At 35.5% G+C, this 144,179-nt stretch overlaps 5 protein-coding genes, 1 long non-coding RNA gene and 1 other non-coding gene across 7 annotated transcripts; 5 read left to right on the top strand and 2 right to left on the bottom strand.

Annotated features, from left to right (window-relative positions):
• Positions 1-32,432: 32,432 nt before the first annotated feature.
• Positions 32,433-33,958, top strand: LOC128209975 (uncharacterized). The gene has a single exon (XM_052914258.1). It carries the CDS (start codon positions 32,448-32,450, stop codon positions 33,795-33,797), a length of 1,350 nt encoding a protein of 449 aa, XP_052770218.1. The 5' UTR covers positions 32,433-32,447; the 3' UTR covers positions 33,798-33,958.
• A 980-nt stretch (positions 33,959-34,938) lies between these two features.
• On the bottom strand, positions 34,939-44,097 carry LOC128207177 (esterase LipI-like). The gene is made up of 8 exons (XM_052909960.1): positions 43,872-44,097; positions 43,169-43,307; positions 40,324-40,445; positions 39,156-39,256; positions 38,317-38,411; positions 37,570-37,706; positions 36,618-36,704; positions 34,939-35,192 (listed from the first exon to the last, which is right to left on the bottom strand). The coding sequence occupies exons 1-8, from the start codon at positions 44,095-44,097 to the stop codon at positions 35,116-35,118; spliced, it is 984 nt and encodes a 327-aa protein (XP_052765920.1). The 3' UTR covers positions 34,939-35,115.
• On the top strand, positions 43,976-46,736 carry LOC128207178 (uncharacterized). The gene is made up of 3 exons (XR_008256661.1): positions 43,976-44,034; positions 45,734-45,805; positions 46,426-46,736. It is a non-coding gene; the product is annotated as an uncharacterized LOC128207178 (long non-coding RNA).
• A 3,692-nt stretch (positions 46,737-50,428) lies between these two features.
• Positions 50,429-56,228, bottom strand: LOC128209225 (uncharacterized). The gene is made up of 2 exons (XM_052913162.1): positions 56,044-56,228; positions 50,429-52,412 (listed from the first exon to the last, which is right to left on the bottom strand). The coding sequence occupies exons 1-2, from the start codon at positions 56,213-56,215 to the stop codon at positions 52,108-52,110; spliced, it is 477 nt and encodes a 158-aa protein (XP_052769122.1). The 5' UTR covers positions 56,216-56,228; the 3' UTR covers positions 50,429-52,107.
• Positions 56,229-57,135: 907 nt separating this feature from the next.
• On the top strand, positions 57,136-128,993 carry LOC128208248 (protein unc-79 homolog). Its single transcript, XM_052911732.1, has 53 exons — positions 57,136-57,245; positions 57,810-57,930; positions 58,686-58,846; positions 59,053-59,223; positions 60,703-60,789; positions 61,456-61,641; positions 62,334-62,398; positions 63,565-63,717; positions 69,872-70,089; positions 71,173-71,359; positions 71,921-71,987; positions 72,405-72,442; positions 72,884-72,987; positions 74,652-74,739; positions 78,887-78,975; positions 79,350-79,473; positions 79,942-80,223; positions 80,876-81,061; positions 81,645-81,750; positions 82,272-82,375; positions 83,017-83,165; positions 83,755-83,912; positions 85,074-85,255; positions 85,851-86,052; positions 88,371-88,400; positions 90,548-90,724; positions 91,262-91,375; positions 91,858-91,979; positions 94,544-94,597; positions 95,478-95,560; positions 96,280-96,322; positions 97,153-97,335; positions 98,207-98,354; positions 98,895-99,062; positions 99,689-99,760; positions 101,882-101,991; positions 102,466-102,587; positions 102,906-103,237; positions 103,681-103,837; positions 104,349-104,576; positions 105,601-105,755; positions 112,357-112,442; positions 112,880-113,119; positions 114,163-114,273; positions 114,886-114,990; positions 115,453-115,632; positions 116,161-116,336; positions 116,931-117,120; positions 118,017-118,067; positions 118,883-119,023; positions 124,371-124,448; positions 124,992-125,036; positions 126,242-128,993. The coding sequence occupies exons 1-53, from the start codon at positions 57,221-57,223 to the stop codon at positions 126,422-126,424; spliced, it is 7,137 nt and encodes a 2,378-aa protein (XP_052767692.1). The 5' UTR covers positions 57,136-57,220; the 3' UTR covers positions 126,425-128,993.
• Positions 77,649-77,841, top strand: LOC128210039 (U2 spliceosomal RNA). Its single transcript, XR_008257106.1, has one exon. It is a non-coding gene; the product is annotated as a U2 spliceosomal RNA (small nuclear RNA).
• An 884-nt stretch (positions 128,994-129,877) lies between the features above and the next one.
• On the top strand, positions 129,878-136,902 carry LOC128208525 (uncharacterized). The gene is made up of 3 exons (XM_052912085.1): positions 129,878-130,855; positions 135,532-135,776; positions 136,743-136,902. The coding sequence occupies exons 1-3, from the start codon at positions 129,878-129,880 to the stop codon at positions 136,900-136,902; spliced, it is 1,383 nt and encodes a 460-aa protein (XP_052768045.1).
• Positions 136,903-144,179: the final 7,277 nt, after the last annotated feature.

Here is a 144,179-nt window from a genome sequence, read left to right as displayed (position 1 = left end):
CGTAATCATGAATAACAAATGAAGCATTTGTTGCGCCAGGAACGAATGTGGAAATATGCACAGACATATTAATAGCTACGTCTTTTATTACTGTATCAAAGTTTTATTTGATCAGTGCCAGTGTGTGTAACATCACACAACAGAAGTGGCCGTAGTAGAATTCAAACTCACCCCGTGATGAATTGCATCATAAATGCTTCGTCGGAAGGCAATATTTTGCTCTAAATGAAGCCTTTAAACAAAGATGATTTAACTATCTTTTCACTATTTTAAATGAAACAAAGGACAGTCTATGTCGCTTAAAGCACAGCCTGTTTAGACAGTGCTCGATCAGGCCGCGGTTTTGCTAAAAGGTTTGTCGAAGTGTCTTAAGAAACTCTCAAATAAACTTTGGTTAACGACTGAAGGCGGGGTTCTGTAAGCCGCGTAGACTTGGCTATGTTTTATTTAAAATTGTGAAAAAGTCAAGTTATCTTCGTTTAAAGTCTTCCTTCGGTCCAAAATATTGCCATCCGACGTAGCATTTATGACGTAATTTATCACGTGGTTTACACACACTGTTTTATTACCGTATCAATGTTTTAGTTGAATATTGTCAGTGTGTGTATACCACGTGATAAATTGCGTCATAAATGCTACGTCGGACGGCAATACGTCAGTTCAAGATTGAATTCCATTGAGTTAAATTATGTCAAACAAACTTTCTTTATATTGATTATAAGAAAAAGTATTTCGCTCTTCGTTTGTTTCCGGTTTATAAAAACAGACATCTTTTTCGCTCACTTAAATAACCAAAGTATTAATTTGGTGTGGCCTATCGCGCCAATGGTGAATAATAAGTTGAATTCATGTAATAATTGACATCATCAAAAGTGACTAACAAAACACTTTAACGGAAATGAGTTCAAATTATTGCTGAAATTGTGATTTTGTTTTGCTCGTTATTGATATTTGTTTGGAATTGTTTTAAATTGGTCATAGACACAGCTTACGTTCATGGCGTTTTATGACGTTACGATGAATGAAACTATCACAGTCAACTAAGTGTTCTATTAACGTCCATTTATTAAGTGATTATGTGAAAATCGCAGTAAATTGATAAACAAACACACATGTAATTTTCATCGTTTGCATTTGATGCAATTGCTTAAGTCTCTGTGTGACGTATATAGAGATATAAGGGTATTGGTTGATTCGCCATCACTGTGGAGATCACATGGTACACAAGTCTGCATTTTGCACAAATGTATTAATCATATTGCTAAAAGACAAAGACATTGTTATAATACTAAATCGACTAAAACATGTTCACACAAATGCATATTCATATTATACAAAGACATAATATAGTTATGTCCATACATATTTTGACACAAATGCAATTTTATGTTTAAAGAAAGAAATACATAACAGGCCCCATTTTCTCGAAACTTATTAAGTCCCTTAAAACAGGATTATGCTAAACTCACTATTATTGTTCTATAGAATGTGTTATATTTACTTCTTTAAGAAGTTTTATAAATCATATAAGAAAAATCTGTATGCAAATTAGAAGAGACCATTTTTCATTTATCAAAATCCATTATTAGTATGTATTTTGGCTAATTAAAATAAGCGACTTAAGCCTGTTAAGCTTATGAAGTTTCGAGAAATTGGGGCCAGATCATTTAGAACATTTGGCACAAATGCAGCTTTATATTGATAAAAGACATAATATAGTTAATATAACAAATCAACTGCAATATTTTGACACAAATGTATTCATCTAGTTTAAAGATATGTCCGTAAAATACAAACAGAATTTCTTCAAATCTGATACATTTCTCTTCCGTACCATTTCAAATTTATTGGAATTTCATAGAGAAGCACTTGGAGAAACTAATAAGCATAAACAGTATGAATTTACAACATGAGCTTACAGACGTGGTCGACTGGCCGAGGAACAACTGAGATAAAACCCTCTTTTTTGGGGAAAACTCAGAAACCTCTGCCCGTTTGTCATCAAGATTTACATGATTTGTCTCGTACCACTAGATGTCGGGCCTCATCACCCGTAAGCTCCCTAACAACGATGTATAGAATACAGTTCAATTCACATGATTATTGTATACGCGAGATATCGAGTTGTCCATGTGAATGTTCTATCGTTGTGTTTTGTGAAGAAAGGTAAAAACGCTGTGATGGCATCCTTTTTCTTCCCTGAAAATAAATAAAAATAAGTATGAACACAATCATCATCATCATCATCATCATCATCATCATCATCATCATCACTTCACTACCACCAACACCAACAGCATTGTTATCGTCATCAACATCACATAAGTTCTGTATTCTGGTACATTTTCATCATCATCAGTTCTATACACAACGCTCACCTTACTAATTCAGTCCTGAATAAAGCCTTGGGGACATCAATGCGGTGGGTAATCCGGAAACGCTCGGGAGCAGGAGAGGTGAGGGTCGGAGACGCAGCTGTTGTACATTTTCTGCAAAAAACATTATACGACTATTACTTATGTTAATAACATATTCCTGATAACATTAGGGAAACTGAAAGATCATCATCATCATCATCATCATCATCATCATCATCATTATCACCATCATCATCAACAATAAGAACACCAACGTCATTGTCGTCGTCGTTAACATTATTTTAGATCTTTATTTTTGGTACAATGTCATTTTTAGAGTTTTATACACAACGCTCACCTTATTAATCCTGCAGTCCTGCCATAAAGCCATTGGGACATCAATGAGATAGAAACATTCAGAAACGCTCGGGGCCGGGAGGGGGCCATGGTCGGAGTAGCGGCTGTTGGGCATTTTCTGCAAACAATATAACACGACATCAATGAGATGGAAAACTCCAGAAACGCTCGGGGGCCAGGAGGGGTGGGGGTCGGAGAAGCGGCTGTCGGGCACTTTCTGAAAAAGAAACAGAATACGACTATAACTCCTGTTTATTAATATGTCTGGTATATGGAAAGCTAAAAGTAACTCATTCATCATCATCATCATCATCATCATCACCACCACCACCACCACATATGATCTTTTTTTCTGGTACATTGTCATTATCTGAGCTGACCTTACTGTTCCAGTCCTGCCATAAAGCCATTGGGACTCCAATGAGACCTCCAGAAACGCTCGGGGCCTTTCTGCAAAATAATATAATACGGCTATCACTCATGTTTAATATCATATTCCTAATATAAATAAAACTGAAAATACAACAACCAGCTAGTATCCATCATTATAACAAACAAAATCATTACCAACCCCACTAGTTTATATCATCTTTAAAATTTTAATCATCAACTCAAATTGTAATTCTATTCTATTTCTTGTTGTGTCATTGAATTTTACCGACGGCAGCTGGCGCGAAAAGGAAGTTTCTTAATGCAGCAAGGGGCACCACTTCCGGTTGCGCGCATGGACACTCCTGGTAGCGTGGGCTCTGCAACAAAGGACCGTTTTATGTACATTTCAAAATACAGTTAATGTATATATCATAGGAAAACCAACAATCGCTCAACAGATAAATAAATACGGTCATAAACGAACACGATATGTTTAATGAAATAAAACCTTTATTCGCAGTAATTTTCATATTAATACATAAAAACACGAAAAAAGTTTTTTGCCACCCGAGTTTCGGTTAAAGAAATCTTTAAAATAATTACGACGTCCGCTAGCTCGAAGAAAGAAAGTTTGGTGTAGAAGATGCGTCAATTGGTCGGGAGAAGATTTTGTTGATGGAACATCACTTCAGGTCGAATCGGGCATCACTTCCGGTGGGAGAGAGGGACACTTTCGGTACAGTCTAACTGTTCATGAACATTTAATTAAAAAATCTCATGTCATATACAATAGTAAATAACTGTTAAATTCATAAATAAAATATGAAGAGATGAATGTTAAGAAAATTATATTCAGACTTACTTATAAAATGAAAAAGAGTCGTTTTGAGCTGGACCGTTTGTTATTACTTGTTTTCTGGTCCTTGTGTTTACTTTACCGTTAACTGTTTAATTGTTGACATGAACTAAATGCGAAACATAATTAATAAAGTGAGTGCAATGAAACTAATATTTTGCTTATGTTACTATCAACGTCACCTGGCGCGAACACTGTCCGAGTTGAGGTCACGTCGATGGAACATTACTAAAGGTGAACTTATTCATGTAATTTTATTTAAATATGAAACTGATTATATATTATAATGAAGCATACTTAAGACAAAGTTATTTCGGAAATTCATGACAATGTACCTTACAAGAATTAGAGTAACCAACCGTTAGTGAATCCCAAGACAATTATATTTTTCGAACGTTATTTAAAACATTTTTATTAATTGAAAATTAAATCATTCAAATTCTTTATAATTTATAAATACCCGAAAGCAAAATAAAGCGTTTCTGCTACCCGTGTTCGGTTAAAGAAATCTTGGGAAAAATGCTGGCACTTTCACTGTAAGATTTTGAAAACCAACAGAAATGCTCTTTTCGACTTTCGTGTATTTCGAAAAAGATTAATTAAGTTTCACTTTGTGATGACCCCTCCACCCCCATCCCCCTAACCTCCACCCCACCCCCCCCTAACCTCCGCCCCCTTACCTCCACCACCACACCCTAACCCCCACCCCTTAACCTCCACCCCACCCCCCTAACCTCCGCCCCCGAGAATTGAAACATAAACAATTACACTGCAATTTTATGAGATTGATGATATTGTTTGTTTTTTAAATTAAAAACTTCTACCTTAAACTAATTTAAGTGTGTGTGGTTTTCTCGATGTTTGAACTTATAAACAGAGATGAATGTTAAGAAAATTTTACACAAACTTACTTATAAAATGAAAACAATCGCTTTGAGCTGGAATGTTTGTTATTACTTTGTTTTAAATGATTCTTGTATTTGCTCTTCCGTTGAATTTTTAACCTTCGCCAGATCTTGAAATGCGACACATGCTTAATGCCTTTAAACAATTTCTTTAACACTTAGGTGAGCACAATGAAACTTAATCTTTTGCTTATATGTTACTATCAACGTCAGCTGGCGCGAAGACTGTCCGAGTAGAGGTCACGTCGATGCAACATTACTTTAGGTGAACTAATTTATGTAATTATATTTAAATATAAAGCTGATTATGTGTTATAATGAAGCACACTTAAGACCAAGTTATTTCGTGAATTCATGAGAATGGCTCCTTAAAATGATTAGAGTAACCAACCGTGATAGGGATTATCACTTTAAATAAGATAAATCGCCCTACTGTTAAGTATGAAATAAATCCGTTTGAGATCAAACTTAATCCCACAGAAAAGAAACCTACTGCTATATGCATTTTTTATAATGAACATACACGAAATCGAAATAAAGTTTTCCTGCTACCAAGGTTCGGTTAAAGAAATCTTGGGAAAAATGCTGGCACCTTTTAGCATTTTCACTGTAAGATTTCGAAAACCAACAGAAATGCTTTTTTCGACTTTCGTGCAGTTCGAAAATAATTAATTAAGTTATATTTTTTGATGACCCCTCCACCACAAACCCCGCCCCGAGAATTGAAACAAACAATTACACTGCAATTTTAAGTGATTGATGATATTGTTTTTAAATTAAAAAATCTTCTACCTTAAACGAATTTAAGTGTGTGCGGTTTTCTTGATGATTGAACTCATTAAACAGTAAGAGATGAATGTTTAAAATCTTTTACACAGACTTATTTATAGAATGAAAAAAATCGCTTTGATCCGGAATGTTAGTTATTACTGTTTTTCTTTAAATGATCCCTGTGTTTACTTTTCCGTCTACTGTTTAACTTTCGCCTTATCTTTACATGCGGAACATAATGCCTTCAAACAATTTCCTTAACACGTAAGTAAGCACAATGAAACTAATATTTTTCTAATGTTACTATCAAGGTCAGCTGGCGCGAAGACTGTCCGAATTTGTCCATTAAAAAAATTAGAGTAACCAACCGTTAGTGAATCCCAAGACAATTATATTTTTCGAAAGTTATTTAAAACATTTTTATTAATTGAAAATTAAATCCTTCAAATTCTTGAAATTATTTCTTTATAGATTCTGACTTTAAATTAGATTAATCGTCTTACTGTTAAGTATGAAATTATTCCCTTTTAGATAAAAAACGTAATCCCACAGAAAAGAAACCTCCTACTTTTATATGCATTTATATAAAAATGAACATACCCGAAAGCAGATAAAGCGTTTCTGCTACCCATGTTCGGTTAAAGAAATCTTGGGAAAGATGCTGGCACCTTTTAGCATTTTCACTCTAAGATTTCGATAACCAACAGAAATGCTTTTTTCGACTTTCGTGTATTTCAAAAAAAGATTAAGTTTCACTTTGTGATGACCCCGCCACCCCCACCCCACCCCCCTAACCTCCGCCTCCGAGAATTGAAACATAAATAATTACACTGCAATTTTATGAGATTGATGATATTGTTTTTAAATTAAAAACTTCTACCTTAAACGAATTTAAGTGCGTGTTGTTTTCTTGATGATTGAACTCATTAAACAGAGATAAATGTTTAAAATCTTTTACACAGACTTACTTATAGAATGGAAAAAAATCGCTTTAAGCCGGAATGTTAGTTAATACTGTTTTTTTTCTTTAAATGATCCCTGTGTTCACTTTACCGTCTACTGTTTGACTTTCGCCTTATCTTAAAATGCGGAACATACTTAATGCCTTCAAACAATTTCCTTAACACCTAAGTAAGCACAATGAAACTAATATTTAGCTAATGATACTATCAACGTCAGCTGGGGCGAAGACTGTCCGAGTTGAGGTCAAGTCGATGGAACATCACTTTAGGTGAACTAATTCATGTATTTTTATTTCAATATAAAGCTGATTATGTGTTATAATGAAGTATACTTAAGATTATATTATTTCGTGAATTCAAGAGAATGGCTCCTTAAAATGATTAGAGTAACCAACCGTGATAGGGATTATCACATTAACTAAGATAAATCGTCCTACTGTTAAGTATGAAATAAATCCGTTTGAGATCAAACTTAATCCCACAGAAAAGAAACCTCCTACTGTTATATGCATTTTTATAATGAACATACACGAAATCGAAATAAAGTGTTTCTGCTACCCATGTTCGGTTAAAGAAATCTTGGGAAAGATGCTGGCACCATTTAGCATTTTCACTGTAAGATTTCGAAAACCAACAGAAATGCTTTTTCCGATTTCAGTGCATTTCGAAAATAATTTATTAAGTTTTAATGACCCCCCCCCCCCCTTCCTTAATTTAGACCGTGATAAAAAAAACTTCACTACAATTTTATGAGACTAATGATATGTTGTTTTAATAAATGACCACTCCCGTAAGTTAATTTAAGTGTGCGTGTTTTCCTCGATATTTGAACTTATAAACAGAGATGAATGTTAAGAACATTATATACAGATTTACTTATAAAGTGAATCGTTTTGAGATGGACTGCTTGTTATTGTTTCTTTCTTTAAATGAGATTTGTTTTTGCTTAATTTCTTATTGTTTACTTCTTATCAGATCTTAAAATGCAAAACATACTTTATGGATTCATAAACTTCTTAAAACATAAGTGAGCACAATGAAACTTATCTTTTGCTTCTGTTCCGAAACGGGGTTTTGCGACGAAGCCTCACTCTAGGTGGCAAGGAACGTCACGTCCGGCTGGCTGCATGAAGAGGCTCATCTGGTACAGTGGACGCTAAAACATCGAAATAAACCATGTAATTCTGTTTCAATATAAAGCTGATAGTATATTATTATGAGGCAAACTAAATACCAAGTTATTCCGAAATTGGTCCTTTGAATAAATACGTACTTGACATAATGAGGTTGAGCCCCTAAGGTTGTAAAAATAACCAACCGTGAGTTGGTTCAAGCAAATAAGATCATTCATACATTATTAAAAATATCTTTATTAATCACTCATTTTTAAAATTTTGGGAAAAAATCATTTCACTTTAGTTAAAAACGCCGTCCTACTGTTAAGTATAAAATTAACCCCATTTAGATAAAAAAAATAATGATTACTTTACTGTTAACTGTTTAACTTTTGTCATGTCTTAAAATGCGAAAAAGACTTAATGCCTTCAATCAATTTCTTTAGCATATAAGTGAGCACAATGTAAGTAATATTTTGCTTATGTTACTATCAACGTCAGATGGCGCGAAGACTGTCCGTTAGCTGGCGCGAAGACTGTTCGAGTAGAGGTCACGTCGATTGAACATCACTTTAGGTGAACTAATTCATGTAATTCTATTTCAATATGAAGCTCATATTATATTTTAATGAAGCACACTTAATTCCAAGCTGTTTCGGCAATTCATGAGAATGGCCCCTTAAAACGATTAGAGTAACCAACCGTGACTGAATCCCAAGACAATTATATTTTTCGAACGTTAATAAAAAATATTTTAATTTAACAATTAATTCATCAAATTCTTGAAAAAAATATATGATGGATATTTACTTTAAATAAGATAAATCGTCCTACTGTTAATTATGAAATTATTCCCTTTTAGATAAAAACATTATCCCAAAGAAATGAAACCTCCTACTATTAAATGCAATTTATATAAATATTAACATACACGAAAACGAAATGAAGTATTTCTGCTACCCATGTTTGGTTAAAGAAATCTTGGGAAAGATGCCGGCACCTTTTAGCATTTTCACTGTAAGATTTCGAAAACCAACAGAAATGCTCTTTTCGACTTTCGTGTATTGTGAAAAAGAATTAATTAAATGATACATTTTGTTGACTAAGTCCACCGCCCCCCCCCCCCCCCCAACCCCGCCTAACCTCCGCCCCCAAGAATTGTAACAAACAATTATGCTGCAATTTTATGAGATTGATGATATTGTTTTTTTAATTAAAACTTCTACATTAACCGAATTTAAGTGTGTGCGGTTTTCTTGACGTTTGAACTTATTAACAGAGATGAATGTTAAGAAAATTATACACAGACTTTCTTACAAAATCAAAACACTCGTTTTGAGCCGGACTGTTTGTTATTACTGTTTTTCTTTAAACGATCACTTTGTTTACTTTACCGTCTACTGTTGCGCTTTTGCCTTATCTTTAATTGCGAAACATACTTAAGGTCTTTAAACAATTTCTTTAACACATTAGTGAGCGCAATGTAACTTAATCTTTTGCTAATGATACTTTCAGCGTCAGGTGGCGCGAAGAATGTCCGAGTAGAGGTCACGTCGATGGAACATCACTTTAGAAGAACTAATTCATGTAATTATATTTCAATATAAAGCTGATTATGTATTATTATGAGGCACACTTAAGACCACGTTATTTCGTGAATTCATGAGAATGGCCCCTTAAAAGGATTAGAGTAACCAACCGTGATAGTGATTATCACTTTAAATAAGATAAATCGCCCTACTGTTAAGTATGAAATAAATCCCTTTGAGATAAAACTTAATCCCACAGAAAAGAAATCTCCTACTGTTATATGCATTTTTATAATGAACTTACACGAAATCGAAATAAAGTTTTTCTGCTACCCAGGTTCGGTTAAGGAAATCTTGGGAAAAATGCTGGCACCTTTTAGCATTTTCACTGTAAGATTTCGAAAACTAACAGAAATGCTTTTTTCGACTTCCGTGCAGTTCGAAAAAGAATTAATTGAATTATATTTTTTGATGACCCCTCCACCCCAAACCCCGCCCCGAGAATTGAAACAAACTGCAATTTTATGTGATTGATGATATTGTTTTTAAATTAAAAATCTTCTACCTTAAACGAATTTAAGTGTGTGTGGTTTTCTTGGTGATTGAACTTATTAAACAGTAAGAGATGAATGTTTAAAATCTTTTACACAGACTTATTTATAGAATGAAAAAAATCGCTTTTATCCGGAATGTTAGTTATTACTGTTTTTTTCTTTAAATGATCCCTGTGTTTACCTTTCCGTCTACTGCTTAACGTTCGCCTTATCTTAAAATGAGAAACATACTTAATGCCTTCAAACAATTTCCTTAACACGTAAGTAAGCACAATGAAACTAATATTTTGCTAATGTTACTATCAACGTCAGCTGGCGCGAAGACTGTCCGAGTTTGTCCCTCAAAAGAATTAGAGTAACCAACCGTTAGTGAATCCCAAGACAATTATGTTTTTCGAACGTTAATAAAAAATGTTTTAATTTAACAATTAATTCATCAAATTCTTGAAAAAATTATATGATGGATATTTACTTTAAATAAGATAAATCGTCCTATTGTTAAGTATGAAATTATTCCCTTTTAGATAAAAACATTATCCCAAAGAAATGAAACCTCCTACTATTAAATGCAATTTATTTAAATATTAACATACACGAAAACGAAATGAAGTATTTCTGCTACCCATGTTTGGTTAAAGAGATCTTGGGAAAGATGCTGGCACCTTTTAGCATTTTCACTGTAAGATTTCGAAAACCAACAGAAATGCTCTTTTCGACTTACGTGTATTGTGAAAAAGAATTAATCAAATGATACATTTTGTTGACTAAGTCCACCCCCCCCCCCCAACCCCGCCTAACCTCCGCCCCGAGAATTGTAACAAACAATTATGCTGCAATTTTATGAGATTGATTATATTGTTTTTTAATTAAAACTTTTACATTAACCGAATTTAAGTGTGTGCGGTTTTCTTGATGTTTGATCTTATTAACAGAGATGAATGTTAAGAAAATTATACACAGACTTTCTTACAAAATCAAAACACTCGTTTTGAGCCGGACTGTTTGTTATTACTGTTTTTCTTTAAATGATCACTTTGTTTACTTTACCGTCTACTGTTGCGCTTTTGCCTTATCTTTAATTGCGAAACATACTTAAGGTCTTTAAACAATTTCTTTAACACATTAGTGAGCGCAATGTAACTTAATCTTTTGCTAATGATACTTTCAGCGTCAGGTGGCGCGAAGAATGTCCGAGTAGAGGTCACGTCGATGGAACATCACTTTAGAAGAACTAATTTATGTTATTCTATTTCAATATAAAGCTGATTATGTATTATTATGAGGCACACTTAAGACCACGTTATTTCGTGAATTCATGAGAATGGCCCCTTAAAAGGATTAGAGTAACCAACCGTGACTGAATCCCAAGACAATTATATTTTTCGAACGTTAATAAAAAATATTTTAATTTAACAATTAATTCATCAAATTCTTGAAAAAAATATATGATGGATATTTACTTTAAATAAGATAAATCGTCCTATTGTTAAGTATGAAATTATTCCCTTTTAGATAAAAACATTATCCCAAAGAAATGAAACCTCCTACTATTAAATGCAATTTATTTAAATATTAACATACACGAAAACGAAATGAAGTATTTCTGCTACCCATGTTTGGTTAAAGAAATATTGGGAAAGATGCCGGCACCTTTTAGCATTTTCACTGTAAGATTTCGAAAACCAACAGAAATGCTCTTTTCGACTTCCGTGTATTGTGAAAAAGAATTAATTAAATGATACATTTTGTTGACTAAGTCCACCCCCCCCCCCAACCCCGCCTAACCTCCGCCCCGAGAATTGTAACAAACAATTATGCTGCAATTTTATGAGATTGATGATATTGTTTTTTAATTAAAACTTCTACATTAACCGAATATAAGTGTGTGCGGTTTTCTTGATGTTTGAACTTATTAACAGAGATGAATGTTAAGAAAATTATACACAGACTTTCTTACAAAATCAAAACACTCGTTTTGAGCCGGACTGTTTGTTATTACTGTTTTTCTTTAAACGATCACTTTGTTTACTTTACCGTCTACTGTTGCGCTTTTGCCTTATCTTTAATTGCGAAACATACTTAAGGTCTTTAAACAATTTCTTTAACACATTAGTGAGCGCAATGTAACTTAATCTTTTGCTAATGATACTTTCAGCGTCAGGTGGCGCGAAGAATGTCCGAGTAGAGGTCACGTCGATGGAACATCACTTTAGAAGAACTAATTCATGTAATTATATTTCAATATAAAGCTGATTATGTATTATTATGAGGCACACTTAAGACCACGTTATTTCGTGAATTCATGAGAATGGCCCCTTAAAAGCATTAGAGTTATCAAACGTGAGTAAATCTCAAGACAATTATATTTTTCGAACGCTAATGAAAAACATTTTAATAGAATAATTAATATCAAATTCTTGAAATAATGTTTCTTATAGATTTTTATTTTAAATTAGATAAATTGTCCTACTGTCAAGTATGAATATCTGCTACCTATGTTCAGTTAATAAATAATGTAAGACGGAGTTTTTGGTTTCAAACGATTTCTTTAAACATAAGTGAGCACAACAATTAAACTTATCTTTTGCTAATGTTGCTATCAACGGCCGCTGGCGCGAAGACTGCCCGAGAAAGGGTCCTGTCGATGGAACCTCACTTCAGGTTCCAAGGGACATCACTTCCGGTTGCATGAGGGAACTAAAACATAAAACCAAATCATGTTATTCGATTTCAATATAAAGCTGATATAAAAGAAAGAAACAAACTTATTACATGTCGATTCTCGACTAGTGTTACGAACAAATACGTATTTAACAAATGAGGGTGGCCCCTGAAATACAGATAAGAGTAACCATGAGTGGGTCCATAAATTAATAATGAAAACACTCGCTGGGTCCATCCCTAAGTTTCGGGGTCCTCACAATAAATATTTTGTATTTGATATCAGACTCTGGCCCGTGAAATAAATACATAGATACCTCGTTAGTTTCATCTTTAAAGCATTATGATCAGTATGCCATAAGCCCAACCATATGTAAACACGAAGATACTGCATCCATAACTGAAGGTGTGAAATAATTTTGTAGGTTTCAAACAATTTCAATTACATAGCAGTGGGGTAAACAGACACTCATCTTTTATTGCTTTTGTTACCCAAGTCCGCTGGTGTGAAGGAAGAGGGTGTAGGAGTCCGTCAATGGAACGGGAAGAGGAATCGTTGATGGAACATCACTTAAGGTGGCAAGGGCATCACTTCCGGTTGCATGAGGGTCACTTCCGGTAAAGTAGAAGCTTTAAACATTGAAGAAATTCATGTAATTCTACTTCAATATCAAGCTGATAATATATGTTAGAAAAAAACGACTAAATAACACGTCAATTCGGGACTGGTGTTACGAATAAATACGTATTTAACACATGAGGGTGGCCCCTGAAATACAGATAAGAGTAACCATGAGTGGGTCCATAATTAATATTGAAAACACTCGCTGGGTCCATCCCTAAGTTTTGGGGTCCTCACAATAAATATTTTGTATTTGATATCAGACTCTGGCCCGTGAAATAAATACATAGATACCTCGTAAGCTGCATGTTTATAGCAATATGGTCAATACGCCATAGGCCTAACCATATGTAAACACGAAGGTACTGCATCCATAACTGAAAGCGTGAAATAGTTTTGTAGGTTTCAAACAATTTCAATTACATAGCAGTGGGATAAACAGAAACTCATATTTTACTGCTTTTGTTACCCACGTCCGCTGGTGTGAAGGAAGAGGGTGTAGGAGTCCGTCAATGGAACGGGAGGAGGAATCGTTGATGGAACATCACTTCAGGTGGCATGGGCATCGTTTCCGGTTGCATGAGGGTCACTTCCGGTACAGTAGAAGCTTAAACATTGAAGAAATTCATGTAATTCTACTTCAATATCAAGCTGATAATATATGTTAGAAAAAAAAGACTAAATAACACGTCAAGTCGGGACTGGTCTTACGAATAAATACGTATTTAACACACGAAGGTGGCCCCTGAAATACAGATAATAGTAACCATGAGTGGGTCCATAAATTAATATTGAAAACACTCGCTGGGTCCATCCCTAAGTTTTGGGGTCCTCACAATAAATATTTTGTATTTGATATCAGACTCTGGCCCGTAAAATAAATACATAGATACCTCGTGAGTTGAATCTATATAGCAATATGGTCAATACGCCATAGGCCCAACCATATGTAGACACGAAGATACTGCATCCATAACTGAAGGTGTGAAATAGTTTTGTAGGTTTCAAACAATTTCAATTACATAGCAGTGGGGTAAACAGACACTCATCTTTTATTGCTTTTGTTACCCACGTCCGTTGGTGTGAAGGGTGAGGGTGTAGGAGTCCGTCAATGGAACGGGAGGAGGAATCGTTGATGGAACATCACTTAAGGTGGCAAGGGCATCACTTCCGGTTGCATGAGGGTCACTTCCGGTACAGTAGAAGCTAAAACATTGAAGAAATTCATTTAATTCTACTTCAATATCAAGCTGATAATATATGTTAAAAAAACGACTAAATAACACGTCAATTCGGGACTGGTCTTACGAATAAATACGTATTTAACACACGCGGGTGGCCCCTGAAATACGGATAAGAGTAACCATGAGTGGGTCCATAAATTAATATTGAAAACACTCGCTGGATCCATCCCTAAGTTTTGGGGTCCTCACAATAAATATTTTGTATTTGATATCAGACTCTGGCCCGTGAAATAAATACATAGATACCTCGTTAGTTTCATCTTTAAAGCATTATGATCAGTATGCCATAGGGCCAACCATATGTAAACACGAAGGTACTGCATCCATAACTGAAGGTGTGAAATAGTTTTGTAGGTTTCAAACAATTTCAATTACATAGCAGTGGGGTAAACAGACACTCATCTTTTATTGCTTTTGTTACCCAAATCATCTGGTGTTAAGGAAGAGGGTGTAGGAGTCCGTAAATGAAACGGGAGGAGGAATCGTTGATTGAACATCACTTCAGGTGGCAAGGGCATCACTTCCGGTTGCATGAGGGTCACTTCCGGTACAGTAGAAGCTAAAACATTAAAGAAATTTATATAATTCTACTTCAATATAAAGCTGATAATATATGGTTGAAGGAAACCAACTAAATAACACGTCAATTCGGGACTGGTGTTACGAATAAATACGTATTTAACACATGAGGGTGGCCCCTGAAATACAAATAAGAGTAACCATAAGTGGGTCCATAAATTAATATTGAAAACACTCGCTGGGTCCATCCCTAAGTTTTGGGGTCCTCACAATAAATATTTTGTATTTGATATCAGACGCTGAGCCGTGAAATAAATACATAGATTCGTCGTGAGCTGCACCTATACCTTAGTATGGACAATACCCCCTTTCGTCCTTCCATAGGTAAACACGAAGATACTGATTCCATTATTAAAACATGAAGTAGTTTTGTAGGTTTCAAACAATTTCAATAACATAGAAATGGATTTTTTTACTGGTTTGTTATCCAAGTCAGCTGGCGCGAAGATGAAGGGTGGTGTAGGTTTGTGTCAATAGGTCGGGAGCTTTCGTTGATGGAACATCACTTCAGGTGGAAAGGGACACCTATTCAGGTTGCGTAAATGGACACTTCCGGTTGCGAAAATGGATACTTCCGGTTGCGCAAATGGAGATTTCCGGTAGAGCGGATACTGAAACATCGAACCGTTTTATGAATTTTGGTTCAAAAGAATATCATATAATATAGTAAAAGAAACAAAATAAGAATATATTCATAAATATGTGAATAAAATGCATAAAAAAAACTAAAAACTTCATTTGACAATCCTTTACAATTTCTTTTAATAATTTCTTGTATTTGCCTTATCACTTCATATTTGGTAAACCGTCCTACTTTAAAGTATAAAATTAACCCATGCATTGCAGATTATAACAATCTCACACAAATTTAACCTCCTATTAGTTGTGTACAATACATATAAAGATGAACATAAATGAAAACCAAATAATGAGTTTCTGCTACCCGTGTTCGGTTAAAGTAACCTTGGGAAAGATGTTGGCACCTTTTAGCATTTTCACTATAAGGCGTTCCATGAGACGGGGATGAGACGTAACTTCGTACTATGAATCTTCGCAGTGGTTCCGTGGTGAGGATTGGCCCATTAATATTGACGCCATGTAGGTATAGGTAGGTCGCTGTGACGGAATGGATGTTCATCAGTTCCACTTCGGACAGCAATTCATCAACTGAAAAATCTGGTTAACAAGTATTCCAGACGGATCACACTCATAATCGAACCATTGGCAGCCAAATCAATATAAACTGAGTATTATTACAATAAGTGAATTATTATTTGAAAAATGCAGATCACGATAAAACTGCCACACTGCTGTTGAACTGTTTAGCAGGTCATTTTAGAATTATTAGATGATCTGAACGATTTTTTACCGACAAGAATCGCACGAGAAATCACAAAATGAACAGAAATATTCCATAAAAGTATTAGCTAGAATGCTGAATAACAAACGAGCAAGCAAAATATGCAAGATACCTGCAACCTGGAAATATTTCTCGGTGGTCGCCAGAATGAAGACTGATCAATGTGTTGGCAAGGTGGACCAAATATCACCCTGTTCACTCAAACTTATGTCAACATGTCCGCGGGCTATAAGGCATTGTTTAAATTCAAAAGAATCTTTAAACCTGTTATTCTTCATATGATGCTTGAATTTAGAGCTAGTGTTGTCCTTGCGGGGTGAAGTTGTGGTGTATAAGTATTTTATATAAACTCCAATACCATTTTTATTTTGTTATTTACCAAACTCCACCTCAGCTGTTCTGTGGTCATTTTGATTGAATCATTGCAAATGATTTATACCTTCTGCTGAAAACTATGAGGCGGGCAATATTATCAACAAGCATGATTTTGAAAATTTAAATTGTAGGTTTGAGGAACTAGATAATTACATATGAAGAAATATTAAAGGTCATTAAATCACTTAAGAGGGGAAAAGCTTTTGGAGGCGATCAATTATTAAATGAATATTTTAGTCGAGTCAGTTGAAATTATGTCGTCACATCTTGTTGATTTATTTAATGCTTAATTCGGGTCATTTCCCCCTAAAGGCATTATCGTACCAATTTATAAAAAGGGCAACCCTTGCAATCCAAGTAATTACCGAGGTATAACGCTAGACAGCTGTTTTGCAAAGATTTTACCTGTATATTGAATAAACACCTGTGCAGAAAATAATGTCATTCTGTGCGATTCTCAATTTGGTTTTCGAAAGGGTCGGTTTACTACAGATGCTTATGTTTGTGTTCAATACAGTTGTGCAAAAACTGTTAAATGATAAACAAAGATTGTACTGTGCCTTTATTGATATGAAACGTGCCTTTGATAGTGATGGTTTAAATAGCCTCTGGTTAAAGTTATATAGATCAGGAGTTGATGGGAAAATGCTCAGAATTGTTAAACATATGTATGCAAATGTCAAATCATGTGTGACCACCAATTTGTAGTTCGCTCTCCGAATATTTTGAGTGTGATGTCGGCCTTAAGCAAGGGGAGATAATATTCTCGATATTATTTGCTCTTTTCGTTGATGACCTTGAGCTATTTTTAGAAGGTGACGTGAAATGCGGACATACGATTGACGAAGTAACTATTATACTGATGTTTTTTGCTGATGATATGGTTGTTTTGGGTAAAACTGTTGATGAACTACATAATAGTCTAAATACGTTACATGAATACTGTATCAAATGGGGCCTACAAGTTAATATAGATAAAACAAAGGTCATGATTTTTCGTAAAAGGGGCAGAGAACACAACAAAAAAAATGGCTAAACGACAATAAGTACATTGAAACGGTCGGTAATTTTAATTATCTTGGTACTGTTTATAAGTTTACTGGATCTTTCGTTTGAACCAAGAAACCATTGCAGGAAGGGTCTTAAGGCACTAAATGTACTTATTAATGATATTAAATATTATAATTTCAAACCTAGTGTTCTTTGCCAATTATTTGACGCTTCTGTAAGTGCCACGTTGAATTATGAATGTGAAGTTTGGGGGTTTTCCAAATCAAAACAAATTGAGCGTATTCACTTGAAGTTTTGCAAAAACATACTTGGGGTTAAAACAAGCTCATGCAATTTGGCCGTTTATGGGAAATTAGGTATATAGCACTTATATGTAAATAACTAAATATATATGGTAGAATTATAAAATGTTGGTTTAACACTATTGCCTCAGAATATACTATTATAAATAAGCTATACAATGAAATGTTGGGTAATCTTGCTCACTGAAATGATTGGGCTAATGAGGTAAAACCCTTGTTAGATAAATATGTTTTTCCTTATGTGCGGTTAAACCCAAACTCTGTTAATTTGGAAAAAAAATCATATTGTGTTTAAAAATAGAGTGCTCGATGTATTTAAACAATCATGATTTGAAAATGTTAACAGTAGTAATACCCTATGTACTTGTAAATACCTTAAGGAACACTTTGGAATTTAATTTACCAAAAAATAAGAATGCCTTTGTCTAAGCTAAGATTGTCGTCAAATAAATTACATATTAAAACAGGAAAATATGGACGTAATATAATTGAAAGGGCTGATCCTAAGTGTATTTTGTGTAACTCTAACGATATAGAAGACGAATACCACTTTGTCATAATATGTCCTGTGTATAACAATATCAGAAAGGAGTTCATAAAAACAATCTATGTTAGAAACCCAAGTATGTACAAATTTGCTGAATTTATGAAATCCCAAAATATAGTCGAAATAAGAAATCTTATTAAATTAATAAACCAAGCATTTCTCTTAAGAAATAATTTTGCTTTTAATGAATCCTCTAAACAAAGATAACTTTACTATTTCTTCACCATTTTAAATTAAACAAAGGGCAGTCTTTGTCGCTGAAAGAGCACCGCGTTCGTTTTAATAGCCGGAGTTTGATTAGGTGGTTTGTTTTCTAAATCACTTCGACAAACCTGTTTCCAAGATAATATACCATCAGGCGGCGGTTTTGTTAAAAAGGGTGTTTTATACAGTGTGCCATATATCTTTCAGATTTGAGATGAACCTAGGTTCTAAAAATGTACAGAATGGAACAGCAAGCATTTTCGTTAATAAGCCGATTTAACTCCAAAATTGGCTGTCTGCATTCGGAAAACAATAGCAATACTGTTATTGTCCAAACAAAGCATCGGGTGGGGTTTGTACGCAAGAGAACGGTATAATTCTTTTGAAGCAAAAACAAATGTATTGAGTGAGTCGGGAAGCCTAGTAAGAACGTGCATTGTTTTCACGAGATATTTTAATACAGATATTATTTTGTTCTAAAACTAGCGTCTTCGTAAACGAGCAATTGCTCTTCATTCGGTGCACGAGGTCGTTTCTAAAAATTGTCGTTGAAACATATAGAAAACAGTGGTAATACTCACCGAATTGAGGACGTTTATCACTCAAAACAATAAACCGGGCCCCAATATCACGAAAATACTCAAGTTAAGTCTCAGTCTCAATCTCAACTCAATTTATCACTAAAAATCATAGTATTATTCAAAACCTTACATGTTTTTATACTTTTTGAAAATGTATTTTCTCATAGAATATGTTATTGAAAGATTTTGACAATATTTCAAAGCAAACTAATTCTAGAGCAAAATATATACTTGAGTAATTGTTAAAAGGTAATGAATTGTACTCAAGTACATTTTTGGCTGTGGAATATTTTCCCCTTGGAATCTAGACCAAAGATTTAAATCAACATATTCAATGATAGAATGCAGTTTTAAAATGTGTAAAATAATTTATTTATTTTTTCATTTTTTTTGTGTTTTATGGTAAAATGAGTTGAGATTGAGTTCGAGATTTGACTTAAGTATTTTCGTGATATTGGGGCCGGGAAGCATGGACGTACCAGACATTACTGCCCTTGGTCATTCTTTACATGGTATACACAAACTGAGAGTTAAAAAGTTGAAAAACGTTAATGATATGCCGTCTAAAATTTGGAAATTTCAATGACGTCACAGCGCGAGTCTCTACGTCCCTGTAAAGGGTTCGACAGTACAGTACCTTATTGAATTCATTATAACAAATACACGCATGATATGTAATGAAACAAAATTAGTACTAATACTGAGACCAAATCATAGTATAGAAAAATAGAGAAAATATACTTCCAGCTTCGTCTATGATACCAATGAACATCATCCGGAACACCTCGGCCTTTTTCCATTGAAAACATCCTAGGATGCAAATGGGCGGTTTACAATGTCAGAAATCTTTACATTTAACTAGACTGCAAGTAGATCGTGTAGTAATTTCTATTTAGCAGTTAAACTTCATGACTTTACTATTGGAAATCTTAATTATTAATGTAATTAAAAACTTCACAGGAACCATTTTAAACTTCGATTTACAAGTTAGAACACTACATTCAATTAACCGGCATACATCCGACGGAGATTGTTTCCGTTGGAAAATGGCCGAGGTGTTCAAAATGCTATTCCATGTTGTAAATGAATGCTTTTAAAAATCATCAACCTCAAGTGTAATTCTTGAAAGAATATACGAGGGTTGTGGGTGGAGTCAAACTTGTACTGTGTTCAACAGCGTTGTAATTAATTTACACGCTAGTTACGGAACGGTTTAGCTGCGCATGTTATGTAATGCCGCATAGGAGTATCGTCGCATAAACGTGTTTTTTTTTTTCGTTTATGCGGCGATTTTAAACGCATAAGCAGGGCGACCACGTTTATGCGGCGACGCTCAACGCATAAAGCAGAAATTGCTTATATAGGGCGCAACTGTGCCTTTTTGCCACATAAAGAGGATTATAAGTATCTATCATGTGTTTCCGGTATGGATAGAAAAATCCGACCCGAGGGCACGTGCGTAAGCCGGTAACGAGGCTTGCCGAGTTACCGGCCACGCAGCGTGCCCGAGGGTCGGATTTTTCGATCCGGACCGGAAAAAAATGATTGATAATTTTTCTTGCATATCTAAATTTATCAATTTGTGGAAAAAATGACGTTGAAAACGAACTTTTGTACAATAACACCAAAAAGCGCGTGCGACGTTGTTTACTGACGTCATAGAGTGCAGTAACTAAAAATAGCGTTTTTTTACGATTATTTATTTTCAATTTTAATTAAAAGTCTTGCAAACATATATATTTGATTGGGCTTTATTGAAAAGGCATAATTTATTTTTCATAAACCATACAATAATATGAAATAAGAAGTGGCGCGTTGTTGCGCGTGACTCCTCTTACATGGGGTATGTAAGATGGGTTCCAGCACTGGTCACATGACCTGAAAGCACACGTCCGGTATGCAAGAATAACTTAACCATTTATTATCAAGCTAAAAAATAGAGTTCTAATATTTCAACAAAAATGACGGTGATGGTTAAAGGTAATATTTTAAAGTTTTCGCAGAAAGATCAATTGATTTGGTTCACATTAAAACCGATCTTACTAAATCTTTGTCAGAATTTACGTCTTTTAAAGTCTAGTTCAGAGCTTGGTTCAGTGGACACAAAAAACTATGTCCGATCTTTATGAAACTATATCAATCACTATTGAAAACCACCGCATAAACGTGTTCGATTTCGTTTATGCGGCGATGCTGTTTTGCGTCTTTACAATGCTTTATTTGTAACCTTTCAGATATACGAATCAATGTATAGACGAAAACAAACGAAGTACTCTCAAACATGGTGCAGTATAAAATATAAAAATATCAACTTTAAAGCTGCACTCTCACAGATTAACCGTTTTGACAACTTTTTTATCTTTTGTCTTGGAAAGAGCTAATTTTTGCGTAAATATTTGCAAACCAGTGATTAAAGATTGCTGACAAAAAATCAGATCGCAGATTTTTATATTTCCGTTCGAAAATTAATGTTTTATGGCTTAAACCGTTACTAACGGTTTAAGAAAAAATGCTTAAAACATCAATTTTTAAACTTGAATATAAAAATCTGCGATCTAATTTTTCGCCGGCAGTCTTATATAACTGGTTTCCATGCATTTTCGCAAAAATCTGCTCGTTCAAAGACAAAAAATAAAAAAGTTGTCAAAACGTTCACTCTGTGAGAGTGCAGCTTTAAAAAAGTATCAATATAAAGTTGATTTTTAACAAACTGATAGTAAATAAGAAAACATAAAATAACTCTTCATACAAGTTTCATTTCACAATAAAGAATTTCCTTCTTTATCGATATAGTCAGCAACTGGTCAGTAATATGCGTCTGTTTCTATATTGTCAGCTAATTGTTCAGAACTTTAGCACGACAAGAAATGTCGTTTTTGTTAAGTAGTTCTCAATCGAAGGAAGGAAAATAAAGCAGAACCGTAAACCAGTGTGTGTATACCACGTGATATATTGCGTCATAAATGCTACGTCGGAAGGCAATATTTTGATTTGAAAAGATACTTTAAACAAAGATAACTTCACTATTTCTTCACCATTTTAAATGAAACATAGCGCAGTCTACGCCGCTCACGGAGCCCCACCTTCGGTCTTTTACCAGAATTTGATTGAGAGTTTTGTTTCTTAAAACACTTCGACAAACCTTTTCACAATACGGCCGTCTGACGGAGCACTGTCAAAACATTATTTTGGAAACAGGTTTATCGAAGTGTTTGATGAAACTAATGACCTCATCAAATTTCGGAAATGAAACAAATGCGGGGCTCTTTAAGCGGCATAGACTGCCCTTTGTTTAATTTAAAATGGTGTTGTAAATGAAATATTATCTTTGATTTAAGTCTTTATTTTAAGCAAATTTTTACCTTCCGACGTAGCATTTATGACGTAATTTATGACGTGGTATACTCACACTGTAAACAATCAAGTCCAAAAACAATATATATACTATGTTGAGCGTTTTACTCGTTATATCTAACTTATAAGATTACCGATCGAAACCCGATGGCTCGAGCGAAAATACCATCCAGCCTCGGAAAATTCGAGCCAAGCGGCAAAACTTACGTTCAGTAGAAAGAGATCGGTCCTTAACATTCAATTCGAGCCAACGAGGAATTCGAGCCAACCGAGTTCGAGCCAACGGGGTTCGACTGTATATGATTTACTTTCCCGGGGAAATTAAATTCTTCAACTTTTAAACAATAAAAGATTTAATTTAAAGAGCTCGTTTCCGATACTCCTTTATTTTATTTGACCAATCTAACAATGACCTAAGCGATTTCTGGATTAACTGGATAATGACAAATAAAAATCTTTGTTTTATCAGTGTGAATTCAGAGGGCCTTACAGCGGATTAATCACAGCATTATTGCAAGCATATAAAGAATTGCTTTAATGGTAGGAAATAGTACCCATATATTTTTATAAGCTCAAAAGAGTTCTGGTGTAAACTGGAATGTTCTTCTCATTTCATTTCTTAGATGACTAAAAGTGCTATGCCAGAATGTTCTTAGACAACTGTGAAAAAACACAGCCTTCGAAAAGTCACAACATTATCACATGCATAAAATTGCATAAAAGGTACGAAACAGTATTTTAGGCTCAAAAGGTTTTTGTGAATACACTGGAATGTTCTTTTTAATTAAATTCTCACATAACTAAAAGTACTTTGTTATCAGAATGTTCTTAGCCAACCGTGATAAACACGAGTCTTCGATTAGTCACAAAATTATTGTATGCATATACAAAGTGTTCTTTGATTTTTAATACTCACATAAATAAAAGTTAAAAATAAATAATCATTTCGTGCCCAGAATGTTCTAAGCCTACTGAAATCAAAGCGCTGAATGCGTTAAACGGCTGTATGTGCGACAAGCCTGATTCTACTCTTTTTAATTTGTTCACAAACATTAAAATTCAAATACAAAACAAAAAAGAAAGAATTAGTGGTCTCAAACTGTAACCAATAAATGCATGTCACTTCCTAAGAATAGGTTGTGTAAATTTATAAAAAAAATCTAATTCAGTTAGATAGTTTCATAACTGTAATTGACAATTGGATATAATTATGAAAATTGCTTTCGTCTCGCTAGTTTTTTGCTAATGCAAAGTAAATTAAATGAAACCCGATATTGGGTGAGGACGTTTTGACTATTTATAGTAGGTAAAGTAAGACATCGCATTTCCATTTTCTGCGAAATTATCTTTAATTATGTATTCCCCTTGGTCCCTTACTTATTTAAGACTCGATGGCTTGCTTTCAATTCATATTAGGGTTGCGATCTTATAAAAGTATTTGAATAATGTGGTATTTCAATTCGTACAATTTTATAACATCATACGTCGAATTTTGAAACCGCGGCACATCGATTCTTTGAATGCTGATTTGACGATACTTACTAAAAGTCTGAAGGGCTGCGGTACAACCTAAAAACAGTATTCGATAAGTCATACCATATACTAGTACTATCAAAAACAAAAAGAAGTGCATAAAAAGGTACGAAATTAGTACCTTTTGTAGGTGTTGTTTTTTGTTTCCGGAATGTTCCAAGCCAGCTGACAACAATTTTTTCGATGAGCCACATATGTATCGCATACATTTATAGAAGGGCGTAAAAGATACGAAATAGAACCATATCATTTTTTTCGTTACCGGAATCTGTTAAGGGAATTGAAAAGACAGCATTCAAACAGTCACTACATTATCGCATACATATATAGAAGTGCATAAACGATACGAAATAGTTCCCAAAAGCATACTGAAAAAAACACATGTGTTGGGTTCATTATTTTGTTGTACTTCCCCCGCCTCTCTTTACAACCAACCATTTCTATATATTGTTTTAACATAATAATACACCCAACTTCTGATAAGTTCCCATCCGTAATAAAGTATAATTTATTACATAATTGTAAACATTAAAGCGTGCTAAAATTGAACATTTCAATGCTATAAACGCCACAACTTTGCCAAAATTTGGACAATCCTGGTAAATAATGATTCTTTGAGTTAGAAGTATGCCTCTTTAAAAACAACCAAATATAAAAATCATCGCTCTTCAAATATACATTATCTACAAGCGCATAAACTTCCAAAATGGCCAGATTGGCACACATCTGACCAATTTGTAATTTCCGGTTTGTCCGAAGTAAAATTGCACATTTTAAATATGTGCCAACGATATACCTGGTATCTTGTATCATAGAAATACTTACCGTGAGAAAATATTTCCTGTGTCTTGTCGTTTCTTAGAGCTGTTTAAACCTCGTTTTTTGTTTCCCGTCATTTAATCTGTATCAGAAATTCTCATAACGTCCTTGACCCATCTTCCCCTTCCGTTTTTATTGCTGGGTCCCAGCTCTACCGGCTTCGGTAACTGTAAAGCAGAGAACAAACTATGTATATGCATGGAAAAGGAAAACAGCTGATTGTTAATTGTAAACACAGAAAATGGCATTAAATGGCGAACAAAAGCTGCCATTCCAGGACATTACTGATAGGCATAACATACTTATAATTGGACCAGCAGGTACTGGCAAGCCACATCTAAAGAACTGTTGACCCACTTTAACAAAGTGGTAAAAGGTTTATCAACAACAGGAATATGTAGTAGCAATAACGCTCATGTTACTACGGTACTTAGATGGTAAGGCATTGGACGACATTCTGTTGAGGATCTTAAAGCCAACAAGCAGTATTGAAACTAACGTGCTAACTATTGATGAGTTCTCTATGATGAGCAAGAGATTGTTTGAATGTCTGAATGTTATTTGTCAGTTGAAGAGTCCAAAATTACTTTTTGGAGGCTAACAGTAAGACTTAGCTGGTAACTTCAGACAGTTATAACCCGTACCTTATCCTATAGATGTTCAAGTATATGGTTCCTCAACAAAGAGTATTTTAACAAGTGATTCGCCAAAAATTATCTGTCCTTAACGAGGCAATTGAAGAGTTTTCAATGGGAAATGTGTGTCCTCAGACTGAAGATTTTATCAAAATTCGAATTGGCCATTTAAGGATAAAATGTAAAAAGATACATTATGATATTTTCCACGAATGAACTGGTAGGTGATTTCAATAGAAAAGCATAATTAAATAGCCCGGCAAAATCTACGAGTTTAATGCAAATGCCACTGGAGAGAAGCGATTCCTGGACAAAATGACAGTTCAAAGAGTGTAATGGCTGAAAATTGACGTGCTAGTTATACTTATGCACAACCTTACAGACAAGCTTGTAAATACCCTCACTGAATTCTCTCATGTTACTTGTTTTCTTATTGAATTTTCTTTCATTATTATTCAGGTTTATTTTTGTAAACGGGAACTTTTCTTGTTGAGTTTTGAGGTTTTCAATATCACCCAGAGGTTTAGTATTCAGATATGATTTTTAACATTCTCTGCATGTCTGGTATATGAATGCTTCTGGAACAACTCCTGTCACCTGCACGCCTTCACACAGTCTAACCACAGATGCTGCTTTAACAGCAATTTTAATACATTCCTTTGTTGAAAATAATATGCAATGTATGCCATATAACGGTATAAATGATATAATGTTGGAACTGTACGAAACTTTCTATGCAATAAGCGTACCCGTATCATTGTCGTATTACCTCCCTTTTCTTCAAATGAATATAATCTAGCCTTAAGTTGAAATACTACCTGTAGATAACAGAGTAAGTAAGACTATTTTGCTTGAAAAAATATGTTTGAACGAACCATTTCTTAGTTAAATTAAAAAGTATTTAGAGCGATAAGAACGTCACGTGATATGCATAATTGGTAGTGACATTGTGCGCGCTAAATTTAGTTTATGTTTTCGATTTTATGGCATGTTTGTTATTGCGATAAATGCATATGTTGTTTTATCGAACTGACTGAATAATGTCAAAAAGGTGAAGAAAGTAATTTGGATATTCATAATGATTCGATAAGTTTCCATAACTAAAGGATACTGGGACTGGCACTTTAAACATATAGAATATTAGTGATGAAATAAGGTACATAATTGCATTTTACGATTATTTCTATGCCAAAGCAGTTAAAACATCTTGAAGAAGCGAAAACATTTAAGATTTTATGACCAGCAGATAAAGCCTTTTGATTTTGAGGTCAGTTGGTCAAAGGACAAGTCGTGGTGACTTTAAGATTACCTTCAGAAGAAACTGTTTCTAATCAATATATGAAGAACGCTAAGGCTGAGTGATCTTAACGTTCTAGGTAGGTAGGTCATGCCCATGATATTGACTCTATTGATATCGAGGTCAGTGGGTCAAAGGTCAAAGTCGAAGAGATCTTTTGTTAAAAATCGGTTAACATTCAATAACTGAAAATCGTGTTGGCTCTGAGACCACAAACTGGGTAGTATGATTGTTGATGACCTGCAGATAAACTTATTAATTTTGAGGTCAGGGGACCAAGGGTTAAGCTGGAGATGACCTTAATCTGAAATTATGTTTCCGATCAATATCTGCAGAACGATATGGCACAGAGATGTTGTAGGCAGGTTGGTCATGACCAGTAGATGAACCCTTTTGCTTTTGAGGTCAGTGGGCTAAAGGTCAAGATTGTTATGACCGTAGGTTGAAAATACGCAGATAATTGAAAAAATCTCAGGCTTAGAGGCCACCAACTTGGTAGAAGTCCCTTAAACATGTACATAGCCATAACTGCTTTGACGTCAGTTGGTAAAAGGTCAAGATCAAGGTGACCTTGAGCTGAAATTCCGATCACGTTCAATTACTGAAGAATCCTCGTATCCAGGGACTTCATGGTATGCTGGTGGACTGCATCTGCTTCCTTTTAGTCATGTTTCAAAAACATTCGCTGCGATTTTGATGCTTTGTTTTATTCTTGTTTATCGATGTTTAGGATTTATAGGGTAGACTTTTCCTTAATTCCTGATTGTGTATGCTCTTGCGGTTATATGACCTCAGTCTGATTCATCCGGCTGTTTTACATAGACCTTCATATATAGTGGTTGTTTACGTAGATTTTTTTTCTTATTTTGACAGCACTTGGGAACATTTTCAGAATGTTCTGTATGACTAATATTTGACTGTGATTTCAACTCCACTTTCCTTATTCTCCAAATCAATTGCATTGTTCAATGCATTGACCTTTACACTTGTAATTTCAGTGTGTATCATCAGAATTACAAACTGAAACAGACATACAGAAAGAAAGACTTCAGACCGGCAGACAGACTAGAATGATACATGAACAGACAAAAGATTTATGTCTAGACAGACAGACAGACGGACGGACGGAAGGACAGACAGAATATACAAAATGTATACTGGTATTGATTTATTTTTAAAATATCTGTTACAGGATTTCTAACATCAACGGTAATGGAAGTGACATAACCAATATTTGATTATTTTCTATACTAAATGGTTTTACCTCCCCATTCGTGTACAAAATATGCAGACCAAAGCTTAACATGTTTTAAATAAAAGTTGTATGTAAGTAATTAAGTCTTAATATTAAGCTGCACCCGCAAAGATGACAGTGTCGACAACTTGGTTTTGATATGAGCCAACTTTCGTGTAAATGTCTGAAACAGTGATATCTGACTGCTTACAGAATATCAGTTTTTCATATTTCTGTTCAAAAATTTATGTTTATGACTAAAAGCGTTATTAACGCTTAAAGAAAAAAGGCATGTTCGACAGTTTTCAAGACAATTTATATCTGTTACATTGTGAGTTATCTTATATGTATGTTTTGTTTTTATATGACTGGATTGAAGGCGTCGATGCTAAAAGTCAGCTGTTTCTGAGACAAAAAAAATATAACAAGTGCCAAACTGTCTATCTGTAAGAGTGCAGCTTTAAAATAGCCTTTTAATTAGCTGTTCGGATTTTTGTCATACTACTTTTATATTTTTGATAAGTTATATAAAGAACTTTGACCATTTTCATTGTTTTATTTGTATACATATTTAATTTTGGTAAGAATTTCTATATATATAATATATATGTACTTGCCAAAATTAGATTTCTAGAAGTATTGTAAGCCGCCAAATTAGAATCAAACAGCTTTTAGGCATATAATTTTAACATTTCGATATTTAAAAGATACATGCTTTTACCAGTATTATATTTTTGCGTCTGTTTTTCTTTTTTAGGAAAACTCAACATTAGAAAATGGCAATCACCGTCCAAGAAATTATTGCAGTAGATGATGTTAAATATGATAATGCTACTGACAATGAAGAATTTAATGTGTAATTCGACACGGATATTCGACAGATTGTTGAACTATACATTCGAAACGAGAATGTTAAATTACCAGAAGTCTTGAACATTAAAAATATATTAGAAAATATTCTCTGCTAGCATGTTGTGACAGCACCGGGGTTGTATTCTATATTTATCTTAAATGGATCTAAGAACGATTTAGCTAATCGGATTACTTATAAGTTAAAATTGACCAATAGAGTGAATGAAGTCAATCATTTATGCCCATAAGATTTACTTAAGTCGAATATTGAATACCACCCCAGAAAAACACACGTCCGAGCCGGATTAAAACTAGAGAACAAGTTAGAAAGGCGCCAAAACAAAGAAGGGCGGACAATTAAACATTCGGCGCTGAGAAAGAGTTCCCTCCCTTGACAAAAAGGAAAGTCAAGAGGTTTGTGAAAAAGGAATCATTATTTGTCAGCCTTTTGCGCAGTTATGGCGTTTATAGCAAGTAGTCTTAGACTAAGAGGTTATAGTGACACTTGTATTTAAAATCAATGCATACACATGTATGATAAACATACAATTTTAGTGATAAACCTTTAACTATCAACTAAATAATACATTTATTGAATTTTTTAATAACTGATAACAAGATTGTAACCGTGTATTTAATAGCTGAAAGGGCACAGATATTAAATGACTGGTGAGTGCTAAAAGATTAACAGTGATCAGCTATTGTCAAAGTTAGAAATACCGTGATTTCTGCACCCTTCAAATTAACCACAGTATCCTTCATAAGAACAATTGTTTCGAAAATGATATATCCTTTTCGGTATATTGATGTTATTGTATTTATTGTGGTACATCTTATTTGGGAGTGAGAGTGCATCTTAAAATAGTAACCGGCTTTCATGTCTGCTTATCTATAGTATACTTTTTCACAGATGAGAAATTGTCAAAAATTTAGATGTAATGTCATGTTATAATGGTTAGACGAATCTGGATATGTTTAAAAGATTTTGATGGGTTGTAGGAGGCGGGGGGGGGGAGGTGGGGGGGGGGGGCAACGCACCGTTTGGTAAAACATGTTCGATTAGTCACAACCTTAGTGTATACATATATGGAAGGGCATAAAGTTTTATAGTTTTTTCATAACCGGAATGTCCTTAGTCCACTGAACAAAGACAGCTTTCATATAGTCACAGTATTATCGCATACATATTTAGAAGGGGGTAAAATATATGAACTAGTACCTTTATAAATGTTTTATTATCGGAATGTCCTTAGTCCACTGAAAAAAAATACAGCTTTCCATAAGTCACAGCATTATCGCATACATATATGGGGGGGGGGGGGGTAAAGATACGATCTAGTACCTTTACAGTTTTTTTTTTCATTAACGGGGTGCACTTCGTACACTGAATAAATAGATGTCGATTAGTCACAATATTATCGCATTCATATATGAAAGGGGTGTAATATACTAACTAGTACCTAACTTTTTCATAACCGGAAAGTCCTGAGTCCACTAAAAAAATACAGCTTTCCATAAGTCAAACCATTATCGCATACAAATATGGAAGGGCGTAAAGCCACCTGTATCATTTTCGTTACTGAAAAACATTACTTTCGCTAAGTCATGGCATTATGGCATACAGGCATACATACGAGAAAAAAAAATATATATAGAAAAAACATAAAAGGTACGGATTAGTAGGTACCTGTATATTTATATCAATGTGTTTTAATCTAAAAGAGTCGAAGGCTCAGCGCGACACGGACGTAACTTTATGTATAAATAGAGATATTTAGGGCCATCAGGCGCTAAGCCCTCGAAATAAAGACAACTCATACGGGGACACCGCGGGTGATTTAGATTTAAGAGCCATCATAAATCTCGCTAACAAGTGTGTTTATTCCGACACTCGAGCATTCAGAGTATCAATATATGGCAGAAATAAGGTACTTAAGTGTTAAATAACTCCATATTGTTGAGTCTTGTGGTCTGTTCAAAGGTGTAGATTTTGAGATCGTTACAGAATAAAGACTTTAAAGCTGCACTCTCACATATTGGCCAGTTGGTATATACTAATTTATTTAAGCTCGATTGTGACCTTTTTAAGAGGCTATGGGAAAGTACCCCTGGTACCAGTTCGACAACTGTTTCATGTTTTCGTCTCAAAATCAGCTGACTTTGGCATCAATGCTTTCAATTCAAACATATAAGATATCCCACAGTTTAACAGATCCCAATTGTTTGGAAAAGTACCGAAATGTTCATTTTTCTTAAAGCTTTAGTAACGCTTTTAGGCATAAAAATCAGTTTTCGAGCGTAAATATTAAATACTGCGATCTGATTCTATCAGCAGTCTTATATCACCGGTTTTCAGACATTTACGCACAATTTGGCTTATTCCCAGACAAGAAATCAAGAAGTTGTCGAACCGGTCAATCAGTGAGAGTGCAGCTTTAAGGTCACCATATCAAACACCGGCACTTGCCAAGAAGGTTGGGTACACAATGGTTTGAAAATATACGAGCGATTCAGGGCCTAAATGGTACTCTTACCATGTGGGTTCTCACTCTAAATGAATGTCGTTGTGTCACTTCAGAAAACATCGTGAAGCGGAACTATTTTTACATTAAAATGTGCAAAATAGATAAATGGCACTGAGGCCATACCTAAGTTGCATTAACAAACTGCCTTTCTTTATAAAAATAAGCAGTTTGTCTTTTCAACTCATTGTAAATTGTCTGATAGCGGATACCAGGCATAGCTTTAACGAGGGACATTAACGGGGTTAAAGGGGCACAAAACAGGTTGATGCAAAACTATTTCACAGTCGAACCCCGTTGGCTCGAACTCAAAGAAATCGGCGAAAAAAACTCGAGCCTCGTATAGTTCGAGCCAAGCGAGAATGCTTACCTTTAGTATTTGGAAATCGGTCATGACATCTAGTTCGTATTTAAATGCATTATTATGTTGAACACATTAGACTTTAATGATTAAAACTAAAAACAAACAAAAACATGATTTATATAGAAAATAAAAAATATTAGCGATATTTTTTGGCGCTTTTCAAACTGGGGAAATTGTGGCCACGTAGCCTATAACTTGATAAAAAAAATCCATTAAAAAGGGTTAGTATGTTTCATCTGTTCACAAATATTTGTGTTAGTTTGTTTTGATCATAAGAGTAAAATGAGTTAAAAATAATAATGCATTTAAATAAAACAAAATGATTTTGCTTTAACCTATAGTGTGTGCCTTTAACCACGCAAAGATAATAATCTGTTCGCGGTTCATATTTAGAATAAATATATTTACACAGTGAAGCATCGGTACCATAAATCTCCTAAATATCTTTACATTGTGGGTATTAGCTTCTGTTCCTCGGTCATTAATAACCACCACTTGTAAACAGAAGGACTGCTAAGCTCTCTTCACCAAAAAAACGAGCGTACGATCACTTAAGTAACGCGAGGCAGCCACATGGCCTATCGCGCTCGGAAACTAACGCGACCGCCGGTTACCGCGGAAAATATAGCTATAATTCAACAGCAGATTGAAACTGAGTTATCGTCACAGAATGGACGACCGAACGTCCTGAACGGGCGTGTGAAATCTAGCTGCGCGGGTAGCGGGAGTTCTGGTAGTGTTAAAGATGTCAAGTATGAGTTTCAGTATGTTGGAAATGACACGGAGAGAAGTGACAACTATATGTACAGCTTCAAAGCTTTCCCAGTGCGTAAACGTGATTTCGAATCAGGACGTTCTAATTCCAGGGAGCTTGATTTTGAATCAAGTATATCGAATTTGAACTTAAACGATGGTGTTGTTGGTGATGAAGACGACGCAAAAGTACCTCCTCGTGTCCAGTCAGCGAAATTGGAAAGAAAGGCTGCACCTGTGTCCGCTATATCCAGGCCTAAATCTGCTACAGATGGAGTCAGTTGCACAGGTAGCCATCATGTAACAATATATGAAGGAGTTGGTAATTCGCATGATATCAAGCCAATAGCTGGTATTTTGAAGCATAGAGATGGACAGATTGTGACTAATTTGAGGAATAGAAAAGTCAGTACCGTTAGTAAATCTTCCAGCCATGTGCATTTACGCGAGTCAGGACCAGCTCGGAAAGTGAGTACAATGAGTAGGGCGAGTAGAATATCAAAACAGGACGATGACTGTGAAACTTCTCAAAGAAAAATAAGCACAATGAGTGGATTATCTCACCATGGTACAGAATCTCAGGACAACGGTCGAACCTCGCGGCAGTCCGTATTTGAGAAGAGAAAATCAGTGTGCTACGACCCTGTGTTAGAAAAGGCTACGGCGTTTATACACAGGAGTGGAAAGAATTTTAGTCAAGCAAATACTACCCTGTCTGGTATGCAAAACTTACAAATGAGTTACACGGAAACGAATCTGGAAACTAACCAGAGTTTGATATTCTTAGACCTTTTAAAAACATCTTCTATGAAGTCCCACATTCGAGGTTCACAGATTAGGTCGATTGAGCGTAGACTGGAATGGAAACGGAAGAATCCGCTATACTCGACAACTTTCTACGAACACAAGCACGTGCCGGACCCGTACCGCAGGGGTGTCAAGAAAACGGCCCGCTCCGCCGCCCAGAAAAAGCTGGAACGGAAGGAGAAAATCAAGCAGCTGTCGGACGAGATTCATACCGGATATGTGCCAACGCAGTTCACCATGAAGATCGCGGACCGGCCGGAAGTGGTGGACATTGGCCGGAACTGTCGCTACCTCCGCAGTCGGATACCTTCACCGGATATTCCCGAGGTTTCAACGCCAGAGACAAGCATTCCGGTGGACTAATCTCTAACACGGTTTCTCCAATATGCCGGAAGTTGTTCATATGAATTATAAAGAGTCAGTTTAATTACAGTCAAACCCCGTTGGCTCGAACTCCCAGGGACCTGTGAACATACCCCGAGCCCAAGAAAATTCGAGACAAGTGGGAATCTTTACCTTCAGTATAAAGAAATGGGTCCAGTTCGAGCCAACGAGTAATTCGAGCCAAACGAGTTCGAGCCAACGGGGTTCGACTGTATATCTAATCAAGTACATGCTAAAACAATCCTGATATTTAAACGTATTGGTCTACAAATAAACATGTTTAAAACATTTACAACCTTTAAAAGACGTCTTCTATTTAAAGATATATATTATAAGTATCTTCCATTGCCGAGAGTGTAAGATAGGTTCATCCCAACCCGAGCGTAGGGTGTTTTGCGGAAACGAGGTTTACCGATATGGAAATCAAAGGTATTATCATTAGTATAGTCGGTTAGTATTGTTTAACTAAACTATATTTATTAAAATGAAACACAATAAGACCAGGATCAATAAATGCATATATTCTGTATTGATAAACGAGCACAATATATTCGTCAAATGAATATTCAACTGAATGCAGTCATTTCCCCCACAGGAACATAAAAATGTTGAAAAAGAGTTAACGCCAACGCTCTTCTGTTTTTTTATGTTGAAAAAGGGGCATGACTCGACAATCATAATGCCAGAGTTATGGGTCTTCCTTTGCATTGTCTCTTGCAACATACGCACAAAATTTCGTTTGAAAATCTTTCATGCAATTTCGTACTGATTCGTTTATGTAACATTCATTTAGATGAAAAGTAATAAGGAAACTATGCAAAATTAAATCACTGATTATTTGTGACGGTTTTTGAGTTAGCCTGACCCGGATACCTGGGCGATTTGGCTAGGAAATCATGAATAATTAATAAGGGAGTTTCATTGGTTCCGCAAGTAAACAGTTGCTTTCATGTTGAAAAAAAAATCTTGTGAAAACTGGAAATGAGCCGAGTCCATCTTTTTCTGTTTATACAGCAGTCAAGATCACTCGGCCATGGAGGCTACTAACGCTTTAATGTTATTAAAAATATTTAATTGTAACATGCATGTAAATTCATTGGAAGAAGAGTTGTCTCCCCTGCCTCATGCATTTCCATTAAAACGAGGTTTTGTCAGTCAATTGTCCAACGGTATTCATAAAGTATAACGGAATTAATTTTGAGTAATGTCCAAGGTTAAAGTTCATGCATGCCGGCGACGACAACACCATGAACACACATCGATTTCTTTTCTAAGAGATACAGACGAGCAAATAAGATCAGGGGCTTGTTGAAACTTTCCGGATGAACTTGGCAGCTATTTCATATGATCTGGTACAGTTTTCTTTGAAAGCCACTGAAATATAAAAGATATATACAGCCTTAAGTTTTAAACAACTATGTTACATCGCTGAATTATAAAAGATATATACAGCCTTGTGTTTTAAACAACTATGTTACATCGCTGAAATATTAAAGATATATACAGCCTTAAGTTTTAAACAACTATGTTACTCCGCTGAATTATAAAAGATATATACAGCCTTAAGTTTTAAACAAATATGTTACTCCGCTGAATTATAAAAGATATATACAGCCTTAAGTTTTAAATCAACTATGTTACTCCGCTAAAACATAAAAGATATTTACAGCCTTAAGTTTTAAATCAACTATAATACTTACTAGTAAAAAGTTTATTAACTATCGTCATGACCATCCGTACCGTCAAGGGGCGTTACTTAATCATTTTGAACTGTACGCCCTTATACTCCTGCAATGGTGTTGGCATATGAAAGTATTTCATACGTTTATTCTTAATATGTTATATGGGGTGGTTATCGGAGGGTTGTCCCATCCCCTTATGCACATTTTGAAGAGTATCTTTAATGAAGAACCTTTATTAAATCAGAACACCAACATCCAGTGAACTTACGACAAACATAAATTAGAAACTTTCGATTGCTATTCCTGATTTCAAGCTTTAAATTCTTGCCAATTAGTGGGCAAAACTTTTGAATTATACGCCCCTGCCATCGCTTTCAAATTATCAATGTCAAAAATATTTCGTTTATCCAAGGAAACTGACGGCGCTTTTGGGTACAGGTATTTGCTTTGATATTCGCGATCTGATTGGCTTGGCGGTAATCAGCCATCAGTTTGACTGACAGGCGGTGTCATGACAATTGCGACCTTGACCTCAGATAAAGGGGACTACGTTTTCCTATGTTGACTGGATATCTCGAAAAAGGGATGGGACATGAGGAAACTACATATATTTATTTGGAATATGTTTATGATGTTTCACCATACTTTGTGAATGTTATATCCCGATATATCTTTCCTACTTTCTTCAAATGCACTTAGCATTTCAAGTGTTTAGTGCATTGAATGATCGAGGCTTTCAGTCTTTCAAGCCAACTTCAAATGAATTGCAACATCTATAAAGTGTCGATCGACTTCTCACGCCAAAGGAAAAAGATTACTGTCATCAGAACGAAGTTACTAATAAAAATGCGAGCTCATACCTAATCAAAGTATTTCGCATCGGCTACATCAACCAATTAAATCATATTTTAAGATTACGCCCCCAAAGACGAATACTCAAGGTTGAAAACGAATATCTTTGAAGTGCCGAAACTTTATTATTCAAATCTGCTTTGGGGGCGTTACAATTTGACAGTCTCTCCGTTGCCAAATGACATAGTGAACGTGATTGTATGAATATGTTGATGAGTACACTATGCTAACTTTATTTGAGAAAAGTAGTTTATAATATGATTACCTGGCAGGCTCCAGAAAGTGTGCGGAACGCCTTTAATCAGCTCCAATTCCACGTGCACGCCGGCATCACGGAGCTTCCGTTCATACTCTGGAAGAAATTCTATACTGGTCAGTGGTCACATATCTGGTTAGTAGCATTGTAAGGCGCGTCCATGAAAAATGTCCAGGAATTGAATTACACTGTTTTCCATATGTAACCATTAGCATCTTAACGAAACCTTTACCTATGACATACACGGTATTGAATGCTACAAACCGTCTCTTTTTTATGATCATGTGTGATACTCCATGTAAAATCCGACAATGCACGCTCAATCAAGCCAATCAATTTGAAAGTATTTTTGACCATGCAGTGTGACCTTGACCTATGATATTCGGATCTGTGTCTTGCGCGCAATTATATGAATATTGACTCGCATTTTGTCAACACAAGGGAACAATGAAGACCGAGCCTTTAGCTTAAAAGAGTAAGATACTTTATTATGGTAATAAAGTTAGTCATGATGTGTCAGTGAATAACCAAGGTATTAGCTAGTCAATACGGAAAAGACAGATTCACGCACGCAAGGATAGACACCTGCCCTCTGCCGCTTGAATGCCCGTTTCAACAGTCCATGAGCGAGCAAGCTCTGCAATGAGAAAGTCCGGTTAAAGGATCTCATACTCCCAGGCACCCATGCCTTTCTTACAAGTGGTCATCCTACCTACAATATCCGCCGCCCTGAGCAGGTCAAGCCCGACAATGACCAGAAGGAAGGAACACGGGAGAAGTCGTTTTCTCATACGCCCGCGGGTCCGTATCCTCCTGACAGCTGGCCATCTTACATACCATAGCCATCGTCCATGAGCGGGTCAAGCTCCGCTATGACCAGGAGCTTTGGTGGAAGGCGGGGGAAGTCATAATTGAAAACCACAGTCGCCCATGGTTCCGTAACCTCCTGACAAATACTTACCATATCCGCCGTCCCTGAGCGGGTCAAGCTCCGCGATGACCAAGAGCGTTGGTGGAAGGCGGGAGAAGTCGGAATTGAGAACCACAGACGCCCGCGGGTCCGTCTTCTGATCTTCACGAAGGGTCATTTGGGAGAACCTGCAGCAAAATCAATTTTATGAAACACCCGTCGTCGGATACCAACGGCTGACCCATTACGTTACCTTTCACTCAGCAATGGTTTAGCCGTGTGTATCCGACGATGGTATCATAAGTATTGTATGTCCGATTTTTAGCTCACCAGAGCACGAAGTGCTCAAGTTGGGCTATTGTTATCGCTCTTTGTCCGTCGTCCGTCCGTCAGTCAGTCCGTCCGTCCGTCAACAATTGCTTAAAAACATCTCGTCTGAAACTACCAGGTCAAATTCACTGAAACTTTAGGAATCTTTATTGCATGACCCTCTACAAAAATACAACAACAACAAAATGGCCGACTTACTGTTTTGCTTTAAAAAAATCACTGAAACTACCAGGCCAAATTCAATAAAACTTTACAGGTAGCTCCATTGCATGACCTTTTACAAATTTAAAACAAGGCATCGTCATCAGTAAAGATATGTTTAAATTGGAACATTTTTATTAATGCTTTATCACAGAGTTGTGGCCCTTTGCTTAGGTGAGCATTTTAGGGCCATCATGGCCCTCTTGTTAGAAATATAGTACATTCTGTACAAAACAACAATGTTAACTAGAAATGAAAGCATGTTACCATTCCGAACGCTTTCTTGGAAGAAGTGGTCCGTCTTGAAACTCGATACTCGATGGGAACTCCGTCAAGTAGCTCACTTTTGGATAAACCAGGATCTAAAGTGTGATTAACCCCACAGTTTATGATTGAAAAATTTCCAGAACCTGGAAAATTTTACATTCAGAATGTTCAACTATACATAACATGTAAGATGAGTGATTGAATAATTGCATTGTTTTTCTGAGCACTTTTAATACTAACAAGATGTTTCGATGGGTTAACGATGCTAGTCTGTTTTTTATTTCAGTCGATCAAGGGCCAATCTACTCCTAAAGTACTAAATACATAGTTACAAGCTTTGTCACACATACGCATATTGTCACTTGAAACACATGGACAAAATTCAGGGGCAGCTCCAGGATTTGATGTTGGAGGGGGCGTAACTTAGGTGCGTAAGCTTTTGAATTGCGCCCCTGTCTGAGATCCGACATTTGTTTGGTTTTAAGTGAATCCAGGGGTATTTTGGTGTTGCCCAAACATAATTTTATTAATAATTTCAATTCCGAAATGGTGTATTTTATTACGCCTTTTATCCCATTTTGAAATAAAAAAGTAAACTTGAACGATTTTAGAGGAAATGCTAGTGAAATTGCAAGTGAACATCTGAAACGAACTTTTGAACGAGTTTTGACATTCGCATAAGTCTTTCCACGAGGTCTATGGCGACAACACCGAAGACAAAAGTGACAAGACTATAACAATAACTCAACTACTTTCTTTGAAGGCGAGAAAATGTGTGTGTTTTTTTGGAACAAAATCAAAGGTTTTAGCCATGAAAAGAACAGCTATTGGTTCCTTACAGCAAAGTGGACGATCGATGGACAATCATGGCAGACGACAGCCGCCATTCTCCCACCATTACTGTCGCCAGCTACTCCAAGACGGCTGGAAACACTTCCTCCTGGATAAAAATGCCACAAATGTTTAGAATGAATGGCTGTACCGCTTGATGATTAAAGTTCAGCGCATCTTTTCAGCTTACGATGAGGTGTTTGTATGAAAGGTTGCACTTATTAATCAGGGGCGGATCCAGGATTTCACGTTAAAGGGGACGTAACTTAGTTGCTTAACCTTTTGACTTGCGCCCCACCCATTCGGAGCTCCTCGGCCATTTTTTCAAAAACAACCTCGGATGTATATGGACGGTTTACATACTTAAAAAGTGGTACGTTTAAGTCCGCTGCAAATAGATCGCGTAGTAATCTTATTTAGTAGTTAAAATTTATGACTTAACTCTTGGGAATCGTAATTATGTTTGCAATAATACACTTCACTGGCAATCAATTTAAACTGAGAGCAATGAATACAACTCTTAAACACAACATTTAATTAATGCTTTTATTCAAGAAAATTCGGACTACTTCAACAGATGTACCGGCATACATCCGAGGTTGTTTTTGAAAAAATGGCCGAGGAGTTCCGAATGGCGCCCCACCCTCAGACCAAAATTTATTTGGTTTAAAATGTCGGCAGGAGGGGGGCTAGAGTCAATGGTTTGCCCTGGTTGGGACGGTATGCACATTTCCCGCCCCCCCCCCCCCCCACCCGGGGAGATTTCCTATTAGTGAGTGTTTTTTAAGACCTTGTACTGTATATCTGCCTACCTGGAAATCTTCTTTGTAATGGCACATTCTAAGAATTCAGGAATGTCTCCGTCGCCTTCCCCGATTTTTAACTTTAAAGCTGCAGTCTCACAGATTGATAGTTTTGACTTTTATTCTTTATTGTCTCAGAATCTGTTGAATTTGGTGTCAATTCCTTCAATAGAGTCATATACGATTACTCACAATTAAACAAACCTCAGTTGATAGGGTAACTGCCTAAAAACGCGGCATTTAGTAAGGTTTTCAACATTTACGCAAAAATTGGCTCATTCCAAGACAAAAAACAATATTAGGCTGTCAAAACGATCAATCTGTGAGAGTGCAGCTTAAATATCGATAAATAAATTATGACATAGATGCGTACCGATCTTAATTTTGTTCTCGTGCACCCAGCGAGTGACGCACGAGGCGTCGTCGTTGCTGGCGGGAAACTTGTGCTCGGGCGATCGACGGTACTCAACATTCACAACGATACAAGGAGTCATCCTAATGATACACAAAGAAACATAAGAACATCATTTTTTTAACTTTTTACAAAACAAAGACAGATTTTACGGGGAACAATAATTATAAGTTACACTTGATAGTTGAAAATATTTTATTTTGAATTTTAATGCATTTTTATGTTTAACTTATTTGACTTAAATGATCAAAACAAAATATCATATTATAACTTGTGTACAATTCAAAAAAGAAATATCCTTTATAAATGTTTTATATTTTTAATAGTTACATGGCCAAAATTTCCCAATTTAAAAAAGCGCCAAAATAACGCTTATATGTTTTTATCTACAAAACAAATAATATGCTTTTTTGTTTTAAAATCATCAAAGTAAAATGAGTCAAACCTTTACGGTGGAACGCGACTATGAACGAATTTTCGAGTTAATGTCTGAAAATTGGTATACGAATAGAAGAGCATATGCCCAGTTAGGGACTGTTCTCAATATTCGGAACATTTTTGAAACTACGAGTCCTCAAAGTATACCACTGACGTCAATTTTGAGACGTCCGTTATATTTTTGCGTTCCAGCTACAATAACCGATATTTTCACCAATTCTTCGTTTACCGCCATGAAATTTCAACCTCAAGTGCGTCTTTTGAAAACGTTCACGCTCATATATTTTGCGTTCTATTATTTTACGTTTTTTGTATTAAATTCGTCTAAAACGTCAATTGAAAAGAGTAAAAGTTTGCATCAACTGGAAGTATTGTTGATCCCAGCATCAACCTATAGTGTACTTATGTACCAATGGTTGTGTGGTTGGATAACGCTATAAACAAAACACAAACTGTGATAACGATCCCAAAACGGCTAAACGATTCGTACTTGAACAATTAACATGCATCCGGCAATCTCCGTATGTCTCACGTTCAGAAATGTGCGCACCAATCAGAACACCTCGGTCTATCGCGAAGATTGCCGGAGATGGCCGAGGTGGTACGATTGTGAGCGGACTTGTATCCTGTATTTGCACTATTAGGCCCTCGAAAAAAATCTTTGTTTAGACTTACGTATGAAAAGGCTCGTTAGTTAGACAATACATTTTTTTTTTCTTTTCTTTTTATTATCATTATTAATATTTCATTTTTTTTTTTTAAGGGGGGGGGGGGGTGCTTTACCAATCCGATTAGGGTATATCACTATTGTAGAAATTTTAAATAAAAAAATCGTCAAATTTTAACTTGTTCACTCAAAAATGCACATTTTAAGGAAATAACGAAAGAATGCAAACTACAGCAAAAAAAAAAAACGAAACCAAAAATGGGGTCGGTCGGGTTTTTGGGGAAAAAATACACGCCTTATATCATTTCACACAACCACATATAACTACACGCAAATATATTCCTTCATCAGTTTTTGGAAACAAACAAACCTTAACAACTACTATTTTGAACAATATATTTTTAGTCTGCACTCTCACAGTTGAACGTTTTTACAACTTTAAAAAGATTGTATTGAAACGACCTAATTTATGCGAAATTGCATTGACACCAGTGAAAAAATATCAGATCGCAAATTTTTATATTTCCGTTCGAAAAAATATTGTTTTATGGCTAAAAACGATACTTACGATTTAAGAAAATTTATAAAACATCAAAAAAAAAATTAAATTAAATATTAAACTCGCATTCTCATTTTTTGTCAGCAGTCGTTCCAAGACAAAAAAATAACAAGAGGCCCAAAGGGCCTATGCTCTACTGGCATGGCTCTTGTGGTCATTTTTAATCCAGAGCATGTATGTATGGGTAAAAGGCAACAGACATATAGTTCACATTTTGTGTTTGGATTACCTGAAAACGTTGCACGTTCAACATCTGAGCCCAGAAAGAATTGTAAGGAGATTAGTTGTATGAACTATTTTAATATGTGCCAAGTAAAAGTCATCTGACAAAAAAATGCTTTCAAAACAGTACTCATGGTAACAATTTCTGTAGTTTTAAAAATTTTAAAAAAAAGTTGGTCAAAAGGTCAAAGTCAAAGGCATCCGAGGACAACATTGATCAATTTGAACAAACATTCACACGCAATTGTGCTGAGATGGATGCAAAAACACACAAAAAAATTCAAACCTTTCCCAATTTAAATTTACGAAACCTGTGAACCCTGGGCGTGGCCAGTAATGACCCCAGGTGCATAACAAACATTCACAACCGATTTTGTTAAGATGAATGTGCAAACTACAGACACTTAGAGCTAAAAAACGGCCTTTGGGCTTTCAACAAGGCAGAGTAATTCACAAAATCAACTGCAGTACAAAAAGCAAATTCTCTACCTTAGTCCTCGACTTGAATTTACATGTACATGTAAACTTGGCTAAAAATAGAATTCACTCATGCATACCTGAATGGCTAAAAATAAGTTAACTAAAAATAGCATTTCTTTAATTTAAAACTTTCAAGGCCCATAATCTCGGAATGCATAGGCGGATATGGCTGGTGTTCGAAAAGAACCAAGCTCTAATTGATATCTAAATACTGTACAAGTTTCATCGAGATACAATCAAAACTGAAGACTGTATCGCGTTAACAAGACATTGTTTACAGACATTGTTTACAGACGCACGGACGCACATACTACGTACACATTACCATCGCAAAAGCTCTTCTGGCCTGTGGCCAGTAGAGCTAAAAACAAGTTGTCAAAACGTTCAATGTGTGAGAGTGCAGCTTAAAACCAAACTATGTTTCGAGATTGACTCATTACTTTGCAAGCATCTTGCATGTGGTCTCCTGTGTGGCACGGCTCTTCGTTACGTTGCCGCCTCCGTGGAAGTACACGAGCAATGGAGGCGCCCCCTGGTGAACACAGACATCCGGTTTGTACACCGTCACTGGGATTGCGTCTACAAAAAGTGACAGGGAGGACGGACGTTGAATTAGATCGCCCTAATAAGTTGAGGGTTTTCAGTAAAATATGGTATGTCTGGATTGGGAGTAGGATGTGTTATTTGTCCCATATTTGGATCAGACTTGGACTTAAATTCTAGTCAAACCATGACAAGTAGAAATGTACACGTGCCAATTTAATAATCTTTTATTCTTAATTGAATAATAAATTAAGTAATTAATTATGTCCCCCTAAACAACTGACGTAAGTTGCTGTAATGCACCAGTCAATTGTAACCACGTACGGCCCCTCCAGGTCGGTGGGTATACCAGGGATAGCCGGGGAAATGGGCCGTGTTTTTACCTTCCAGGCGGCCTCGCAGTACCGGGTGAATGCGGTGATTTTGTCTTCGCCCCCAAAATAGCAAGAAATGGGCCTTACCTAGGGTCCCTGGGGTGCGGGGGCATTTGGTGGCTTAGCTGGACCGAACGTCAAAGTCCCCGCTATTTCTCGGATCTTGGGGCGTGGTTACAATTGACTGGTGCATAAGTGATCGTTTGTTTAAATGAGTAAATCATACCTTGAATGTCACGTTCATCATCAACCGGTACGGAGAATTCCTGTGTTGTTCCATCAAAACCCGTATCACCTGCGTACCGTCTTGCTGTTTCGACTGCACTACGCCTAGCGGCATCAACATCTGTCTCGAACTCTTTTTTGTCTCCCGAATACTTTGCCCTGAGGTATGAAACAGTTTCTTCATGTGGAGCGTATTTCAGCAGAAATTCATCCAAGTTAAACGGCATTGTTATAATCCGCGCAAAAATACAGTTAAACCAGATCAGAACCAGTAACATAAAACTTGTTTTGCCAAGTTTATTTTATCTTCAGCGAGTTCAAATTCAAGCACGTCATGGTTGATATAAATTTAAACAGTGTGTCATAACTAAACTCCGTTCCTAGTGATAAAACCATGAACAAATCGTAGTGAATTTATGAATTTCGTACACAGATCAACTTCGGTTCTCACTTAGATATCATCGAATAGACGAGACTTTGAGCTTCCCTAGGGTGACCAAGGCGACGCACACAGAACCTTGTCGGCCCTCATGTTACCGGGGCTGACCTTTTTCTTCTGTTTTCGGTTGTATAACGTATAGGCGCGTAGCTGCCTATACGCGAGTTCGAGGCTGAATCCACATGATTCTGACAAAAAAAAAATCAGCCAAAGTTGCAGTATGCGTACTTGCAGGATCCTAAAATATTTAAATTTTCCTGTACCAGATTGCACCAGAGGTTTTAAAATGTTCCCCGAACTCCCCTCGCAAAATTATTAATCCAATTATAAAAAACATCCTCGGCACCCCAGCGTATCATAACCTATGATATAGGTTTCAGATACGCTGGGGTGCCGAGGATGATAAAAAAAGGGCCCCTGACGTGTTAGATTTGATTCAGCGTTGATCCTCTACAACTGTGTCTGAATTATTCTTTATTGCTATTCACCTCACACTGGCACCGGATTTTCAAACTCAATCATTTTTATAAAAAATCAAAAAAAAAATCTTATAATTCCAAACTAAGAATTAAAATACCGAAAATGTGAAAAAAGCATTAATGAAAAATAATATTTTTCTAGATTAATGTTTAGTTTCAAATTAAGTTTTTTTTATGAAAGATGCCTTGCCCGTACTAGTGTTGAAATCGTGTACTTCGTACTGGTTAGACCAAGGAAAGTTTTAGTCCGAGTATCGGTGCTTTGCCGAGAGGTCTGCTTGCAAAGAGCCAGGGCAACGCACCCGAACCTCTTGTATCAGTTGAAGTATTTCGTAAACTTTTAGATTATTTCAATAATTATAGTGTTTTAGCTTGTATTTATTGATCTAAGTTTAAATTGATTGCCAGTGAAGTGTATTATTGCAAACATAATTAAGATTCCCAAGAGTTAAGTCACAAAGTTTAACTGCTAAATAAAATTACTACGCGATCTACTTGCAGCGGACTTAAACGTACCATATTTTGAGTATGTAAACCGTCTAAATACATCCGACGCTGTTTTTCATAAAAATGGCCGAGGAGTTCCGAATGACTTTGTTTCTTCAAGTCTTCTGATATCTGGATTTGCGAGAGTATTACAGTCACTTCAAGCTCATGTCACTTTTGTCTTTAAAACACAATTTAATTAAATCGTGATGAAGTTAACGTACGGTGTCAGACCATAAGGCAGCTAGCTAACAAACATTTAAAACAATTGCGCTTTCTGCTATTTAATTCACGGTTACAATATTGTTATCAGTATTTATTTTTTGCATAAATGAATTACACATGTATTAAGTAAATAGTTTAAGAGTCATGAGTCAAAATTTGTGTTTGTTATACATGTGTATGTATTGGTTTTAAATAAGAGTGTCACTTTAATATTTTACATTTCAACTGGTGAAGGTTTTGCGAATGAGAAAGCCTTGAAGAATGGCGACACTTGCTACGCAGTTGGATTTTGCCTGGTATCTAAAGGTAAGAATATTAAGGCCCTTCCACAATACAAAACTAGGTGGAAAATTCATTTCTTCTTTATAACGTTTGAAAACTTAATTTGTACTTTTGCAAGAGTAGATTAAAAGCATTTACAGTCAAGGAAATATATCGCAGAAATATTTCATCAGAAAATTAGTTAGCATCCAAACGCAAAAAACCCCAAGTGTTTTGTGATATATTTGCGTATTCATGCATTGCATTTTAGCAGCTAATCCTGAGTTGACTTTACCGTAAGGAATATTAGTTATGTATGCAATAATGCACTTCATTGGGACTCAGTTTGAACTTAGTATAACAAAATACATGTTAAAAGTTCAACACTACGATTAATTATTATTATTATTATTATTATTATTATTATTATTATTATTATTGTCATTATTATTATTATTATTACAGTCGAAGTTCATTGATTTATCCCGAAGCTAACTCTTTGTAAGAGTCAGTAGCTTTACGTATTTAAAATACAGAAATACAATTTGTAGGCGCAATACACTGAATACAGCAATTTCAACAAGGAAGGGGAAATTGTTATTTACATATATTATATTTGTGTCCATATTAATTTGAAATAGTAACAATATTTTGTCTGTGTTTAGATGGATTGTGGCACTGGCCAGTCATGTGTGCTAGGTCGAATGGGATCTCTGTGCAAGTCGGCTACATCTACTTCGTATCACTGGACTGTGAAACGGGACTTTCTGTCTTCTACCGAACACAGAAACTAAAAAGGTTTTACAACATGCTAGTGGAACTGCTGGCGAGCCAGTAAAACCTGGTTGCAAGGGCTTAGTTTTCTACGGGGCCATCTTATTTACTCATGTATCGTAAAGTTTTTTTCGAATTAATATATCTTAGTAGTTATACTATCTGTTTCGAAACTAAAATACTAATTGGTCAGTTAAGGCAATGTGCAAGGTCAAACGCCGCTGGCTCCTAGGGACCGGCGAAAATACCCCGAGCCTCGGAAAATTCAAGCCAAACGAGAATGCTTACCTTCAGTATGCAGAAATCGTTCCTTGACATCCAGTTCGAGCCAACGAGAAAATCGGGCAAAACAAGTTCGAGCCAACGGGGTTCGACTGTATGCGTTTTTACTATTAAAACTTTCAATCTAGATTGTGACACTCGTTGAAATTCTTGATCTTACGATATTGTCTTTTCGCTTGGTGTTTGATAAGATGACCCCCCCCCCCATATACACACACAATGATTAGTAAAATGTTGTTCTATGTGAAAATAACTAGTGGGAAATAAATTGCATTATCGGAATATATTCAATTGTTACTTATTTCTGCATTTTCATACCCATCAAAGAGGTACGGCGTCAACATTAAAAACACACTTGGTCATTTTGATTGAATTACAAAAATCTAAATCAATATCAGCCAAATTAACATGACGCGGCCTAGGAGTCGATCGGTAGCCAACTGACCAATCATGTTTGCATTTCATTGAATTTGGATAATAAATTGATACATTGCAACTGGGAGTAGGATTCAAGTTCGAATTAATTGTTCCCAGATAGCAAAGAAACATTTGACTATATTATATCAATAATAAATATTATTAAAATCGTATATAACAAACCATTCTAAATTGAGAAAAAAAACAGCGACTGCCATACACACATGGGGTTTTGACATCATTACTTAACAAAAATTGATTTTTTTTTGTTCAAGTATAAGACTGCACGTTTTGTATACCTAAAGCTGAACTTCAAAATATAGCCTGCCTTTTTATTGTTACAAAGTGCCGATGTTATTTACAAGTAAGAAATGAATCCTTTTAATGTTTACACATCAAATTATTTCACCTGAATCGTATGACATTGAATTAATAATAATGAATTAATTTCATGTTATTTACATGCTTTTATATAGTAACGTCATACCCCGTTCCATACTGGTTTTGTCTGATCATCAAACATATTTTCTATAAAAATTATTATCGTCTGCCTCTGCGTTCTTGTCGGAGGACTCTCACCGGCCATTTTCAATCGAAGACAACCTTAGATGTAAACAGGTGCACTAGTAAAAATAGCTTGTAAAATTAATGATGATGATGATGATGATGATGATGGTGATGATGATGATGATGATGATGATGATGATGATGATGATGATGATGATGATGATGATGATGATGAAACAAGACGCCCAAAAGGCCCTATGCTCTACTGGCTGGGTTTGTGTAGTCAACATCACTTATGAAGTGTGCGAGCCAGTGCCAATTTTGGCCCAAGGGGCATAAGTTTAACAACCATGGTAGTGTACCACTAAATTAAGCCTTGTTCAAAATAGCAAGGATTTGCAAAGCTGTTTCAGACAAAAAGGTTTTTAACATTTCCCAATTTAAGTATAACACATCTGTCAACCCAGGGGCATGGCCAGTAATGACCCCAGGGGCATTATTTGAACAAACATTCACAAACAATTGTGACTTTAAATGTAAACTAAGCTAAAAATATACATTGCTCATGTAGACTCATGTAGACCAAGCTGTAATTGATATCTAAATACTGTACAAGTTTCATCAAGATACAATAGAAACTGAAGACTGTAGCGTGTTCAAAAGCAATTGTTCACAGCCGCACTGATTTCTGGATACTTTTAAGGCCCATAAGCATGCATGGGCGGATCTGGCTGGTTTTCGAAGGAAAAAAGGAACCAAGCTCTAATGGATATCTAGATACTGTACAAGTTTCATCGAGATACAATCAAATGTTAACAAGGAATTGTTTACAGACGCACTGATTTTTATACTATCAAGGCCCATCATCTAGGCATGCATGGGCGGATCTGGCTGGCTTTCGAGAGGAACCAAGCTCTAATGGATATGTAGATACTGTACAAGTTTCATCAAGATACAATCAAAACTGAAGGTTGTATCGTGTTAACAAGGAATTGTTTACAGACGCACATACTACGTACACATTACCATCGCATAAGCTCTTCTGGCCTTTGGCCAGTAGAGCTAAAAATGAAGATGATAAATTACTGCGCCATCTTCTTGCAGCGTAGTTGAAAGTAAAAGCATTCTGACATTGTAAACCGTTCATATACAGGTCACATACTACTTACTAAATTCCCTATATATTCTATAGACAATTGACCAATTAGCACGCAAATTTACACTGACTCATAGTGCTTTACGACCATCAACACCTATTATATGGCGAAAAAGTTTGACATATGTACTAAAGTTTAAACAACATTAGAAAAAAAGTTTCTTATCAGAAAAATAAAATTAGTTGACCGTAACCACTGTGTATTCAATAAGGTGACCAAATCTGGTGTAGGTATACAAACAATGCGATGAAAATGTAAACAAAACAAGAGCTGTCACAGTATATGATGAATGCCCCCGAATGTGACATAGACCTATGAACAAAGTCAGTACATGAAAAGTTGATCTTGTCTTTAGAGGTAGGGACATGGGTCTTGTACGCGACACGTCGTCTTGGTATGTCAAACACATGAGGCAAGTTATTTTAAAATATGTTGATACAAGAGAAAGTTACAGCCTGGACGCGACAAACTATACTCTGTGTCCTTATATGCAGCATTCCATTGTGAATAAACACCTGAGTGTGACCTTGAACTTAGAGGTAGGGAAATGGGTCTTGCACGCGACACGTCGTCTTGGTATGACGAACACATGTAACAAGTCATTTTAAAATCTGTCCATACAAGAGAAAGTTACAGCCTGGACACGACAACCTATACTTTATGTCCTTATATATGCAGCACTCCATTGTGAATAAACACCTGAGTGTGACCTTGAGCTTAGAGGTAGGGACACGGGTCTTGCACACGACACGTCGTCTTGGTATGTGGAACACATGTGGCAAGTTATTTCAAATTCTGTCCATACAAGGGAAAGTAACAGCCCGGACACAACAACCTATACTCTATGACCTTATATGCAGCACACCATTGTGAATAAACACTAAGTGTGACCTTGACCTTAGAGGTAGGGACACGGGTCTTGCACACGACACGTCGTCTTGGTATGTGGAACACATGTGGCAAGTTATTTCAAATTCTGTCCATACAAGGGAAAGTTACAGCCCGGACACGACAACCTATACTCTATGACCTTATATGCAGCACACCATTGTGAATAAACACTAAGTGTGACCTTGACCTTAGAGGTAGGGACATGGGTCTTGCACACGACACGTCGTCTTGGTATGTCGAACACATGTGGAAAGTTATTTTAAAAACTGTCCATACAAGGGAAAGTTACAGCCGGGACACAAGTTATCGGACACACGGACGGACGGTGCGATTTTAATATGCCCACCTTTGGGGGCATAAAAAGTAGATCAAAGTAGATCCAGCATGTTCAGCATGTTTTTTTTTCACCAACCATTCAACTATAAAACCTATAACTATGGGAATTAGCCAATGGTCTGAGATGGTATAATCATGCTTTGATTCACTGTCGTGTGCCAAATACTGGCGTTAACAGCGCTGAACATTTATATAAACGTTTTTTAACAATAATTTATAAGACAATGATAAGAGAGATTATAATATTATTCTATATTTTCTGCTATATTTTTATTCCATTTTTCTTCCCATCCTATATCCAAATATACCAGAAATGGCTCCAGGAATTGACTTTTATCATAATGGGGGCGCAAACTTTGGTGCATTTGAGCATATTTTATTACTTTTTTCTCTCCGATTATTGACAAATAAAGTAAACTTGAATGATTTAAGGAGGAGAGGAGTGGGCGCCCCCTTCAATCTGTAATGTAAACAGTATTGTTTGGACATGGCAAAAAATACAAATTTCGCTAGATTCCTGATAGTCCTCAAATTATTACTAGCTATTTAAAGGTAGATACAATTTTTTCAGTAGTGTTAAACGATCTGTTTATGTTATATTCATTTCTCAGGCCCATATATAATCAACAAATACATAGAAAAGTGATATTCTGATTCAACCATATTAATAGTAGTCATAGTACATAGTTTACATTTCTATCTTCTTTAATAATGTTATTGAGGCACTCCGTCAGAATCTTGATAAAGCAATTCAATGATTTTCTTTGTTGAAGGTATCGATATATTTTTCAAATTTAAGTTCTTTTTTAAACTTAACATAATTTTCTTATTTGCTCTGTTAATTCACATTATCGAACCATGTTTAAACAAACTGATCACGTAGGTAGGGTCAGGTAACCCGAACCAATTGTATTTTTTTAAGGCCCTAATAAAGATTAAGGCCAGGGAAGCAAAAATGGGGTCGGTCGAGTTACCGCAAATACAGGTATCTTTTTTGGCCTAATACATTTTGAATAACAGCATGAAGAACAAAATACACCCAACAGTACCAGGATTGTTAAATAAATCCAAATCGAGCATCATCAAATTTATTTTCACTTTATCACCACTTGTTTATACAATTGCACAACATTAATGAGGATATTTTATGCCACGATATTTAGAGGGATTTTTTTTATCACCTTTTTTTATAAATTGGAACAATAACAACAAGGTATACCGCTCTATCAAACATATAGTTAAAAATATGAGCATGATATAGCGATATAAAATCTTTGGAGTCAATAAAGAATTCTGCAACATTTCCAGATAAATCAGAGCTTTTGTGCCTTGACATGGATGAAATCGTATTAACTATTTTGTCAACAGTAATCATACCAACAAGACAATCAATATTTACATCATTATCGTTACCATTCTTATATGGTCTCTAAAGCTTACATCATTGGACGAAAGACATATTTTTAAAATGGTTTACAAATTTGTTTACATCACTACATACATATATATATATATATTTGTATTTCTTTATATAATTTCAAAACTTGCAAGAGTTCCACTTACTAAGGGACCATAAAGAGTTCCTTTCTTTACTGTATTACAAATTTCTTAATCTAGCTTTACCATAAGTGTGACAATAATCATTTCTAGGCTGAAAAAATATTAGGCGATTAGCTTCATTTTGATTTGTAGACAATAATCACTTACAACGATAAAAATGATCTCTGGCTGTTTTACAATCATTATTAAACCTATTATTTACTGTGAAGTTTTACCATCATGGCATGTATTTGATGAGAAAATTCATAAATAACATCCGACATTTTATCTATGCATGATCGTAAATCTATTTCGTTATTTAACAATGACTGGACAATACTTCCAGAACAATCAACAGTATATCACAACATTTCTGTATATACAAACTATTGCACTTACATACATTTAAAGACGATTTCAAGTCAATTATTGTCCCCTAAAATTTTAAGTATTTTTTGTTTCAATCTCTTCAATTTGTTCGGAATGTTTTGATAAAACATCGTCATGGACAAGTGGAATCAGCTCTAGCTGGTTAAGCGCCTGCCTCTCGGGATGCAGTTTCCGCTGTACAGAAAGAAGCACTGAGCTATTATCTTGATCCACAGTCACAAATTCACTACTCTGAGAGTCTCTGCTTTCCAAGTACTGGGAAGTATGAAGGTCTCTAGCCTCTTGTAGAGATTTAATCATTTCATCAGGTCGGACTTTATCTGTCTTAGTCTGTCCTTTGAATCTTTGTAGCTTCTTTTCTGAAATTGTAACAGTGTAAGGGTTATTCAAGATTTCAATATTTTGCTTAAAAAATAAAAAAGTTGATTTTATCAATCAATTTTGATATGCTGCCCATTTTCGATTGTTAATATTTATAGGCTGCTGTTTTGATCTTGATTTTAATAAGTACAAAAAAACTGGCGAACATTTACCATTGAAAGGCTAAATGTTATTTGGAGAGCTGGACAATTTGCTATTGTTATAATTGTAACAATGGTTGATGACATAATGCAGATTAGTTCAACAATGATCCAGTTCCTATGGTATTATCTGAAAAATGGCTCTCCTGAAAATAATGAGTTAAAAGTATAGAGGTATTTCAAATTATTCAAATATAAGGCATGGTTCAACAAGCCAAAATCAAAACACCTCCATAAATGTTTACTCGTCCATTTAAAGATGCACTCTTACTCCCAAATAAGATTTACCACAATTAATACAATGGTTAAATATTCCAAAAAGGATGAATGAATGTCGAAAATAATGGTTTTTATGAAGGAAACCGAGTAAATTTTGAAAGAAAGGTGTACAGGGATGATAACAGGGCCAAGTTGCCAATCCTGAAAATGTCTGCGTAGGGTTCATGGGGCCGCTTAAGGCCCCCGATGGGTCCAGGGCAAAGCCCTGGTGGGGGGACTTTGGGGGCGAAGCCCCCCGAAGCTTTCAGTATTTCAGGGTTTCTAATACCCTTTTTTGCCTTAGAATAGTGTTCAAGGAGTACACCTTTCAGTTTGGTAGATATAATTATGTCCAACAGGAGACTTCCGCAATCAGAACAATTATCAGGAATCTTAGCAGTAAAGTTTAACACCTTTGTCTTTGAACAAAGTTAAATTTACTTTTTTACCTTAAGTCACAGGCATAAGACATGTACCTGACATTTTGGTTCAGCTGTCAACTTCCCATAAAACTCCACTGGCTATGATCAAATGACTGTGTATGAATAGTCTATACTGTGGGATGTTTGATAAATAATAATGAATAACATATCAAATATCAAGCTTGCAAATGTTTATTGTAAAGTGTTATTTATTCAAATTTTATATATCAGACATAAGGGTATTTATTCCATTATCTGCATATTTGATGAGAATATAATATTATTAATTATTATATATATTATTCCAAGTAATATCCAAATGGGACTGTAAATGCTTTGGCAGGGTAACCGTTGTGGACATGGCGGGCTGTGTCACCATCAATGTCTATGAGGTGAGGGACAAGATGACGTATTCTGGTGTCCAAGCCGGATTTTTTCTCCTCATGATGTTACAGGTGTCCAGTAGCACACAAACTAGATTGTCCCAAGGCAGTTTAAGTCTCTCAAACAGGCTTTCAAATTCCTTGAAAATTGATTCAGAATCAGCCCTTGTGATTTTTAAGGAAGACAAATGTCTCAACACTATTTCTTTCTCTATAGCACAAAAATAGCTGCAACAGTTTTCTCATTTTATGTGTTTGTTGACTCATCTAAGTTCAAACAAAACCGGGTATCACTTAACTCCTCCACAAGTTCATCATTGAAATGGCTTGCCTCTCCGTAAGTCATCTTATATGATGCTGTACACCTTTGAAGTTTTAATTCGCTGAGAGCTTTTGTATCTTTGGCAAGTGTCTTAAGTAAGACTCACTACATGTGGTACCAAGGAGTATGGAAGGTCATGTTCAGCCATAAATCCAAGAATCATGGCCTCTGAATTGAATTGTCGGTCATTGACCGGAACAACTGGATGCACTGGCTGAGGTGTCTGTTCATCCCTGACTTTTGGAACCATCAACATACCTGGAAATACAAATTACAACTATAGAAATTAAATCTCACTCAAACTGAGTCCTCAAGAAGATTTGTTGAACTGTCTCAAATAGAAAATAAACTGATTGCTCTTACTTAATATATATTACTACAACAAAATATTAATTCATTTCTTCTTGAAATTTTAACCAACACAATTTTATCTATCTATCTATCTATCTATCTATCTATCTCTGTTTAATGGCAACACCTCTTCCGAGTGTTACTGACATGAACGGTGCGCGCCAGCTTGTTAGTGAAAAAAATAAAACACTGATGAGGCAAATCACATCAGAAGAGTGAGAACTAGGGTATAAAAGAGAACACAATTTAGGTAACATGATAAAAAAGTGATTGGTGAACTGGTAAAAGGATAAAAACACTGCTCACTTATCTAATGCTTAATGGTTGTTACAGCCACCTTGAATGTGTCAGGGGTGGGGATAGTGATTTTCATTTGAACCTTCCATTATGGTCAACAGCCACTTCTTATTAAGAACAATGCTTTAAACATTATGAGAACAATAAAGAAACGGTTCACATCTTGACTTCAATCGGCCAAATAAAATTTGTAAAATAAAAATCGTTTATTATAACAAAATCTGAATCGGGATGTCCGAAATATTGCTACATGCGCAAAAAGCCATTCTCAGTTTTAACACATTCTATTAACTTTAAAAGTAACCTTCCGGGAATTTCTCTTAAAACTAAATAGCAAATATACCTTTAAATCGATGAATCAATGTTTTTAGAAGTTGGTGGTGGTCGTGTTTTTCCAATACTCGTTTATTAATCTTCATTTATTAATCTTCGTCGTCTGTCATATCCGGATACGAACCATCTGGATACTGTTTTCTAGTCCGATCGGTAATTTCCGTAATCACCCGACGCTATCTTAACCAATCATATAGCTCGATTGGCAAGACGTAAATAGGTTCATTAATTTCCGGCTTTACACTTCTGGAAAACTCACCTTTCGTACCCATATTGTTCGAACATAGCTCGAATCGCTCCCTGTACCCCTCCCTCCCTAGAAAAAACTCAACGGATTGACATATATCTTAAAATCGATCCGTGAGGCCTTAAATCCGGAATTCCTACCTAATGAGATGATAGTAGATCACCATAAATCATTTAGCACTCACCAATCATTTAATATTTTTTTGCATTTTCAGCTATTAAATACACGGTTACAATCTTGTTATCAGTAATTAATATTTTCAATAAATGCATTATTTAGTCATAAGCTTTAAGTTAAAGGTTTATTACTCAAAATATATTTTTGTATGCATGTGTATGTATTGATTTCGAATAAGAGTGTCACTTTAAGGAGAGCTTTACTATCAGTGGAGAAGAACTTATTAAACTGAACAGGCAGTGTTTTGACATAAACCTTTTATAATATATAACTGGCTCTCAATCTAAAATTTGACAACAGTACACTCAAAGAGTTTTCCACCGCAGATTTGCTATCGGGGTCAACACAATGAATCAATTTATCAACTGTCCTTCCTCAGAGTTTGAATTTAAAGCCCTCAGAGGGTGATCAGTCGACCAAAATTACAAACGTGGCGTTCCTTGGAGGGGTTTAACACCGCAAAACTCTGCGGACACTTGATAATTTTGGGGGAAAAAATATATAGATTTTGGTCTTGAAAAAAAACTCTACTATTTTTCATGGAGGGAGTGTGGTCATAGAGTTGGTCATGTCAACGCAACTGCCGCCTGTGGCTTTATAAAGTAAACAATGAAGAAATGCTCGTCTGACATTTATCATTAATTTAATTATACGAAATAAATTGAGTACGAAGTCTTACCAAGGGACTGGATGTAGATTTCTGGACTTTTAATGTCCCGCAATGGATCTTTTTTCGGTTGCGGTAACAAGGCAATGTGTGTATTTTGTATCGGCGGTGACCATGGGTCATTATTTGCTTTTGTTGAAGCAAATTCATTGCTGAATTTATCTTTTAGTTTGCTTTCCTCCATACTTGTGACACAGATCGATTCGCGATTACAAGACGCTTGTGTGGACGAGTCCATTTACAGTCATGTGGGCTAATGCAGACGGCAAATCAATCAATTGTAACATAATTATTTTGCATACAAAGATCACAATAGATATGCTGATTAATTAAATATATTGAAAAAGTTCCGTTTGGAAGAAATACCCTCACTGCTTAACTTGTTGAGTTTTGACAAATCATTTCACCTGCTACCAAAATAAGAATGACCCAATTAGTTGCTGATGCTGAAGATGGTAGGATTTTGTGTTGTTGATGATCGCACTTCTGTTTTGGAAGACCTATCAACGTAAAAACTTAGATTTTGAAGAGATTTTGAATGAATAAATGCATATTAAATAGTTGGTGATATAGAATAGCATGCAATAAGACCAGAGTAGTATTAATTATTAATTATATCATTTTCTCAAATCAACTGCAATCCACGGCACAGGTGCTTGATCTAATTATAGTATATAGCCCATATAGAACATTAAAAAAAGTTTGTGTCAAGCATCTGTGCTGCAGTCTAAACAGATATTGTTACACTTATACAGAAAACTTGATGCACCCACAGGTTTACATGTATCTTATATTTTTTTCGTTTTTAAAAACCACTTGTACTATGCGAGTATTACCTTCTCATTATTATGTTAAAGTTATATACAAATGGTATAATAATAAATGAATTGATGTAATTTTCATGATTACAATTACACAATGTAGGGAGAGATTTGCCATGTCAAAAATCATTAAAAATCATTCTCAACATACAAGTATTTGTTATAATGTAAATCTGAGTGTAAGAAATGAACATAAGTAAAAAAAGATTATGTTTAAATGCACGTGAATATTTATCAAGTAAGACAGGTGTGTATCGATGTATATATATTTTTTCAGCCTGTACATGTATGTGCGACAGAGCTACATTGACTTAGTTGATGAGGAAGATTTATGAAACCGGAGACAGCAGAACTGTGGGTCAGAGAATATGGCAACAACAGAAGCAGCAACATGTAAATTTTATGATTAAAGGGACTATAGCTCATATTTATGTAAAATGCACTTTTTTGCAGTGTTTTTTTTTCGTCCCTTCATTCACCTCCTGAAAAACTATGTATTTTTCCCCTATCCTGAGGTCAATAAGTCCCCTTAAAAACAACAACATAAAAACAGGAACATTGACCTCTTAACATTTTAACCAAATCAAACGTAAAGATAAATGAACTGTTTAAAAACATCTGCAAAGTGATTAGTTATATCCTTGAAAACTTAATTAAAAATGTATGCAACAGTCGACACCTGTTTGCTAATATCAAAGAGACCAGCCAAAATACTTTGAGTCTAGCAAATATCAAGCCAAGCAGGAATGCGCACATAGACTAAAAGTAAATAGGTCCTTTACTTACATGTACATCAAACTTGAGCCAACAAGGAAATCAAGCCAAGCGATATCAATGAGTTTAGGCTGTCAATGTTACCTAAATGTTACCTACACTTGACATTGTAAGATAGACAAAACACCCCATTATTTTAAACTCACAGGTAATTCTAGCTTTTAATTTAATTTTATATTTCAGTCACTTCAAAAGTAAGGAATCTTAGAGACTACCATTACCGAGTATCAAACAATCTTAATCCTCAGCCCACTGGTGTTGACATTGCCAGCACCCTCAAATTCCTGTCCGGAAGGCTTCTCAAGTATGTACTTTCTTTCGTTTTTCTTTAAACTTTATGAAAATAAGTTAAATTACATGTAATTGTATTATGAAGGATGTCATCATCATTACATAATGTTATTATATATTTTTATATATATACTAGTATAGTGTATTAACTTTGATGCGCCATCATAAATAAATAGTTTTGTTCAGGTTTCATAGGAACAACAGTTTATGCATTTATTGATTATAATAATTAATCAAATTAGTATTTTTGATATTAAGATTAAAAAAACAAACAAATACCTTTTACAAGATTTTTTTGAATATTATGGGAAGATGACCCAAACTCATCAAATTGGGAATTTTGGCATGTAAATCTATGAAATTAATAATAAGAGTAAATTACTATAAGTTTATGGCTTAAAAGCATTGATATTGATTATCCATTTATTGCTGCCTTAAACAAAAATGCAATCGCACCAGGCTCCTGATGATAATGCAATAAGACTTTCAAGTGCACGGGCAATACCGATTTTGAAGATTAGACCCCCCCCCATGCCAGGGCGCTAGAATGGCGTTGGAAAGGCCCTGCTATTAACTACATGTAACTGCCTGTGAGAGGAAAAAGACACTAAATTGGTCAGTTTCTGACCAAATTTGAGAAACATTTGTTTTAGAGACTCCTTGCAAACTGTTTCAATCAAATTGGGAAACCATATACTTTTAGGACTGGAAACGTGACTTAAAACAAGCCATAAAAACAGCTAAAAAACAACCTTTTCATGATTGTAGTATCTTGAAGGATGTTCCGAACATCCCAGCTGAGAGTTACGGTCCAAGGCAGAGGGATAGTGTTCGTCTGTCTGTGTTCCCCAACATGAACTATGCTGGCCTGTATAAGGCTGCACTGAGCATGATAGACTTGGTGCCAACCATTCAGTCTGGAAACCTTGGTAAGAATATAACATAATCTTGTTTAAGCTTATAACACTGTTTTTTTCCGCGTTTGGGGAGTTGAAATTTTAAATTTAATTCTGTTTGTACATGTGCAAAGAGTCGAGCTTGTACGACATTGAGTTGTTTGTTTTTTACATTAAATTAAAATTTGAGCTATAGGGAAACATATCTTATGATATTACATTGTTTCATTTTTACACAGAGTTGGGCGAGTCCGTTTTGAATGTGCTGGGCTGTCTGGTGCCGTTCTTAGAAAACGACCTGCTGGATTCTCTCCCTTACACAGTGGCGTCAACTCTCGCAATATTTCCGCCCACTCTTCACAAGGATACCATCGATCTGCTCTGTAGTAACCTCCTGCCCATGACTCTAGGTTAGTTGAAGATGCAAATTAAAATATAATAATACAAGGGTAGAGTTTTAGCCAGGTTTTTAAAACTTTGTTAACTTGTAGTGTGTGTACAGTATTGTATACCATGTGATAAATTGTGTCATAAATGCTATGTTGGAAGGCAACATTTTGCTTCGAATGAAGACTTAACACAAAGATAACATTTATTTTTCTTCACCATTTTAATTGATACAAAAGGCATTCTATGCCCCTTAAAGAGCACCACCTTTGTTTCATTACCAGAGTTTGATTAGGTGATAGTTCATCAAACAGTTTTGACAGTGCTCCGTCAGGCGGCCGTGAAATGGTTTGTCGAAGTGTTTTAAGAAATTAAACTCTCAATAAAACTTTAAAGAACAAAGGCGGGGCTCCATAAGCATCATAGACTGCGTTATGTTTCATTTAAAATGATGAAGAAATAGTAAAGTTATCCTTGTTCAAAGTCTTCATTCGAAGCAAAATATTGCCTTCCGATGTAGCATTTATGACAGTATTTATCATGTTGTATACACACCCTGTTAAAATCAAATCCTGGCACTGCCCCAGATTAGTAATTGTATGTACATGTATTTATAATGATAATTTAAGTTCTAATCAAAAGAAAGGAAATATTTTATTATCATAAGCATTTCATTCTTTGAAGGCAGATGAGGGTTAATGCTGGTCTCCATGAGAGCAGAAGGGTTTTAACAAAAAAAGGACAGGAAGCTAAAACCCTACAAGGGAAACTATAGGGAGAAACCTAGTAGCCCAAAAAATAACTATCCAGACCTTGTTGAAAGGCGAAGGACTTAGGCCTAACAGAGGCTTAACGCGAATCACACATGTATTATCCAAAACAACACAGACAGAACACACATGCACCAACATTCCTGTATTTATAAATGTTGGGGTCACCGCTGTTGAAAAGTCACAAAATGAGAGAGTTCACTGGTAGCCTGTCTTAAGAGCCTGTCTTAAGAAAATTGTATTTTGACATTTCCCTGATTGACTTACGGTACTGAATATACAAATCATGACACTGGCTCTGAAAATGATAAATTTTATCAATGACAAAAACAATCATTTATATCTTGTTCATGTCACATAAGTTGGTTAAGTGATTGTTAAATTGATGGTGAAGCATTCAAGTAGGACCTGGCTGGGTCCCACGGGCCAGGTACTTTTTTGCGGGTTCCAGGGTACAATTAAATATCTGGTGCCCAACCAAGACTGAAATACCCTCTTCAAGCGTGCAAGCGTACATCTTAACTTCACTCCGAAAGTGCACCTTCTTTCAAGTCAAATCCTGGAACGGCCCCAGATTAGTATTTCGAGGGAATTTTTGATTGAAAATGTGACCAAAACTTGCTAACTTAAGCATTCTAACTTAATTTGATAGGAGAACACATATGACTGTCAAATATCAAAAAGGCCAAATTTTTGGTTGAATGTGTGTGTACTAATTGATTTGTGTTTCAGGGTTTGACGGTTGCTCTGTGCCCACATACGCCAGTGAATCTGCAGCTGCGATTATAACAATGGTGTTTCAACACACAGATAATGGGTGTAAGTTTGTTAAACTGGTTGAGAAATATTTTGAACGTTTGAAAGGGACTTGCTTGTTATTTGTAATTTTACGGTTTAAGATTATTGCAAGTAAGACTAAAATCCATTATTAAAATGGCCCTCGGTATAACATTGTGTTCGGTATGGTAATGTATGTTCATGAGGCTTCAAAGTCAGGTTGTCAACATCTTATATGACTCCTTGGATTAATTCCATGTTTAAATGCACTTTTCTTAGTTTTAACAATCAAAACTTTACATAATATTTCCTAGATTTTTAATTCCGGAGATGATATGATAAATCTATCACATTCATGACTTAGTGCTTTTTAATGAATATAAATAATTTATCTGTTGATGAATTCTTTTAGAGTGGTTTCTTTAGGAAAAACAAAAAATCCTGATAAAAAATTGACAATTATGAGAATTAATATTGAAAATAAACATCAGAGTGTAAATGGCAGAACTCTACACTTGTTGCATGCATGATACGGGATCAGATGACAGTAGCCTCATACAGATTTTTCAATATGGCGTGCTAAATTTCACTGTTGGATATGGAAAAGGGAATAAATAGTGGGTATAATATAAAAAGGTATCATGCAGAAGATATTTCTATAATTATGTTTAAAGCTAGCACTCAACACACAGCATAATTACATTACAGCATATCATTCTGAGATCCTTGAGTGTTTCATGAGCCTGAAGAAAGATATTATCAAGGACATTCTGAGCATTGTAGCATACGGCCCGCCAAGTGCCCGAGCCCCAGCGGCTAACCTTCTCTTCTACTACTGGCCCCAGCTCAACCCTTCGCTCTCGGATAGGAGGGGCATGCATTATAAATACTCAGGTAGGTTGTCAATAGTTATAGAAGAATGCACTGATAGCTCAGTGGTAGAGCATTTGCTTCCGGTGCGGAAGGTCACTGGTTTAAATTCCTGCCGCGTCAAGCCGAAAGGCGGGATATTGTATCAGAAGCTCCCTTGTCTTGTGCCTGGCATTAAAAGGGTCCAACTAGGAAAATGGTGTACTCAGTCCTGGTTAAACCCAGGAAAGTTGTATCCCATGTATCGGTGCTTGACATCGAGCATGTTAAAGAACCAAGAGGTCTCTTTGCTGAGCTAGGGTTTCGCATCCAGATCTTTTGCATGTCACTCTGTTTTTTCAAGTATTGCCACTTATTGCATTTAAACACAATTTAAGTGTCACGACGGCGGGGTCAAGCCATAATGTAACCAATAGGCGCAAGCAGACCTTGATAAACTTGAATTAACAAACAAACAATAGTTATAGAATATAGATGAGAGGTTATTACCTTGACTGTTTTTTGAAATAAATATGTAGTCAGAATAATTCAAAAATATAAAACTTAGATATAACTCTGAGTTTTGAAAGTATTGAATGATTACACCATTTCTGTCTGTTTTCAAACACTGAATTTTCTAAATGTATTGCTGTACAACAGCGAAACAATTATTATTATTTTTTTATTTCATTCTTATGAATATTATCATAAAGTACAGTGCTGCTTGTCTCTTTTAGCGTGGCCTCCAGTTCTTTGTCAGCGGGAAGGGTGTGTGAACACAGGAAAATGTCAAGCTGTGGAGGTAACATTAACAATGCTGCTATAAAGGTATTTTTAAGGTTCATTTGCTGGCCATCTGGGAGGAGCACAGGCCCTTGTGCTTTACCGCTAAGCCACCACTGGAAACAACTCATAAAAACAAGTGATAATAGAAATAAAAAAAACTCAAGGTCCATGTTTAAGTAAATTAGTCATTCTTGTTAGCAATATCAAGAATTAGTCAGGACTTACGTAGTGGATTTCTGCGGATCTGATGGCTCCGAATACCAAAAATTAAAGATACTACTTTAAAAATATTTTTTGTTTTGTATTTTTTTAAACAATTGAAAAAAAAGTAAACTTGTTGCTTTTTGTTTTTGTTTTTTTTGTTTTTAGTACTTACACTCGAGTTTGCTTCCAATTTGAAGCCAGGAGAGCCCTCAAAAGAGTGTACTTTGCACACTGGCTCTCATTTGGGGCCTTAAGCAACCCCAAACCCCTCAGGGAAATGGTTTTAGCCCGTCAGCTGTCAGGTCAAACATATCCCTATACTGGTATCTTCATGGGGTTAAGAATTATCAGGCAAAATTTTCTGACAAAAAAATTAACATGAACAAAATTCCTAGAAAGGAAGGAAAAGTCAACACATAAAAACAAGTGATAATAACAAAAAAGAACACACCAAAAAAAACCCCATAAGGCATGTGTTTCAGTAAATAAGTTTTTCTCATAGCAGTATTGAGGATGAGTCAGAACTTTAAAGCTGCACTCTCACAGATTTACCATTTTTACATCTTTTTTAATTTTGTCTTGGAAAGAGCAAATTTTTGCGTAAATATCCGCAAATGATATAAGATTTCTGCAAAAAAATCAGATCGTAGATTTTCACATTTCCTTTCGGATTACGGTAATGTTTTATGCCTTAAACTAATGCTAACTAAACTGTGCTGTGAACCTGATCGATTTATTGACATTTTTCCCTATTTTAGATGTGTTTTAACCCGTTAATCCAATCCAGAGAGAAGCCCCCGCCTCTGTACTTGTGTAGCGACTGTGCTGTGAACCTTATCAATTTATTTACGTTTTTTCCCTTTTTCAGATGTGTTTAAACCCATCAATCCAATCCCGAGAGAAGCCCCCGCCTCTGTACTTGTGTAGCGACTGTGCCGTGAACATGATCGATTTATTGACATTTTTTCCCTTTTTCAGATGTGTTTAAACCCGTCAATCCAATCCCGAGAGAAGCCCCCGCCTCTGTACTTGTGTAGCGACTGTGCCGAGATTCTGAAGAAGGACCACAGTGATTACATGATGGAAATTCTCCTTCCCATGTCACATGTGGCTACCAAGTGTGAAAACAAGGTATGGATTTCCATAACGTTAAGTAATTATTAGAAACAGACAAGCTCTAATCTACTTGTGTATTCACTGTGCTAAGATACTGAGGAAGGACTACAGAGATTACACAGGTGTTTTTTTGGCTATCTTTTGAGCTGGTATTTCCAATGGCCAAAAGTTTTTTTTCTCCAATTTTCTAATAAAAAAATTATATTCATAATTTCTGAAAAATTTGGAAACAAAAAGAAGAAAAAACGACAATGAAAATATAAACAAAACAGTGCTAAAATGCAAAATGTCTATTCCCAATGTTTGTGTATAGTTAACAAACAATTTAATCATGTATTGCAAAAAGTACACTGCTCATTAAATAAAGTTATTTCTTTCATGCTTTTCGATGAAATATGCAGTTTTATCAGTGAAATAACAACAGTGAAAATATCAATTTGATATTTTCACTGCAAAATAAGGAGTGAAAATATCAACTTTCAGAACTACTTTTAAAATCCATTATAGTTACTTCCGCTTGATCAAAACAGAACACTTCACATTTAAAACAGAAAATGTTTGCAAATAAATTATTGGAAATTTAAAGAAATGTTACAAAAAGATATATTTTGAAATTAACAACTTAGGCCACAACAAATTGATCATTTGTTCGTCGGATTTGCCGCACCTAAAATTCGAAAAAACGAAAAAAAAATAAAAAAACTTTTTTTTTGCGCCCGCACTTACTATTTGGCCGCGCATATTTTTTTTTTTTACTTCTGAATTTCCTCTATTTTCTGAAGTTTTTTTACTTAAAATTTGAACCTGCAACGTCGACTTCGCCTTTTTTGAAGGTATTTCCATGTTTTACATTATCCGCGAGCAAACTTTCCTCGTGTCAGGACAAAATCAGGTCCGGGTAACCGCAAAACAGCCGATATTTGTTGACAGTCTTTTTTGTCGGGAATATTTTGCAGGACGCACCGTTGTTATCTATTGCCGGTATTAATTTGCAGGATACTTTCAGTTTTCGTTAATGTAAAATACACATTTTTAATTGAAAATCAGTGTCATAGTCAATGGATTATAGTCTTCAGTAAACAACAACAGTTTCACAGCGTCGAAGGCAATAATTATTTATGTGTGTTTTAAGTAATTCATTGTTTTGTACTCAAAATTTAGTGTTAAATAATAACTAAATCAGATTTTGAGTGCAAAACTTATATTAACATGTTTTCGTGAGTTATTTTTTAAATTCTAAAATGCATTTCTCAGTTTTATACTCGTAATTGATAAAAATAGAAGGACTTGTAAATGTTTCAGAAACAGTCTGTATTTATGCACCATTAAATTGTAACCATCCCCCCCCCCCCCCCCCCCCCCCCCCCCCCCCCCCCCCCCCCGGGGTTGGCTGGACCGAAAGTCAAAGTCCCCGCTATTCCCCGGACCTTGGGGGGTCGTGGTTACAATTGACTAGTGCATTACACATACAAGTACAGTATAAAAATAACATCAGTAAAATCAGAAAATAAATCCTTTTATAAGTAAAATGACTGTTTTAATTTTCTCAATTCTTTGTTCTTATCCACTTGTTTTCTTTGATCGATTTGTAGTAAAGTGGCCTGTTATTAAAGTGGCCTGTTCCTTACGGGCATTGAAGCTATGGAGGGTGTCATGATTTTCTTTTTCAAGGCATGGACCTATAAACCATTGGTTCGTGGTAAAGGCGAGGTCTTGAAAGGGAAACATCTTTATTCCACCACCTGCTCTAATATAATGACCCGTGCCACATTTGCAGATTTGTTTAATACTGCTTCAGTTGTGTTGTCCCGCAATTTAATCGGCCGTGTCTTAAGTAATAGTAAAGCACTGGATCTTATTGCCATTTGTTATATATTGAGACAGATTTTCATGTGATACAATCAAAACCTTTTCATTTATATTTAAACTGAGAACCTATGTTTAACTAAGAACCTATGTTTGCAATTAAAAAGCATTTCTTGACATATTGCATGATAAATTTAGTAAGAAATAAACTTTTTAATTTTTATTTTATTTTTCGCCTCGCGCTCGCCTCTGAATTGCCTTAAATTTAAAAAAAAGTATTTTAATTTTTTTTTCGCTCGCTCGCTCCTACTTTTTTGGGCAAAATCCGTAGAACAAATGATCAATTTGTTGTGGCCTTACCGTTTATTAGAAAAATGGTTATCCTGTTTTTTAAACGTTTTCTTGATCTTGAAGCTGAATGTTCGAACATTTGCTTTCATACCAAACAATTTACAGACGAAAACAACTGTTCGAACATAAATAGAATGTTATATCATCGTTTAAATGTCTGTTTGTCGTTGTAATACATAATACGAACTTCCAGGAAAATTCACACAACAATTGACAGATTTACTGATTTTTTTTACTCCACCCACGCCTCAAAATTTGTCAACAAACTAAAGCGTGGTCCTCTTTATTACTTGGAAATTGACCTGTCTTCAAGCAAAACAGACTGGTCTCTGACAGTAAGTTGGCCGAATATTCATGTATCATGAAACACACTCTTAAACTAAGAAAAATGGTTTATATCCTATGATTATTTTGCCAACACATTCGATCTTTCAAATTTTCGTTCAATAAATGGCTGCGTAGTAATTTGGTTATGTATTCATACCACACTTAAAATAAAATTGTTTTCGTTATTTTTGGAACATGGATGCACTTATAAAACTTCATTGATAACTGTTCATAAAATATTTGCACTAAAAAATGAGCGAATAATTAAAACTATAAAACAGATAAATATCAGAGAACTCTTTTTCAACAAACCAGAAATAGAAAATTGACAGCTATAATTTTGCATGAGGGGTGCCCCAAGGGTAGCGGTGTAAATAACACCCTTTTCAGAAAAGGCGGTAATTCAGAAAATAAATTAAAATTCTATAAAACTCGGAAAATAAGCATAAAGATACAGAAAATTTGTTTATTTCAGTGTAAGATCGTATTTTATTTCACTCATGATCATAGAAAAACTATATTTTCACTGGTGGCTTCTCCACTCGTGGAAATATGTTTTTCTATGACACTCATGAAATAAAATATGACCTTACACTGAAATAAACAAATATCCTCTATATATATCCCCTAGAGGTTTCAACCAGCAACATGGGTTTGTTTTTTCAAAAAATAAAAAATAAAGCCGGGAAATAAATTTTCCCGAATGATAACATCAGTTGAATTTGATCATTTCCCCAAAATCTCGCACAATGCAAAATACTATCAGGAAAAGATCTGACAAAACTAAGCTGATTAATATTTTCTTAAAGCATTCAGCAACATGGATACAATCAATTGCATCATTCTCTTACTCTGAGCCCAGAATTTTCTGATCAGACAATTGACTTCAAGTGCAAACAAAGTATGAAGCTATGTAGTGAGTCTGTGCATATTATGTTACAAAAAGAAGTTAGTTAAGCAGTTTTTGATTATTATTCATTTTAGTATTATACATGTATATATTATATCCCTAGGGCCACAACAAATTGATCATTTGTTCGTCGGATTTGCCGCACCTAAAATTCGAAAAACGAAAAAAATAATAAAAAAAGTTTTTTTGCGCCCGCACATATTATTTGGCCGCGTGGATTTTTTTTTTGTATACTTCTGAATTCCCCCTATTTTCTGAATTTCTTTTACTTAAAATTTAAACCTGCAACGTCGACTTTGTCTTTTTTTTAAGGGATTTCCATGCTTTACATTCTTCGCGAGCAAACTTTCCTCGTGTCAGGACAAAATCAGGTCCAGGTAACCGCAAAACAGCTGATATTTGTTGACAGTCTTTTTTGTTGGGCATATTTTGCAGGACGCACCATTGTTATTCATTTCAGTTTACTAATATGTAAAAGCACGTTTTAAGTGAAAATCAGTGTCATAGTCAATGGATTATAGTCTTCAGTAAACAACAGCAGTTTCACAGCGTCGAAGGCAATAATTATCTATGTGTGTTTTAAGTAATTCATTGTTTTGTACAAAATTCAGTGCTAAATGCTAACTAAATCAGATTTTGAGTGCAGTATATTTAAATACACGCCGGACACACAACTTACAACCATTGAACATGTTTTCGTGAGTTTTTTTTTTTTAAATCTAAAATGCATTTCTTAGTATTCATATACTCATAAGTGTTATAAACAGATAAAAAAGTAGGACTTGTAAATGTTTTAGAAACAGTCTGTATTTACACATACAGTATTATAATAACATCAGTAAAATCAGAAAATAAAACCTTTTTTAAGTATAATGACTGTTTTAATTTTCTAAATTCTTTGTTCTTATGCACCAGTCAATTGTAGCCACGGCCCCCCCAGGTCCGAGGGTATACCGGGGATAGTCGGGGAAATGGGCCGTGTTTTTACCTTCGAGGTGGCCCCACAGTGCTGGGTGAATGTGGTGGTTTTGTCTTCCAGCCAAGTATAGCGTGGATTATGGGCCTTACCTAGAGTCCCTTGGGTGCGTGGGCATTTGGTGAGGGTTTCACGAGCAGTTCGTCCCGGGTGGGGGATGGGGGTGTTACAATTGACTGGTGCATTATCGCACTGATAATCTTTGATCGATTAGTGATAAAGTGGCCTGTTTCTTACAGGCATTGAAGCTATGGAGGCTGTCATGTTATTCTTTTTGAAGGCTTGGACCTATTAACCATAGGTTCTTGGTCACGCCAAGGTCTTGAAACAGAAACATCTTTAATCCAACATTTGTACTTAATATAATGACCAGTGCCACATTTGCAGATTTGTTTGCCACTGCTTCAATTATATTGTTCCAATGTTCACAGTGTATATTTTTTTCAGAAATGTTCTCTGTGTTATTTACATTTTTGATATTATGCCATGTCAATGTCACTACAATTTTATCTGTGATTCAAGAGGTTCAAATTTAGACCTGACCAAATATTTAGAAATGCTCAAATGATCAATTACTCTTACTTGTCTAAAATGTTTTTTGTGATAGTAAGTTAGATAAGTATGGAATGAATACAATAGTTGTTCTTTTTGGTCTTCGAATAAATGCACGTTACTGTGAGGAATGCTGCCTTTACAATGATATCCACATTTAAATTGCTGATGCAATGAAAGTTAATAGTAAAGCACTGGATCTTAAATTGCCATTTGTTAAATATTGAGACAGATTTTCATGTGATACAATCAAAACTTTTCATTTATAACTGAGAACCTTTTTTTGCAATTAAAAAGCATTTCTTGTATGATAAATTTGGTTACAAATATACATTTTTTTTTTTTATTTTCACTTTTTTCGATCGCCTCTGATTTGCCTTAAATTAAAAAAAAGTTTTGTTTTTTTTACCCTCGTTCGCTCCTACTTTTTTTTTGGAAAAATCCATAGAACAAATGATCAATTTGTTGTGGCTTGTAATTATTTATAAAGAAATTCTCAATTTTGCAAAAAATGATGCAAAAATTCCCAATCCCGCGAGTATATGTTAGATTCCGAAAAAAATCAACAAGGAAAACCTGTTACAGGATGGAAATTCTTCTTCCCATGTCTCACATAGATATCAACTGATAGATTAAGATATGGATTTCTATAATTATGATATAATTGAAATCAGACAAGCCCCCTAACCTTGACTTAAGTATGTTAAGTAATGTCACTGTGCTGAGATGCTGAAGAAGGACAGGAATCATATCATGATGGAAAATCTTCCCTGTTTAACATAGCTAACAAGTGTCAGAAGAAGAAAGAGATTTAATAGTAAAAAGAATTTCGACCCTTTCCTACGATTTTTTAGTTTTCTTTGGGGTTTTTTGTGTTGTGTTGTGTGTATGTGTGTGTGTCTGTACTTAAGTGTGTTTGTTCTTGCATTTGGGTGCTTGTGTGAAAAAAACCTAGACTTGATTGCTTTGTACAATATTTTTTTTACAGCATTTTATACTCAATACAGAAGTGCTAGTTGAAATAAGATGCTTTTAAATTTAGAACATGGCAAAATATTAATGCCTGTGCCAAAGCGATTGATGACATATGATTATATGGAAAAGGGGAAACATAGTTATTGTAGTTTGAAAAACACATCCAATCTGCAAGATAAATGATTTTAGGGTAGACCATGCATGTGTTTCAAATGTGAACAGTTTATTGACAAAAGAGTTCTAACCTTTATCTTTGTTGTATAAATTTCCAGAACTGTAAGACCATACGATACAACATGGCAGTATCCACATGTTTCTCCATCGAGTGTGCGAGCCAAAATGGGAACCGGCCAATCAGATACTGCGCTACGTGTAACGATGAGTGTCACGGCACGGGGGAGGGGCAGGACCATGTGTATCATCACAGTATTGGCCCGATCTGGTCGTGCACACCTGAGATGCAGAGATACCTGATGGATGCTATTATAGCGTATGTCGTTTAACATAACTGTAGATTGCATTAAATTTTGCACGGTCTGTTTTACACTATTGTATTGTTTTGACTGATTTAATAAATTCTCAACATGCAGCCACTTGTATTGGATTGATTTACCAGTGGTGAAGTTGTGCAGAAGCAGCCTATTGTCCAGTTAGCACAGTGGTTAGCACACTCGCTTCTCACCAAGGAGGCCTGGGTTCAATTCCCGGCCTGGTTGTATGTGATTTTGGTAAGTGGTCACCAAGCCTGACAAGTGGTTTTTTTCTGGCACTCTGGTTTAACCCACAGTACAAGACCACACTCTTAAAAATATATTATGTTTAAACTAATTTTATGAAACTAGTAAATTCTTTGGATTGGTCAAAGGTAGCCAGCCAAAATGTTTATTGATTGGTCAATATGTATCCAATATTTACTATTAAATAATCAAATGTGTGCAAACTGGCAAAAATATCACCTTTGGACAACTTATCAAAGTTTTTATACAATTGGCTACTGTTATCTTTGACCAAGTTAGCCATTTTATCCAAATGTTTATCCGCTTGTAAAAGCATAAACAAGCACAGCGGCAAAGTTACTTAACTTAGGTAACCTTAACATAACCCAAACCTCCAAAACATCTTGCAACGCACTTGACTTTTTGGTTTCATTCGAGCCCCAATATCTCAAAACATCTTCAATCACTTATAATAGGATTAAACTACGCTAGCAATTTTTGATTTGGTATAATTTCCTTAATTCTCAGATTTCAATGTTTTGAGACTATTACAGGAATCCTGATACAAAAGGAATCAAAACTACTTTTTGTTATGTTAAATCAAGCATAAGCACTTTTTTTGTCTTGATGGATTAAGGGACATAAGCATGTTATGGATAATAAAAGCGGTCAAGAAAACAATAACAGAAATACTTTAGTAGCGGTACAAAAATAATGTTCAAAATAATGGGAAGAAAAAGTAATAAATGTTCAAAAATCATACAAATTTTGCTACATTAGATATTTTCTGAATTAGCAAATTAACTAACTTATTTACATGATTATGATATCATGATTTATAATATTTTCTCCACCAGTTTACTGAAGGAGGCCCAGCCCCTCGAGTCAAAGCGGATGGTCGAGATGGGGGAGGAACATCGACATCGCCATGGTGATGACGACGATCTCTTTGAAGTAGAGGAGGCTGGGGAACGAAAAATGTTGTCTCGCTACGGAATATGGCTGCTGGTGGAACTGTGTACACCCAGGGAGGATATTCCTATAGTGAGTTATGTGGGGTGGGAAACGGGGTAGATGGGGGGAAGGTTGTTTGGAGGGATGTGGAGGTGTTTAGGAGTAGAGGAACACAAGGAATTTGGAAAATGTTATCGCTTCAGAATATGGCAGGGGCGGATCCAGGATTTGACGTAACTTAGGAGCACAACCTGTTGACATTCCCCCTCCCTCAGGGTTTTGGAACTCCCTCAAGAAAATGTTAACAATTTCTAGTCTGAAAAAGTGCATTTTGAGTGCATTTAATTACTTTTTCTCGGATATCAAAATACAAGTTAACAATTTGAAGGGAGTGCACCCCCACTGAATCCACAATTTTATGACTGCTAATGGAATCTTGTATGCCCAGGGAGGATATTTCTATAATAAATAATGTGAGGATGGGAAACAGGGCATATTTGAAAACACATATATTATTATAAAACAAGCACGTAGAAGCTTTGCGATATCCTAGCTATATATGATTATCATGATATAATCGCGTTCTAGAAAATCTAACATTTCAACTACTATAATTATACATGTAGGTTATATATGCCATCTTGTTACCAGGAGATGCTAGGAAGATTACTGGGAATGCTGTTCCAGTGGTTTGATGCAACAGCATATCTGCCTGATGGTATGTGTTTTAAATTGAATTGCTGATGGTAGGTGTTTTAAGTTTAATTGTTGATGATGGTAGGTGTTTTAAGTTTAATTGTTGATGATGGTAGGTGTTTTAAGTTTAATTGTTGATGATGGTAGGTGTTTTAAGTTTAATTGTTGATGATGGTAGGTGTTTTAAGTTTAATTGTTGATGATTTAAGTAGGCGTTTTAAGTTAAATTGTTAATGGTATGGTGTGTGTATGAGCTGATCCCTTTAGTTTGTATTATTGCCAACTGAAAATGATTCTTATCTCATCGCTTTGTCAAAGTCCACGAATTTAAACAATGAAAGCATGTTCAACAGTTGTAAACCCTGATATTAAATTGCAATAAAAGTATTTTGGTTGTTCTTGTATGGTTTGCAGGTAATATGATTTCATTTGTTTTCAGACAATGTGGGAAATGCTTTAGAGAGGCTGAAACCAGAGGTAAAACTTATCCATATTGAATAAGTAGGACATTATATTATTATAAAGCTCTTCTGTTTTTTTGGAAGAAAAGGTCAATGATATCATCATAGCCTCCGTTTTAGGCCCAGCGTTCAAAAGTTTTGCGGCCATGACACCAAAACTGTTAAAGATATTCCGATGAAACTTGGTACACACCTACATAGAGAACCAAAAAATACAGAAATTAACACATGCGTTCATGAAGAATAAAGGCTCAGGCACAATCAAGTGTGTTAAATTTTCAAAGTTGTATTTTTGAACTTTGATTATCAAATAAGGTCGCACTTGTTCAATCAGAGAGCAGCAATTAAATAAACAATGATTTCACAATGACAATCAGTTCACGAAAAATGAACGTCAGTTTTTCTCAATACTGTGCACTGTTTGTCTGTTCCTTACTTTGATATTTTACACTTCCAGTACATCTGTAAGTGGCTGAGGGAAGTGAACAAGACCCATTTTGAGGTGATTGTATCCTGTCTCCTGCCACACCCAGTGGAATATGCCCGAGTCGGGGGGTTCTGGTAAGTACCTCAATCCTATGGTTGTAGATGTGCCAGACGTTGGGAATTGTTTAATGTATGTGTTTATACAACTGTGTTTGCCAGAGTCAGGTTGTTCTCAGGTGGTACTTCAAACTCCACACTGCAGTAACTTCTCCTTACTACACAGTTATTACTGTAATCGCACATATTAAGCGATGATGATTACCGTATTTCCCCATCTGTAAGACGGGGAAATTTGGTCCCGATTTTTAACCTTAAAGTAAGGGGCCTGTCTTATAGGCGAGTCTATAAGTAATTCATAAAGAATAGAGTCAGAATCAGGAATATTCAACATACAGTATGCAACTGACTGATTTTTTGTCTGCTGATGACACCCCAATAAGAGTGACAAGATCACACCCATCAGATTAAGACGACCATCTGCTTTGTTTTGCTACAATGAACACTCGATATAACGATTGTTATCGGTCCAAACACGTAGTTTATCACAGGGAACATATTTTACTACCTTTAAAATAAAAATATTTTGAACAAAAAATATTTAAAAACTTTCAATGTCGTTAATAAAACTTACTTTTTCCTTACAATTAGGTCTTGCGTATATCATACAGATATATGTAACTGGCAGATTTCAATACACATTGCATTAATTTATCTGCAATCATCAATGCTTATTTATTTCTTAAAATTTAAGTCCCATCAACTGCAATCCAGACAAACACTTGCGAAAATTTAACTTATTAACACATGTAATGGAATGTGTTTTGTTTGTCGGCTGCAGATCAAACAGTACAATTTGTGACGTCACAGCACGAGCTATGTAAAGATCAAAGGTGCACTGCAGTGGTTTGAATTAAATAGATCAATCAAATACCGTATATACCCATTTAAATCCAAAGATTGCGTCTAGGCTGGTTAAAACATACCATACGATCGGAAAATAAAAATCAATACTCCTAAGCAAATGAACAAATTTAGTTGATATTTGTCTGTTTAGCATGAACATTTTCACAGACTTGGAGAATTTAAGTGCTTGATTTGCTTTAAAAATCGACCCCGTCTTATAAACGAGTCGAGACAAAAACACCAGATTTCATGGGCAAAGTTAGGGGGTCGTCTTATAAGCGAATCGCCTTATAGTTGGGGAAATACGGTAATATCATTCAAAACATTTAAACAGTTTTTATTTCAAATATATTTTAACATGAAACATGAAAAAATAGGATTTAATAAAAACATATATTCGATAGGACTTAAATTTCTGAAAAAAGTGGATAGCTAAAATTCAGCTATTTTTGTATGTAATGTCAGAAATCTTTATCAAGGGACATTACTGCATAGAAAATTAGGTAAAATAGGTATTTCCAGTTGAAATTTTTCTTAATTAGTTCTTTCAAAATGGTGAGGCATTTGAGTGGTTAACAAATCTTTAAAGATGCTGTCAACAATAAAAGTGTATTTCTGATAGTAGAGACCAAGGAATGTTTCTTCAAAGTGAATGTCAATACATTTATGTATCTAATGAAAGTGTACTTTTGATAACAGTGTCATGCTGGCCACGCGTACCACCCAGATCAAGGAAGGCTTGAACTGTTTCTTCAAAGTTGCAGTCAATACTTTTTCTTGAAAGTTGCAGTCAATACTTTTATGTATCTAGAATGAAAGCGTATTTCTGATTGCAGGGATACGTTGGCCACGCGTACCACCCAGATCAAGGAAGGCTTGAACTGTTTCTTCTGTCTCGTGCCCTACGATATCATCACATACCAGGTGAGACATATTACAGTCAAGGTTTACAATAAGTAGATAATGAGGATTTATACCATTTCAAAAAGCAATTGAATAAACAATAAGCTATCATGCAGGCGACAAACTGAATATATTTATTAGCCTCAATTGTTTAAGAAAATAGAACTACATGTTAATAACTACAGTGAAAACTCACTAAACCGGACAAGGTCCGGACCGGGGAAAATTTCCGGTTTAGTGAGGATTCCGGTTTAGTGAGGATTTGATGTACGGAGTAAGTTTACTCAAAATATTAACTGAGTTAACCTTAAGGGAAGTTGAAAATTGGAATAAAATAAAAACACACAAAGATAACATTTATTTTACATCAATGATGGTTCAAGTAACTTCAAATAATGCATAGAATATACATGTATATTCATTTATATATCAATGTACATTACAGATACAGTTTATATCATTGTACATGTACATTGTACATGTATCTTTACGCTTCTTGTGTGATACATAATGTTCATAATATCGCCCACTGTTGATTTCCCGATGCCAAAGTGCTCAGCTGAGAATCTGAAATAAATCAAATGAAACATTTTAATGCAGTGTAAAAGCGAAATTTAAACTGAAATTGAAAATAAACAGCAAATTCAAAGATTTCATACAGTAAACATACCTTGATTGTAGGCTTAGGGATTTTCTCAGAATCTCTAATGAGATTCATTTTGTCCTCTAGGGACAGTTCAATTCTTCGACGTTTAGACGGAGGTTGAGACATGATTAAAGCACATGCAAAAGTGATAAACATAATTCTGCGTTTTTGTAATCATCTTTTTTCCGAGTCTAAAAAAATAAAACAACTCGCGCAATTTAATGCTTGTTAAGTATGTTTGATAGTTTAATTAACGCACCGCTTTAATTTAATTCACTCATAGAAGTCTTTAGATAAAACAACCCTCCAAAATGATCACTTAATAACCGTTTCTAGTTCTTAATTTTCTACAACAAACAAATTAATGTCTCAATCAATTTTTCTTTTCACAAGTTTGATTAACGTTTGATTATCGCGCGGCAGTCAATCCACAGCGGAATCATCATTATCGATTATCGAGTTATCACAACATCAAAGGTGCAATATTTAACGACGCACCGGCTGTCAAAACAAAGTGACAAAGTGACAAAGTGACACGTGATTCGCGAATTCCTAATACACAAAATCATTTTGACATGTTTGAACAAATAAACGTCCGGTTTTGCGAGGTAAAATTACGATGACAACTAACAAATTTTCTCGATTTTTTGTCCGGTATCCGGAATTCCGAGGTTCCGGTTTTGTGGGGATTATTTTACATTGAAAAGTATAAGGGAAAAATCGGGACTCTGAAAAAAGTCCGGTATCCCGAGGATTCCGGTTTTGTGGAGATCCGGTTTAGCGAGGTTGCACTGTATTATCAATTTAATATTGATCCACTGTCGGAATTAATCTATTATTAGAAGCATCGTCCATGTCACTTTTTTGCTTTTGAATGACTGGGTTTGAAGTCTTTAAATTTATCTGGAACAGAGCTGGGAATATATTTTAAGTAACTGATTGGAACTTGGAACAATGATAAATGGCAATGTGAAGTTGTGCACCTTGCAAGAATTTCGTGTCACTTTCTTGCAAAATGATCTCCTCTTATTCATTTTTTGTCCAGGACATTACTAAAACAATCTTTTGATGGTATTTAATGAAAAAGACAGCAATGTGACATTGTGCACAGTGAAAGAGTTATAACTCATGTAGACTATATTTTTATTAGGTAACTAATTTCCAGTTAAAAATAATTACTAAGCTAACAGTTTAAATAACCACTTAGTGATTTATCTGCAATTGATATTTGAGTTGTCTTTCTTTGTTATTGCACTCTTTAGCCTTACAGTATGTTAATCAAGTTTTTGAGTTGAGACTTTGAAAAAAATCATTTTGCTTGAAATGTAAACAATATGCTTGTTACAAGAGCATTAATAACACGTGCTGTTTGGTTTGCTTTTATTAATAACACTTGCTGTTTGGTTTGCTTTTTTTTATAAAAGTTAAGTAAAATAACTCAATTGAAAAAAATAAATTAAAAAAATGTTGCTTGCATAAAATATGTGTGGGAGTCCCTTTAAAAGGCATATGACTTTGTTCATCTGGCTGTATGTACATGTATCTGAGATAATGGAACAATATGTTTTACAAGCCAAAACTTTCATATTTGTGTGTAAAATATACATGTAAAATCAATCAACATTGATAACAGGGTGTCTATTTTCATTTTATTACAGGTAAATTAATACATTCAGTTGGTCGTCTGCATTAAAACCCAGTGTTTATTCAACTGTATCACTAAAATAGAATGATTCCTCATCCCTCAGGTGAATTAATATATCCAATGGGTTATCTGCATTATAACCCAGTGTTTATTCAACTATTTCATGAACGTGGAATAATTCCTCATTATCCACTTATTACAAACATACTGTAGAAAGTCATAATATTAATAACATGTGAAGTGTGCAGATGTTATCAGCATACAGTGTAAACGACTGCCACATGGCCGACAACCTCATGGCCATTCTTTCTTTAGGCTATTTGGATAGTCGTTCTTTTCTACGCTCTATTGGTTGTGCTATTTATAGCAGAGGAAACCTTTATTCAACTGTTTAAACTCTTAAAATCTGTCTTTAATTCAACAATTTTACCCTTAAGCCAATAAAATTGGTATAGTTAAATATATTGATGAGATTGGTTTTACTTGATTAATATTATAATGCAGCAAATGTTCTTAATTACTTGTAACTTGTTTAATATCAAAGCTTAAACAACAGTTTACCACGTTTACCAATCCGCAGCAGTTGGTATCATGGTGTAAGCTTGTGACTATATATACTTGGACCGACCTCTGAGCTGTATCGCTTCTCGGCCTTTTGGCTAAGATCAAAGTGTAGTATCTGTTCTTATCAGCTTAATATCTGATACGTCCCCCATTGGGGGACTTCGATATTAAACTGATTTTTGAACACAGATGAGAAGTCAGGGGCTTGCTCCGCTCTCGTCACGGGTTGGTCTGGTATTGCAGTACCTCCGGGATCGGCCCACTCCCCACCAGGGGAGAAATAAACAATCATATGTAATAGAAACAAGAAGTCAGGGGCTTGCTCCGCTCTCGTCACGGGTTGGTCTGGTATTGCAGTACCTCCAGGATCGGCCCACTCCCCACCAGGGGAGAAATAAACAATCATATATAATAGAAACAAGAAGTCAGGGGCTTGCTCCGCTCTCGTCACGGGTTGGCCTGGTATTGCAGTACCTCCAGGATCGGCCCACTCCCCACCAGGGGAGAAATAAACAAACAATAATATAAAAGACCAACAAATGGTCTCTAAAAGATTTCTAGGTTATCTGGCATCATACTACATGATTTTAAAATTTGGTACCAGTGTAGCTCACTTGCCTGGCATTAGAATGTAGTATTCAGTACTTGACCAGGAAAGTGTTCTCTCCAGTATAATAGCTTTACACCAAGCAAGTTAAATAACCTAGAGGTCTCCTTATATAAAGCTAGGGTTTCTCACCCTGATATCCTTGAATTTCCTCTTGTGGTCCTTTACACCAAACCATTAACCAAGGGTCTTCGAGTCGAGCTAGGGAAGAATCGTAACTACTGGTTCATGCTGGCCCAAGCTCAATGGTATAGCATACGCTTCCAATCCTGGACGGTGTTATACCGAAAAGACATTAAAAATTGGAACTTAAGGGTAGTACTGGGAAATTTGTTACTTTAAAGGCAAAGCTCCATGTTGCTACAAGGGATTAGGACATTGCCATGGATAAGCCGTATTTCACCCATCACTGATTCATATATTTGAGGCCCTCATAGTGGATTTACCCAGATATACTTTTATTAATCAAGGACCATTGGTTATTGCCAGTGACTTCCAACACATTAATCAACAAATGTAATTTATCAGGGCCTCATGATGTGTGCCGCAATTATGATTATGATCATGGAACATGTGCATCTAACAGTGAAAACTATTTATTCCTTGTTTTCATTTGATGTAAAAGGAATCCCAATTTCATTGAGGTTTGCCTTTAAAAATGACTTACATGGTATTGTATATTTTATAAGCTGTTACTTTCTTTCAGATCTGGGACTATGTGATCCCGTATTGGATGGAGGCTATCCGGACAGAGGTCCCGACTGAAGATCTACATCTACTCAAGGTCCTTCTTAGGTGGGTGTGGCCATAAGTGATGGTGAGATTATCAAATATAACAGAATAATTGTTGATCAGTGCTTAACAGCAGTGATAATCAATTGTGTTGATCCATAATCATTTTATATTGGACTTTATTTTCTTGAAATAACATTCAATACACAGTCATGCTGAGGGAACATGATATAATTTTTGAATTTATACTGTCATTTCATATTTTTATCCAATAACCAGGTTTGCTTGTGTGGGTGTTAAATTATATATATCATTCTTTCATTCCAGTAAGGCATTTGACATAGACATGCATCTTGAACAAGATGTAGCACTTTGTGTATGTCAGGTTTGCCAATTTCCCACGTGCTAAAACAACACTATTTTCTCTATCATTCCAGTAAAGCATTTGACATAGACATGTGTTCCTTGCCATTCATGCTTGACAAGATGTATCACTTTGTGGAGGTAAGGTTTGCTGACCCCAGCGCCTATGTACAGGAACAGGCGCTTCAGTGGCTACAGGTTTGTTTTGCTTCAATTTTTAATCATAAATTTACCATATCTAGAACTCTTTCAGATAAACAGTCATAATAGTTTCAACAATTTATTTTTCTTGAATTCTTCATCTTAAATTGGTTTCACTTGAATTCTGTATGATGAATTGTATCATATGCCACAATGCCCTTAGATGAACAGTCATAACAGTTAAACCAACATGAGTACTTATTCAAGTCCTTGAATCAAAATGACATGGATTTCCATGGCAATAGAATGACTGTCTAATCAAAAAAGTGTGTTGCTATGGGGCTTAGTGATTGTACAAATAAAGCTAAGTAACTTCCAGGGTATATGCTTCAAGGCATGATTTTAAGCAAGAAATGTGGTATATAAAATGTCCCTTTGATGACTAAACAAATGTTTGCACATGTATAAGTTGCAGAAAAGCTAACAAGTATTATATTGAAAAGTCAACAATGCTGTGTGTTTCAGATCCTGTCAGGTTTGGAGATCATCATTCCCTTACATACTCTATTCAGCATGCTGAAACTTGGCATAAAGGCTCTACAGATGATAGAGCCCGGGGAAGACGAGCCCATATGCCGGGAGCCCAAAAGTGACCTATCTAGAGCCTCACCCACGGGTGACGTTCCCCCTCCTCTGAGCCCGAACAAGGAAGAGCCCCAGGTGGTGGAAAGCTTTGAGATTTACGAGAGGGAGACAGAAATCATTCTGCCATGTTACATCATGATGTTGGACCTTGTTCTTAAGCAGGTAATGTTGCATATTTTACATGGAAATTTGTTCATTCCTAGATTGTGTGTAATAATAGTATGAAATAAAAATGAAGAGAAAATCCATGGCTTTATGCATATATGTTGTAATGTCTTCTATTTCTATTTTAATTTCCAACCATTTAGCACTAAGCCCACAAAATGTAAGAGTATCGGTGTGCTCCTCATCTTCTTAGAAATAAACATTTTGCAAACTCTGTTACCTGTTCCATAACTCAAAAATTGTTAAAAAAAAATATATATGGAACTTTTTTTCATTAACATCAATCAAATGAAACATGTGTTGTTAAAAGGTAACATATGAGAAGATTGTGTGAATGCAAACACCGCTTTTAGAGAAACACTTTATTCAACTATTATTCATGTCAAAATTATGACAAAGGAGGAGACGCTTATGAAAACTCATGAAACTCACTGTCCTTGGACATTGGGACTGTACTATTTTTCTCCATACCTCCATTTGTGTTAGAGATATCAACCTCAAACTTCATACACATATTGACTGTGTTGAGGAGAGCTTCACAAAAGAAACATTATTTTGTGAATAGTTATTGTAGAGTTATTGCCCTTTGATTGATTTAATCTTACTGTTTTACTTCTCTCCATAACCCCGTATGTTTTTGTTTTACCAGTTGGAGCTTCAGGACAGCCCACGTCACCTGGGGATTTACAATGACACAAGCAAGGAGCTGATGTCGCTGTTGACGTCCATGTTGTCGTGCCCGTGGGACGGCACTCACTCATGTGAGACCGACCAGGAGACAGTCAACTGTCCGTTCTGTCAGAATATTGCTCTGTGGCATAACCTTGCAAGCCAGGTATAAGTAAAAAAGGTGATATAGGGCCGATTGTTTCAAACTTTTGTAAAGGTAACAACGTCATTAACAACATGGTTGTAAACTTTTAAATGAGAAATATTTGATGTGCTCATTTATTGAAATAAAAGAAGTTCCTGGCTAACAGCTGTCTCAAATCTTGTTAGAAAAACAACATATCATTAGTGTATCCATTAATCTTTCGGAGCAGTAAAATTTAAAAGTTAACAATGTTAACGTTAACAATGTTGTTAACTTTAACAAAGTGCTGAACAAGCGGCCCATAGTGTGACATAAGAGTTTGCTTTTGCCATTTTGCAACTGAACATCAGCAGCCTAATGTATGCTATTGGATAAGTTATCCCATGGATGAACATAAAAAGCAATTTGATTGATCAACAATAGTAATTGGATAATTATTAACCAATCTATAAGCATTTTGGCTAACTTTAATCAAACCAAAGAAAAGACCAGGAAATAGGGTACAGCATGTAATGTCATTCCTTAGGTGGAAATTGTTAAGCAATGCTAAAATTTGTGTATAAAGTCCGCAATGTTCTTTATCAAATTTTACCTTACCTTACAGGTGATGCAGCAGTTTAGCCCAAGGGACCCGTGTAAAATCCCCAACAAGGAGATCCCCAAAGTGGAAGATCTGGCTAGCTCTGCTGCCACGAGCAAGGAATCTTCCAGTAAGACCTTGAAATGTTGTCACCATTCTATAATAGCAACTCAACTATTCTTCAGCTGGCTTAATTTTATTGCTGTAGTTTACTTTAATAGTTTAAACTGATTTCCTTGACAACGATTGTGAAACAAGTCATTATATTATTATATTTGATGGGCATATCATTCTTGTTGTCGCTATGTTAGGCAAATGTGTGGTATTGTTGTGGTGAAACCTGGAGAATCTTGAGGAAGCCCACATGTCTGGCTTGGTGATCACAAACCTCCTAAAAATTCAACCCCATACTCACTCATCTCTCGTGTTAAAGCCATGCAACCTTACCAATCTCATTGCTATTGGTTTGCCCCTGCAACCGTTGTCAACACTCCCAGCACAGTTGTTACCCATCACAACCTTGTTGTTTTCACCCTTGCCATCATTGTCACCCTTCCCTTTTACATTTTTTGAAAGTCCCATCTGACAACTTCATTATTTTTTAGCTGTATAGTTTATAGCCGATAATATTTCCTAGTATTCTTTCTCCAGGTGGAGAGTCCACTCATGGTGGTGCAGCCATGGAGCTCCCTGATATCTCATATGACACCTCCCAGATGACCATCCATCTACAACTCTTCAATGTTCTACTACAGGTATACTTGAATATTATCTTGTCTCAGTTTCAAAGCCTTGGTGGTTTTGTCTCCAGTGTATTAACCATGGCCATAACTCATATACTGTTATAAACATTTACATAAAAACTTGTACACATCACATGCTTCCAGTGACAATCTGCAATGAATGTGTAACATTATGCCAGCAGTTTTGTGTTAAAAATAATTGTTGACCTATGTGTCTGATTGTCTTGTAGACGACCTTGACCTAAATTGTAGTCAGAAGGTCAAAGTTTCAGCTGTCCGTTTTACTTACAATATCTTATTGGACTGAAAGAAATGCTATGCTATAGTAATGTACATGGAAGATAATGACATTTTCTGATAGGTAGGCTACTCCTGAGAACACCACAATAATTCAGTCTTACTACTAAGTCTAGGAGTGAGGCTCCCTGAAGGACACTGATGCTCTTTACTCCCTAATTAACTCCATAGAGTCCTTGATCCTACAGCAAGAGTGTCTCAACTTCCCTGTATTCACATTATGTATACAGGAGCTGGGAAGCCTGAAGGACACCGATGCTCTACACTCCCTACTTAACTCCATGAAGTACCTGATCCTACTCTGAGAATGCCATAACAACTCTGTATTAACATTATGTATCCATTCTCCCACTCAGGAGCTGGGAAGCCTGAAAGACACTGATGCCCTACACTCCCTACTTAACTCGATGAAGTACCTGATCCTACACGGAGAATGTCTCAACTATTCTGTCAACCAGTACCCAGACTTCCTCAAGTTTTGTCTGGCAAGGAAACTCATTCCAAAGTATGAATATGTGAAACTTGTTTCTGGGGTCATCTGTTGGCGCGATATTACGTGAAAGTGTGGTCTTGTGTTGTGGGGGAAACCGAGGTACCCAGAGAAAACCCACTTATCGAGCTTGGTGACCACTTATGAAACTCACATGCGCCCAGGCCGGGAATCAAACCTGGGTTGCCTTGGTGAAATTGTGAATTGTTCATTAGGCATAAGACTTTCTACCTATGGAATAAAGCATTTAGGAAAATTAACAATATTTTTATTTTTTTTACAGAAAATGAACAATTTTAACTTAATAATTATGCTTCCGCAGTATAGTCCAAGGTGCAGTATTAAACACCTGGTAATAAGTTTTTTGTAGGGGCTTTAAAAGGTTTTTTTTATTTGTTGGAAAAGGATGAGTATTGTTTGCAAAAAGACAACTATGCTCTATGTATTGCTAAAAGATGTCATGATTATAACAAATAACTAGTATGAAACTTTATGGTTAAGAGAGTGATTCAGTCTCACAGTGTTTATTACGTGTCCAGCCCCAATGCTTTTTTTAAGCAAATCAGTCTCCAGGGCTCTAACTACCATCTTTGATCACTTTCAGCCTATGGATACAACTACAGGCTAAAAGTTCACATGTGGCACTGGAGTGTGTGCCCCTCTTGCTGCATTGTCTCACCTTACCAACGGGGGCAGATATGCTGTGGAAAATAGTGGAGGAAAACTTCAGCAGTGATGATTGGAAGGAAAGGTTTGCTGCAGGTAGGTTCATTGTTTGCAAGATTGCATTTTGGGCTCATCTGTTTTGAAGAAAAACGTTGAGGTATTGTCAAAGCCTTGGTGTTGTTGTTGTCTCATCAGTGTTGTCATCATGCAAAAGCTTAAATTTGGCCATAACTCAAAGCATTTGATATATTCAAATTAAACTTTGGACACATTTTGCTAGCGACTATAAACACATGCAAGACCCATCACTCTTACTTTAATTTTAGAGTTATGCCTTTTTATACCCCTAACCAACAAATTTTGCAAAGGGGTATATTGGAGGCATTCTGTGGTCGGTCAGTCTGTCGCAATTCTTCTTGCTTGGAGCATAAGTTCAAAACTACTGGATGGAATTCAATTAACCTCGGAGTTATGGCCTCTTTTCAAAGAAAGCCATTCCTGTGTCCAGGCATCATTCGGGGGTATTTGTCACTCCTGTGACAGCCCTAGTTTTCGACTGAAAACAACAACAACACCCAAGCACTGGCCTTTGTTCTTCTGTGCCCTTTCAATCTATGATTATGGTACCAAGGATTTGGTAAATTATTCTGAATTGCAATTCATTTCTGAAAATGTGGTGCACAACAAGATATCATAATGATATGCCTAAATATGTGTATACTGTCTGTAGATAGGATAATAATGCATATATCTTCCCATAGTGGAGAAGGAGTCAGTTCTGGAAAGATTCATGGAGTCTGAGAATGTGATATATAACAAGACAGTCGGGGTGATTTGCCCTGCCTATCTGCCTGTATATTGAATATGCTGTTCTCTTCCCATAGTGGAGAAGGCTACAGTTTTGGCAAGTCATGGAGTCTGAGAACATTGTGCATAACAAGACGCTAAAGAGATTTACCTACCTCAGTTGCCTGTTTAATGCATAATATGCTTTTCTTTTCCCAAAGTGGAAAAGACAACAGTTTAGGCAAGATACATGGAGCCCAAAAATGTGATGCACATGAAGAATATCACGATAATATTCCAACCTATACTGTCTTTAGAATGGATAATTATGCATGTCCCTTCCCATATTTGAGAACGTGACAGTTCTGGCAAGATTCATGGAGTCTGAGAATGTGATGCATAACAATACGATTAAGGTGATTTGCCCTGCCTATCTGCATGTATATTGAATATGCTGTTCTCTTCCCATAGTGGAGAAGGCGACAGTTCTGGCAAGATTCATGGAGCCCGAGCAAGTTATGCATAACAAGACGATTAAGACTGGATTTGCGCACATCTTCTGTCTGCTGATTGGTTCCCTGGAGGACATTAACGCAGCGGTCAGTCAACGCACCATACAGTACCTTGAGACAGTCAAGGCAACGTCTATTAAGGTTGGTATTGGTAGTTTTAAGTAGCTTGTCTGGAACAGCAGAAAAAAAGTGAGGTATATTTGTCAACGTGATATTTACATTACGGGGTTAGGTGACCTGATATGGGATATATGGGACACAGGAAACCATATTATATTTTGACATTCACCAGAACCAAATATGGTTTCATTTACTGCATATGTCCCAAATCTGGTCACCTACTAACTACGAAACTTATACTAGTTTTGAAGGTACACTTTTCAACTTGGTAGGTTATGTGCAATCATGTTTACTAGGATAATATGTATACCTAAACGGAAGGATATTCTATATATATATATATCTTTACCCAGGCCCACCACCCTTGCTTTCTTATGACTTAGGTTGTATACAGATTTCCTTGCAGGCTTGATTTTATAACATTGGTTTAAATATTGTGTTCAAGTTTGCATTGATATTTTCATTGTAATATGTATTTTCATGCAATAGAGTATTATTGAATTAAGTATACAAAACATAATATTAGCCATTCACTTGTACACAATTGTGCTGTATTTATAATAGACATGTAAGTGAATCAATTCTGGTGCTAAAATTATTTATTTACTTTTTCCAGTGCATTTGCCAATGTCTGGAGTTCCAATTTGACGCGGTGATCAGCGACCGAGCCATGATCCTCCATTGCACGCACCTTCTCTCCAACATCCTGCCTGACCACTCAATTCTTTCCTGGGAATTTTTCCTTGCCCGCTTTGATAGTCTTTCCCTGGAAGCCCAGATCGACCTTGAGGCAACGGGTGACCTTGCTTATCCAACAGGTAATCTTTGAGCACAAGTTTTTCGGGGTGAAACATTATGACTGTGGTAGTCGTGTGTATAACTGCCAATAACTTGGAATGGTTTTAAAGTTAAAATTGACAATGATAAAAAAAAAATTATAATTATAATGTTATTATGTATGTTGATATATCCTTTAGGATATCTGAAAATTAACATGATGATGAAGTAATTACTAATTGGTAAAAAGGTAATTTAAAATATTTTTATTTGCAAATTGTGAAATAATGTTCAGTAAAAACAATTGTCTGTACTCATGCAGTTTTAAGCATTATTATATACTATGATATCTGTTTCATAAAGTGAAAATTAAATGTATAAAAATCAGTATGTGTATATATGTCATTTAAGCGCTTAAATATATGACAGTTTTCTTCCTTCATGTATTAGTGTTGCAAGTATTTTTTACACAAATACCTCTTCTAACAAAGGTAGTTGGCACATATACATTGAAGTATTTTTATCAATCAAGTGTTGGCTTAAATCTGAGCTAGTATTTGCTAATGTCATGAGGCTGAGTTTGAATTTGCATTAATAGCAAAAGATGCTGCTAATGTTTAAGATAAGGAATTTTACAATAATTTAAACATAAATATTAAAAAAGTCAGAACTTAAATCTTTGAGTCTGAATCGAAAACTCTCTGAGTCTGCTTCTAAAACTCTCTGAGTCTTAATATTAAACTCTAAGTCTGAATCTCAAATTCGTTGAGTCTGAATCTCAAACTATCAGAGCCTGAACCTCAAATTCGTTGAGTCTGAATCTCAAACTATCAGAGCCTGAATCTCAAATTCGTTGAGTCTGAATCTCAAACTATCAGAGCCTAAATCTCAAATTCGTTGAGTCTGAATCTCAAACTATCAGAGCCTGAATCTCAAATTCATTGAGTCTGAATCTCAAACTATCAGAGCCTGAATCTCAAATTCGTTGAGTCTGAATCTCAAACTATCAGAGCCTGAATCTCAAATTCTGAATCTCAAACCCTTTGAGTCTGAATCTCAATTTCTAAGTCTGAGTCTTATTCTAAAGACGTTAGCAAATATAGGCCCTGTAGTAAATCCAGCAACATTAGGTAGAAACTGCTTTTATGATTTTTAGCAAAAAAACTAAGTTTGCTTCTTAATGCTTTAAAACCACATCCCAACTTAATAACTGCACCTGACTCCCCATGTATCTGTGTTTCAGTCTTAATGATAAATGTTGAACCTGCCCTCAGTTCAGTTAAGGCTTATGTTAGCAAACGGTTCTGTTTTGTATCCCATTTGCATTGCAACGTATACACGGCAAGCTGGGAACCAAATCGCTAACGCTAGCCGCAAACTCCTTTACTGAGCTCAGGGAAGGTTTATGGGATCTCATGATTTATTTAAACACAAAAATATAAGTTTTAAAAATAACCTTAATTTTTTTTTTTTTTTTAATTTTCTCAAAAACTATATGAAGAATTACCATTTTGGATAGTTCTTTTTACCTGGTTTGATTAAGAATTCTATTTTGCAATAATATAACTATAAATCAAAAACAACAACAAATAAACTTATACAAGTAACTGCCTTTGATGCACATACATGTTCGCAAAAACCATGTGGTCCTGGAGACCTTTTTATGAACTATATAAATATAATTATATTAAAATCAGATTTTCATCTTCTCTGGTCGATACAGCCTACTATGACTGTATCTGTATGCTAGATTTATGCATTTTGTTATTATAAACCCATGACATGTAAGTTTATGTATGTATGCATTGTCTCTCATGTCTTACTAATGTGTCTTCCATCTAAAACCTGCACTTACAATCATGACCAAGTTCTTTCATCGTGTCGCCTGCGCCGTGTGGCTGACAAATAGGGGTTACTTCGTCTTAGGTTGTCATCCACTTGGTCGGCTTCACAATTTTGTTTCTAATCAGTCATGTTGTGACACTTTGCAGAGTCTTCAAACTTGGTATACACATTGGCCAGGTCAGTAGATGACCCCTATTGACTTTGGGGTCAAGGTCATTATGAGAATTGATTGTTGTTTCCACGGTGTCTCACTTTCATTTCCATTAATAATGTTTGAATTACTTGTTGCAGAATTTTCAAACTTGGTTTGCTCCTTGGTCAGGTCAACATATGACCCCTATTGATTCTGAGGTCTGGGTCATCATGGAAACTAATGGCCCCAACAGGCACGCATTTAATTGGTCAAATTCTAGTCTTAACTTATAACCACTAACTCATTTGTCATTACTCACAGCATTCCTGGATTGTTTACATTTTTGTGATGCTACATGTTACTAACATTTTGTATTTTCAGAGGAATTGGCAATATCCATTAATTTCATAGGTTTGCTAAAGCTACTACTAGGAATACTAATGTATGCTTGTATATGACTGCAGTTTGGCAATATGCTCTTAAAACACAGGAGTTGCTTTGAAGTCTCATTTTCATAAATTGAAATAAATTTCCCTGTAATGGACAAGTTTTGGGATGGGGGTGGGGGTAGGGAACTGTGTGGTAGGTTCTTTGGAGAAAAAAGGTTGAAGTGTTGAAATTAAAATATACTAAGTTAATCATTTTTAGCTCCAGTTGGTACCCTTCAACAAATGTTGATATATGCTCAAGTATTGTCTTTAAGTACCACAATTTTTAATAACGTTTCTAGAGCAATTCAGCAAAAAATTGTTTGATTGACATTATTGAGGTGATGTTTCCAATGTATTTGAAAAAGGTTAAAATTAACATCAGCGTTTGTATTAGTCCTCCTGGCCGAGTGATGAACTTTTTCTTGACTGTGCCAGCGTGGATCCAATACCCCCCCCCCCCCCCCCACTCCCAATACAACCAGAATAAAAAAATTATACTTTAATTGTACTTTTTTCTGTAATTTAGGTGTAAAATAATTATGAAATAAGTTATTTCACTGCCAATAGTGGTAAAAATAAATTTTGTCCAAAAACATGATTGGGTTCCTTTACAGTGGAGAATATGAAAATATTTTTATTTTTTTTCTTGATTTTCAATTATAGACTAGCAAGGCAACTCCTTAGGCATTTTGTGTTCATTTGTTCACTTCACTAGTTTGTGCAGTTTGTGTTTCTTGGTACTGGTATGTTTGTCGCTAGCATTAATGTACATGTTGGAAGAATATTGAATAAGTAGTAATAATGAAATTATAAAGCAGTGGTCAAAATTAGCAGAAGCACATGTGCACTGCACCTGTAAAATGCTACTCAAATTCTGGATTTTATTTAGCAGGGCTTGTTAAAAAATGTAATGCCAAGCAAAAGTATATGAATTCGGGCTTGTTTATCCAAATGACTAATTTCGCTGACTTATAAAGGAAATAAAAATGATGTATAAATGAAGATATGTTATCCATATCTGAAAATGTCTATTTTAAAATAATGTAAACTTAGAATGAGTATTTGCATTGTAATTGTATACAATCATTTTGATGAAGCGAACATTATAATTTGTCTGCAAGTTTATTTCACATAACTAATATCGCAAATATATGGCATTTTGAGTTTTGTCTCGAAAGATATATTTATGCAGAAGGATATGTATTATGACTGTTTGGTGATGGGTTGATATGTTTTGTGTCTTGTATTTGGCATCTGTACATTGTGTGTTGGTGTATGTTTTATGTGTATAAACGTGTATGGGTGAGGGCGCTAATGTTCAGTATGTTCGTTTGTTTTTATATAGGTGTCGGGGATGATTGTTAATCAGTTGTCATTAAGTACTGTATTTAAGCTCATCTTTGTTTTAAAGAAAGCAGTTGGAGGTATTGTTATAGCTTTGATGTTGTTGTCAGCGCCTTCAAGGTCAGAGATAATGAAAATATAATGTTAGCTATTTTTCAAAATCATTCAAATTATTTGAATGAAACTTAGTACACATGTTGTCAGAGGAAATATACATGTGTAGCAAGGCCCTATACTCTGTCTTATGAGTTATGCTATTTTTAAATTTTCAAAACAATTGAATCAAACTTGGTACACATATTGTCAGAGAAAATACACATATCTTTACCAAGGCCCTTTACTCTCACTTTAATATGGATTGAGTTATGCTGTTTGTTCAACTAATAAATTACAGACTGCCATTGATGTTTACCCTGTAGTGATCTTTCTATGTTCAAATATCAAAATATGTATGATTTGGAAGATTCTTAAAACATCCATATTCTTATTCTACAAAGAATTACATCTTGATGAAAAAAAAAGATATTTATAAGGTGGGGTAAAAACAAGTTACATTGATCTGTATGGTGATTAACTTAAAAGTGGTGTCAAAATTGACATAATATTTTAACTAAAGTAATGTCTAAATGGGTGTCAAGCAATGTGAATTCTTTTAAGTTGTGTCAAAATTGAAGTAATGTTTAAAAAGGTTGTCAAACAATCTGAATCCTATTCTTATTGATGTTTCTATCATGTAACGTAATACCTTTCTAAAGAACCTCAACTTGATAAATTATTCCACAGACCTAACAAGCAGCGACAGGGAGAGTGAACACTTCTTGAGAAAGTTGAACAGAGCGAGATTCGCCCTTGCGCGGACAGACAGTATCCGGTCAGTCTCAAAGAGTGTGTATGGGAAGCCACCATATCGAAGGGCGGTGTCAGTACCTGTCCACTTGCTTACAAAGTCACCGATTAAAGGTTTGTGATTGTGGGTTTGTATATTTACTACTTTCAAGTATATCAGTCTTGTCCACATTTTGCAGCTTGTGTCTTTCCATAAGTAAATGGTAGACTGGACCTTGTTTGAAATTGCCTAACAATAATCAAATTCATCATGAACTAATGATAAACATATGAAACAGAATATATTTTAAGCCATCTCTTTTAAGCTAAAAAAATAATAATGAGTGTATTCCCACATTCTTGGTGTTATCACCAGTAATAGAGTCGTTGAAATGCAAAAACTTTAGTGTTGGCTATCCGTCCATTGAGCATGCTAATAACAGCATACAAAACCTTATGGAACACCCTCTTATAATAATTCAAACTGACAAATGAATACATATTCGCAATCTGTATGAATTTAAGCATTTAATGATATTTTGTTGTGAATACAAACACCCTGTTTGGACACACACTTATTAGGAAGATAAATAGCTATAACTGTAATTTTGATGGTAAAACGTATAATAAAACAATTTCTTCATACATTTGTTGATGCTCTTCCACCCTTAGACAAGGACAAAGAAAAGCAATGTTTGAGACAGCAGTCAGCCCCACAGTTCCGCCTGAACAGACAACAGACATCCAAGTTTAACCTTGGCAACCTCTCCAACTCTGTATTTCAAGGTCAGTGCTGTATAAAAGTCTATTATGGCCTTTAAAGATGTTATATAGTCTATTATGGCCTTTAAAAATGTTATTTTAGTGTAGCCTTGCTTTTGCGGTTGCTCTATAGGTGAACCTTTGCTTTTCATGTTCTCTTTAGGAGTATTCCTCCGTTGCAGGTGCTTATTTTTGTATACTTGCTTCAACAGGTGTGAATTTTTGCTTTTAAAGGTGTTTACATAGTGTAACCTTACTTTTACAGGTGCTTTATTAGCCTACCCTGGCTTTTGGAGTTTTTTTTACGTGTAGTCTTTTGCAGATGCTTAACAAGTGAATTCTAGGATTTGCAGATGCTTTATTTGTATATCATAACTTTGTATGTGCCCTATTTGTGCACTCCGGCTTTAAAAATGTGCCCTTTTAGTGTATTCATGACTTTTTCAAACTTGGGCAGTAAACTTAAGTTGGATATCTTTGAAAATTTTTACAATGTTTTATTTCAGGAGGCTACTTGAAGGAGTTTACAGATGAGGAGAGCAACTTTGCTGCCCTGTTACAGAGGGCAATGGATCTGGAGGGAGTGGACAGGGAGACGGTACACCAGCTGGTGGCTCTGCTTATGAAGGTTAGATGACTTCTGAATTTGCCCTTTGTTGAAAAATAGGAAGATATACAAATAGTGTAAGGCTTATCATGGTCATTTGGTACTCAAAATTTCGCTCGAGCAAGAACTAGAGAATGATTTGACATCAATAATACAATGAAAACTACGGGAACAAGCCCAGCAGCTAATGCATTTAGAGGCACAAGCTAAGGCCACTACTTTTATATAAATTGGTTTACAAAACCGGCGGGTCTAATTTTCCGAAAAGTACAAAAAAAATAAAAAATGAATTTCACTATTTTTTCAAAATTATTTTCCCGACCGTATTTATTTTGGTGCGAAACGAAAGAAAAACGCACAGATAAGAGTACGAATGCAGTAGATCTCGACTGGTTTGTTGTTCCGTGGCCGTATTTGCCAATATATAGTGATAGCATGTGAGCCAGTCAACTGTTATGGCAGCGCCGATGGCAATGGCGGAATTGACGATAGCAGTCATTCTTTGTATGAAATAATTAATTAAAATATGCAGGAGTTGTTAAAATAACAATAGCAATAAACAGCCGACACAAACAATAACTGTCACGTGATTGTTGTTATTCCCCTCCAATTTAGGTCATGAAAATATTGTTGTTTATAGTTAAAAAATAAAATTGTCAGCGGCTGCCATCGAATTAGTAGACACAAATATCTGTAAATTATGTGTGAGAAAAACATTTTATGGTTAAATATCAAATAACAGTGCACTAAGTGTGAATGGTGAAATTAAAAAAAGTAAAAATTCTAAGTAGACACCGGTGACCTAGTTTCACAAGTTCGGTCGATGGTGTTTATGGATTTGAAATCACAAAATGGTTTGGAAATACTTGTTATTGAGTCAATGGAAAGCTTGTGTTTATTCTAGATTACACGTTTATTCATGTTTGGGTTAAAAGTAGAGTAAAAACAATGAAAGAGTTGAACACATGTCTCAATGACATTTTAATACTAATGCCAGGAGTTGTGTGCAAAACATTTAGATAAAACAACACGGAAAACTATTTTGAATAAGTCCATTTCAATTTGTAATGAACTTGATATTTCACTATAAATGAGAATTGTTGTTGTAACCAAGGAATACTCTTTAAAATGAAAAATAAACAAGCATGAAGTATAGATGCCCTGTGAACTCGTGTATACACAAAATGGCGGAGTTGGGAGAAGATGAAAATATCCGATACATGATTATGGATTTCTCCGTTACTATCATTGGTACATAATGTTAAGTCACATGCTAGATTTATTATTTTGTTATGTGATTTTTATGTACTGATGTGGTAATTTGCTGCAAGATTTGAATTTGAAATGGATTTGGTGAACATCCCATGGTAAATATCCCGGTCCGAAAATATCCGAACTTAGCATGGATCGGGTTACACACAACTAGGACCCACCATGGTAAAGGTTATTAAAACTCAAATCTAGGTCTAGTTTGGTTTTTAGTTTTTCAGGAATTGCTTTCACAATGTTAAAGCTCAAATGTCTTCATAAAATGTTACTTCATTATTTACTAAATTGGTAATTATTTCACTTTATTGGCATTTTCCAATATTGAAATAACTGAAACATTGTTTAGAAAATATTATGTATTGTTTTAACACAGTGCATTTTTTTGTATTTTAATGCGTAAAATTGCCTTCTCTTTTTTTCAATTTAATATTGTTCAGTTTAGTGTTCTGCATTCACTTTTGCTTTAGCATACCCTTGAAGCTTAACAAATGTCTTGCTGAGTGATATTCAATGTATCTTTGATAAAAAGTGTAGTTTATACATGTAAACATGTTTTATAGTCAATTTCATTGATGTTTTATATGCACAGTATGTAAGATTTAAACTGTGTGTTTAATTAGAACTTTGAAACTTTGAGTGTATTAAAACATGCATTAATAGCAGTTTAAAAATTTAAAATGTCATGTAAGTGATATAAATTTTCAATGTTTTTATGTTGTTCTCTGATTTTTACCCTTTAAGAGTATGTTTTGTGATTTTTTTTCCTTTTTTTTTTTTTTTTTTTTTCGACCGCCCGGTGGACATTTTTCCCAAAAAATCTTGTAAACCAAAAAATAAAAAAGGAGTGGCCTAAGGGCCTAAACCACCCTGGAGTAGAAACACAAAAGTCCAAACACAAGAATAACATGTACAAACACTACAAACAGACTACACACACATCAAATTAGTTTTACCCATAAATAATGGGATTACCCATCTTTGAATGGTCAGTAAATCATGAAACTTCATAGGTCACACTCCTAAGCTGAAATTGATGGTCATAGAATTATATATCTGAATACTGATGTGAGTGAGCAACACTTAGCTGATTTTCACCAAGGATCATCATAAAAGTTTGAGGAAAATTTTTTGAGGATTAAAAAAGTATTTTTAATTGAGATGTGTGTGAGTCCTTATAGATCATGGTACTTTAGACAAACAATAAAACCATCATCTTGTTTTAGATCACATTTAAAGTTAGTACATGTGGAAGTACCATGCACCAGTACTTCCTGACTACATTATATAATGTTAATATTTTCTGATCTACATTTCAGTTCATGGTGAAGTGTAACCAAGAAAACTTGTTGGAAGATGTACAGAAAACAGAGGTAAATGACAATAACCAATATTAAATGAACAACGATAATGATGCAGCCATGTAAATGTATGAAAATAAACGTGTAATCTTTAAATGGAATACAAAACAGGTATTTCTACAAACTGATACATGTCAATCAGCTTTGGACATTTCCTTTGATTTTGGCTTGAAAAGTAACATTGCCGGTTTTTTTTAGCTCATCTGTTTTTTTAAGAAAAAAAAGTTGGGGTATTGTGGCATCATTGTAGTCTACTTCGGCCTCTTTGTGCAAAATTTCAACCTTGGTCATAACTCAAAACTTGGATTAGATATTTAACTGATATTTGTTACAGATGTTGCAAGAGAAGGTACGCATAGGTACATCAAGGCCAGTAACTCTGGCATAGATAACTGTCTAAGTATGCTTCTTGAAAAAATGGAAAAAAATGGCCAACTTTTTGTGTTCTCTCTGTTGTCTCGTTTAAGTCTTAAAGCTGCACTCTCACAGATTGTCAGTTTTGACACTTTGTAATTTTTTTTATTCAGAATTGGCTGATTTTGGCATCAATGCTATCAATTCAGTCCTATTAGATCATTCACAATATAACAAATCTCAATTGTTTGGCAAAATGCCATTTTTTTTAAAGCATTAGTAAAGCTTTTTGCCATAAAACATCAAATCTTCGAACATGAATATGATGAACTGCAATCTGATCTTTTGTCACTGGTTTCCAGACATTTACCCCAATATTGGGTCATACAAAGACTAAAAAAAGTTGTTAAAATAAGCAGTCTGTGAGAGTGCAGCTTTAAAGCATGCATTTAAAGTTAAGTTTGATAAATTAATGGTCAAGAGATTAATATAAACAAATCCATGCTGAATTTCTAAATGCTTTTTTGTCATTTTACAGAGTATCGTTTTGCGTCACCTAAATGTACTTCTGGGGTATAACCAGTCAGAAAAGTCCTTCAGTGTCCCACCATACAAACTGAGGTACAGTTTCTTTTTGTCTTATCCAAAGATATATTATCTTTTTTTCTTTATGAGTCTTTAATTAACGTGCATGTTTTCAACAATGGTCGAACTGAAAAGAAAGTTTTGGGATCATCATCTGGTAAAGGTAATGTCTGAGGTGTTCCAAATGTGATTATCTAAGCAACCCCATAAATTATGTTTACTTGTAACTAGGAAGTATTTCTTGGAGAAGAATGGTAATTTATTCAATAGTAATATATCATTTTTTTTTTACTTTTGAAATTAATTTTTTAGTTGTTGAAAAATGGCCTCCAATAACAATTCATTTAAAGGTATCCAACAATGATGTATACCTTTAAATAAATTTAAGGCCTAACTGACAAATTTATTTAAAGGTATCCAATGACAGTGTCAACTACTCAGATTTTGCTTCTGATTGCGTTTACTTATTTTGGTTTGAGTGTACAGTCAAAACCCATTTGCTTGATATCTCAGGGACGTGCCAAAATACTTTTTTTGTGGGAATGCATAAACAGAGTAAAACAAAATTGATCTTTTACATCCACTTCGAGCCAATGAGGAAAGCAAGCCAAGCCTAACAGGTTTTGACTGTTTTACTGTTATATTAAACTTAAAATGATATTTCAGTGCTTGATTAGATGCTGATTGCTTATCACAATGTCATTGGCAGTATGTATGATTGATGATTTGTATGATTGATTGTTTACCTTTTTCAGAACTTCAGCAGTTTTCAATTCATTTTTGAGTGGGGCGTGCTTTGTAAGTATCTCGTCATTTTGTTATATGTTAGCATGTATGATTATAAGCAATGTCACACATGCCATATTTCTGGAGACCATACCAAGGATCTTTGCTCAGATAACTAGGGGATTCTGACATTAGCCAAGGGAATTTTTAGCGCGTCTAAAAAGCATGTCAATATCAGATCTTTTAACGTCATTAATCGCTCTAGCGCAGACAATATTTTTTTGTGTGTTCTACATGTAAAAGCATTTTACCTAAACTAATATATCTCTTTTATTTTAAAAGCACTGTATTTAGCTTATATGTTGTAAGGAAATGTAGTGTACAAAGCAAAAAAAAAAGTTTTTTAAATCTAAGAGATATTTATCCCCTTCTGGGACACTGGAGGATACATAAACATTCCGGGGGAGTTTAACCCACTTCTGGAATATGGCTTAAATGAAATGTGTTGTTTTTTTCATTTCAATTGCAATCAACGTTTGCTTGATTCATCATCATAAGTGTATAATGCAAAACAAAGAGCATCCACATGGGTTCATGTTCTGCAAAACTAATTTGTCTAGTTACCAAGTGAGATGTGAATGCCTTATATACCCTGGAACAACTAAACATACTGGGATAATCTCATCAATGGGCGTACAAACAAATATCATAGTTCAAAAATTTAACTTAGGTACTTTTTCAATGTCACAAATTGAAAATTGGTCTTACAAATTCAAATAAGCTTTGTCGTCAATGACCATTGAAAGGAATTGTTTCCACATAAATATCATTAATATTTAGGATACACATTTGTTTGACAAAAGCTACTAAGAGAAGGCCACTAAATACTGTATTATTTTCAGGTGTTGGATCGAAACTTTGAGCTCGGGAACAAGATACTGTCCATCACCCTGTTACTGCTTCATTATGGACCTTCACCCCAGCGTTACGCCAGTGATTACCAGCCCCCCAACTACACTCTATGGTACCTGGAGCCACATGCTAGGACCTCCTGGCTACAGACACTGTTGGTCATATTGTATAAGGTAAGTATGCTACAGCCCCCTCTACCTCCCCCATCACCTAGCATTAAGTCTGCCATTCTCTCTCTCCCCCATTCCCTAGCATTAAGCCAGTGATTACCAGCCCCCCAACTACACTCTATGATACCTGGAGCCACATACTAGGACCTCCTGGCTACAGACACTGCTGGTCATATTGTATAAGGTAAGTATGCTACAGCCCCCTCTACCTCCCCCATCACCTAGCATTAAGTCTGCCATTCTCTCTCTCCCCCATTCCCTAGCATTAAGCCAGTGATTACCAGCCCCCTAACTACATGCTGTGATACCTGGAGCCACATACCAGGACCTCCTGGCTACAGACACTGCTGGTCATATTGTATAAGGTAAGTATGCTACAGCCCCCTCTACCTCCCCCATCACCTAGCATTAAGTCTGCCATTCTCTCTCTCCCCCATTCCCTAGCAGTAAGCCATTTATTACCAGCCCCCCAACTACACTCTATGGTACCTGGAGCCACATGCTAGGACCTCCTGGCTACAGACACTGTTGGTCATATTGTATAAGGTAAGTATGCTACGGCCCCCTACCCCTCCCCATCCTCCAGCATTAAGCCCCCTTACTATACCCTATGGTACCTGGAGCCACATACTCACAATCTCTCAGCTACAGAGACTGCTGGTTTTAGTGAATAAATAAGGTACTAGGTAGGGTAGGTTAAGTTATAGAGGATCCACCCCAACTCAAGGAGTCCCGGGTTTAATCCTGAACAGGGGCTCTTTTCAAAGGAACATGCTTTGACCCTGATGCAAGAGCTCAATATCAGCTTCTATTAGTAAAATTTATAGTTTAAATGTATGAGAAAAAAATCATTGCAATATCTTCCCTTCTTCAGTACCAGATCAACACCTCCCCAATATCAGCAATTGTGCAGACGCTGGTTCGTATCGTGGTAAACACAATAGAAGCCCAGCACCACCATTGTAAGACACTGCCTGACGACGCCATGCCACCCTCTACACCCAATTTACCAAGACACAAGGGTAGGTAGCATTATGTTATATATCTCCATTGTACAAAACTGTATCTAGGATTCTTTGATGTAACAGACCCCTGCTGGTTTGTTGTTATTGTCAGGCGTACTCTTGGCAAGAACTCGAGGAGCCTGTGTAAGATGTATATAGATAGAAACTTGGTACACATATTTACTATGGCAGTATGCTGATAAGTAGCTAAGGACGTAACTATGGCTGAAAAAGTGGTGATATTGTTATAGGCTCTATATTGTCCTCGGCTGTGTTGTTGTGTAAAATTCAGAAAAACTTTCAAAATGTTTCAATGAAACTTTGTTTGCATGTTCCTAAACACTAAATTTATCATTAAACCCTTAAAATTTGGGACCCTCAAAATTTTCTCCATTCAAATTCAGCAAAGATAAGCATGATGAATCTTGTGTACATCCTAGAGATCAAAATCGCAATTCTTTTCAATATGACAAACACAATTTATCATTAATCCCCAATAATTTGGGACTCTCAAAATATTCTTTAGCAAAAATTTGTGACATGCATAAATTTTCTCAGATTCAGCAAAAATCAGTGTGAATGACCTTGAGAACATCCTTGAGACAGAAACCCCTCCCCAGAGTCCTCCCGCTGTCACCGAGGACGTGTTTATCGAGATGGTGCGAGACTCTGGTACAACCACTGTCAAGTACAGCAAGGCTCCCACTAGCTCTCAGGGGGAGGCAGGTGAGTGTATAGTGTTTACTTGTAAATTTATATTTAACAATTTTGAATCAAGGGGTGAGTTGCATGTACATAGGGCTTTTTACGGGTACCACATAAGAGCCGTCTTTACCTGAGCAATGCCCTTAATCAAATCAATGCTATCCAGATAAAAATAAAATAAGTGAACCAATAGAAAAATGGCATAAAGGGTTAGGCCCCTCCTCCAGAAAGTGAACATGGTTTTTACATGCAGATTTTCTAAGCATGAAACTTAATCAATATAGCGCTATCCACGAGGCACCAAATTCTAGCCTCAGGCAACTAGGGGACACCACTTGATGCAGTTACATTGGATTTAGCAGATTGGCAAGGTAGCTAAATTCTAGCCACTGGGTCCTAGTTGCAATCAAACATGCATTTAACCTTGGAGCTAAACAAAGAGTACTTGTACTCATACAGTAATCTCAATCACAAGTGCATGTAATTTTTTGATCTATTGTTTCGAGTATCTGTTGGATATTAGTAGATGCTTTAGATGGAGAAAGATAATCAGGTAGAGTGGCCAGCCCTATATCCCCTGGGGTCGGGCCCTAGCTAATGATGAACGTGGAACAGGGAGTTAAAGTTTTGTTTTTTTATTCCCAAAGGTGCTGGAGATGGAAAAAGGAATTCGAGCAGAGGGGATGATGGAAGAAACTCCCCAGCTACTCTGGAACATGGTTCGTAAATAGTTATTGTTTCATAAAAAATAAAATATTTGTGAACTTCATTCATTAATTTTATTTCAGGTATTACTTCATCTGGTTTTGAAGACAAAGTCAAGAAATTGTCATGGCCTAGGTGTCATGGTAAAGTGATATGCATAAACATAAATGTGGGCCTGCAATTTGGAAACCTTTATGTTAAGAGTTACAAGTGCATATGTTTAGCAAGTTTCATCATTCTGTAAAAAATATTTGTGTAAATATGCTTCTTGGTCAACAGACAAGCATCGGATTCTCTGGACAGGTTTAGCCATCTAAAAAAAAAGTTGAGGCATTTACAGACAAGTGTTGGCATCTGTGGACAATCTTTGGCATCTGTGAACAAGCATAGGCATCTACACCCAATATAGGTATCTGTGAACAAGCGTAGGCATCAACAGACAATATATGCATATGTGAACAAGCATAGGCATCAACAGACAATATATGCATATGTGAACAAGCGTAGGCATCAACAGACAATATAGGCATCTGTGAACAAGCATAGGCACCTACAGACAATATATGCATCTGTGAACAACCATAGGCATCAACAGACAATATATGCATATGTGAACAAGCGTAGGCATCAACAGACAATATATGCATCTGTGAACAAGCATAGGCACCTACAGACAATATATGCATCTGTGAACAACCATAGGCATCTACAGACAATATAGGCATCTGTGAACAACCATAGGCATCTACACCCAATATAGGTATCTGTGAACAAGCGTAGGCATCAACAGACAATATATGCATCTGTGAACAAGCATAGGCACCTACAGACAATATATGCATCTGTGAACAAGCATAGGCATCTACAGACAATATAGGCATCTGTGAACAACCATAGGCATCTACACCCAATATAGGTATCTGTGAACAAGCGTAGGCATCAACAGACAATATATGCATCTGTGAACAACCATAGGCATCTACAGACAATATATGCATCTGTGAACAACCATAGGCATCTACACCCAATATAGGTATCTGTGAACAAGCGTAGGCATCAACAGACAATATATGCATATGTGAACAAGCATAGGCATCAACAGACAATATATGCATCTGTGAACAAGCATAGGCACCTACAGACAATATATGCATCTGTGAACAACCATAGGCATCTACAGACAATAGAGGCATCTGTGAACAACCATAGGCATCTACAGACAATAGAGGCATCTGTGAACAAGCGTAGGCATCTACAGACCAGTATATGCATCTGTGAACAAGCGTAGGCATCTACAGACAACAAAGGCATCTGTGAACAAGCGTAGGCATCTACAGACCAGTATATGCATCTGTGAACAAGCGTAGGCATCTACAGACCAGTATATGCATCTGTGAACAAGCGTAGGTATCTACAGACAATATAGGCATCTGTGAACAAGCATAGACATCTACAGACAATAAAGGCATCTGTGAATAAGCATAGGCAACAACAGACAATATAAGCATCTGTGAAAAAGCATAGGCATCAACAGACAATATAGGCATCTGTGAACAAGCATAGGCATCAACAGACAATATAGGCATATGTGAACAAGCATAGGCATCAACAGACAATATAGGCATCTGTGAACAAGCATAGGCATCAACAGACAATATAGGCATCTGTGAACAAGCATAGACATCTACAGACAATAAAGGCATCTGTGAATAAGCATAGGCAACAACAGACAATATAAGCATCTGTGAAAAAGCTTAGGCATCAACAGACAATATAGGCATCTGTGAACAAGCATAGGCAACAACAGACAATATAAGCATCTGTGAAAAAGCATAGGCATCAACAGACAATATAGGCATCTGTGAACAAGCATAGGCATCAACAGACAATATAGGCATATGTGAACAAACATGGCATCTACAACCAATATAGGCATCTGTTAATAAGCGTAGACGTGTATAGACAAATGTAGTCATCTACAAGCAAATGAAGGCATCTGCTAAATGTGCTTTTCGACAATTTCTGGTACTGATTCTCAATATTCTTGTAAGTTATTAACAGTATGTCTACAACCCTCACTTACATGTTAAAATTGTGTTGGCCTTATAAAGTAATTAATGTGTATTTGTTTTTAGTATCAGAGACACCTGTAAGGAGGTATCGACAGAAGCGCTCCCCCAGAAAACTTGTTCACTACCTGGACAATGAGACCACAGACTCCTCTGACCAGCATAGCGAAAAACAGGTACTCAGTTTGAAAAGGTGTTCCATATATAGAAGTGGAATAAATCCATTATCTGAGCTGGAATTCATATTTAGAATATAAAGTTCACAATTATATTCTATTATTTATGTAATATACAAATGGCGTTTCATCTTATATGTGATTGGAAATAATGCATGTCTCATTTTCAGTAGAAGATATGGGGTCCAGCTGTCCCTGTAAAAGGGCTGCATAAATACATCTGTGGGGTCATGTCTGAAATTATTGTATGTTTTTGGAAGTTGTGCATTTAGCCATTCAAAGCTCAAGAAAATAACTTTTCTTTACTGCAGGCATATGCCAATACTGACCAGCTGTTGAACATGGAGCTAAATAAAAATTATGGATTTCTTTGCTTTCGTAACATCATATAGTTAGTCTTGAGCTTATATGTCAAAAATGCCTATTGAAGAGATTGTTTTTTTATTGTTCAAACAACTGAAATCCTCCCTTCAGGCAAAAACAAAGTCAGAGCGGCCAATAAGTGTGGAGATGAAGATGGTAGAACAGTTGGAGAAGTTTAAAAAGGGAGAGGACAAGGTGACGTCCCCTGTCAGGGAAAAGGCTCCACCAATCAGGTTTGTAGGCTGTTTTATACCATGGAAGGAGCCCTCTGTAAGCTTTATTAGGAGACACATCGAGACCCCATAAAGAAAATTATAGTAAACCAAACAATTGAGATCTGTTGTAATTTGGGTTATCTTTTTTGACTGAATTGAAAGCATTCATGCAAAAAATCAGCTAATTCTGATTTGAAAATCAGTTAATCTATGAGAGTGCAGCTTAAACTGAAGTATTAATCTGACAATACCATGTACCTGCAATGTAAGTTTAAGAACTTCAGTATGAAGAATTCTGTTGAAACCGAATTGATTTTAGAAGTTAGTAAATTTCAGGAGAGTTAGTGCCCCAAGACTTGATTTGACCACCCCCGTGTCCACTTATAGCAAGGAGTTGACCACGTCTGACATCTCGAAGACTGGTCAGCATTCTATGTCCAGTCGGTCAACCGTGACAACAGCTGACACAACCAGCATGTCTCTCAACCAATCAGAGGGCACCAGCAAGTCTCCCAGCCAATCAGAGGCGACCAACAAGTCTATCATCCAATCAGAGACAAGTAGAGATCCACTGTCAGAGGATGTTGAGAGTGCAGAAGAAAGCGAGAAAACACAGACGACTTCAGATGCTGAATCTGTGGGTGACCCAACAAAAGATAAAGCCAAAGGTTGGTTGCTTTTATTATTTCAGTGACTTTTTTTTGTATTCTTTACGTGATATTCATTGCATACACAATATTGCCGTATATTTATCATGTACGAAGCCAGAAATTTAAAAAAAAAAAATGGATTATATTTAACAGCTTGAGGTTGCCTTAATAAGTTAACAATGCATGCTCTGATAATTACTGTAAAAATAAAGTATCTATTGGCTATATGTAAAAAATAGAACAATAGGATTAAAGTAACAACAAAAGGTGGGGTTAAGTATGCGTAAATCAGTATACTACTCATGCTCAGATAATTACTGCAAAAACAAAGCTACTGTTTGTTGTGTAAAAACAAGAACCATAAGCATACAGGTACAACAAAACATAACCTTAAATGATATAATTGTTCAGACTTGTTATTTGTGGGTAAATTTTAAATATTCAAACAACATGAAATTCAGGTGGTAAGAAGACGAGCCCGAGGTCCAAGCCAGGCATAAAACCCAACTTCCGTCAGCGCAAGTCCCGTAAAACTGGCTTGACCACCATTGAGCTGCAGAAGAAGTTCCCTGAGTTGGCTGCCGAGGGAATGGATACTGAGAAAACTACAAAATCTGGGTATGTCAGTACTGTGTGGGTCATTCTGTGTATGACATTGTCTATATTACGAGATCCTTTACAAAAGTTATATGAGTTTGTAATCCTTGTTTCTAGTTTGATTTTTAAGAATAAATAACCAAGGTGTTGTGATAGCATTTGTGCTATTGTTGTCTGAGTTATAGTCTTTGTCGTGCAAAAACTTTAACCTAACCAAAACTCTTTTTTTTTTCAAGTTATTCAAGTGAAAGTTGGTAGACATTTGTAGAGAAAATATGCACATTATTATAAAGCTGTGGTTTTTGATTATTGTTGAGTTTAACCCCTTATCTTACTGAAAAAATAACAGCTTAGTGTTTGCATTGTTGTTATTAAGAGTTGCCAATGTTTGCATCCATGATCATGTGAATAAAGTATTGGTTGAATACAAATACGTGTTGCAGAGGAACACTGCGGAAACGTAATTGCTGTGACAAAAAAACTGTGTAAGCTAAGGAAATTGTAGACTAAATATTACCAATAATGTATTCAGACGCAGAATGAGAAAGACTGACCTACTGACCAAGCCGGTCAAGAAGCCGATGCCCAATCGCCACAGTGAGAACGCTATGGTAGAGAGGTGTGGAGATTGTAACGCCATCCTCGAGCAGTATGATGATGAGACTATTGGAATGTGTGTGGTTGTCCTTGCGACGTATATTCATCGGGAACCCTCCCTTGCCACACCTATGTTGCTGGAGAGTTTGATAGCTGTTTCCAGGTAGGAATGCTGAATTAACTTCAAGCTTTTTTTTCTTCATGTAAGGAATCTGACAGCTCTCTGATAGCTTGATAGCTGATTACTAATATGTAAAATAAAGCCCAAAATGTATGTTATTAATAAAGTTATTACAGTTTGTATATTTGCTATTTTTTAACTGAAATCTTAAATGTCATATTTTGCAAGTTTTGAAGGTCAAAAAACTTGTTTGATAAACTATTTTCAATTTAAAAAAAATAAATAATGTTCTTGTATTGCACACAAAACCTTTCAAATGATACCACAATACTATGGGGTCATGAGGCATCCAATATTCTCATTTGTGTGGGTTAGATACCTTAAAGCCTTTGGTTTTAAAGTACTTCAGAAATAAAGAACTTGCGATGAACCGGGATGTAATTTGTCTGCGGATTCTGCAGATCTTAGGACTTTAGAGATCTTTTTTTTCTTTCTCTTTTTTTTTATCTGAAAAAAGTTAACTTGTTGCTTTTAGTTGTTTCTTTTTTATTATTAGTATTGACACTCCTGTTAGCTTCAAATCTGAAGTCAGGAGAGCCCTGGAAAGGGCTTCCAAAAAGCCAGTTTTGCTTCTTGGCAGGGTGCTTCTCCCCATTTGACTCCCACTGGGGCCTCAAAAAGCATCACCGAAATGGTTTCAGCCCTTCAGATTCTTGGGCAATTACATCTCTGAGAAGTCAAGGCCTGTATTTGGACATGCAAGACTTAAAATAAGGACATAATGAGTTGAAAATTTATTGTCATCAACTTTGTGTCATCAGCATTGGGGGGTTGCAAAATCTTTAACTAAGGCCACAAAATCGAAATCCGACAATTTAATAGATATTTTCATATATTTTGGCACATTACTCTAGCTAGAGTACTCTTTTTAACAGGATATCTTTCAGAAGTCAATACACGTTGAAGATGGATATGAGCTTTGTGGTTTCGGGGAACAATCTCTGTATATCCCAACAGTCTTAGTATTTCCCGACAGATTATACATTGTGTTAACTGTACATTACAGGATAGCGTCCAGCAGTCCATACACATGGCAGATGGAGACGAACGTTATTATACCGGGAAACAGTCTCAGTATTTCCCGACAGTTTATACGCTGTTGCCTTCACCAGCTAGCACCAAATGGCATCTTTCCCATGCTGTTTCAGAGCAGCTTTGAAGGTCAGTTATAATATTTTTGTCAATGGTCATTTAAAATTGATTTAAAAAAAGGGGATCAAAAAACCAATTTACTGACAATTGGATTTTCAATTTATTATTTAATATTATCATCTTTGAAGCTGCAAGCTGAAAAAAACTTTGGTCCAAAAATTCTGTCAGTCATATCATTGGAAACTATGTGTATATATATGTAGGATTTTTTAGTGTTGAATTGAATTTTGTATACAATATGTTATGTTATTGTCAAGTAAAATATTCTATATATATCAATTACCTTAATTTATACTACTGTGAAATCATTAATGTTCGTGGGCATGAAATTTCGTGGTTTGCCGAAAAAAAACAATTTCGTTGGTACTAGAATTCGTGGATTTTCATTTTTGAAAAAAAATAAAATCAAAGATCGTCCTAGATCGTCAGCATAATATCCACGCGCTGGCCCGTGATTTCCGTCTTCTACGTCACTCGGTTTATGACACTCGCTAATGTGGTACGACATGCCAATTAGTGCATATACCCATGTCACTTATCGATTTAATTGGGAATAAAGGTTATAAAACAAGATGTACCCTGATCATAAATACAGATAGGGGAAGCCATTGAATGCCAATTAAGAATTTTGCAAACTGTGAAAACTCCGAAAAGGTGCGTATATTGTCACGTTCGGTGCTTAGTAACCTTCAATATACTAGTAATCGATTAATTATTTTATTAAATAAAAAAATCGAGTATGGACACTCATCACGCACATCTTGTTAACTTGGAGATTTTCATTGACAGCCCACGTTTAAACACGTGCTTATAACTGTCATTTGCTGCATAAAACACATTTAATTGATTTGGTTCATTATTTGTTAAAGGCAGTTATAATATATTAACAGAATAATGATCGAAAAATATACAGTGAGACAGGTTTTAACACTGTATACTGCGACCTCTGTAAATAATATACTAGAGTATGTACGTAACAAGGCAATTGAAAAAGCGAATAAAGGATTTATATTTCGTGGGATCTTGAATTCGTGGATCACCCAACCCACGAAAACCACGAACATTAATGCCCCACGAACATTAATGATTTCACAGTATACTCATTTTATTATGAAGATACTCTAGTTTGCTACCATTACTGGTGTCCTTTTTAGTGGCCATTAGAAAGTACCCTGATTGGGATCAAACCCACACAACTTCATGGGTGGAAGATGGAAACCTATGCCACTGGACCACTCTCAACCTCTAATTACCTTAAATTACCCCAGTTAGAGTTATTGTCAAAATGATTGGTTGGAAGTCTAAAGGCTAGATGAAAATTATGATGATCTCAACTCAGTTTTAACAGAACACTGTTTCAAGAACTTCTGTATTTTTCACCCATTTTGTGAAGGGGGTCGTGCAGGGCCTTTCAGATTGAGAAAAAAGGGTTGGATTGACTAAATTTGGGAATTCCCAATTTTCTAGAAACATGAAAAGTGTTAAGAAAAAGACAAAGAAAGAAAAAAATTATATTACAGTCGAAAATCGTTGGCTCGATATCTTATGGCTCGATATCCTTGTTGGCTCGAACCAGATTAAAAGGACCAATTTTTTTTACTCTTTGTTCATATAAAATTTGATCGGATGGCTCGATATCTTGAGGGTCAATATTTTTCCACACTTGATGTCATTTTCGCGGTCCCAAGTAAGAATTTCACACTTTGTTTTGTTTGCTTGGGTCGATGTCATTTTCACGGGTTCAGGTAGGAATCTCACACCTTGATTTGTTTGCTGTTTCGACTGTATAAGGATTATGCCTTACAGAAAACATATTTTTTACTCATAGCTTTTTCACTGCAAGGCATATCCTTTCCGCTACCATAGCCGCCTAATGCAGACCCAAAATTCGGGTGTCCCCATTACCTCTATCATACACCGGCGAACTACCACAGCAGTGTAAACCGTACTCAAATTTTCGGCTTCTGATTACCGCTATCGTACAGCGTGGGAATACCGCTTATTTTTATAATCTTGTACATGTTTTGCTAAAAGCAGAGACTTAAATCTCCCGATTAAAATGCGTTAGCAATTAGGTAAAATGTTTATCAATTTCGAAACAGTATAAATTTATAACACAATTAAAGAAATTAATTACAAACATTATATAGTACATAAAATTATATAACATAACACCCTTATAAATCAAGTTTGCATTTCACGAATTAGTGACATATACATTATCCCTAATTAGGTAATGTTCTAGTGAAAATGTACATTTTTCCTTTTACTTAAACCCTTTGATAGACACATTAATACAATAAAATGCATTTTATTGGTTTTATTATGTAACGGCAATTAAAATATTCACTTATTAATATATATGACATTTCGGCATAACTACGCTCTGGTTGACTTCGGAAAAATACAAAACTCTCATTAATACACTACGGATATGATGAATTTTGAACAAATGTAGGAATAACCGTAGACGTGTGTTGTAGTAATTTGATTGAAGACAATCATCAGTAGGTAAATGCACATGCAAAACAGCGCAATGGTAATCCTGTGATATGTAGGTTGTGGTATTTTTCATCTTCGGTATTGGCTACTTTTTAATGTTTATAAAACTACTATAGGCGAGTTTTGTAGATAGGAATTACTTCTTTGAACAATTTGTTAAGTACATAAAGGATAATATTATGCATTAATACACTCTGGTAGTTCTAGTACAAACATTTCAGGTATATGTATTTCAAAATTGCCGGAGACGTTTAATGTTATGATCAATCTTGGAATTATACCACGTGTGCATGCATAGATACACTATGGCAGTTTTAACTTTTGTAGTAACTCGATATTTATGTCTGTTGTTTTCCTCATAAATACACTACGGCTATTATTTGATATTTCTCAAACAGCAATTTTGTACTACAGTTGTAGAAAAAGGTTTTCCAAAATATTTCAAAAGTATAATGCTTAAAAAGATGTTTGTAAGGCAACGTTGCGAAATGTTTTTATTATTTCAATCATATTATGCATGTGTGTGCTTGAATCGGAGTAAATTGAAAAAAATCCACATAAAAACTCTCTGGAATGCCATGTGTGGCTAAACCATGTATGTATAAATGCGCTATTTTAGCTGTGCTTAATTTTAATGCACACATCACATTATCACAGTTTTCCAGGCACGTGTCATTTTATGTAAAATTCAGTAATAAAACAAAAAGTGAAAATTATGATTTAAGAAGTGGTGTAACAATGTTTGTGTCTCTAGTTCATTGTTGTTTGGGTCCTTGACGTGTACACCTTAACAGGGCCTATTTTTTACTGTTCAACTAATGGGATTGTCCCTGTAGTATTCATTATATTATACATATTTTTGTTTATTTTAGTATTTGTACATGCATAGAGCGATTACAAAACAATATGTTTTTCATCAAATAGATCAGAAAGGAATTAAAATAACAATTCTCTATCATGATATTTTACAAACATGTTCATTCATTTCCTATATAAATGTATACTTATAGGACTAAAATCCAAATACGGATTCACAATTCATTCATACATCAAGGTTATAAAATGTATAGATCAATTATATACATCATAGGAACTTGAGGAATACATAGGGATAAAATTAAACACGACGAAAATCAATAATGAAAATACTTTTTCTCCAATCAACAAAGAACACATGTACATAATTATATAATAGAAAAACATAGACCAAAACATAAATCAAAGAATTTCGCTGTAACTATTATATTGCTAAAAATATCGCAAGATTTGTCACGGGAAACAACACCAGTATAATCACAGCATGCGATTAACGAAACGGCAACAGAGTCTAGTGGAGTTTCTGGTGCAATGCAATATCATCGGTCTGTAAAAAGAAATCACATATTGATGAATATTTGTTATAAAGACACGTTGTTAGAGACAATTGCACTGTATATGTGTAATTTCGAAAAATATGTCCTCATTTTAAGCTTGAAATGTTTAATTCTATAAAAAAAACATTAAAACAAACATTATTCGTCCCTTCAGGAACAAAATGTTGACACCTGAACAACATTTTGTTATGATTATTTCATCAATACTATATTGAACATTTATTTTAATACATGATTGATCTAAACGGCGCTTTCTTGTACTAGACTCTGAAATTCAAGATGTGCCATTAAACAGTAGAAATAATTTAATGTATGCATTTTCATGAACTTCAGAGGCCATTCATTGTTTCGATTTAAGGGTCATTTCAAACTGCAATTATATAAAAAACATATATTATTGAAAATGTTTAGGATACATGAGTTGTTGTTTTCCGTTCCTCTGTGTTTCTGGAGCCATAGTCTTGTTGGACTTGACCTCCATTCGGCCTTTCCTAGAGGTAATGCCACGATACGAAATAAAACATTCCCTTAAATAAAAGAACATTTCATTTGCGTTTTATTTTATAAACATTAGAATTATACTCATGCAAGCTGACTCTGCACTGCACATTGCCAAAGAGGTCAAGTTAAAATATGTCGCTTGTTTGTTTGGATTTCCTTATACGTGTGCTATTCCCGCCGATAAGTTGTTCTGCAACCTAAAAACAGAAACATAAAACACTAAACAGCTGATTGATTTTAAAAGATGTTATTCATGTTTCATTTTGGTGGTAATGCAACGATCAATATGTTATTAAACCTGATTATGGTTACTATTTAACATTCTACAGCATGTTTGTAATATACTGTAAAAAAGTATTACCATTCTCTCAAACAGCTTATAGGTAGCCGGAGGGTTGAAGCTTTATACATGATGAATCACAAGCGAGATGTACACGGCAAACCACACACATTAGGTCCACAAATAAGCACTTTGTGTTGGTACACTGTAAATGTTCACTGTCTACAACACCCCTGTTCTTTTTTAATTATAAAATAACTTTGATGCATGTTTTTCCCACTTTCCTTTTGCATTTACTTCTTCCGCCAAAACCTTGTTCTGTCGGCTATTTATTATAGGATTGAAACATGTCATCGGGTTGCACACATGTTTTGATTATTCCCATGCAGTGGACATAAGCTTCCGGTCCGCAATATTTCATGCCATGTGTTCCCCTCTGCTGAGCATCCTAACTTTGCCATCTCTTTTCGTGGACTGATTTTGCGATTGACCAATATGTCCTTCCGGTGTTTAATGCGTGACACGAAAGTATAGATTTTTTCCAAACGCCAGAGGAACTGATGTTTTTAACTTGTCGGCAAATACAACATGATCATCTTCTCTTCAGTTCTCTACAACTGTTTGAGTCAATCCTACTTCTATCTTTCGACTTAAGTACGCTTGGTAATTCCTAAGATGCCCCATGACACACGAAGCACCAACGATTCTTGAATGGTGACCGTGACATTTGATCATTGTTTCAACGACAGATATGTATTGATGCATGTTGTATTAAGTAATGCTCCTTTCCCATACAACATTCATAACAGGGGTCACTGTGGTTCCAACCTTGATGCGACCTTGTGATATTTGTCCGGTTGGTTTATTGTCTATTGCAGTGGTTTTCATGGCAACTGTGACAGCTATTTTGTAATGGATGTTCTGTTGATATATTTGCAGTCACTATGGTTTCCATGATAACTTTAAAGCGATCACGTAATAGATGTCCGGTTGGATTTATAAGAAAGTTGTAGCATATATGTCAACAGTTTTAAAAGGAAGCGTAACTAGCGTTAAATGACCTTCAAAGGCAACGTCGCCTTTGAAATGGGTTGTGTTATGTTGATTACGTATTATGTTTATACAGGAAATACCGCTGCGTAGTTTTGCATACTTCTAGATTCAAGAACGCTACCAAAGTGCACTTAAGTGACTGATTTAGTTTAATTCAAACACGAAATGTCTACCTTATCGAAGTTAACACACAGTCCGTAAAACAAATATCACAGTAATACCACTGCGCAGTTTTGCTCATTTCTTAAATTTAACAGTGATACCACAGCGTACTTCTGATACAAGAGGAAAAGCATAAGAATGCGGTTTTATTAAAGCAAATTTACAAATACCAGAGGCGAATAATGTTGAATGACGATTTTTAAAGAAATACCGTTGCTTATTTTTGCATGGTTATTATATTTGAAAGAAATTCCGTAGTGTAGTAACTGTTTCTAAGACAAAGTACCATAGCGTATTAATGCTGTTTTTAAAGTTCACAATCCTTCTTATTTTAATGAAAAACGTACCACAAATTTGTGGAAAATGTGCATTTTGCGGCTGTGGAACTGGACGTACCTACTTTTTCGGTACGTTTCAGTCGTCTACAGTATTCCTACAGTAAAACAGTAGCGGTAACCAGCACCCTTGAAAAATTGGTCTGCATTAGGCGGCTACGGTAGCGCGTCGATGTACGGTAGCGGTACTCGAAAGGATATTGGGAAATTTCTAATGGTAGGAGAATGTAGCCTGGAGGTATATATGTCTATCTCTTGCCCATGAGTGTGTGGGTTTGATCAACACAAGGGTAACTTTCTAATAGCCTCTCAAATAGGACAGCAGTTTTGCTTTACTTTTGGAAAAAAAAACAGGAAGAAACATTACATTTTATGATGAAATTGACCCTGGCGGTCCCTTACAGACAACCAGTTCCTGAAGTCTATTGCTGCTGCCCTGACGGACTTTTCCGAGCTGCCCTGTCATGCTGCCATACATCACCTACTGGAGGTAAACCAACAATATCAAATCATAAACATCTATTTCCATTCCATTTTATGGAAATGCACCAAAATATGGAAGTGCAGATATATTTTTTAAAAAAAAGCAACGGTACCCTTATATTTGTTTAAATGTTATAGCCAAGTTGTACCATTCTGTTGTACTTTCTTTGTTTTCTTCTCATGGCCTGAAAGGAACATGCAACCTTGTAGAACAGAGCGTACAACTCTTTCTAAACCATCCAGCCACATGTACAAACATGGTTAATACCAATTTGTACTTAAAATATTCTTTTCTTCCTTTGTTTTTCCTCAGGTGCTGAAGAATATACGCAACCTTACAGCAGAGAGCGTACAACTCTTTCCAGACAATCCAGCCACATGTACGATCTCTGTTTATTCCAATTTGTACTTGAAATATTCTGTACTTTCTTCATTTCTCCTCAGGGTCTGAACAATACACGCAACCTTACAGCAGAGAGCATACAAGTCCTGCTAGACAACCTGGCCACATACATGAACTCAATTGTTTTGGAAAGCAGCGCAGCCATGTGGACGAATATACTCAACCAATTTGATGTGTTCTTCCGACGTCTCACGGAGATTCTCCCCGTGCCGTGCGATATGACCTCGGTGTTGAAGATTATCACATGCTTGCTAAAGGTCAATGGTATCAACAATGCAAAGGTATGTATTCTGGAGTCGTCTTAACAAGGAGTGAAAGACAAATATCGTAAGATGAGAAATTATAGTGAAATGCTGCGTTTTAGTCATTAAATGAATCGAAAATTTCATTAGCAAATCTTAACTATCAGTGTCTGATGTGACTAATCAAATCAAAATTAAAAAAAAATATTACAACTTGGAATTACCAATTCAAAAATGGGAAAGTATGATATGATGGTTAATATCCAGAGACCTTTACTTCTGTTTCCTTTTCATTTGACGCATCTGCTACAGTTTGTTTTTAATTTTTCCATGTATTCTTTTGTTAAATAGCAATTTATGGATTCGTATTTTGAGATACTTTTAAAAACAAAAGTAGTTCTTTGTGGTACTAAATCATTATTTTGGGCCAGTATTCATAAAAATCTTAAGTCATTTTCTTAAATAAGTTTCTAACTATTGTGTGATATGATAACTTAATACTACCGTTGAATTTGACTATGAAAATTTCAGGAAATTTACATAAGTTAACCATTGACTGGAGATGTTTTATGAATAACGACCCAGACTTCCCTTTGTCGCAGGATTAGATAAGGCCTAAAAAAAAATACATTTGGTTTTGGTTACCCGACCCTACCTACGGAATAGGCGCCGACCCTAACGTTTTTATAGTCAGTTTGAAAAAAAAATGAAAAACTAAAAAAAAAAAAAATATTTTTTTTTTTTTTTTTTTTTTTGCTTTTCAATATGTAGTTTAAAACCTTAATTGCTTATATAGAAGATAACTTTAACACCATTCTCCAATGATGAAAATAACATTCTTATATAAAGCCTAATAAAAAAAATAAAAAAATAAAAAATAAAAAAAAGCCTACCTACCCTACCTATTTTTGAAAAGGATGTAACCCTAACCAAACAATTTTTTTTTTTAGGCCTAAAGAAAAAAGAAAAACATGGATAAAAATATCATTTTAAAAATTAAGAGTGATATAAAGTAATAAACAATAATAAGGCATGTCCAAAACATTCATTAGTGCTACTAAAAACTGTAAATTTTATTGCAGCACATTTTGGAGCCCTTCTCTAAGCTTGTGAGTATTGCCGTGACAACATGCACCATACAGCTGAACCAGGTCTTGGATATCTGTTCCCTTGGCAACCGAGTTTTCTCCAGAGTAAGGCACTTTTCACTTATAGAATAACTTCAATCTAAATATCCTGAACTAGTTTCCTTACAAGCCAAATGGCTCAAGTCACCACAGCTGAATCAGGTCTTGGATATCTGTTCCCTTGGCAACCAAGTTTTCTCCAGAGTAAGGCATTTTTCACTAACAGAATAACTTCAATCTAAATATCCTGAACTAGTTTCCTTACAAGCCAAATGGCTCAAGTCACCACAGTGTACTTATTGCCCTTTACTTATAGAAATTACCTAAAATCATTCTTTTCCGATCAATATCTTTTCAAGCCCTTGTGCAATTATCACCTAATTTGGTCAGAATGTGTATATATGTGCATAATATCTTGTATAATTTCCATTACCAGTCATATTAAGCTTGTCTGTTAACAATGTTGAGGTATTGTGATAGCCTTTTTTGTGTCATTGTTGGCACTGCAAAATATTTGAGCCTTGGCCTTTACTCAAAACCCGTTCAAGACATTCGGGCCTATTGGCCTATCAAAGAAGAAGGATGATAAGTACTTCAATAAAGGAACTTGCCATTTGTTACCATCATTGAAGTATGTTGGAAGATCATTAAATCTCTAACTGAAATTTTATTTGACAGGAACGAGACAAGCTGTATCTGACAAGGACGGTGATATTCCAGCTAGTCCAGGCCCTCAAGTTCAAGGCCAGCTTGCCTGATGACAACTTGCTACTAATGGTACAGGTAGGTACTCAGTAGTTAGGTATTCCAGCTGGTCCAAGCTCGCAAGTTCAAGGCCAGCCTTCTAGATGACAATCTGCTACTACTGGTACAGGTAGGTTTACTGAAATGGTAGAAACATCTTTGACATTTTGTCTGATTCAAATATTATGAGACATTGTCCTATCCATGAGGTTGTCGTCTGCATTGTAGTGGCACATTTGATGTCATTGTGTACAATAGACAAAATGAATAATCCTTAAATAATTATGTAAAACAATATGTACAATGTAGGTGCATACTGTTTGTTAAAAAAAAATATGCACATAACGTAGCAAGTCCAATAACTCCAGAACGTTTGTTGATATTTGCCCCTTGATTTTTAACAAAAACATACAAGTCTAAGCATACCTGTATGATACTTCTAAAATCTGTCTTTGTTCAATTACATGTTATATATCTAAACCTTGCCATCAAATCCCTTAGTTTGTGGTGCTGGATGCTGGAGGGACTATCGGCAGTACGAACATTGTCGGGGACCTGGGGATGCTCTACCACACACACGCCCACTCCCTCATGTCAACCTATGCTGCCGAGTGTATGAGGCAGTACCTCTCGGACTGTGTCGAGTTCATCAGTGACCTACACACCATCTCCAAACTCAAGGTAGACAGATATCATACATGAGATGAGACCATTCGAATATATATAAAATAGTTTAAATACCAGGCATGTGTCATATCTCTCCATAATTAAATGTGTGAGGTTGCACTGATATCTTAGATATGTATCCTTCTTGCATTCACTCATAAATGATTAAAGAGAAAAAACTTTTAAGATTGGTTTTCCTTTCATATGTAATGAAAACTGTGTATAAATAGTTTTCACTGTTAGTTGCACAAGTTCCATGATCATAATTGTGGCACAGTTGACGAGGCCCTGATTAAATAAATTTGTAGATTAATTTGTTGGGAAGTCATTGGCAATTATCTTTGACCATTGATTAGTAAAAGGATATATGAGTAAATCCATTATGAGGGCCGCAAATATTTGAATCAGTGACGGGTGAAATACAGCTGATCCATGAGACTGTCCTCATTCCATGTAACTATGGGAATAGTTTCATTTTTTGTGTGTATCAGACAAATGGAATAAAACAGTGGTTTAAAATAAAAAATGCTTTTTTTTTTACAGACAAACATGAAAGGAGGCTGCACAGCCCTAAATGAGGACACCCTTGGAAGTCTCGTAAAGTCAGGAATGGCACAGTTTGTTGCCTTGGAGATAACCCGTGGAAATGGGCGTGACAACCGAGCAATCGCCCGATACCTGCCCTGGCTCTATCATCCTCCGTCTACCACACAGCAAGGGTTGGTGTATAAACCATCATTGAAGTGTGAAATATAGTGCATAACATAGTTGAAAAGGCTAAAGAAAATAACTATAAATTCTTGCAATAAGGTGTAAAAAAATACATATGTTGTTTTGAATTTCACGTCCAAAATAGATGGGGTAGATTCATATCTTTTATCATTTTTACACTAAAACCCATCACACTTTTGTCTTGGTATATTTTTTCTAGTCTTTCCCTTCCAAAACTACCAACTACCAAAAATGTTTCCCAAAAGTGGAAAAAGATAATGTTTAAAAAAAAATGACTGCTGGCAAAAACATAATTAGAGTCGAGTACAAAAAGTTGGTCCAGAAACTGGAAACAAGTTTTTTTGTTGTTTTAATAATGATGTAATTAAATCTATCCAAGTCATTGTATATTATAATTTCCAAAATCCATAGTTCTTAAAATAGCAGTGCCTTTTCTTTAAAACCCCAAGGAGGTCACAGACTTGTATCGCCCATATCTATGTGGTGAAGGACTTTAACCCACATGATTGTATATACAGATGAGGCTGTATGTATGACACATATCCTAGGTGGAATGAAAATTGTCCATGTTTTTTTTACAGACCCAAGGAGTTCACAGACTGTATTGGCCACATCCGCCTGATGTCCTGGCTGCTGATCGGAACCCTGACCCACACGGCCATGACTGAGGGGGCTGCATGCATAACATGTATGCCATTCCCGCTAGACTCCAGCACGTTCATTGCTGAACACGTTCTTGTCATCTTGACTGGCTTTGCTGAACAGTCTAATGTAAGTAAACCTGCAAAGATTCGCTCAGTATTGAGTCTAGAATGCAAATAATCATGTTATATAGTGTATGATGTACGCAATGTGATTTTTTTATTATACAGTGACCCATTTTATTTTTGTATTATTTAAAAGAGTGTTATATAAGAATAAAAAAGTACATATATATATATATATATATATATATATATATATATATATATATATATATATATATATATATATATATTTAAGAATTATTCCAAAAAATGTTAAAGTTTTTTTGCCTTGAACTATTGCAAAATTGGTCATTTCAAACTGCAATAACTTTATCTTTGATGAATTTTTAGTACTTTATTTTACATTCTTCCAAATGTCTAAGCTACAAAATCCCATGTCCAATCATTGCTCAACATTTTGATCACATGATACAACACCATTTTCTCATTGGACTAATTACTCGGCATTTTGCAGTTAGATGCGACTCGCCTTTATAATTTTAGTGATGTTAAAATTCCTAAACAGAAAATATGCAGCTTTGCCATTTGAAGTGAGGCCATCGATAATGTAAACAGTTAGCAATACTCTTTCAAATGATACCTTCATTCCATGCGGACATCAAGGATCAAAATTTATCCTTATTACAAATGCATTGATTAAATGAAAAGCTTATTTGTACATCGAATACCATAATAATTTTTTTTTGTTAATGATTAAGAAATATCTTTGGAATTACATTTTATTCTTCTTCTAGAACTTTTACCACTAATTTATTGACTTCATGTTTAGTGTTAATTTTTTTTTACATCAGAACTATGAAACGTCACCTGGTACTTTTAATAAAATTCTGAAATTCTGAAATTCAATTTTTTTTACATGCATTTCTTTGTGATTTTGAATCTTTATTATTGTCATTTCAGACTTCAGTGAACCACATGAGTTCCTTGTTTCATGCGTTCTTCCTCTGCCAGGTAAATGTTTTACTTCTGAAGTCGTATTCACGAAGCATCTTAGTGAAAAATTTCACTCTTTTTTATAAGTTGAATTAAAAGAATACTAACAATGTTTGTACACCAAAAATATGAAAATTAAAGCAAAAAAATGGACTAAACAATGCATATGGATATATTTGATAGAAAGTATAGGGTATTTAAAATATATTCTGTCAAAAAAATTGCAATTTTAAAAGTTCAAAATATTCATTAAGATGCTTTATGTATACTGCCCCAGGAATATGTTGGATTTTTTTCATCAGCTTTGATATTTAGCTCATATGCTAAATTGTTGACCACTGTACCATTATTCAGTTGTATCATTTTTCACCAATGAATACATAAGGATGCTATTTTGTGCACTGTTTTAGCCTGCTGAATCTAATTTTGAAATATAGATGTGCTTAAACTTTGAAAACATTTAAGTAATTTACAACAGAATGTCGGAAATTGGCAATTACTGTGCCAAGAATGATTGTTAATGTGCTAATTAAGCCTTTTTTTAACTTTTAAGATTTCAACATTTATTCAAGATTCAAACATATTTTTTTTAAGTAACATGTTTGATGCTTGATAAGTCAGTGATTTATAAAAAAAATCACCACTTATGACTTTAGAAAATATTCCAACTTTGTGAAAATACAAAATCATGCCAAAAAACCTGGTAGCTGATATAACAAATTGGGAAAATATTACTATTTTGAGGCGAAATGGACACTTCTTCTCAGGGGTAACAGCTAACCAAAGTAAATTGCACCTAGAAAAATCACTGTAAACTGTTGTTCTTTTTTAAGCTATGGACAATGTACTGTGAGAGCATAGCTGCCATGTACAACAGCACGTCTGAGAACTACGTAGCAGCCTCGTCAACCGTGATGGATTTCTGGGCACGCGTCACCCCCGGAATTCTACAGCTTTTGTCCCACTCTAAAGTGGTAAGGGAGATCGATTTTTATATACTTTATTTCAAAGTAAAAAGGGGCACAGTTTAGACTGATGTAAAAAGAAATATATATTATATTGCAATATTCTGTTTAACTCATTTGACTTTAATTATCAAAACAAAAACGAGCATGTGATTTTTATACAGGTTGAAATATATAAGCCTTTATAAATGATTTTTTCATTGAAAACCTAGCTACTTTGCCACAAATTTTCCAGTTAAAAAAGCGTCAAAATATCACTCATATTTTTTTTAATTTGTAAACAATTTTTTTGCATCAGCGTATATTGTGTCTCTTTAGTTGTTTTAAAGATAAAGGGACTCTGTCAATTTTGTTACACTCATTTGTTGTCTTCTGGACCCTTGATAATTCACAGTCTAAAATCTGAGTTCATGACTGCTGAACTGAGACTTGAGACGGTTTGTAATCATGACCCTTGAACTGAGACTTGAGACGGTTTGTAATCATGGCCCCTGAACTCAGACTTGAGACTGTTTGTAATCATGGCCCCCTGAGCTCAGACTTGAGACTGTTTGTAATCATGGCCCCTGAACTCAGACTTGAGACTGTTTGTAATCATGGCCCCTGAACTCAGACTTGAGACTGTTTGTAATCAAGGCCCCTGAACTCAGACTTGAGACTGTTTGAAATCATGGCCCCTGAACTCAAACTTGAGACTGTTTGTAATCATGGCCCCTGAACTCAGACTTGACACTGTTTGTAATCATGGCCCCTGAACTCAGACTTGAGACTGTTTGTAATCATGGCCCCTGAACTCAGACTTGAGACTGTTTGTAATCATGGCCCCTGAACTCAGACTTGAGACTGTTTGTAATCATGGCCCCCTGAACTCAGACTTGAGACTGTTTGTAATCATGGCCCCCTGAACTCAGACTTGAGACTGTTTGTAATCATGGCCCCCTGAACTCAGACTTGAGACTGTTTGTAATCATGGCCCCTGAGCTCAGACTTTAGACTGTTTGTAATCATGGCCCCTGAACTCAGACTTGAGACTATTCATAATCATGACTCCTGCACTCAGACTTGAGACTGTTTGTCATCATGGCCCCTGAACTCAGACTTGAAACTGTTTGAAATCATGGCCCCTGAACTCAGACTTTAGACTGTTTGTAATCATGGCCCCCTGAACTCAGACTTGAGACTGTTTGTCATCATGGCCCCTGAACTCAGACTTGAGACTGTTTGTAATCATGGCCCCCTGAACTCAGACTTGAGACTGTTTGTAATCATGGCCCCTGAACTCAGACTTGAGACTGTTTGTAATCATGGCCCCTGAACTCAGACTTGAGACTGTTTGTAATCATGGCCCCCTGAACTCAGACTTGAGACTGTTTGTAATCATGGCCCCTGAACTCAGACTTGAGACTGTTTGTAATCATGGCCCCCTGAACTCAGACTTTAGACTGTTTGTGATCATGGCCCCCTGAACTCAGACTTGAGACTGTTTGTAATCATGGCCCCTGAACTCAGACTTGAGACTGTTTGTCATCATGGCCCCTGAACTCAGACTTGAGACTGTTTGTAATCATGGCCGCTAGAAATAAATGTAAAGTGTACAGAAGTTTAAAAAGATTACTGAATTTGAAATGGAAGTAAGTTAATTAAGAAATCTTGGTTATTGGACCACTTTAGCATGCAAAACTTGTGGATAGAGTCATGGAAGGAATATGTCTTTTGTTGAGGCAGGTTTTTGAAATTATGAGAATATCATTCTTACTTTTATCAGTGACAAAACTGACAGCGTCTCTTTGGTTAAAGCAGAATCATTGACTCTAATTATGTATGGATTTATGCTTGCCAAAACTTCATTTTTTCTGATTTTAACATTTTTGAAGTGTGTTTTATGGGGTAGAAATTAGCTTTTTCTATCACATACTGTTTTACTAACATCAAAAATGAGCTTTTGAGTTATAATGTTGAATTCCTATTACATATACAAACTTACTTCTTCTTAATTTTGGCATGTACCCATATACATTATGCATGTTTTCATAATCGGAGTGTGTCTCAGACATATATTTTCTTGGAAATATCGCAGCATATATTTTCTGCAGAACTCATCAGAATTGTTGGGTAAATAAGAACTTAAATTGCAGCAAATGTCTACATAATTCTTGGTCAATCCTGTTAAATCTTCATGAAAATTTGAATACGTAAAAGAAAATTGCTTGAAAAAGATCCACCTGATTAGCTTAAGATTTGATTAAAGAAATTATTGTAAAACTAGGTTTAAAAATCAGACAGGGATTCTAAAATTTTCATGATTAATGCTAAAATCAGGATTTGGTGCTTTTAATTTTTGTACAGTTGTAACGATTGTTTTTGCTCTGCAGGATGGCATTAAAACCAGTAGGAAGTACCTTGAAATAATATAAAAGAATTTGGATTTTTTTTTATTACAGGTCTAAGCCCATTTATACCCTATTGTGGGCATTCAAGCGGGCCCTTCTTTTCTTACTTTTCCCGATTTTTTTGTTAGGCTCCTACTTTTCCCTACTTTTTCTTGAAAAAGCCCTACTATCCCTACTTTTTTGTTAAAATAGTTCGAGAAATAATAGAAAGTATTTACTAAATGCCTTGATTGATATAATCTAAATCTTTTTTTTAATAAGAAGCCATTTCTAGTATTTTTGTTTAATTAGTTTGATGCAGTAGGTCTTCAGTGCTGCAAGAGGGGTTCTTTGATGAGAATGAGTGATGCATGTTGACAAGTCAGAGACACCCATTCCAAATTCATCTCCTCATCCTGTGGCTGAATCCCTCTTGACGCACTGGTTCTTATTAAGCAAAGATAACTACAATCATGTATATCACAATTGATGAATAGCTTTAGTTCTCATTTATTTGCATCCAAAACAGTAAGTAAAGAGCCCTACTACTACTTTTTGCTCTAAATATCCCTATTTAACTCTACTTTTTCAAAAATATCCTCCTACTTTTATCCCTACTTTTTTTGTTATTGATCACTTGAAAGCCTGTTAATCCCTCATAGGTGCCTGGCAATTTTCACAGTTGACTATCATCAGCTGAAACCCTTGAAATCCCAATATATTACTCCCGGAGCACACTTCTGATGGTTTCTCTCATCTCATTTGCCCTAATCACAATGTGCATTATATTTTGATTTCCATTTGTACCATATTCTGTTGTTTCTTAATGCAATCTCAGGATAAATCAACATTGGAGGTTTGTACTAGTCTAGTGTAGTTTGAGAATTTAATGTTGTTGAAGTAATTGTGTGCAGAATGGTATCTCTGATTGCCCAATTCTTATTATTCTATTCTTATTGTTCAAATACATTTAGATGTAGCAGTGGTCATTGTACTGTTATTTTTCCTTTACCTAAAACAGGGCCCAAACTGAGCCACATTCATTTCTAAAAGACTACCACAAACAGGTCAACATTTTGTGATTGCCTTGTGTCCGTCTATCTGTCGTCCACAATTGATTTGTAACCCCTTCAGCTTCCATAGTTCTGAAACTGGGATCAATGTTTATAGCCATAAAACTCAGACAACTTTTATTATGGGCCAAATCTTTCCAGTTGGTCAAGAGGTTTTGCCCTTCATTTATCAGAATATGCCTTATTTAACATTGTTTACACATTTGATTCTTCATTTCTTCACCAATCCTCATCAATTTTGGAAAGAACATGAATGACCTTAAATGTTTTGCCAACTTAGATTATGGGCCAAAACAGACAAGTTGGTTAAGAGTCATTGTCCTTGATTTTATGAAAAAATGCCAGATTTAACATTTTTATCAGTCAGGCAGCTTTATTTTTTCACAAATTCTAATCCTTTTTATAAAGAATATGTATGCCCACAATATCTCTGCCAAGTTCAATTATGGGCCCAGTCTTGAAGAACAAATAAGACCAACATATCAAGAGTTATTGCTCCTGATTTATTAAAAATGCTATATTTAACATTGGTACTGCTGTATCACTTTCATTTCTTTACCATTATTATATTTGAAAAAAAAAAAAAAATGAAAATGTATGTCCTTAAAATCTTTGCAAAATAAAGTTCAGTTATGAGCCAAGTATGACCAAATGCAATGGCCAGTGTTTTATATATAAGGTGAGTGTTCCTTGACCCTTTGGGCCCTCTTCTCCCATAAAAGCACTGGCAAATTCACAAATAAATTCCTCCATCATTTTGGGTATTATATAAGTTGATCTTTTTGGGTATGAAAGTTTTGTAAATTGTTCTCTATAAGGGTATTAAGCATAGAAATCATAGTAAGCCACACTATGCAGTGCCATTTCTAGCACTTTCTTCATTACTTATAATAGTACTCATTGTGTTAGAAATATGGGTTTTTGAAAAGTATCTGTATCATGTCACTATTTTCAATGTGGCCCCATTCACAAAAAGATGAGAAAAAGTACTGCTAGTAGAGATTTTTTCTGAGATTGGTTTAGTTTTTGCCAATTCTGCAGGGTTTAGAATTGACAATTTTATTATTTCATCATCAGAATGCTACTTAAGTTGGAAACATTTGCTAGGTTTTAAATTCCCAACCTATATAAATGGACTTAAACTTTCATGAAATCTAAAATAACTGTATTTAGTATAATTATATGTGTAACTGATAAAACACATTGTATTCTGATAACAGATACAGTAATTGTTTTTGTCTTAATAAGCAAGTCATATTTCAGACCCTCTTTTGTCAGTAAATATTGGTGTTGTGTAACCTACATATAAGAGTAGTACACTAAGGTGAAGGTTTATTGTAATAATGCTAGCCATTCGGAGCTTCTCAGCCATTTGTATCGAATACAACCTCTGATATATGCCGGTACATCAGTAGAAGTAGTTAGTAAATTTTTGAATTATATCATTAATTAAATGTAATGTTTTAGCGTTTATTTATTGATCAAAGTTTAAATTGATTGCCAGTGAAGTGTATTATTGCAAAGAGATTCCCAAGAGTTAGGTCATTAAGTTTAACTGTTGAATTAAATTACTACGCAATCTTACTTGCAGCGGACTTAAACATACCAATTTATGAGCTATATGAAAACCATATACAATGTATATACATCAAGGTAGTTTCGAGAAAAATGGCTGAGGAGTTCGAGGAATGTTAGCATGTGTGCTGTCAACATAATGATGACTGTTTCATCATTTTACAGTAAATCAAGCTCAATGTTTTATAATTTGAATCAGAATAAGAATAATTAGGTCCTAAAATCTAAAGAAATGCACAGAAAAAGTCCCCATGTCTGTACATGTATGTATAAGGAAGTGCACATCTTTTCGGACAAATATGGTACATGTATAACAGAACAATGATGTATATATTTCAGCTTGCAGAACTGGTGAACCTTCACTTCCTCAGTCTGATGGAAGCTCTTCAAGAGTGTAACTCCAGTGTTCTTGCCAAGGTACTTTGTACTCTTAAATTCAAATTATCTGCTAGTTTGTCCATAAAGTAAAAGCCCATTTTGTCAAAGTCATTGGGACCATCGGCAGAACTTCAAAATAACAAACATTTGCATAACCTAAATACAAAACATGTAGCACCAAACTAAGTTTGATATCTGTTCTCGCTAATATTTCTTGAAGTCTAAAATAGATCCAGTAGTGGACGTAGGCATGGCGAATGTGGGCCTGCAGTTTGGCATGTAGGATGAATGAAATGTGTAAAATTCATCTACAGGGACTAAAATATGACTTTGATCTAGAGAATGCCTGAGATAAAAAATTGTTTTATAAAGACACAGACAGAATACAGGACCAGTAAAACACAACCAGAAAATCGAGATAAGAGAGTTTGACTCAACTTTTGATTTTGTTCATATCGTTTCTATAATATTTTTACTTAGAGAATACTGTCATGTACATGAACAAGTAACTTAACAACATGACACATAACTTTATAAGACTGCTGGACATTACACTATTTCACATGACTTTTTGTTTTTCAGCTGTTTCCTATGTGGACTTCAATTCTATATGCCTACCATCAGCAGGTAAGTTGAATATAGTAAGAATTTAATGTTTCATTAAAGCTCCAGTTTGCTAATATCACTGACAATATACAACTTCTACTTAATAAGGTGTTTGCTTGGCTCCTCCCACCTCTAATGCAGATGTCACTTTATCAAGAATAATTGTTGAGGGTTCAACAACAGTGCTGTACTGTGTTCCCAGTTATGAAATTGCTCCTATGATTCTTAATGAAGCTGCCCCAACTGCCATAGATAACAGTCATGCACTTTTTTTCTTTCAAAAAAAAAAATGTCAGAAATTTTGTTATAATCTACCAATAACATCGTTTTTTAAACCTGCAGCTGCCAGGCCACCTGCAGGTAAGGTGGTTCAAAACTGGTAGCTGCATGCCTAGTCATCTGAGCAGACATATATTCCATAGCCTCTTGTTGTTTTTTCTATGAAGCTGCCAGGGCATCTTCAAGTGAGACTGCAGACACGTCAAAACTGGCAGCCTCCTGCGCTGTGCCATCATCTGAGCAGATGTGTATAAACTAACCTCATATCGTTTTCCCTATGCAGCTGCCAGGGCATCTTCAGGTGAGACTGCAGACAGTCCAAAACTGGCAACCGCCTGCGCCATCATTTGAGCAGACGTGTATCAACTACTCATGTTGTTTTCTCTATGCAGCTACCAGGTCACTTTTAAATGAATCTGCAGAAAGTCCAAAACCAGCCGCCGCCTGCACAGTCTTCTGAGCAGACATGTATCAAAAAAACTCATGCTGTTTTCTCTACGCAGCTGCCAAGTCACCTTCAAGTGAGACTGCAGATAGTCCAAAAATGGCAGCCAACTGCGCCATCATCTAAACACATGTGTATTAACAAAGCTCATGTTGTTTTCTCTATGCAGCTGCCAGGGCACCTTCAAATGAGACTGCAGACAGTCCAAAACTGGCAGCCCACTGCACTGTCATCTGAGCAGACGTGTATCAAATAAACTCATGTTGTTTTCTCTATGCAGCTGCCAGGGCACCTTCAAGTAAGATTGCAGACAGTCCAAAACTGGCAGCCCACTGCGCTGTCATCTGAGCAGACGTGTATCAAATAAACTCATGTTGTTTTCTCTATGCAGCTGCCAGGGCACCTTCAAGTGAGACTGCAGACAGTCCAAAACTGGCAACCGCCTGCATCATCATCTGAGCAAACGTGTATCAACTAACCTTCTGTTGTTTTCTCTATGCAGCTGCCAGGGCACCTTCAAGTGAGATTGCAGACAGTCCAAAACTGGCAGCCCCCTGCGCCGTCATCTGAACAGACGTGTATCAACTCCAACATCCTGCTGACGTGGTTGAAACGGATTCAGTTCCGTCTTGGGCAGATAGAGGTCCAGTGTAGCTGCGCAGCTACACAATTCTATAGTGTGTAGATGAATGAAGAATGTGGACTCTGGGGTCATAATTTTGAACAATGTCAAGTCTGAGTTCAGACTTAAATTGCAGAACTGCAAATTTTCATTTCAGTGTAACTTTCCTTCTAGTACCTATTGATGATGATGATGCTACTTCTGAAGCAATTATTGTTACTATTGTTGTATATTTATTTGATAAATAGTAGGTCTAGCAATTTGTTTAGACTAAGATGATGACATAGATTTTTGTATAATATAGTTATAAATGTGCATTTCTGAATCTCAAACCAAGACTATATTAGTAAGTATGGACAAAGAATATGACAATAAATCATTTGTTAGTGTTCTAACTTATATGATGAAGGGCTCTAGCACATACCGTAAATGACTGATATATAAGATGCTAGTGTTTATAAGGCGCAGGCAAAAAAATCCTTGAAAACTAGAGAAAAAAACTTTTAATCTATGTTATGAAAATGGCGATGGTTATTGCAAACCATGCAATATTAAATGCAAAGCAAAATATGTTTCCTTATGTTTCCTTGTTTACCAGTTTCTGCAGTGTGTAAATGAATAAGGGAGTTGGCTCTCCCATCAGGCATTCAATATACCAGATGTAACGGAACTGAAAGTACTTCTGGGCTTAGTTTTAAACGATACATTTTTAATAAATACTTTTTTAACAATATTTGATTATTTTTTATAGACAATTTGTTGGAAAAAAGAAAGCCAGATATAGTGAACAAGCAGTTTGTTTAATTTTAACCAAGTGAGTGAGATTTACCGTGGAAGCATATCAGGTTTTTACTCTAGTGAGGTGCACAATTAATTAGAAAAGTCAGGGTCTGTATTTACTAACCTCTTGACACTCAGTTTGAGACTCAGACTTATCTGAGACTCAGACTTAACTGAGACCCAGACTTAACTGAGACCCAATCTTAACTGAGGCCCAAACTTAACTGAGACCCAGGCTTAACTCAGACCCAGACTCAACTGAGACTTAGACTTAACTGAGGCCCAAACTTAACTGAGACCCAATCTTAAATGAGGCCCATACTTAACTGAGACTCAATCTTAACTGAGGCCCAAACTTAACTGAGACCCAAACTTAACTTAGACTCAGACTCAACTGAGACTCAAACTTAACTGAGACTCAGATTCAACTGATACCCAGACTTAACTGAGACCCAGACTTCACTGAGGCCCAAACTTCACTGAGAACCAGACTTAACTGAGACCCAGACTTAACTGAGACCAAGACTTAACTGAGGCCCAGACTTCACTGAGACCCAGACTTAATTGAGGCCCAGACTTAACTGAGACTCAGACTTAACTGAGACCAAATCTTAACTGAGACACAAACTTAACTGAGACTCAGACTTAAAAATGCAAATTCTTACAAGATGAAAAATATTTTCTTTAATGTTGTAGTGAAAGTAATCTTTGATATCAAATGAGTGAATAGTAGTTACAGATTGTATTTTAGAAATATTTGTTGTGCAAGAGTGTGGTGGGGGTAATTGAAAAAAACAACATTTGTCTTGCTTGATGACTTCCAACCAAAATCACATGTGCCTAGGCTTGGAATCGAACCCAGATAGATTTGTTGGGAAGGGAGTGTGCCACCAATCTTGGTGAGAAAGTAGTGTATAAACCACTTTGCCAAACTGGACAACCATTGATTTGATATAAATAAGAGACAAGTGTTATAGTGTTACAGATATTGTTAAGTTTTTGCTTGAATGTTAATTTTAAGAAAAATAATGTGTTCATGTGATAGGAAAAGATTATTCTTGTGTTCAGTTGTTTTTACCAAAATCTGCTGAAGGGTTATGACATGTTGAAATTCACAAATGTTTAAACTTAGTCAGAAGTGTTTCAATATAGTCACTGTTACATTATGTAGTAAGTAAACATTTGTGTATAACCAAAATATTGTGAAATCACTATTAGTCAGTAGGGTTGTGACGTTTTGTTGTTTTTGTTTTCTAAGAAAGTGTTATAACTTATATCAAGTCAGAATAATTACGTGATGCCTTCATTTTTAGTGTCAAAAATATTTATTTTAGAATCTTCACAGAAAGAACAGTATTTAAGGTGCAATTTATTTAGTGCAATATTCATAGTGTATTTTTATACATTATGTAGGTTACTATTGATGTTCTTAAAACAAAACTATCCTCAATTGACTTTCCTTAAATGGGTTTTTAGTTTGTACTTGTGAATACCCGTAAGTCTATATGGTTTGTTTTGTTTCTAAAGAATTAAACTTTTGGTATACCATATTTGTATACTGTGGTATACTTAGACATTATGCTATTGCTTGGAAGGTGTGTGGGGGAATTTAGTTACTTGGTATACTAAATGCAATTTCTTGTCATTATTGTCTCTGTGCCAAATAAGAGTCTATGTTTGCTTTTACAATCCTTTGATGTAATCTTTTATCTTAATAAGCATTTGTACATTTATTCAATAGTTAAAATTTTATCTAGTGATGTGTTCATGATCAACTTCAAATCAAAGACAACCTGTTAATTTGTTGTATTGTTTTAAATGTTGTTTTAATAGATGAAAGAAAATATGTTGAAAAAAATATGTTGTTTTTATGTTACGGTACTCAGAGAATAAGGCTGAAGAAAAAATCATCTGATTCTCGTCTCGCCCCAGTCCAAATTTAATTTGAAAACAAAAACAAAAAATGTTAGCAAGTTGTCATAAGCAAGAAGTGTTCAACAGTCAGGAAAACATTTGCATCAAAATTGAAACATTTATTTACAAAATTAAGGAAAACTCACATCTTATTTTTTTTTAAATGTAAATAAAATGTGGGTTTACATAGATACGAATATTCTGTACAGTTTAGAATTTGGTATAAACATAGTCATAAGAAACATTTAACATTCCTTTGTTCACAATGACCAGTACATGTCCCTGACAAAGCACAGAGTTGGGATAACCACAGTAGGGCATGAAAACAGTGGGAAAAGAAAATGTAGCTCCTTTCTGTTTATAGGATACACATGTATTTAAATAGGTAACATTTAATGAGAAACTTTTACAAGTTCAGTCAAAGCTTTGTAAAGCATAGCACAAAGAACATAATATGTAGCATTTTATAACACTATTAACTGATTGAAACATAAAAGTTCATGGCCAGAAGAACAGTCTGATCATGAACCACATTTATTTAAGTTAATGTAGCTTTGAATTTCATGAAAGTGGTAATAAAAATCTCATGTATAATGTAGGTTCTCCGGTTTCAAATAACAGCGTGCTAGGTCAGGGTCTACAGATTTCAGGTTTATATTGAGTTGTGTACAATGACTGCAATTTCCGATCGATGTATAAATTATTCCACTTGTTGAGGAAATGTATTTGCTGTAGTCTAATTAACGATATTTTTAATAGTTTCACTTAGTTTAAGTGCACAAGACATTGGTATTTCATTTAAAAAAGTTTTGTGGGTTCAAAATGGATTGTGATTCAGAATGGCAGAAGATGATGTCACTGAGACTTTCTAGTGTGTTAGATGACATTGGAGTGACACAAACCATGATCAGAAAAACGAGAAGAACTTTCATGACAATAGAAAAAATGTTTACTATTAATGCCCGCTTGATAAAAAACAGTTTAGAACTGTCCTATGTAGGAAGTAAAATTGAAGGGACAACAACTATTGGATTGGATTCAGATAGAGATGCGAATATAAAATTTCCTACCTACATTGTGATTGAAAGTATGAGTGAGTTTTGTCCAGGAAGGATAAATCTTTTAATGATTAAAAATGAGAACACTGCTTCACAATTCTGTTGTTTACAAAGGGTAGGAATAGATGTTGCTGCGCCTGCTGAGGTCCAATTAACCTCTACCGATGTAAAAGACCAATACGGCAGAGTTCTAATGACTCATGCAGAAATAGACGAACCAATGAAAAAAGCTTTTAAAAAAGTGATTACGCATGGACCTTCAAGAAGTATGGTGGACGATATCGACTTGGTTTTCAAATTTCCATGTTTAAAGTTACCCGATGAATGTAAATATGTGTCACGACGGCCTCGGCCTGGTCACTGGCCGCTTCCAGAAACCATTCAAAAGATCGGAAACTGTGAATCATGTGTAATTCCACAGGGCTCACATTATAGTGCAAATCCCAAGATTGAATGGTGTTTTTCAACTTCACAGATGGAAAGAATTTTGATGTTCGATTTAAATCTTGTACAAATCAAAGTGTATGTTACCCTCAAAATTCTAAAAAAGTCTTTTATTCAACCGTTATTAGGTGATCGGCTTACCTCTTACCACATGAAAACTGCTGTTCTTTTTACTGTTGAAAACTATAACTCTGAAGTCTGGACTGACAGAAACATTGTCGCATGTGTTATTTTGTGTTTCAAGACTCTCCTAAGATGGGCAAGGCAATATTACATGCCTCATTATTTTATTTCAGATGTAAATTTGTTCACTGGAAAACTTTCCAAGTCCCAGTTAATGAAACTGACAGGAATAATTACTGATATGATTGTCAACAATTTGAACTGCGTCTTTTTCATTTCTATAGATGATTTAGGTCAGAGAATGACAAGATTTTTTTCGAACTTTCAGTATTTGCTGCTTTCAAATGCACAGGAAAATCTTTCTAGTATTGCAAATGATTTGTTCTGTCAGTATTGTTTTGCAGTTTTACAAATCTATACAGGAGTTTTGCAGATTGTGAGGTATTCAACTTTCTCAGAAGCTAACAATACGCTCCGTTTTTTAATGGAGTGCTGCAATAATCTCCAAGACATTGGGGACAAGCTAGAAGAAGAAGCCGCATCTGTACTGCTTACATTCCTTTGTGGAATTCTAGCATCAGTTCAAGCTTCATATGCCATCAGCATTGGTCAGCGCTTAAACTCAGAGTATCTGAATATGTATAGTTGCTCTATGAAGGCAGACATGTTATCCATGAAGCTCAAATTTGCTTCTTCGCTTTACTGTAGCGGTGAGTTTGAATCAGCTGCAAGACTTTTGGCGAAATGTGAAGTACTCAAGGATGGTCATACCAGTATGTGGCGATATTGCTGCTGTAGAAAACGTCCGCTTATGAAAAATAGAGAAGGGTTTTCAGCAAAAGCAGTTCACACTTCTAACTTGGAATTACTTAGAACCAGCACAGCCCTGTGTGTAAGTTTTACCTTACATGAACAACACTGTGTCCCAAGCCACCTTGTTTATGATATGTTTACTTCAACAAGTCCTGAGCAGCAACAAGGCAGGCACCTAATACTTGATAGATGGATGGATTTAGCAGTGATCGATGCTATCACATTTCTCTACTACTTGCAATACCTCACATACAGCCAGATGAATGACTTTAATCAGAAGAAGGTAGCGCTAAAAAATCTCGCTTTGCATGTGAAGTCCTATGATGCTGATTGGGGACATCACGAAAGAGCATGCAACATCCTAGGCCACTGCTGCGAGATGGAGAATAGTCCAGACATAGCCTGGGATTATTACAAGATGTCTATGATGTTACATCCAACAAATAATGCTTGTATTTGGCATATGATGAGGCTAGTACAAAATCAGCTCAACAGTTAGCTTACATGCCTTAAAACAATGGTCAGCTGGGAAATCACTAAAATAAAATGCAGGAATGAATAGCAGAGAATTTACTAAAATGTGTTCTGTATTAACGGTAGGTAATTGAAAGGACCCTGCCATAACAGTTGTCACAGATTTATCCATTGGAATATATTACCCGAAGAAATGTGTAACAAAATATGTTTCCAAGCATTGTAGGCTTTGATATTTATAATTGTTGGACAGTTTTGATAGCTTACATTGTACATGATTCATGTATATATTTGCTCCTGATACTAGTTTTACACAATAAATTTCACAAAAAAAATTTCTTATGTTTCGTCAAATTAATACATCTTTTGAATTACCTATCAAAACATTTGTTTCTATTTTGCAGTATCAAGCAATTCTTTAAAAGGCTCTGAACATATTTTAACTGATATGCCTATATGACAAGGTATATTGGTTATGTTTTCTTTTCCAACATGAATAACAAGTGCTAGAAAATGTTGAACTGATTGATAAAAAAACAAAATGCATACATGCCATATTTCTGGAGACCTCCCTGAGGGGTTTTTGTTTAGAAAAACTGGGGATTTTGATATAAGCCAAGGGGAATAATATCCAAAACAGGCCATATTTGTGGGAGGTATCAGTGGGAAGTTTGCTAAGAAACTTGGGGGATTTAACATATCGTCAATATAATTGCTCCTGTGTGCTCTTTTTTGTTTGTTTGCATGTTCTTTTTTTGCACCCAAACAATAAAAGATCTGGGAGACCAAGGGATATAACAATATTTTCGGGATACCCCCCCCCCCCCCCCATCAGCGCATATGGCATCCTGGAAAGAAAATGTGATGTCATTGTATTCGATTTGAAGAAGTCTACCTTTCATTTTGCGACCATCACAACCCTACAGTATCTTTGTGCAGTTTGATACTACTGCTAAAAAATTAGTAATATCTAAGGGGCTGTTTTATAAAGAAACCTGTAGCATCAATTTTAAACCTAGTAGATCCTATGTGTGAAACCACTCCTTGGGTAGTGCTGCTCTGTTAAAAACCTCTCCTAAATGCGACCAATCCTAGGATAGTGCATTATCACTCATTAAAGGGTTGACCATGATAAATCTAACTCTTGAAACATAGCATCATTATTCTGGTGACTGAGAACGAGGATAGTACTGCACTGTTAAATATTTATCCTAGGGACAACCACTCCTAAGCTTGAACTGCACTGTTGAAGTTCACTTTTAGGTGCGACCAGTCCTAGGATAGTATTGCACTGTTGAAAATCTCTATTAGGTGCTAGAGCTTCTAGGATAGTACTCACTGTTTTTCCTAGGTGCAAAACCTCTCCTAGGAAGATTTTGCACTGTTAAAAATGTCTCATAGGTGTCACAGCCACATGGGTGGCCCCATTTTTCCGTATGATTAGTGCATTAATCAGATGGCCCCGTTATTCCGTATGATACGGGCATTGATCAGATGGCACCGTTATTCCGTATGATACGGGCATTGATCAGATGGCCCCATTATTCCGTATGATTAGTGCATTAATCAGATGGCCCCATTTTTCCGTATGATACGGGCATTAATCAGATGGCCCCATTATTCCGTATGATTAGTGCATAAATCAGATGGCCCCATTATTCCGTATGATACGGGCATTAATCAGATGGCCCCATTATTCCGTATGATTAGTGCATTAATCAGATGGCCCCATTATTCCGTATGATACGGGCATTGATCAGATGGCTCCGTTATTCCGTATGATACGGGCATTGATCAGATGCCCCATTAATATGTATGATACAGGCATTGATCAGATGGCCCCATTATTCATAAAAGTACGGCTATAAACTCGCAGTTTATAACCATGCTATAATAGTTTACGTTTCATCATGAACAATTCAGTACAGAAATGGGATTAGAGTGTTAAAATGCACAACCATTATAACTCATGTAAATCAACTTGCAACAAATTAAACAAAAAATCATACAAGCCATCATACTTGTGTAAATGTTGAATGTTAATGCGATTTAAAAAATAGTAAATCATATAATAACATTCAGATCATTATAAAGACCAAAAGTTTATGCATACTATCTAAATGTTATATAAATATTTTTTTAAATCAATGCACACAGCTTTTATATCTACCCAAATAATACAAGTTTAAAAAAATATGTAAAAAAACGCAAAAAACAACAACAACAATACTGCAATGTAAACACCATTAGTCAGTCGTTGTCTTATCCTTTAAACATGGGACAAAACTTGAAAATTACAGACATAATTAGGGGCCTTACTATAAATATGGGTATTGTATCCTGAAACGTGTGTACCAAGTTGCATTTGAATACCTTGTATTGCAGAGTTATGGCCAAGGTTCGAGATTTTTGACCACAACGACACAAAGGCTATGGCAATTGTTCTACTGTTTTTTTTAAAAAACAAGACAATTTAAGAAAAACAGGGGGTTTATATCGATTCCATTTCGATAGACAAATAAAACTAAGCTTATAGTTCATACAATGTCATTTAAACAAGATATATTTAACGTCGTATTGAACAGAATAACCCTTTAAAATAGAATTGCTGTGAATTTCTTGCATCACGATGTAAAAATGCAATGTAAATACACGGGTTTCAGATAACCTGTGCACAGGGATATAAATGCAAGCCACCGTTGCTAAGTTTATATGTTTATTCTACTCTTGATTCAGGTACACTGATTTTAACTTCCTCAAAGGAATATACATTTATCCAGAGATTAAGGAAAAAGATTCACTGGAGTTTTATTGTGAAATAAACTTGTATCACTAACAATAATTTTGTATTTATTTCAACTAATTAAAAGTGCCCAAGACTTGATATTTCTGAAGATTTCAAAATGGATTGCGATTCAGAATGGCAGATGATGTCACTGAGACTTTCTAGGGTGTTAGATGACATTGGGGTGACACAAACCATGATCAGAAAAAGGAGGAGGACTTTCATGACGATTGAAAACATGCAGATTGTTTATGCCTACTTGACACAAGACAATGAAACTGTACCATCCTTCGTAAGAAGTCAGGTTGAAGGAACAACAACTATTGGGTTGAAAGCAGACAAAGATGAAAATGAAAGGTTTTCTAAGTGTGTCGTTATTGAAAGTATGAGTGAAGTTTGCCCAAGAATGAAAAATCTTTTAATGATAAAAAATGAGAACACAGCTCCGCAACACTGCTGGTTACATAGACTTAAAACAGATTATGATCTGCCTGCTGAGATCGAAGTTATTTGCGAAGACTTTAAAGATGAACAAGGGAGAGTTCTAATGACGCATGACGAAATAGAAGCACCATTGAATTTTTTTTTTAAAAAAATGGTTAAACATGGACCTTCAACAAGTTGGATTGACAATGCCGACACTGTTTACAAATTGCCATGTTTAAAGTTACCCGAAGAATGTAAATATGTGTCACGACGGCCTCGACCTGGTCACTGGCCGCTACCAGAAACCATTCAAAAGATCAATCAGAAAGTGTGAAGCTTGTCTAATTCCACAGGGCGCCGCTAACAGTGCAAATCCCAAGATAGAATGGCGTCTTTCTACTTCACAGATGCAAAGAATTTTGATGTTCGATTTAAATCCACTACAAATCAAAGTGTACGTACTCCTCAAAATTCTAATAAAGTCTTTTATTGAACCATTATTAGGTGATCGGCTTAGCTCTTTCCACTTAAAAACTGCTGTTCTGTTTACTGTTGAAAACTACAACTTAGATGTCTGGACTGACATAAACATTGTCATGTGTGTTATAATGTGTTTAAAGACTCTCCTAAGATGGGCAAGGCACTATTACATGCCTCATTATTTTATCTCAGATGTAAATTTGTTCACTGGAAAACTTTCAAAGTTCCATTTAAAGAAAGTGTCAAGAATAATTTCTGATATTATTGTCAATAATTTGAACTGCACCTTTTTCATTTCGATTGATGATTTAGGTCAGAAAATGACACGATTTTATTCCGACTTTCAGAATGTTCAGCTGTCAAATGCGCAGGAAAATCTCTCTATTATTGCAAGAGATATGTTCTTCGAATATTGTTATATGGTTGTAAGAATCTATATGAACATTCTGCAAGAAGTAACTGATTCAACTGCGTTAGAAGCGATTGAAACGCTGTGTTTTCTAATGCAGTGCTGCAATTGTCTTCAAGACAATGGAGACTCCCTAGAAAAAGAAGCCGCTTCTGTATTGCTTCCATTCCTTTGCGGAATTCTAGCATCAGTTCAAGCCTCATATTCCATCAGCATTGGTCAGCGCTTGACCTCAGAACATATGGATATGTTTAGTTGCTCTACACAGGCAGACATGTTATCTATGAAGCTCAAATGTGCTTCTGCACTTTACTGCAGTGGCGAGTTTGAATCTGCTGCAAGAATTTTGGCGCTGTGTGAAGCACTCAAGGATTATAATGTTGGTTTGTGGCAATTTTGCTTTTGCAGGGAACGTATCACCATGAAAAATGGAGAGTTTTCAGCAAAAGCAGTTCACACATCTAACTTGGAATTGCTAAGAACCAGCACATCCATGTGTGTTATATTTACTCTACACGAACGACACTGTGTTCCAAGGCATCTTGTTTATGAAATGTTTCGTTCAAAAAGCTCTGAGCACCTACAAGGCAGGCATCAAAAACTTGATAGATGGATGAATTTAGCAGTAATCGATGCTATTCCATTTCTTTACTACTTGCAATACCTTACATACAGACAGATGAACGACTATAATCAGAAGCAGGTAGCTCTACAAAATCTCGCTTTGTATGTGATGTCCAATGACACAGATGGGGGGCACCACGAAACTGCAGTCAACATGCTAGGCCACTGCTATGAGATGGAGAATAAACCAGTTATGGCCATGCATGTATAAATGGCTTCATTGCGCTTATGTCCAACAAAAAATGCTTGTATTTGGCCTATGAGGAGGAGGCTAGCACTAAATCAACAGTTTAAATGCCTTTAAGCGATGGTCACCTGAGAATTCACTAAAACAGCATGCTTAAAGAAATGATAAGCTGGGGATTAACTAAAATAGCATGATTCAAGCAATTCTCAGCTGGGAATTTATTACAATACATGCCCTAAAGCAATTGTCAGCTGGGAATTTACTAAAATAGCATGCTTTAAAGCAATGGTGAGCTGTGAATTTACTAAAATAGCATGCTTTAAAGCAATGGTGAGCTGAGAATTTACTATAATAGCATGCTTTAAAGCAATGGTGATCTGAGAATTTACTATAATAACATGCCTTAAACAATGGTCAGCTGGCAATGTTCTAAAATAATTTGCTTTAAGCAATGGTCAGCTGGAATTTAAGAAAGTGACATGCCTTAAAGCAATGGTTAGCTGTGAATTTACTAAAATAACATGCTTTAAACAATGGTCAGTTTGGAATTTACTAAAATAACATCTTTTAAGCAATTGTCAGCTGGGAATTTACTAAAATGACATGCCTTAAGTACTGGTCAGCTGGTAATTTACTAAAATAGCATGCTTTCAGTACTGGTCAGCTGGTAATTTACTAAAAACATGCTTTAAGCAATGGTCAGCTCGGAGTTTCGTAAAGTGAGTTTTGTATTTAGGTGGGGTAGGAACCTGCCATAGCAGTAGTCACATATATATCCATCGAAATATTTTCCTCGAAGAAATGTTTCCATGCATTGTATGCGTTGATGTTCATAACTGTTGCAGAGTTTTGATAGCTTACATTGTACATGATATTTGTATAACTTTGCGTCCAAAGTGCATTTCTTGAAATAATAAATCTCAAATAAAATTTCCTTATCCCTTGTCAAATTAGTACATGTTTTAAATTACGTATGAAAACATAGTTTTTTTCGCTTCTGTAGTAATCAAACAATTCTTTTAAAGGCTCGGAATATATCAGTTTAGTTGGTTACCAGCGAGACAAGGCATTCTCAACAATTTTGTTTTCCCCCTACAATATTGATAAGTACTAGAAAATGTTGAACAGACGGTAAAAAATGCATACATTCGATAGTGCTGGATACCTCCTAAGGGAATTTTGTTTAGGGAAACAGGGAATTCGACACTAGTCCATGGGATTTATTTCTAATATATGCTCTATTTCTTGGTCACCGGTGATGAGCAAAAATGCTTCAAATGGAACCATAGAAAAGTTTTCGCGCTCCATTCAAGAAATAACGCTGTCCTCTTATTAGAATTATTTAAAGAACGATTTAAATATTTAATCATAACATAAAGATAAGACGCCTACGTGCGTTTGCCATTTTAGGTAGACTACGTACGTTTGCCTTATGAAAATGCCAACGTGCGTTTGCCAAACTTAAAAACTTCAGAAAATGCATTTTTGTACAAACTGCATAGCACTGAATATTCATATAACAAAAAAAAACATTATTGAACAATTGAAAGTCAAACAATTGAAATACATGTGGCTTTTTATTTAAATATGTGACATTTTAACACAACCTACGTGCGCTTGCATTCCTGGACAATATTTTTATCGAAGTGTTCTCGGAAACTATGCAGACATGAATGGTGACCAATACACCGATCGAAAGACAAAACAATGCATTCTTTTTTGCGCTATGTCACTTGAACAAACTCTCGCGTATAACAAAAATATAGATAAGAAACATACCTTGATTGACGATCAATCGAACCAAAATACTACTGGCGTTTGCATTTGTGGTCACGTGACTTTTTTGCTCATCACCGGTGTTGGTGGTTTCATGCATTTTTCATGAATTTCTCCACAGCTAAAATTTGTTTTTAAATAAAATGCAATGAGCAGAGCTTGTACGGTACATACAAATGTTTTGTACAAAGTAATCCATGATGCGACCACTCCTAGGAAAGTACTACACTGTTGAAAATCCCTCCATGATGCGACCACTCCTAGGAGAGAACGGCACTGTTGATATTTATGGCATGTTGCAATTATACACAAATGTTTTGACTTAATAAGTCAGCAGTGTTATAATATTGTCCCAAGTACGTTATGTAGTAAGCATATCTTTGTGTATTAACAATATAGCGTGAAATCATAATTAGTCATAATCCATAATAATAGTAATAAATCATAATTTGTCTTTTGACACAGCGTTTTACTTACCCGGTATATTATTTCAGAATAAATAAAATAAATAAATGATTCCTTCATTTTTACTTTATTGATTGTGAGAAAAAAATGTTAAAGAATCTTAACAGAAAGAAAAGTATTTAAAGTCCAACTTATTAAGTGCAATATTCATAGAGTATTTTTATACATTCAATAATAAACTTAACCTTTGGTGTCCTTAAGACAAAACTATCCTCAATTGACTGCTCCTAAATGGATGTTAAGTTTGTACTTGTTAATAAGCCTTACGTCTGATTTCTGATTTCTTAAGATATATGCTTTTTGCTTGACGAAGTTCTTTTTTTGGCCATTTAATGGGTAAATATACTTAATTAAATCTTTTCTAGAAAATTATGCTATTATTCGAAGAGGGGACCGGGGGTAGTATTTGTATGAATAAATGTTTTTTACTAGGTATACCGTTTTTTGGTGTGTGTGTGTTTGTTTTTTTGTTGTTGTTGTGTTTTTTTTTGTTTTTTTTTTGTTTTTGGGGGGGGGTGGTCTTGGATTGAGTTTGCATTATGTCTTCAAACCAATGATACAAGACTGCTGACAACAAATCAGATCGCAGTTTTTTATAATGACGTTCGAAAATTGATGTGTTTTGGCTAAAAGCGTTACTAATGCTTTAATATATATATATGTTTTGTTTTATTTTCGGCTGTTTTCAAAACTATTGTGATCTGTTCTATTGTGAGTTGTCTTTTATAACTATATTGATGCCATTGATACCAAAATCAGCTGATTCTGATACAAAAGCTAAAAATAAATGTCAAAACTCTCAATTTGTGAGAGAGCAGCTTTAATGCCATTTCATGTCATTATTATGATCCGTGCCAAATATTAATCTATGTTTGCTTTTACAATCCTTTATCGTTATATTTTATCTTAATAGGCATTTGTTGGTAAGTCGTTACAATTTCAGCTTGTGACGTGTTCATGATCAACTATAAACCAAAGGTAACCTGTTATTTTTTTGTATTGTTTTAAATATTGTTTAGAAAAAAAATGCTGAAAAAAAACCTTATATTTCTGGTAATTATATGTTACTAAGAATATGAGGTTAGAGAAAAAAAGTGTTTTTACTCACTCCAAATTCCCTCCCCAAGCTTTTTATTTGAAAAAATGGTGTGAGCACGAAGTGTCCAAAGTCAGGAAAAAATATAAAAAATATATATTTACAAAATAAAAAATGAAGTATGCTCATCCACCACATTAATATGTTTTAAAATTCAGATGAGAATCTGAAAATTATTTTTCATTGGCCGTGGAGTATAACATTTATTTATCAAGTACAGACTATATAAAGCTAGGTTAATTGTAAGATTATTTTACATCAAGGTTCAAAGTATTATAACCTCTGATTTAAGCTTTTATGTTATATTTACTTACATTATGTATAGTTTTAAAACCTTTTACATACAAAAAAACATTATAAAAAACATATAAGGCTTTCTACAAAGCTCAGATAGTAGCATATCCATGGTCTTGAGGTAGCACATTGACTGTCAATGCAGGGGTCACAGGTTCGATTCCCTGCCGCACCACTAAAAATACAAATAGTCTTCATGAAGGGACGTTAAATGGGGGGTTTCGTCTGACAGTGCTATACATTGGTGCATGTTAAAGAACCAGGATAGCACGAACCAGGATGACATACTGTCTGTGCACTATGCTCTAAATTACTTAAATGACTAACAATCTTAATCGGAGCACTCGCTGAATGGGCCTTGCCCACGCGTGAGTATAAATAAGCTTACACAAACAACACTTGGAGCGTGGAAAGCCTTATCACTCAGACATGAATGAATGGTTTTTACAAAAAAAAAAAAAACAATGTGGAGGAAGTAATACACGAATGTTACTAAGCTTATATGTTCATAATATGTCATTTAAACCAGAAATATTTAACTAACGTCTTATTAAACAGTAAAACCTTTTACAATAAAGTGACAGTCGATTGCTGTGAGTTTCTTGATTCACGTTATAAAAATGCAATGTAAATACTTGAGTTTCAGATAACCGAAGGGAAATTAATGCAAGCTACCTTTGTAACGTTTATGTTATTCTACTATTCATTCGGGTACACTGATTTTAACTTCCCCCATAGATATATAATTTTATCCAGAGATTAAGGAAGAAGATTCACTCAAGTTTTATTGTGAAATAAACTTTTACCACTTACATTAATATTGTATTTATTTCAACTAGTTATGTGCACAAGACATGATATTTCATTAAATTCTGAAGATTTAAAAATGGATTGTGATTCAGAATGGCAGAAGATGATGTCACTGAGACTATCCAGTGTGTTAAATGACATTGGGGTGACAGATACCATGATAGGAAAAAGGAGGAGAACTTGGATGACGATTGAAAAAACGAATACTATTTATGACTGCTTGACAAAAGACGATAAAACTGAAATATCCTTTGTAGGAAGTCAGATTGAAGGAACCACATCTATTGGTTTGAACTCGGACAAAGATGGGAATGTTCGGTTTAATACGTGTGTCGTGATTGAACGTATGAGTGAAGTTTGCCCAAACAAGACTAATCTTTTGACGATAAAAAATGAAAACACAGCTCCGCAACACTGCTGGTTACATAGACTTAAAACAGATGTTACTCTGCCTGCTGAGCTCGAAGTTACTTTCGAAGACGTTAAAGATGAGCAAGGCAGAGATTTAATGACGCATGGCGAAATATTTGAACCATTGAAGTTTCATTTTAAAAAGGTGGTGAAACATGGACCTTCAATAAGTTGGATTGACAATGTCGACATTGTTTACAAATTGCCATGTTTAAAGGTACCCGAAGAATGTAAATATGTGTCACGACGGCCTAGACCTGGTCACTGGCCGTTTCCAGAAACCATACAAAAGTTCGGAAACTGTGAAACATGTGTAATTCCACAGGGCTTTCATTATAGTGCAAATCGCAAGATAGAATGGCGTTTTTCAACGTCACTGATGGAAAGAATTTTGATGTTCGATTTAAATCTTTTACAAATTAAGATTTGTGTCGTTCTCAAAATTCTTTAAAAGACTTTTATTGAACCATTCCTAGGTGATCGGTTTAGCTCTTACCACATAAAAACCGCTGTTTTGTTTACTGTTGAAAACCAGAACTCAGATGTCTGGACTGACAGAAACATCGTTACATGTGTTATTATGTGTTTAAATACTCTTTTAAGATGGGCAAGGATCTTTTACATGCCTCATTACTTTATTTCAGATGTAAATTTGTTCACTGGAAAACTTTCCATGTCCCATTTGAAGAAAGTGTCAAGAATAATTTCCGATATGATTGTCAACAATTTGAACTGCATCTTTTTCATTTCTATAGATGATTTAGGTCAGAGAATGACAAGATTTTACACCAACTTTCAGGATTTTCAGCTTTCCAACGCACAGGAAAATTCCTCTGTTATTGCAAGAGATATGTTCTTTGAATATTGTAATTTAGTTGTAAATATCTATATGAAAATTCTGTACGAAGTAACGGTTTCAACTTTGTTGGAAGCAATCGATACGGTGTATTCTTTAATGCAATGCTGCTGTAATCTTGAAGACAATGGAGACGCGCTAGAAAAAGAAGCCGCATCTGTACTGCATCCAATCCTTTGCGGAATTCTTGCATCAGTCCGAGCCTCATATTCCATCAGGTTTGGTCAGCACTTGACCTCAGAACATCTGGATATGTATAATTGTTCTACGCAGGCAGACATGTTATCCATGAAGCTCAAATATGCTTCTGCACTTTACTGTAGTGGCGAGTTTGAATCTGCAGCAAGAATTTTGACGCTGTGTGAAGCACTTAAGAATGGTAATACTAGTATGTGGCAATTTTGCAGCTGCAGGGAAGATGTGCTTATGAACAATGGAGAAGAGTTTTCAGCAAAAGCTGTTCACACTTCTAACTTGGAATTGCTAAGAACCAGCACAGCCCTGTGCGTAAGATTTACTCATCACGAACAACACTGTGTTCCAAGCCATCTTGTTTATGAAATGTTTCGTTCAACAGGACCTGAGCACCTACAAGGCAGGCGGTCAAAACTTGATAGATGGATGGATTTAGCAGTGATCGATGCAATTCCATTTCTCTACTACTTGCAATACCTCACATACAGACAGATGAACGACTATAATCAAAAGCAGTTAGCGCTACATAATCTCGTGTTGTATGCACAGTTCTTTGTAGGAGATAGGGGACATCTTGAAACTGAAATCAACATCTTAGGCCACTGCTATGAGATGGAGAATAAACCAGACATAGCCTGGGATTGTTATAGGATTTCAATGAGGTTACATCCAACAAACAATGCTTGTATTTGGCATATGATGAGGCTAGTAAAAAATCAGCTCAACAGTAAGCTAACATGCCTTTAAGCAATGGTCAGCTGGGAATTTAGTAATAAAACATGCCTTAAAGCAAAGTTAAGTGGGAATTTACTTAAATGACATGCCTTAAGGCAATGGTTGTCTGAGAATTTACTAAATAAAATAACATGTTTTTAGCAATGGTCAGTTGGGAATTTACTAGATGACGATGCCTTTAAAAATTCCTTTAACGTAATATTTAATAATAATATGCATTTGCACATAAGTTGTTTAGATTTTAGCTTATGATTTGTTCACGATAACTATAAATCAAAGACAACCTGTTAATATGTTATATTGGTTTAAATGTTGTTTAGAAGAAATAAAAAAAATGCTGAATAAATACGATTTTTTTTGTTACTCGGAGAAGACGGCTTAAGCAAAAATAATTTAATTCTCGTCTCGCCCTAGTCCAAATCCACTGCATGAACATTTTATTAAAAAAAAAACGTTAGCAAGTTGGCATAAGCAAGGAGTGTTCAACAGTCAGGAAAACATTTGCATCAAAATTGAAGCATTTATTCACAAGTTAAGGAAAAAGGGAACAAACGTACACCCTAAATTTGTTTTAAAGTTTAGATGACTATCAAAAAACTATTTGTATCGGCCACGGAGGTTTATATTTTCTGTATCTATCAAGAATTGAACATATAAAGGTAA

This window comes from Mya arenaria, chromosome 11, assembly GCF_026914265.1.
Source record: "Mya arenaria isolate MELC-2E11 chromosome 11, ASM2691426v1".
Classification (NCBI taxonomy): domain Eukaryota; kingdom Metazoa; phylum Mollusca; class Bivalvia; order Myida; family Myidae; genus Mya; species Mya arenaria.
The sequence above is the reverse complement of the archived record's forward strand: the minus strand, read 5'-3'. Positions and strand labels throughout refer to the sequence as shown.

Bases quoted from the DNA above. Each gene is read 5' to 3' on its own strand.
- LOC128208525 (XM_052912085.1), top strand. From the start codon at position 129,878: ATGGATTGTGATTCAGAATGGCAGAAGATGATGTCACTGAGACTTTCT. The intron at 130,856-135,531 runs GTAAATTTGTTC...CTAATTCCACAG, and splicing joins CTCATTATTTTATTTCAGAT to GGCGCCGCTAACAGTGCAAA. The intron at 135,777-136,742 runs GTGTGTTATAAT...CCTTACATACAG, and splicing joins ACTGACATAAACATTGTCAT to ACAGATGAACGACTATAATC.
- LOC128208248 (XM_052911732.1), top strand. From the start codon at position 57,221: ATGGCAACAACAGAAGCAGCAACAT. The intron at 72,443-72,883 runs GTAAAACTTATC...TTACACTTCCAG, and splicing joins TAGAGAGGCTGAAACCAGAG to TACATCTGTAAGTGGCTGAG. The intron at 95,561-96,279 runs GTACAGTTTCTT...TACCTTTTTCAG, and splicing joins GTCCCACCATACAAACTGAG to AACTTCAGCAGTTTTCAATT.
- LOC128207177 (XM_052909960.1), bottom strand. From the start codon at position 44,097: ATGCCGTTTAACTTGGATGAATTTCTGCTGAAATACGCTCCACATGAA. The intron at 36,705-37,569 runs GTAAGTATTTGT...AATTTCTTCCAG, and splicing joins GCTCAGGGACGGCGGATATG to AGTATGAACGGAAGCTCCGT. The intron at 35,193-36,617 runs GTAATCATATTA...TTTATATTTCAG, and splicing joins CACTTTCTGGAGCCTGCCAG to TGGCTTTCAAAGAAAACTGT.
- LOC128209975 (XM_052914258.1), top strand. From the start codon at position 32,448: ATGGCCTATCGCGCTCGGAAACTAACGCGACCGCCGGTTACCGCGGAA.
- LOC128209225 (XM_052913162.1), bottom strand. From the start codon at position 56,215: ATGGAGGAAAGCAAACTAAAAGATAAATTCAGCAATGAATTTGCTTCA. The intron at 52,413-56,043 runs GTAAGACTTCGT...TTACAATTTCAG, and splicing joins AATCTACATCCAGTCCCTTG to AAAAGAAGCTACAAAGATTC.